This window comes from Gallinula chloropus, assembly GCF_964237585.1.
Source record: "Gallinula chloropus genome assembly, chromosome: 14".
Taxonomy (NCBI): Eukaryota; Metazoa; Chordata; class Aves; order Gruiformes; family Rallidae; genus Gallinula; species Gallinula chloropus.
Genome location: NC_140099.1, coordinates 7448232 through 7592410, shown reverse-complemented (window position 1 = coordinate 7592410; position 144179 = coordinate 7448232). Strand labels below are relative to the sequence as shown.

At 43.5% G+C, this 144179-nt stretch overlaps 1 protein-coding gene across 1 annotated transcript; it reads left to right on the top strand.

The window, feature by feature from the left end:
- Positions 1-27778: 27778 nt before the first annotated feature.
- KIF26A (kinesin family member 26A) lies at positions 27779-126075 on the top strand (the record flags this gene model as incomplete). Its single annotated transcript, XM_084270375.1, has 16 exons — positions 27779-28162; positions 30685-30930; positions 62266-62766; positions 79671-79837; positions 99149-99332; positions 112114-112323; positions 114285-114378; positions 114827-115089; positions 115350-115533; positions 115823-115982; positions 117633-117795; positions 118343-121736; positions 124234-124424; positions 124881-124901; positions 125295-125445; positions 125900-126075. The coding sequence occupies exons 1-16, from the start codon at positions 28028-28030 to the stop codon at positions 126073-126075; spliced, it is 6240 nt and encodes a 2079-aa protein (XP_084126501.1). The 5' UTR covers positions 27779-28027.
- Positions 126076-144179: the final 18104 nt, after the last annotated feature.

Here is a 144179-nt window from a genome sequence, read left to right as displayed (position 1 = left end):
TTCTGAGCAACCTTTAACAGAAATACTTACTCTTCTAATGTGTTATCTTGCCTGGTGTTCCTGCAAGTCTCTAGAACATTTGCAGCTTGGTCTAAAAATAGACTGACATATAACATAACATGGTTTAATGGCAAATGCATGAATACAAATTTAACATGTATCCTGGAAATAACTGCATCTCTTATACATGTCAAAATTTCATTCAGGAGCTGTTCCATTCTACAGGCATTAAGAGAAACAGTGTATAGGATGTTTGGATTAGAAAAGTTTTTTAAGTAACCCAGAAAGTTCAGGTCTTGTTTCAATGTCTGGGACAAACTTCAGTAACATTTCAGAGATCCTGTGTTTGTCTTGTTTGTCTATTACGCCCTTTGCTCTGTGCAGTGGATTTAATAATCATGATTATACTCTTCCTGATAACTCCTACTCTTATGATGAATCTATTTGTGTGTAGTAATCTGTAAGCTTTACATTGTTACTGGTCAAAAGCAGGGTCTTGTTATTAGTAAGGAAAGAACATTCTACTTCTTTTGTCTCTACCTATTTGTCTCAGTTACTGTAAGCAGCTGAGTCTCTTTCGTTAGTTAAAGTACTCTTTGCCTTCCAGGGCTCTTTAATTTTTTTAAACATCCTAATTTTTCTCCTTTAGATCATCCCTGAGAAGATAAAATACTCTTTGTATCCAGCTATCTTCTGCTTGGCAAAGGTTTGCAGATTAAGCAGCTGTACAGGGCTGCTAAAGCAAACCTGCTTGCTCTAGTGCTGGGACTACCTGCAGGTCCGTTTCACAACCTCTGTATCAGCTTTAGCTCCAGACACCCATGATGTCCATGTCCTTTCACAGCTACATCCAATTCTACTTTGCTAGATTTGACACATACTCTGAGGATCCTCTGCAGATCCACGCTTTGTATTTCATGCACCATACCTATTGCAGTGGCATGGCAGAAGCCTCAAAATTAGCTTTGTTTTTCTGTTTTCGGGAGGGTAAGGGGGAACAGAAAAGCTTGTGATATTTTTTTTAGTATTATTTTAACCCTTTTTGAAACACAAAGCTGACATTTCAGTTTCTGTTAGAATCTGGCAGCGGTTTCCATTCTTTTCCAGCCCCAGCCCAATAACACACGTGTTTCCCTTACCCTACAACAGCCCCAACATGTGAAACACCACACCAGGGAAGTGCACAAGCTCCTGAGACAGCTTGCCAGTGGGTAAGTGTCTGAGAGGTTGCTGCAGGTCTGTGACCGTCCTGTTGAACAGCACAAGTGGGTGCATGATTTCCACAGTGACTGTGCAATGCCAAAAAGGCAGAGTTGAGAACCTGAAACTTGTAGCTGCGGCACAAATGTTGGATTTGTTTCCAGTGTTGGATCTTTCAAGTTGCAGTGATGTTCTGGGAATGAATGCTGGCACTGGAACCTCTGCCTCCCCATGAAGGGGATGCTATGAATGCCTCCTGTAAAAGTCAAACATGACATCAATTCTACAGCTTTCTTCACTCGAAAGACAACACCCAGCTTCCACTGTGTTGCTTTTTCCTAATGATCCAGCTAATACTGCCAAGGGATAGGGACTATTTGGCCTATGTCAGCACTTCCCTAACACCACAGAAAGCAGAGATTTGCACAACTACCACGTCCAAGTTCCTGTCTGATTTGAGTTACAACTTTCCTGAATGCAACCACTTTCTTTTTTCCTGATGTTTGAAACCATTAAGTTTCTGTTTGGAGCCTCACTTATAAAACTTCTGTGATGTAAGGGCATTCTTAATTATCTGAAAAATCAGCATGTGCTTGCTCTGTTAGTGCATGTCATCTTGGTAAACTGCTAACATCTGTCAAGGCTGGCTGACCCACTGACAGATTGGCTGTGTCTGGTCAGTACTTGCTGAATTAAATCAGCTGTTCAGCAGGGGTTCAGTATCTGCTTGGTTTTAAGTCACTAAGTAACTCCAGTTCTGCACATCTTAACTTAGAATTACTATACTATTGCATGTCTCAGTTGTCTCATACAAGGATTTTGGTTTTCAGCAATGAGTGGCAATGAAACCTCTCATCTGGAACTAAACCCCTTTATCCTCCTTGAACCAGAGTTTCTTTATTTGCAGTCTTCTGAATGGTGTGATCTACTGGGATTCTTCCAAAAAGATTGTGATCTAGTTGGAAGATTCCCGCATTTTTAAGGCTATTTCAAGTATTGAAATGATTAATGAGGGAAATATATCCCTTGTGCATAGAAGAACAAGTGTGTCATTCCATTTGCAGAAAAACATTAATAGTCCATAGCGTGATCAAATTCAGCCATACATGTAATCCCCTTCTCCAGGCACCTGTGTTGATCCCTGCCTGGGACCTGCCACAGCAGTGTAAGGAAGGAAATGCTTTTAGTTTCCAGCATCCCAACTTGTTCAGTCACTGAGATAACTCTGAAGTACTTACATGATGGGTGAAAACAAGACATTATAAAGAACCCATCAAATGTGAGCAGCATATATCAACACAAGTATTGCTGATACATTTGTGTCCTTTCCAACTGGACTCTATCAGCAGTATAATCATCTTCTAGACTAAATACGGCTGGTCTCCCCATGATTCTTTTAACAATGTTTTATAATGCTGGGTGCTTGATGGCACGGTTGTGACAACACTTTCATTTTAGTGGCTCTTTTAGAAAAGCTACTGATGCAGAAAGCTTGTAAGATATGTAAAATACTCCAGTCAACCATACAAATGAATCTGTGGGACTCAAATGTTGCCATCTTAGATAGTCCATGAGTCAGAATAAAATCTGGTACTACCAGATTTATTATTTGTGCAAAGTGTCTACCTGAAAATTACTTTAGTAACTTCATTAGACATACATTTGTTTACCTGTGATCAGGTGAATGCGAAGAGGCAGAAACCTGCATCTCAGAAGTGTAGCTGAGACAAGTATCCTGCATCACAGCAACAAAATGAAATGTCTAGCGTAAACCACAGAAAATAGCACTGCTTAATGTGGCCCTGGTTGGAAGAGCTGATAGAAATCTCACGGTTAAAGGATTTGGTCCTTGATGTCCAAATCTATGTTGATGTCTGACCAAAATTGCTGCTGACAGAACAGGAGGATTTAAGTAGTGGAGACCACAACTCCTCAGAGGCTCCGTTGGCAGGGGAGAGGCAGTGCCCCTTCCCTCTCTCCCAGCCCTGCCAAGGCTCGCAGGTTCGGGCACGCTCAGCTGGTGCATATCTTGTGCACTCCCACTGGCGTTCTGAGCTCCACACCGGCACCTCCCTCCCACCCTGGGATGCTGCACGCCATAAGGAGATGTCAGCCAAATCCATGGGAAGCTGCCAACCAACAACATCCTGCAGCTTCGCCCCGCAGCCTCCTCCGTAGGCAGGCACTGCCAGGCTTCAGCAGCGCGTGGCCTGATGCGTGGCACCTTGCACAACCAGGCAGGAAAAGGCCGAGAGATCCTTCTCTTGTCTCACAGCAGCAACAAATACCACAAACAACACCTAACTGCTCTCTCAAGCCCTGGTACTGCTTCATGTCGTCTCAGCTTCAAAATGGGACCAGAAGAATGGTGGCCAGGGGAGATGTTACCTGGCCAGAACTGCCTGCCTCATAGCACATGCAGTGTTTCTGAGTACAGACGAGCCCCGTTAATTACGTTTATGTGCACAATAAGTGAGTTTCTTCTGTAGTGCTGCTGTCACAGACACTGTTAGGCTCCTGTTCTTGGTGTTCAGCAGTCACAGATCTTGATTTTAAGAGCCTGTGAGTGAAATTAGATGCAACTCCACGCAGTGAAAGGTGATAAGAAGGGGGCAAGAGAATGGCAGTAGTGTTTGTTTACATCAGCTGGTTATTTCTATACCTTGATTTCTAATTATTTAACATTAAATGATTAATTAACAACATAGAAGGGGAATGGCAGTCCTGGCAATCCTGTAGCAATAGGCAGGTACAGCAAAGAACTGAATTTCCAGATAAAGAAAAAGGAACCTCAATGGCAATCTTTTGCTGAGAGATAAGGAGTTATCACAATTAGAACAGAGAGTTGTAAATTAATCCTGTCATATGCAAGAAGCTGCTGCGCTGGGGAGATTCTCTGAAGGTGATGCCTGTGCATGAATAATTACACTTGCATCGTTCAGGGAGGGTGGCTTCCTTCCTGGATATGTTTTGCTGTGCATCTTTGTGACCAGAGCCCAGTAAAAATGGGATTTTGATGCATAAAACTCTTTTTGTGGCACATCTGAATTTCCAGTTCCCACTGAAGGGACATGATGCCCAGCACCCTTGAGACAAGACATCCAGCAGAGATCTCTGCTGAATCCCTTAGAGCTCTGGGGCAGGACACAGATGACTGCCTGTTATCTCTGCTAACTGAGAGTGTGATGAGAAGTAAGTCAGTTTATTTACTCGGACTACTTTATCCAGGCTCTCTGCCCACAGCTGTGTCACCATTCACCACTGTTGTTTGGAAAGTTCTCCACTGAAGGACATAAAACAAGAAGTATGGAATGTTGCTAAAAATTACCATGCTACTTCACTGCAAAGTCACACTGTGTATCTTCAGTGGCTTGAAGCAGCAGACACTTAGGAAATCTCAATAGACAGTCAAGTCATTAGTAATTACTTCCTTTCTGATGGCTTTATGGGACTGGACATGTAATTCAGTTAAGTCTGAAAAAGCAGCTGTTTGGTGAACATGAAAAATAAACGTTGGTGCAAGGTTTGTGATGGCTGTTGCAGTTAAGCATTGCCATCAGGGACAAAGTTCTTAGTGCCCAGCAGCTGATCTTAAGAAGTGCTTAGCTGCAATGTTCAGACAAAAGCAGTGGTTTCATGCGTCAGCCTCCATGGTCTAACCTGAACCCTGATGGTCAAATAAAAGGGGGCTGGCAAGCTCCTCTCCCAGCCTATAGAGTCAGGCTCCTGGGAAGTGAGGCAACAGGAGTTACTGGTCATGTCAAAATCATGGTCTCTGGATATTTAATTGGTATCTTTATTTCAGAATTTTTTTAAAAAATAAAACACCACCACAAAAAAACCCCCAACACAACATACAAAAGAGGAGAAAGAACAATTGATTATGAGGAGATAATAAAAAAGTAACCATGAGATGAAACTTTCGTGACATTTGGTAGAAACACTAGAGAGATTGTTTATCCGGAGCTGATTGCAAAACAGGACTCAGTGGATTCCATTTCTCATGCACACATCTCCAGCTGTCATCTCAGCAGCACTGCTGTTGCTCCTAAGCTTCCAGTGGAAAGCCATGGCAAAGCAACAGCTACACCAGGATTGCTGAAGTGCCTCTGTTGTTTGCAATGTGCTTTTCCTAAGTTTTTTTTTTTTTAGGGCTCCTATGGATGGGGTTGAAGCTTCTCCTTAATACTGAGCCCTCGATCAGAGGCTGACAGATGTCCCAGGACACATCTGTTTGTTTGACACCATCTCTGCCCCACAAGGACTGTTTTTCACACTGGTTTTTGTTTGTTTTTTACAATGGCTGATGCACTGGTTATTCCACCCACTGATTCAGCCTGGAAGTGTACAAAGCCCTGAGGTCTCCTTATTTTGGGCTCTTTATTAAAAGAACTGCCATGTTCGACAACTAGATCAAAAATCTGAGGTAGAAAACTGAAAGTTCATAGAATGGTTAGGGTTGGAAGGGACCTTAAAGATCATCAGTTCATACTGGTATTTACTGGTGGCTGTTGTGCTGCTGTATATATACAAAGCTTGACTTGAAAAAATCTCCCCCAGAGGAAAAAAGTAGGTTAACTTGTTTTATGCAATTTACACAGTTAACTCCTGGAATGAACAAGAGGTTAAATTGGAACACGGGAAACGGTGAAGAGCAGCGTTACACACTGAATTGGTATGTAACCTCAGGTACAATGACCTGCCTGTTTAGATAGAGCACAGGAGATACAACCCCCTCTCCTGCTTAATTGATAATTTTAGATTCAATAACAAAATTGTGCATACAATGGTGGCATTTTCCAATAAAATGTGAATTCTCAGCTTCACATTTTAATTTCTAGCATGTCTTTATTAATTTAACTACTGAATGGCAACCCCCCAATCTTTCTAAAAGTTCTTGCTTGGAAAAAACATCCCACCCCATCTGATTTCTCTACAAATCACTTGGTGTTATTTAGGCAAGAATCTTGAAAGGCTTCCCATTTATGAGGAAGCATTAGGCTATCTCCAAGGTGTTTATTACTGCAAAACAAGTTACTATCAAGTTATTATTATGTTCACATGTGACATGTAGTGGGCTGCTATATTGACAAATGAGTTTGAACCAACTAGAGTAAACAAGAAGTTGCCCCATCAATGTTTGCCATGAATATATGGAATGCTGATATCCCGGGGTGGGAGAAAGACCACTTGTACCAGATTTTTCCAGTTTACCAGGCCCAAGAACACGATGGGTACTTTACAGGACATGACAGACTCCAGCTCTTTGCTTAGGAAACTCCCAACCTAATTTTAGGTGAGCAATAACCAGCAAGAAGAGCAGATTGGGAGAGGAGTGATGAGGAAGGTAAAAATGATAAGGTGAGAAATGGTAAACTCCATGTCCAGGCTTAGTTTGCATGTTGGATTTATTTTCAGTTTAGAATAGTCAGAGAAAACATGTTGTAATAGGAGAAACAGTGCTTTGAGTTGCCCCATGCCCTTCCACACTAGATGTATTCCACCTGTGGAATAAGGTCTTGGCAGGAAAGTACTGGGACCTTTTGCCAAAGGAGCGTGGGGATACTGATGGATAATGATAGCACCTCCCAGTCACTTTTCTCAATGTATTTCAAAGCAGAACCTCCTTGAAATACAATCTTCTTGTTACTGAGCAATCATGATCTTCCCTATTCTGCCATGCAAACAGCACACCCTTTTATGTCCTCCCACAAGCTTACCCTTCATCTTCGCTTCCTCCCAGGCCAGCTCTGTCTCTTACAGTCACTCCTGGCATTATGTCTCCTATTGTGCTGCCCTCTTTGTTTGACACTATCAGCTGATCAGTATTTGCTTCCCCCTTTCAAGAAAACTCAGCCTGTTGTACAAGGTGCTCAAACCACCATGTCCCATGTTACAGTGGGCTCTTCCTCCAGGTTTCAGGAGTGTCAGAGCTCTCAACATCTAGTCAGGCTAATCCATGCTGGTGAATAGCACAGTCTGTTTTATCGGGCTTGTGCCCCAGGACTGCAAACACGTGGGGAACACACCTGCTGCCTGCTCTACCAGGGCATTTATCGCGCTGTGGGCCCTTAAAAATCAAGCACAGAACTACTGTGGTCATACATATGCAGCTGAAAAGATTAGGATATAAACAATACCCAGTTTAACCAGCACTAGAAATGAAGGACTAATTACTATTCTTTTCAATACTTTTTTTTTCATCTGTGCAATTTCGGAGCTGATTCTCTTATTTTAATGCTTCAATAACCTTTTGTACCTTCAGAGATTAATTAACACACAGCTCATCCCTTGCACAGTGCTGTCCACTTCTCCTGTATGGCATCTCTACTCTTCTACTTTTTAAAGCCTTCAGCCTATTCTGTGAGACTCTGTGTAGCTAAGAGAGGTAGCAGGATGAGAACTTTCTTTTCTAATTGGCTTGTATGAGTGAGGAATAGAATGTGTATAATAATTACATAAATAAATTAAGTGTGCATTTACCAACTGCTGTAACATGCAAACTGCTTAAAAAGTACATTTTTTTATATTAGTGATCTTAGGGAATATGCACATTGATCCCTTTAAGCCAATAAAGTTCACCCCTGCCATAGCCTTACATAGCCCTGAGATGCATGAGACCTGTACTCTCTTTTATTATATACTTCCCTGGAAAATAAAAACCCAAACCAAACACAACCTTAAAGCAAACAATAAAAACACCAACACTACTAAAAAAAAAATGTAGTAAATCCAAAGCAGAAGATGATTCATCCTGCCTAAGCCCCATACAGGTTCTTGTGGAACTGTATGTTCCCCCTGGCTGACTCAGGCACTTCCCTGCTTCAGGCTCAGTGTCCTTCTCTAAGGGCCATCAGCTGTGTTGTCTGAGCCTGAACCCAAACAGCAATGGGATCTCACCAGTGCAGTAGTGGGTTCTGACTGGTTTGGCTGGAAAGGACTTTTTCACCCGGTTAGTATGGGCAGTTGTGTTATTATTTAGCTGGGTGGTACTGTGGAGCTATGGGTGTGGGGCTGTCAGGGGCAGGCGAGAGCTGGCAGCATGGTTAGTGAGGGATTATATACAGAATACAGCTAGTGTGATCATGTTGTGCATGGTGCTTACATCACAGCAGTGGGAGACAGGAGAGTCCTAGGACGCTGTGTCTTAAAACAAATTACCCTTCTCAGAGTGCGTAAAGAGACACCTTGTTTCCACAGACTTCCAGCCATGGGAAGGACAGAGGTTCCCTATCAATTAACTCACAAACAGTGCACCAAGGCAAGCAAATACCCGTTTGGGAGAAGGAAAAGGTCCAGAAAACCCTTACAGACTGGACTATCTGGAGAAAGGCACAAAATTGACTTCTGGGTTTGAGTATGAGAGGGCAGAGCAGAAGTGCAGGAGCTGGTTTTACCGAAGTGGACTGAAACGCCTCCGGCCTAGATCCGGGGAGCTTCCTCAGCATGAGGTTTGCATAGGCTCCTGGGGCAACCTGTCTGCTTCAGCTTCTGGTGCAAGCATGGCATCCACATGAGCCGTGCTGGAACAGCTGCTGCACAGCCATGAGGGCTTCTCCCTCCCCTGCGGTTCTGTGACGCCAGTATGGGCATTTCCCCCAGGATCAGCTTGAGCTTCCTATATATTTTTAAAGGGGCAAAGATCATAGGATCTGGAGCACCAAAATTCATACACAGCGCGTAGTTCTTTAAACATTCAAAGCACTATATAAACATTAGTGAAGCCTCATAAGAGGAGGTAGGTAAGCATTATCTCTCCTCAAGGTGTGGTCAAGTGACTTGGCTGAGGCCATAGGTTGAGTCACTGGCAGAGCAGGGTTTACCATCCACATCTTTTTGAAATGGTGTCTCTGGGGCTCGCTGGCAAGAGCAGTGTGTGGTCAGACAATGCAGGCAGCCCGGCACCACCAATGGCAGGCATCCCCACTGCCACCATGGGGAAGCCTGCTGTTAAACTACCACAAACCCCGTCTGAGGTGACAGGGTGTAAAAGCCTTTCAGTTCAGCTCAACCCAACAAAACATCTCTGAAGTCCTGGTGAATTACATCTCATTCCTATTCTGGTGATGAAGAGAATAAAATTGAGAGGAATCAATTGAAGACCAAACTCAGAGATGCTGGTTCCCTGAGTCACAGCTATGTGCTCAATGAGGAGCAAGCAGCCTGATTTTTGGAAGTTCGGGGTGTCCTCCCTGTTGGTTGCCCAACAGCTAAAATCAAACCCTTCTTCACATTTCTCAGTGCTGGTTTCTTACTTCCACCTGTCCGAAACCAAGTGGTGTGATCTTCACAAGCAGGTAACGCTCAGCCACAGAAAGCTCCAAAAAGGTATGGTGCTCCCCAATGGTGACTCCTCAGATGCCTCAGCTGGGGAAGGAGCAGCAGTGCTGTGAAGAGAGGAAAGGAAGGTGGTGCAAATCGAGCCCCTCCACATGCAGCAGGTTGATTCTCACACAATTGAGCCAAAAAAACTGTCACACTGAGGAAAGTAAAGCTGGCAGTGACCACTTGAACGCTTCTGGGCTGGGGAGGGGTATGCTGTGGCACTCTTTGGAGGGCAGGGCAGCACATGGCAACACTACCAGCCCACACAGACGTGTTGGGGGCTTCTGCAGATTGTCTTTGGCGGGTGATCCCCTGCTTTCCAGAGAATACTGGCTGGTGGGAAGGAGGAGAGACCTGGCTCTGAACAGCAGGCATGGCAGGCAGGTGATGGGGTCTCTCCACCTCAGGCCTGCCCGGCAGCAGGCTGGGTGGGCAGCAGCCCCACTCAGCAGGCGGGATGCCGCGACGAGCATGGAGTCCGGGCCAAGGCGGCGCTGAAATCCCCCAGAGAACGTGATGGGCCGGCTCAGGGCTTTTTTGTTTTGTTGCGTTGTTTTGTTTTCTGCGGCTGGCAGCCAGGCGAGGGGAGCCGGGAGGGTGCCGAGGGCAGGCGGCCCGGCAGCGGCAGCTCCTGTCAGGAGGGCGCAGGGTGGAGTCTCTTACTCACCTCCCGGAGCCACCTCCAGCTTCGGTGAAACCTGTCGAGCAGTTTCCCCCCGGTGACAGGGCGGAGGGCGGGCGGGAGGAAACGCGCCGCCTTGGAACAGGTTTGTCCTTTTCTACCTGCTGACGTTTGGCCGCCCCTGATGATGGCTGGAAACAAAACCGCCCCGTCAGTGCGAAGGCAGCCTGGAAAAACTGGTCGTGTCAGGGGCGAGGGCTGCATTCCTGGCTGCCGCGGCAGGGGACGGCTCATCCACCGCGAGGTACCCGCGCGGGTATAAAAGGGCCCCGCACGGCGAGCCGCGGCAGAGGGGCGGCCGCGGTGGGGGACCGGTCGCGGGGTGCTCGGTCGGCGCTGCCTCCGAGCGGGTCCCCCGAGGGGAATGGCGCTTCCCCCTCCCCCCCTTCTCTTTTCTTCTTGTTCTTTTTAAACTTTTTTTTTTTTTCCTCCTTCCTTTGAAAGAGAGCTTGTTGCCTCCAAGCTTGTAAAGCCCCAGCGCAAGGCCAGGGGGATGTTCGCGGGACGGTGGCCATAAGTAAGTGGCGGCGCTGAGTGAGGAGCGGGCGGGGAGAGCGGGCGGGGGGCGCCGGGCCGGGCAGGGCAGGGCAGGGTGCTCTCCCCGCGGCGCTGGAGCCGCCTGCCCGCCTGCCAGCCCCGTGTGTTTTGTCTCGTCCCCAGGTCCGCCGTGGCGAAAGGAAGAGCCAAGCCCGGGCCAAGGAGCGAGGGGGAAGCGCGTCTCCCGCCCCGCTCCCCCCGCGGACCGCGGCTCCTCAGCCTCCTTGGTGCAGTGGTTCTTAACAGTTCAACAGTTCTCTATCATAATTGTGAAATGTTTAGGACCACTTGACCAGCGAGGCCCGGGCATCGGGCCGGCAGCGGCGGACGAGCGAGCCCCCCTGGCGCAGCCGGAGACCTGCAGCGCCGGCGGCAGAGACGGGCCCGGCCCGCGGCCGGAGCGCCCCGCCGGAGCGGGGAGAGCCGCCGGGGACAGGACGGGAGGGGGGCGGCCCCGAGCAACGTAGAACCGCACGAGGGACCGGAGGCAGACGGGAGCTGCCCGGCCCCTCCGAGAACTCTCCGGTTCGGCCGGAGCACCTGGGAGGGTGGGCGAGGAGCGGGGGTGGAGATCCCGGTGTGGCAGGAGCGCCGCGCCGTGCCCTGGATCGCCGCCGTTCCCGTTCTGATGGCAGAACGAGTAATAACAGTGAGAGAACTTTAAAAACAAAGTTACTGCTTGTACTGTGGGAACTGAGGAGTTTAAAAGGAACAGGTAGGATAAGCCCTGCTGCTGCAGTTACTGTCAGCCGGCTCTGTTAGAGGGGAATTGATGTATTTGCTGCATAACCATTCACCCTCTTCTGTTCCCCCTGTACATCCAGGTGTGCAGATTAAAAAATAAGCAGATTGTCTGATTGCCTCTTCAGGATGAATTCTTCCTCACCTTTCCACCGGTAATACATGTAACACGTGTTCAGCGTTAGCACTTCTTTTTCTTCTTCGAGTGCCCTTTTATTTAGGTGCAGCCTTTATGCTGTGCTGTGCGTACTGCGTTTGCCCTGCACAGACTTACTGCGGGCAAGTAAAGAATTACATGGACTTTCTGCCTTACCTTCATCAGAATGACTATAGCGAGTCGCTGCTTTTAAGGCTCTGGCATTGATGGCCTGCTTTACAGGTCTGTGGATTTAACCACATTGGATGGAACTGAGAACGCTGAAACTTTCAAAATACAGCTGAAGAACTTTTTTCTTTTGTTTTGTTTAGAGAAGAGAAAAAATACATAAAAATAGCAATTCTGACAGATTATTTTTCTTGTAAAGGGTTAGCTTTGGAAATGACAAATTCTTCCTACCTTGTGTTTGTTCTTCTCAGCCCTATTCCAAGTATCAGATGGAACTAGAAACATTAGGCTCTTTTCTTTCTCTCTCTCTTTTTTTAAATCTAAATAAAATAGGCAACAGACTATCTCATAACATGGATTATTTTCTGCTTGAAATTTAATCAAGGAAGCTTTGTGAGCCTGCCTCTATATGTTTTAAATCTTAAAACCTTACAAGGTGTATATATATATTCTCACAATTACTTATGTGGTGCTGTGTTTGCTTCAAAAATACAGCGTCTGGCATGAACACGAGGTGCGTGAGTATAACTTCAGGCAATTCTGGCCTCGCTGAAGTCAAGAAGAGTTCTGGTGTTGCCTGCAGTTGAGCTATGATCTTCAGAAGAAGAGCTTCCAGGAGAAGCTGGAAATAGTTGAAGAGTAGGCAAGCCTGATATGTAAAAATGCTTCTCCAGGACAGCCTAGAAAAGCATGATTTTTACCTACTGCTGTAACTCAGAACAAGTTAGGCAAGGTTAATTACAGCATAATGGGGTTTAATTTAGCTGGGAATGAGGGTATGGTGGCTGCTAGCAGTGTTTCTCAAACTGCAAGACTGGCCTCCTTAGGCAAGCTTACACAAGCCCAAGGCAAATGGAAAAACACACTTTGTCTGGGACTTGGCAAAGGTGGAGCCCCCACATCTATTAATGAAGATTCCTCATTTGCCAAGGCAAAAATTGAAATGCTCTCCCAAGGAAAAGATTAACGACCTGTCCCACTTAAGGGTCTGATGATTCAATACTATTCTGTCTGGATTCTAATATATGGCACTCATTATCACGAGCACCTCCCAAATATTTAAAAAGAAATAACACCAGTGTTCTGCACACACAATTCTCATTAATTTCAGTGGGTGTTGTGAATGTTTAAACAGAGCAGAGCCCTGAAGAGTTGAAAATAGACTTGCAAAACACACTGTGGGTTAGATCCACAGCTGGCTTGAATCGGCACAACCCTGTTAACTTGAGTGGAGTTACTCTGATTTACACCAGCTGGGATTTGACCCAGTGTTTTTCTCTCCTGTCCCATCTCCAGTTGATAAGTCTGATCCTCTCAAGTGGCTGTATCCAAGCTATCTCCTGGCTTGACTGGGAATGTGAACTGTACAAAGTAGGGTTTCCCATCTGTGAGGAATCCTCTCTGCTCTTCTTCACACATCTCAAGATGATGTGCTTGTTTTCTCCTGTGTTTGAGTGCAACATGCTCTGAAAAGAAGTTTGAAGGTAACCTGTCTGATGGGGGTAAAGAACAAAGAATTTTGGGGGTTTTTTTGAGGATAGTATCATTCTGGAAGAGCAAAGCTGTGGGGGGAGGTTCTGCTTAAATGAAGACAAGAACTTAATGTTCTTGTACTGGGTTGTCCACGTTGAGACAAACCTCTACTGATCACTCACAGGAACTGATGTTACATTATAATCCATGACTGAAATCCAGAGAGCATCGCAACACTATTGGAACATCTTTCATGTGTGTTGTGTTTTACTCCATGACACTTGAAAGGTATGGAATCAGGTTGACTTCTAACGATTGTTTTTCCTCTCTCAGACTGGGTGAACTCCTGATGACAGGCTTATAGTTTTCATAAGCTGGCAGCAAGCCATGTGGATGAACAAACAAACAAACAAAGATCCCCAACAAATACGCAGTGAAAACCTCTGGGCAAACAGCCCTTCCTTGTGATATTGTCTAAGCTAAGCAAAGCCCGAGGGGATGGAGGGAGGAGACTCTTCTGCCAAACTTAGCAAAACGTTGCCCAGCAGTTGCAGAGCGTGTCTTTAGCTCTTACTATTAACATCTCAGACAGTATTCCAGTTTCTTATCACTGGAATCTTGGCCTCTGGATAATAACTTCTTTTTTTTCTTTCTTTCTTTTTTTCACTCCCTCTTACAATGAACAGCAAAGGTGGAATGGCCAGAATGGAACCATGGGTGAATTACATTTTCTGGTTCTGGACTAACCCCTGGTCTAAGGTGGCTTTTCTCATTGTCTGCTCTGCCCAAGAACAGGAAGTAGAAGCACATTCCTCCCACCCCACCCTTTTCTGTAGGCTGCTTAATGCTTTGGCATCATCTTGTAGTTTCAGTATACACACAAATATGTTGAATGGGATGCTGATTGGTCAGACGTTTGGGTGGCAACACCTAGTAAAGTATGCATTCAAGTCAAATTCACATTTGAATTAAGAAAGGTGTGTTTTGGGTTGCTCTTTCTTTGTCATCCACTGAATAACACCCCTCCGCGTAGGAGCAACCTAGATATTGGTGCTTCTCAGCTATTGAGCAATGCTGTGATCAGGACATCTTAGACGTCATATTTAGGTTCTTGAACAAGCAGAGGCTGCATGTCTAGAAGACCTGTTTTATGAAAAGCTAATACCAGAACCCAGTATTTCTAGATGTCTGTAGCTGACATTCACAGAGTTTAGGCTTAGCTTCTGGGATGGTACTTGCAGTGTTATTTGCAAAATAATTTCCATGCCAAGAGACCAGACATCCACCACTTAGAGCATCAGAAATCTTTAGGCTCAATCTGACCACTTGCTTTAGAGATCTAGGGGGGAGAAGAGGCTCACCCACTGCCAGCAGCTGCCAATCCCACAGACATGAGTTAGCGACCATACTTTCAGTCCACATAAACTAGTGTATTGTCTTCCATTTCTCTGTAGCTATACCAGTTTACCCCAACTGATAATTCTGGTAATAACTGATAATCATTTCATAAGCCTCAAAATGACTTCTCCCTGAAAGTATTTTGTGCTCAAAAGTGATGATGGAGAATGCAGATAATTTTTGAAAAACGCATTTTCCAAACACAGTTAATTGTCCGTATCAGCGGTAGCGGCATCCCTGTGAGATAAATGGGGTGACAACGTCTGGGCTTCATTACAATGAAGGCATGATAGTTTTTGCTTTTGCTAGCCCATTTGTTTCTGGTTCCCTTCTTCAACAATTATTTGGCAAGCTGGGATTTTAGAATTTGCATGACTTCCATTTTAAAGGTGTTCACAGTACCCAGCAATTTATGCTGGCAGCTGATGGGTGCCAGCTGAGCAGCTCACTAGCTAGTTTTTGTTCTATCTCTGATAGAAAACAGTGATTTACATCTCCCTTTAGCTTACATGGCTTCATGTCATCTTTTTGATGTTCTTAGGCAGATGCAGTTCTCAGAAAATGTTTTTTTTACTGGTGTCTGGAAATACCAGTAATGGGAATGCCTTTTGAAAGCACTAGTTCCTTACAGGCACACCTGGGAAGTTCGTTACATGTACTGTTGGAGCTCGTTTCTTTCCCTCCTTTTCTTCTTGTGATAAATTTGAGTTGCAGTGAGTTGTGGTGTAGCCATATTTGAAGCTGGAGTTTTCTGCCAATTTACCTTTTATTGCACAGTAGCCTGAACTAACTCAGTGGTTAGTGCAGACAAGTGTCCATTCTCAGGTGTGATTCATCTCATCATCTTCAACTGGATGGCTGAGGTGAGACTAATTCTACCCTAAAAGTACCTGTCTCTCTTAGTTTGCTAGAAAGTGGGGCAACATCACCAAATCAGCCACAAGACTTAAACACTATGGACACTGTGAACCCCCTTGTGAGTGTCCTTGTAGTTTTAGTCCAATATAAACACTTTAGCTGTACATAGCTGCTCAGCTCCATCAGTTAGATCCATGTGGTTCCTTGGCTGTTAGGCTTATGTGAATCACCTTTTTTCTTGCTTCCTGGAGTGCTGCAGGAAGCAATTTTTAGAACAACGGGCACTAAAATTAGAAATAATTCAGTGACACTTTTATAGCAGCCGCATGCAGGAGTACTTGTTCTGTAGTAGTTTAACCTTCACAGTATCATAAAACAGCTGTTTTTGGTGTCAAGATGAAATAAATTTATAATAATGTTTAGTTAGCACATTTCATGAGTCTTACACAGAGCTATTTTGCTGATAGTTTGTTTCCTGACTCCATTAGAAATCAGGACTGGGAGAACTGGCCTGAAATCAAAAGCTCCAACTGGTTTTTTGGGTGTGGGGTTTTTTTTTGTTGTTGTTGGTTGCTTGGTTTTTCTTCCTCCCAGGAACAGTGTGAATAGTTGATCTGGATTCATACCCAAAGTGTAGTATATTGGCCCTTTTTTCATTTTAGGCAGTTTTAATCTGTTTAGCAAATGTCATCTTTTCTGGGTCTTGCAGCATAGCCAACCTTATGAACCTGTTTGGTATCAATGGCTGATTAATTGCTCTGGTGTTTTCATCCCAAGTCCCTTGCTAGCTAGTTTTGTTCCTTGTTAGCTTGTTTTGTTAGCTGTTTTTTGCCCCAAGGCTCCAGCTTCAGGATTCATGTGATTTAAGGATAACTGAGAATCTTTATTTAAGACAGTTCCTAGCTCTCATTGTGGCAGAAGGGGTTGAAATGGAATTCTGACGACACAGAAATGCTCAGAAACTGGTAAACAAATGGAATCAAAGCCATTTTTACTCTCGTGATTTTTGTTGTAGGGTGAGGATGTATGAATCATTATGTCCCCTTCATTTTCTTAATACTTGGAATTGGCAATTTTGCATTGTAATAAGCCTCTAAAGATGTTCTCTATTAATATTATGACATCCAAACAGAAAGCCAAATCTTTTCTCTTTCACATGGGCTTAAAACCAGGAAAACACCAGTTCTTTGTGTACACTGATGGAACAGAACAAATAAACAGAAGATACTAAAACTGCCACCATGATCTGTGAGTTTGTCATTTCAGGTAAAAGCAAGGATACACAAATGTTGTCTGACCAAACTTGTGTTTTGCTGATCTTTTTATCAGGTCAGAAGTCTTGTGGAGCTGGATTGGTGCATGTAAAAGTCACTTTTGGTGGGCTGTTGAGAAGGGCAGGTTAAATACTGTTGGCAAGAGCTCTGGAAAGAGGTTCCCTTGATGCCTTTGTTGCCTGGGGGTCAGAATTCATAGGCACCTGACTCGAGGCAAGGGAGCTTTTGGAGTAGAAAGAAGTGGCTCTTTGCACCTTAGCAGACTCCTGAGCTTCCTCCAGCATCTTTCCTCTCAGACTAAGCAGGTTCCTGTGGAGTATGCTGACTCTTGTGGATCACATTCCTGGGCACCTCAGTTCTCCCCCACTGATGGACTGGGATCTAAGAGGTGACGTAGAATTAGGAGGAGGAAGTCTGGCAGGATTTTTATTCCAACATGTTCTTTCTGCTTTTATTACAGCCTGTATATAAACTTGCCTCATCAGGCCATGCTCACAGTTTGATGTGGAATTAGCAGAGCTGTGCAGGTTTCTTTGGGGACTGCTGTTGGCTTCAGACCTCAACATTGCATTGCCAAAAACCTAAAGGTCAAAATGGTGCCATCCCAGGCTCCCTTTAACCAAATTCAGATGTAAAATTGTAAAAGCCAGTTTTGTGCTCATGTCAAATTAAAGAATAGTGTTTTATTGTTTTCATAGACTCAAAGTTTATAAGGCCAGAAGAGGATATTCACATGACACTAATTTTAGATGGCATGTGTGAGAGTCTTATCTTCCCAGACGTCTCCAAAGGAGTACAGAGGGCTGTAGTGAGGCTTCTAGACAGAATCCCCTTTGCTATAGAGGGAGCATAGAAGACAGACTTGAAACAAATGCATGTCAGACAGTGTGAATGTCTTCCATTGGGATAAGCTAGTTCCCTCTCTTGCATAACACAGCTAATAGGATGTCCCTGGAATATTTATGGTTTGGAGTGGAACACATCTTTTTCAAAGACATGTGGTCCAATTGAAAAAATAGTGCAATTTCCAGACTCTCTAAAATAAACAGGAGATTCATCACATATAATAATGTTGTTCACATCTTCCCTCCCTATTTTTCTTTCCCTAGTAAATACAAACATATTTTTCCTGGCTCTTTTTATGCATTCCATTTTGTAATAAGGGTTTAAAGAAAAAGCAGAGTGACCACACTACTTTAAAAACAGGCACCGGATTTTTATGTTTGTGCAGACTGTGTGTTAAACATCTAATATCCCAAGAGAGGCCAGCATCTTGCAAAGTCCTGCCTTTCCAGCCCCCAAACCTAAACTTAACTCCAAAATCTGTATTTAGACTTAATTGTAAGTAATCTAGAAAAATAATGTGTAAGATACTCCATCTTTCAGTCTGTTGGCACCCAGAACATGGCCACTGACATTTGTTTGCTGTCCAATAGTCCTCACACCTGGACAGGTGTCAGTTTAAACCCATGCAGCCATCGCTGCAGGTGCTCTTTAGTGAGCCTATATTGATGAGTGAGCAGTGTTTCTGTCATAGAAATTTCAGCCTATGGTTATGGCTCTGTGAAACTTTGAGTTACCATTACTTGGTAGTTATTGATCAAAAAAATACAGAATATGTTTGCATAAAACTATTTTTTTGTGCAGAGAGCAAGCTAACCTGGCTTTGGGTGGCTCCTCAGACAGCAGTAATCTTCCAGGTACCATGAATTCCAGAAAAGGGAGGATTAAGATTATATTTACACTTTTTATATGATGTCTCTTGAGAAAATTTTTGAATACAGTGATAATAAAACAGTTGCTACCCATCTTCCTTTAAGAGCTGACTTTGAAGCACAGCTAAGCACTGTACAAGAGCATTGTACCATTACTGCTGGTAGGAACTGCTTTGTCCTGGGACAGAAGTCCCTTCAGAGGCATGAGGAGACACACTAAGGCCACCTCTGGGAACTGCCTGCATGCCTGTAACTATTTTGCCATGTTTAGCTACACCAGCATTAATGTAACTGAACCAGTTAAGGAAAAATAGTGCTGTGAACGGTCATGTAACTCTAACAGCAAAACAGACAGCCCTGTGCCCTTGCTTCTCATCTGGGGGTTGTGAGCAAAGGGATATTTATTTAGTGGCAGGATGTGCCCACCCTAGAGAGTACAGAGCTGTTGAAGTCCCTGTGCTTAGGTTTGAAGCCTGATGGCTTAGATCTTTCAGGTGGGTGCTTTCAGTCACAGCCTTTGCACTGCTGGTGGTGACGAAATGGAAACTATCAGCTTTGCAAAGATATGCTCAAGCAGTAGAGCTGGAGACTTTTCTCCTGCTGTCACTGAAATCCTGTTTCACTCTGACCTCTTCCTCCAGTCCCATCTGCCAGAAGGACCAACCAAGGAGAAACTAACCTTTGCTGCACAAAGCTGTGGCTAGGCTTTCCAGGTAAGTCCTGGTTAAAGTTAGTAGAATCAGTGAACCAAGGAGTTTGCCTCTCCCAGTTATTGTTTTAGTCTTCTGAAGAAGATATTTCTGAATTCTTTCCTCCCCCACTGGAAACAAACTTCTCTTTTGTTTGAACGATCAATGTGCATCTGGTATGTGATGGGCTGGTTTGGCTTGATGTGTTCAGCAGAGATGGATGAAGGCTTCTCAGTTATGCCAGCAAAGCAGCTAAAATTTGATACACTGTCCTATAAACAAACACATTGGCCAGGTGCCTTCTGCAATTGAAGGAAAAATATTTGGAGAGAGATTCTGGGTTGGTATCTCTACTGTAAGGGGGGAGATGTGCCTGTATGACAGAGCCAAAGAAACCTCATTTTCCATAGCAGGGCCTGTAGCTTCCCAGACTGGCTTTCTAGAGCTCTGGCAGAGGGAACAGAGGCACTGGTGCTCATCGTCATTTTGCTATGTCTGGTTGCCCACAGCTCTACACAACTGCTTGCTTTGCTAGTAGCTGGAGCTGGTCCTGCTCTTCATTTCCTCCATGTATGTTGCCTACTGGTTCAGGATGGCCCAGAGATACAAATGCAAGGAAACTGGTAAGTCCATAACAGCTCCCAGTAAAGTATTTGTAGCTTGAAAATGTCTGGGTATGAGTGGGTACAGAAGGAGTGCTTTTCCAGTTTAGTGAACCATTTGTAGTTTTAAGTGTTATATTATGCAAGAACCTGTCATCGCTTTTTGTGTCATAGGCTCTCCAGCAATATTTTCCATGTGCAAGACTGATGCTCTCACACCCCCTTTCTGCCCTGTTTCACAGAAATCTGTATTAATTCTCCTTTGCTTTCTCGGGCTGTCAGCAGCCTGACATTGGTTCAGCTCTTCATCCTTTCTACCCTAGGACAGAGAGTAAACAATATACAGCCACACTTCAGCGCCAAAGTTGAATACCTCAATGAAGAAGTTTTATCTGAAGAAGTCCAATCAATTACTTGGTTAGTCTAGCCACTTGATTGTAAAACTTCCTTATAAACCATCCTCATGCAGGACATGGGGAGAGGGGAAAAGGATGGAAAGGACCATCAATGGTCCACTGATTCATGAGTTTATGATGATACATGCTTTATTGGGAATTCTTCTAATGTGCAAAGGCATGGCTAAATTCCAGCAGCTGCCATGCAGATATTCACCGGTCCGCTCGACTTTAGGCCTTCTTAACTGCTGAGTTTTCTCTGCTGCCTCTCCTAACTCTGGAGTTGAGGTCCTGAGAGCCATTCTCGTAGCAGCAGAGCCGGGCAGGGTGCCGGGTTTCCCGAGCGGTTCCTGGCGGAGCAGTGCCATCTGTCGAGGCTGGGAAGCACAGACCGCGAACTGTTGCGCTGATAAATACTCTGCTTTCTGCTTACTTGAGGTCTGGGATTCAAGTTCCTCTGGTGTAGTTCTCAGGATTCCTCAGTCAGAAAGTTTCTGCCCGTTGCAAGGGTAAAATCTGCTCTGAGAAGCCACCAGGCTGCTGAAAAATAATCACCCACTCTGTTCTTTGTCTCTTCCTGGCAAAGCAGCCCCATTTTAGTTGAGATACACAACTTTCTCTTTCGAATCAAATCTTTAAAAAGTGAGTTTAGAAAAATTAGTCTTTATGCTTTCTTAAAGTATTAAAAAGGCACTTATCTTTGGCCAGGGAGGAAAACAAATCAGCAACTTCTCCAGTAAGAGAATGATGAGCTGAGAGGAGTTGCTAGAGGAGGCTCTCTGGAGCATGTTTTCTGACTTTGTTCCTTACAACATGATCTTCACTGTGTAGTGGGGATGATGGAGGGGAGGAGGCTGTATTCCCAGGGCCATGCTTGGCATGTTCTCAAATCACAAAAGCTGTAAATGCTTCTGCTGTGTGTCGCCACCAAAGCCACCTCTTTCTGCTGCAGCTTCTTGGGTATTTTCATGTTTGTTGTGATGCTATGTTACCTTTGACGAAAATGTAGTTGTATAGAACCTGATGTTTGCTTTTTAAGAGTCATTTGTCACAAACCAGAGTGTCCCTGGGAATGCCTCTATATGCACTGTACTGGGGAGACAGGGGAACCGTTTGAATATGGCAAGAAGCTGTCTGGTTTGCTCCCTTTCTCCCTTCCTCCCCACACGAAGTCTCCCCTAGGTCCCTTTGCTGTCAAGGACACTTGCAGGCCCATGAAAGGGTTTCTCTGCTATCCAGCATCACTCCACTAATGTAAGGAGGAAGAAAAGGAGCACATTTGGTTAATCCCAGTTCACTCCCCAGCAGCCAGGTGAACCTGGTACCCTGTGGACTGCAGCAGCGGTGGGCAGCACAGAACTGATACTTTGTTTAAGGCACAGGTGATTTTTTAGTGTTTCTCAGGCTGTTTATGTGGGCTTGGCAACACAAACCTGCCATGCATGGGAAAGAGCAGAGCAGTCCCCAGAGCAGGAGCATCTGTCACCACCCATCCCTTGCAGCCCCGTGGGATCCCTCCCCAAAGTAAAAAGGAGACTGAAACACAGCCCCGGAGCTACTGCCAGAAGCTCTTTTTTTTTCTTTAACATCGGCCCCACACGTCCGCTGAGGCTGGGTCGTCCGGGCATCTTCTCCCGGGGCCTGCTCCTCTGCAGAAGGAGCGGCCGCAGGGCGCAGGGAGGCGGCAACGGCTCGGGGCCGGGCCGGAGATGTGTCGCTGTCCGCGGTGCTGAACCGCCGCCTCGGCCCGCTCCAGCCCCGGGAGGCGGCGGGAGGTCCTCGTCCCCCGGCCGCAGGGAAAGGGGACCGGGTGTTGTGTGCACCCCCGGCACTGCACAGCCTTGCGATGGACTCCCCGGATGCGTGCCCCTGCACCGGAGGAAAACGGGGCTCTAACCAGGCGGGCAGAGGGTGAAAAGGGGAATCCTCACTCTCACCAGCACCCTTAAAAATCATCCAACCAAACATTAAAAGGAGGCAGAGGGTTGGTTTGGGGCTTTTTGTCACTCTTCCTATGGTCTGCTCCTCAAACGCATCTGGGCAGAGATAGTATCAGAAGTATGTATACTGAAATGGTACAGAACGACAGGTCTACAGTGCAAGCAAGACACTAATGTGTCTGGGTAGGCGTGCTGGGGCCGAGCATAAGCACCTAGGCAAGTGAGTGAGGGTTAAACTGGCATGATTAGGGTGACAAGAATTTAAACAGGAGACCATGGAATGCATACTGTCTCTCTTTATGACTTGCAAATTAGAATGGAAATTAAAAAGCTTGAACACAGAGATCCCCACGCCTCCCAGACACGGACAACTGAGCAAAAGATTGTCTGCAACTGTCTTTCATTAAGCAGTGTCAGGCTTTCCTTCCCCTGACCTTCACCATTTGTTTACAGTAGGGCTTTTGATCTCCTCTTGGAGAGCAGGGTCCTGGAGAGGCAAGGGACCATGCCAGACCAGGCCTGAGATCAGCTCTGAGTTGCCAGGCCCAGGTGGAGAGCCCTTGCATGAAATTGGTTTATGCAGTACCCTGCTGCCAGGCAGGTCATGACCTGGGGCTTGCTTAAGACCCTGCTTTGCTCCAGATGTGTGAAATCCATCTGAATTGCCCCAAGTGTGGGTGAGGCATGGTCTTTCCAATGGTAGGGAGCCCTGCTGCTGTGGTGGGAATTGATAAGGGGTCTTGTACGCAAGGACAGACTCCCAGGACCTCAGGGGTCCAAGTAAGCACCAGTGTCGTGAGGAGCCCCAGTGTCATGCGGCAGGGGGTCTCAAGTGCAGAGCTAGAAGGAGAGCTGCAAGGGGGCAGGATAGAGCCTGCCAGCCCAGTTTACCTCGAGGGCAGAGAAAAAAATCTGCCTTAGTGTGTGGGTTTGGACTCTCTTCCCCATGTCTCCTTTCTGGCCCTTCTGTTGCAGATGCATCCCACCCACGGAGCCACCGTGGAGCAGGCTTGTCCCCTCTTGCAGCCCTCTGGCTGCGGCTGGTGATCAAGAGTGCTGGGGTATTCTCTGGGTGTCCTGCTGGACTCCAAGGGAGTCCCAGTTGGTTGGTCTGATCCTGCAGTCTCACCCAGACACCCCTGGATCTTTGTGGTGGTCGCATCCCCCTCTGCATGTGAACATGGGGGGTGTTTGCTTTTCACGCTGGTTTCACCGATACGATCATTTATTTTCTCGAGAGTCTGCGAGGGCTCAAGTTTCCCTTGATGGCCTCAACTGCCCTCCCCGCAAATCAATTAAACCCAGCGCCGGCACCCGGTCTTGATCAAAATAAAGGAGAGGCCACACTGCAAACAAACAAACAACCCAACCAACCCCAAACAAACAGGCGCCCCCGCGGCTCCCAGGGCGCCCCCCTCGCCCCTGTCTTCCCCCCCCACACCTTCCCCCGCCTGCACATCCCGGGGTGGGGAGCGCCTGGGAACGCCCCGAAACCTGCAGCTCCCCGCGGGGAAACCAAGTCCCCTTCACCCCGCCCCAAGGAGCGGGTCCCGGATCGCCCCCGGTGTCCCCCCCGGCTTCCCACTGCCCGTGCGCGCTGCCCCGCGGCCCCGGGTGCTCCCGGGGCGGGATGGGGCCGGGGAAGCCGCCTCCTGGGGAGGGGCTGTGAGTCTCCGCGGGGTCCTGACGAGCGGCGCCCCCGGGGCTTTCCCATCTCCCCCCTCCCAGATTTGGGCTGCGCTCGGGTTGCCCTCGGGGATGTGTCCGCCTCCCCTGGCCGCGCTCCCAGCCCGCTCCACCATCTATCTCTTTAAAGAACCACTAATTTATCGTGTTTTCCTAATTATGTTTTGTTTAGCTATTCATGAGCTATTTGGTGTTCCAGTGTCTAGGGCTATTCCTGCTCTGCTTTCCTTTCTCTCCCTCCCCCTCTTCCCTCGCTTTGATGTCCTTTTGCATATTATACAAACAAGATCAAAAGCTACTTTTACCACCTCCGCCCACCTCACGCAGTATTTGTTAGGGGAGAAAGTGTGTTTCGGGTCGAAACGCTGCCTTGTTCCAGAGAGATACTTACCTAGATGAAACCCGGGCTGGGGAGGGGAGGAGGATGGTGACAGGGAGGGGGGACACCACACCAAGTACATGAACTTTAAAGTGAGCCCTATTACCACGTTATTTAAAGGTCTGATCGTGTCAGGTGTAATACTGAAGAAAAATGTTATGTCGGACAAAATGCTTATATATTCCTGCGGTATTAATGAGAAGCTTGCCCTGGGCTATTTCCCCATCTCAGAGGGCAGCAGATGCAGAAAGTCCTTGGGGAGTAGATCTTTGAAATTTCATCAGCATTCATGGGTGACCTAGCCTTTTCAAACACAATGATAGACATGATAAATCATCTTTACAACGAATTCTAATTATCCTTTATATGGCTGGGTTCCCTCTCAAAAAGCAGAAATCTAACATGTTTCCATATTGCTTCCAGATTTTAGTGAGGGTGTCAAAAGTCTCGTGCCATCCTTCTTCCCTGCTGCAGACCACGCTGTGTGATATCAGCCCTAAACCCTTGAGTGTGCAGGAGTCAAACTACTCTATTAAGTTACACGCTTGCCTGTATTGAACTAAATTTAATTCCTTTCCTCTCTTACCCAATGAAATTATGTGGTGCGGTGTAAGATAGGATTAGAAGTATATCATTATAGCAATTAATACTATAATGCCTCCATGATTAGTGTGCTACATTGAATTTCATGGATTTTTGCTCACTGTTGCCTAGATTTCCCTTGGGTCCTCTAGCCCAAACCATTGTATTCTTAGTAAATTAAATGTGAAATCACAGCAATATACTTAATAAATCCACTATCACCTGTATGGCGTATTAATAAAGAAGTCCAGTGCAACCTGTACAGCATCACCTTGCAGCCTGGGATGCACACGCTGGGAAGGCTTTTTCCCCTGAGGAGATGGCAGCTGCCTGCTGTGTTCCTGCTCCCCTGCCCAACTTTCTCTCTGCCTGCACAGCAGGCCCAGGGGAGCAGAACTGTGGAAGCCCAGCACTTCTTACCCCAAGGTAGGGCCTAGAGAATATGGATTTAGGCTTTTGGCTCACAGAGGGAACGTGGTTACCTGTGGAAGGGAATGCATCGCAATGTAGTAACCCCCCACCCTGCTTGGGGGCTTGGATGAAATTCCCTGCCCCTTTCTGGCTCTCCCCCCACCCAGGGCGGTTCAAGTCTCCTCATCTCCCCTCGGGGAGGGAGGAGGTCTTTAAAGAGGATCCTGTTTGAAGTGGCCCTGATGGAAATGGGGTTATTTCAGAGGTACAGTAATGGCTGTCTGGTTATCTGCAGCCAGGCCTCTGTGGCAGGGAGATAAGATATTTATTAAGAGACCCGTTTTACTGCTTGGGGATCGCTTTCAGAGAGCCCAAGAAAAATGGACTTTATCTACTCTATTATTATGTACAGTCACCCCGTTGATGTTTTACTTTAGTTTAGACACTGTGAATAAAGGCTAATAACTTTGCCTTCAGCTTGTTTATCGGCAAGACACCTGAGGGCAGTGGGGTGGGGAGATACTCACTTTAGTAGGGATGATTGAAGAGAGACTTTTCCCTGTACTAAGGGTGAGGCTGGGGTTGCACAGTGACCCTCAGTGCCTGACATTTAGGGCGTATTTTAGAACCAGACCTTCCCAGGGGCCTTGCCAAGAGCCTGGGAAGAGGGGCAAACTGTGGTGGGGAAGGAAGGGAAGTCCTGGTGGGCTGGAGGTGGCCTAGAGACAGGGAAGAGCCCAGGATCTCCTTGGGATCAGACCAGCATGATCTGAGTGCTTAAATTTGGGTTGGGTTGAACATGTGGGAGATGAGGACAGACACTTCAGGCCATCTCCAAAGCTGGCAAGGGGTCTCCCTGGCCTGGCCAGCTTTGCCTATGCCCTTGGATGTTTCCAAGTCTCTTTCCACAGTGCATGGGAAAAGACCCTCACTGCTTTGGGTTCTGGTGATGGGCACTGTTCTACCCCATGCTGAACACCTGGCCTGTGTGGGACACGCTTTACCTGGACAGCTGATGTCCATACCACCATCTTGTTTGATTTTTTTTTAATCTGTTCACCCTCCCTTTCACCTTCTTCTTCCCAGCTCCTTGGTGATGCAGCACCTTCCAAGCACAGGGATTTTCCAGGGCAGGGGAATGTCTCACCTGCATGGGAGGATGGTGAAAGACTTTGTATGCGTAGTGGTACACAGGAAGGCTGGGATGGGGTTGGTCGGTGGGGTCAGAGGATGTGTTTGTGCAACATGGCACAGGGGCTGGGTCCCTGTAGGCTCCACTTGCAGGTGGGTTCAGATGTTGGCACATCACTTGTCTGAGATGTTTGCATCAGAAAAGGATGCAATAACGAGTCCCTCCCTCCATCCCTCCATCCCTCCCATCCCTCCCACACTCCCTCCCTCCTCGCAGCACCCACGGCCACGCAGCCCACCTCCAATGTGCCAGCCCACTGCCAAGAACAGGCTGTGGGGCAGAATCTCAGCCCTGCCCAGGGCGTGATCACGGGTGTGAAGAGCGGGACCAGCCGCGGCTGCCTCCCCCCTCCCGCAGAGCCCGGTGCCTGGGCGGGGCGGCGGGAGCGGAGCCCGCGGGGATGCCGCGCTGCCCCGCGGAGCCCAGCTAAACGGATTATTCAACTCACTTTCACTGCAGGCATTATGAAGCGGGATAATGCTTTTGTCAGGGGGTGAATTATTTGTTTAGCGGGAAAGTACACGGGAAGGGATTAACGCTCTGCGCGGCGCCTCCTCCCTCGCTTTGCCGGGGAGCCCGGTCCATCCCGCCCGCCCCGACGGGACCGGCCGCACCCCGGCGGAGCCCCCCTAGATGCAAGAGCCCTGCCCGTGCCCCCAGGCTGGGACACGCGTGGGGAAAGACGTACGTGGCGGCGGCCGGAGAGGCGGCCTGCAGGGAAGTCTCCTGGGGCTGCCATCAGGGACCTGTTTCTCGGCCCCCTCGATGAGGAGGAGCTCGCTCCCCCTTGTCGTCCTCACCCACGGCAAATAAATTTAAGAAGGGGGGGGGGGGGGGGAAAGAGGGGGAAGCTTTTCAGAGGAGTGAAAGGCCGGATCCCTTCCGGAAAGTGCTTCACTTCTGCTCCTTCAGGCTTCCTTTTTTTTCCCCTTCGCCCGTCTTTTTCCCTTCCTTTTTTTCAGTTTCTTTTTCTTTTTTCCCCCGCTCCTAAACTGACTTCACTGGCAGCTTTTCCCTCCTTGCGCTCACCCCGGAGGAGGAGGAGAAGGAGGAGAGAACCCCCACCACCCCCCCCGCAACAATCCAGCCACTAAACCCACCCAGCAGTGGATGGGGGGAGGCAGGAGGCTCGCAGTGCGGGCTCCTGGCCAGCGGGCGGTGGGAGCCCCCTCGCTCGGCGAGCTGATGGCCGGCGGCGGGGGAGCAGGGCGCTGCCGGCCCCGCGCACCCAGCGCAGCGGCAGCCCCGGCCCCGGCGCCGGTGGGGCGCTGAGCGGGGCCCGCACCCGCGCTCGCTCGTCAGGCAAGGTGCGCTGGAGAGGGGGGATAAAACGGGAGGGAGAGCGGCGGAGAGAGGCAGAGAGAGGCAGGGAGGCTGGTGGGTCTGCCCGGCTGCTTGGCTACCTCACCCCGGCAGCGCGCATCCTGGCAGATGAAGGAGTAACTCACCCGCGACTGGCTTTTTTTTCTTTTTATTCCTTCTTTTTTTTAACGGGTGGGAGGTGTTTCCTATTTTATCCTTTTTTTTTTTCCCCCTTCTTTTTTTTTCCTCCCTCCTCTGTGTGTGTGTGTATACAAATACATCGCCTCCGCTCAGGGAGCTGGATATTTCCAACCCCAAACTATGGCTTTTCAAAAATCGCCTGATGCTTCCAACGCCACGAGGAAAAACCCCAGCCTGCTGGAGATAGGAGCCTTGTGCTTGGACTCGGAGATCATCTTCGGCTTCACCAGCCACCTCCTGCGGAGGAAAGCCAAGGTAAACGGACCTTGCCTCGTCCCCGGGGGGCTGGGAGCCGGGAGGAGGTCAGGGAGGAGGGGGGTGTCCGGTTGCCTTCCCTGCCCCGGGCTGGCTCACGGGGAGGGGATGGCAAAGTTGGCGGTGCAAAGTTAACGGCGTCCGTGCCGGGGCGGGTTTCAGCACCACGAACAGTCCTGGCGGCTCCGCGGAGCGGCGCGGCGGGACCGCGCTGCCCGAGCAGCTTCCCGGGGCGCTCCCCGGGCATCGCGGTGCCTTGGGCAGCTTGGCTTGAAGTGGGGAGCGGGGGCACCGTGTCCCGGTATTTCCAAGAGGGTTTTTTTTTACTTGACAAGGGGGTGGCTCAGCCCAGCAGCACGGCTCAGCCCCACCGCGCGGCCGGGGAGCACACCCCTTTACCCCACCCCGTCTAACCTGAGACTTGGAGCCGAGGGAGGGTTTATGCAGCCGTTATTCGGGCACATGAAATTTCGGAGCAAGTTCCCGGAGACCTGCAGAGAGCCCCGCGCAGGCGAGAGAAGGGAGCCGGGGCGCACCGCCCGGGTGAGCGTGTCTGTGCCAGCCCCGCGTCCCCGACTGCCTCCCCGGGTGAAGGGGACGAGACGGACACACCGCAGCCGTTCGCGCTCCCCCCGCCCCGTCTCTCCACCTCCCCATCCAAACTTTTCTCAGGCTTCAGGCGGACGGTCGGGGTGGCGTGGGGCAGCGGCAACACTGCCCCGAGGGGCTCCGGCTGCGTGCGGGGGCTCTTAGGGTTGTGCCGGGGTGCACATGGCCCCAGCTCACCCCCGGGACATGCACCCATTTGCGGGGAGGGTGTGGGGTGTGTTGAGGGTGGGCTTCAGACACGTGCTTGAGAGCGCGGGGAAAGTTAAGGCGGCCGGGGAAGGTGCCTCTTGGGTGGGGTGGATTTTTTTTCCCATGTATTTTTTTCCCCCCACTCTTTGTGCTCGGCGCTGCTCACATCATCGCGGACCCCACCCCACGGTTCAGCGCCACCGTCACCCACTCGCGTGGTGACGGGGAAGGAGACAAGGAACGACGTTTGGCCGCGCCGGAGTAAACCGCCGCCGCCGTGTCCCGGCGCGGCTCCGCCGCTCCCCCGCGGGATGCCGGCTCCGGCTCCGGCCCCGGCTCCGTCCCGGGTGGGACCGGGGACTCCCGTGTGCGGCCCCGCCGCGGGGCCGGCAGGTGGCGCTCTGGTCACAGGGACGGCGGCGGCCGGGCTGCGCCCCGCGGGGCCGCTCCGCACGGCCCGGCACGTCCCGGATCGGCCCCTGCCCACCGCCGGCCGCCGCGGAGGAAGAAGGACCGGGCAGCCGTGGGGGGAGTAATGACTGACAGTGGCGCATGTTCCTCTCTCTGGGGAGAAAGAGCCCTAAAAAAAAGTGCTAAATATACGAGCCGGAGCGGCAGCCAAGTAGACAATTAGCTGCGAACGTTAATTTCTCCATCTGTCAGGTCAATTTTCGCATGTAGGAACATCCCATCGCGCCCACCGAGCGGCTGGGGAGCCGGCCCGGGGGATGGGAGCTGTGCCCCGCGGCACCGCGCATCTGTCCGCGGAGGGGAAGGGGGGGGGCACGGCGGCGGAGAGGCACCCGCGGGGGGGCGGGCCGGGACCGCGGCACCGCGGGGAACAGCATAAAGGAGGTGGGGGGTAGTCCCTTGCCAGGCCCCCGAGCCCCGTTCGCAGCCAGCCCGCACCCACAGCGCCCGCGGCAGGGTCCGACGCCTGCGCGGCTTCCCTGGCTCTGCGCTTTGCCGCGGGACCGGCACCCCCACCCCGGCCCCTTTTTCCTCACTCCCGAGGACCTTGGGTGTTGTAACGTGAAGGAAGCAACTGCGGGAGTGCCCACGCTTTAGTCACACCGTTTTGGGACTATCCTGTAGGGTCACTATGAAAAGGCATCTCCGCCCGCCCCCCAAACCTGAACCCCATCCCGCCTTGGCCGAGGCTCCCCCGCCCCGCTTACCCCACCCCACCCTACCCGCCCCCGCCCAGTCCCTCCTCCCCTGCCCTCCGAGCACTTTTCCAGCTTTTTTTTCCGATGTGCGCTGGGTTCTTTCCCGTGCTCTGAGTCCTTCCCTGTGCCGGCGTGGGGAGCTCACTCCGCCTCCCTCTCTCAACCCAAACTCCACTCCCTTCTCAACATGGGAGGCAACATCACCTAGCGCGGCAGCCCGGACGGCGGGGAACCGGCGAGATCACTATTGGCACCCCCCGCCCCGCCATGGGCGCCCCGGGCCGGCCGCACCGCTGGGCACCGCGCCGCCCGCACTAGCGGAGCGGGGCGCGGAGCAGGGGCGCATCCCCCGCTATCATGATCGCGGCCGCCGGCAGGAAGGGTTTGGGACCTGAGCCCCGGGCGCCGGGGGTAAGTTGTTACAACACTCCTCCCCGCGTTTGGGGTTCCCTCCACTTTTTTTCTCTCCCCCCCCGCTTTTTTCTGTTCCCTGCGAGGGAGGTAGGAACCGCGTTGCCTCCGCGACCCGCGTACTAAGCTCTGGTCTCTCCGCAGGTGGCGGAGGGGAGCGCGGCGCGGGAGCTCTCCCCGCGAAAGAGGCCGCCGGCAGCCGCCGAGGAGGAGCGCTGCGCCAGCCGCCCGCCGCCCGAGGGAGCGGGGGCCGCCGCGGGGGCCGAGCCGCGGCCGCTAGAGCGGGCGGCGGCCGGGGGCTGGTGCCGGAGCTGCCAGGCCCAGCTGGCCGAGCTGAGGAGGCAGGCGGCGAAGCTGGCCGCCGGCGGCTGCCCGCCCAACGCCCCGCCGGTAAGTGCTCCCACGCCACCCGTACAGCGCCGAGCACACGCGGAAGGCGGCGGGAGTGGGTGGGGGGCGCGGGTTACGGGAGCCTGGCCCCCAGCCCGGGCGGGGTCAGGTGTAATCCCCGCGGATTTGGGAGGAGAGCGTGTCGGCAAAGCCAGAGATTTCCAACCCAGGAGGGTTCTTAAGAAGTTCAAGGATTTCCCGTGCCAGGGCTTACCCAGGAGCCAAACCGTGCGGCGGGACGCTCGCCCTTTACCGTAAACAGTTAAAATAATCATTTTTTTAAAAAGCGAGTTTGGCAGAGGAGCGGGAGAGCAGCCGAGAAGCTGCGCGGTGCCGTCCGGGACGCGCACTCGGCGGAGCGCTCAGCCGCTCCGAGACCCCCAGCGCCAACCGCGCTCCCCACCTGGCTCTGCGGGGGCTGCTCCCGCTGGCCGCGCCCCTCAGCCCCGCTGACACCGTTTCGGGGATGCCGGCCCCGTGCTGCAGCCGGGCTTTGCAGCCCCTTCGTCCTTCTAGGAGAAGCTGCCGGTAGCTGCGGTACAGCTCCTCCTCCCCCTGAGGAGAGCCCGTAAAACGCAGCTGGAAAACACACACTCGTGTTTGTGGCGCTGGAGGAAAGTTGGAGCGGGATGGTTTCGCAGGGCTTTCGCTGTCTGGGTGCTTGAGTGTACCTCCCTGGGTGACGGGCTCGTTCCTGCGCCCCCGTGTCTCTGGGGCAAGCCGGGGCCGTGTCGCTTTCCTCCGGCTTGTGCCTCGCAATGTCCCTTCGTATCTGGCGGTGAATGGAGAAAGCGCCTGAGCGCCGCTGAGGCTCACTATAACGCATGGGCAGCGTTACGTGTGTGTGTTGCAGTTGCCTGTCCGTTTTCTCTTTCCGCGTTTCTTTGCAGTGTGTCAGAGGTCTTTATTGTTGCCTCCTTTCCTTTAGTGAGAGACGAGAAACAAAAGTTTTAAACGGTGATACAGGGTCTTGGTAACAGAGCCCTGCCCAGACACCTGAAGAGATCCCAAGGATCAGCTGACAGGGCAAAACGCAACAGAACCCCCTGCGATTCTGTTCCAGGGCACACAAAACGTGTGTTGGGTTTTTGATAACATTTGGAAGTAACGTATTGTTTTCTAAACAATGCTTATCTGGCTGTTTGCAAGAATGGGGAGAGGGGGGGAGGGTCCGAAGAGGAAGCCAAACCCTACTGACCTTCATTTTAATTCAAAGAGTTCCTGTGTGATCTACAGAATTTCCATTGAATCTAAATATAGTTTTGTTTGGAAGCGCTCTGTGGAGCGGTGTCCGAACGCGGTGTGAGGTTTGTGTTTCCAGGCTGGATCCAAAGCCCTTTGAAATCAACAGCGAGTCTCTCTATTGACTTGCTGGGTTCAGAGCGGGCTCTCACTTCTCTGGAGTAAAAGGTATCTCATCTCATTGAATTCGGGGCTGCCGGACCTTTTGTTTTCTGGATCGCCGTGAATGAAGTTTAATTTCCCTTTGTGAAGTGCATGGGAGAGGCTGCTCCAGCGAGGAGCAGATAAATCCCAGCTCCCGTTGTTTGGGGTGGGCCTCTGCTGTAAAGAATAGTGTCCTATCTGGGAGCGGATCTCTGCCATGGGAAAAATAAAGCCGCCAGTGGAGGAGAGACAGGGGGCTTGGCCAGGTGTTCAGGTGAGGAGACCTGTGAGCAAAGGGCTGTTTGTGTGGTCTCTTTCCTTCAAGTCTCGGGGGACTTCCTTGATAAGCACTCGATGATGGGTAAATTAATCCCCCTTTTCTGCAGGGTTTCAAAGCAGGCCTAGGAACGTAATAAAATAGCAGTCATCATAGTGTCAGAACCTCGACAGGCCTGATCAGAGTAACAGATACCTGGAGTTTACTTATTGAGTAGCGAACAGTTGAGTTAAATGCTTAAAAACTTAAAATACATTTTCTACTGCTTGTGAGACTTGTAGCCTGACTCTGACTCGAACCCCCCCACGCCCTGGTGTGTCAAGCAGCTCCTCAGGAAGGAGGATGCAATAAACAGCCCTACTTACTGCCTCCTGAGTGTGAAGTAGGTTAGCGGGAGATAACAGGCAAGGCTTGGGCTAACTCTGCTGCTGTGAATTGGCCTTGCAGTGGGAATCTGATGCAATATGCTGGCAGGTTGAGCACTGTGTAATGTTTGTGCCAGAAAGGCAGCTTGCCTTTTTCTTTTTTTTTTTCTCCTTTCTTTTGCCTTTCTTGTTTAATTATATAACAAGACATCTGAAAAAGCAGCTCCCTTCTCCAAGAGTTTCATGCCCATACAATAAAAGTCCAAAGAGTTTCTTATAAGCTCTTCTAACACACTGTCAAACCAAGCAACTGCTGGATGAGTAAACACCAGAAGGCTACTGCTTGGAGCATGCTGTTCTCAAAGGATTTACCTCCCTTGCCATAATAATTAAGGGATCTTTCAGCACAGATTCAGAAAGATTTCCACACCTGGTTGAAAACCCTTTGGAAAGGTGGGTGGGTGCCTCGGAGATGAAAGAAGGGCTAGTTTCCTGCTGTTGATATCTTTCCTGATGAAAGAGAGGAGGTGTATTCTCATGCGTGGGGCAGCTGACAAGGGATTGAGTTCACATTAGAATAAAAAGCCAACCTACTGTTTGCAGTCTGCGGGGATAACAAATCTAATTGCTTGAGAGGGCTATGATTCATACAGTTTATGTGTTGCTGTCCTTTCAATTAGACCTATTTAAAATATATAAATAATGTAAAGTTTCGGTGCTCAGATGATGTGCATTGATTACAGAATTCTGTTAGTTGTTTGTGTCTCTTTAAAGTCCTCCAAATCTCTGTGGACAGCTGATAAAAAGATACACCTCTTTGCTTATGGTAAAACTCTTTAACCATTCTCCCAAGTACAAGATTTACTGCACCCTACCCTGTCAGTTCCCTTCTTTTCACTGCTGCTGCCTTTACAGTTCGCTGCCACAGTGAGGCCTGTGTGTGAACCCAAATGTGACTTTCCTCAAGCGAGGATGGAAAAGAGCAAAATTTAACGTGAGGTAATTCCTGATTAGCATTTTGGTATGGCAGTTTCACATCAGCTGGCAGGTCATGTGTTCCACTAGGGGAGGAGGAAAAAGGAAAAAAGGTGCCTTTAGGTGCCTTGGTTTATTGCTAATTAAAAGTTTTGTGTGCCTTGCAGGCTGTGTCCCTTGGGGGGCTGGTAACTGGATGCAGGATGTCCTACCTCCAGGGTTCTGGCTGGAGTGGAGAGCAGGTCACTGTGTCTGGATGTTGTTGCTGTTGGCAGCTGTGGGGCAATCCATGGAAATGAGTCGGTGGTCTCTGTCTCACCCCTGGTTGGCAAATAGCCTTGTCACAAAACCACCACAACAATTACCGCTAATTGGCATCACTGTTGGCAGTTTCACAGGAGAGGCTGAGGACTGAATGGGGATGTAGATTAAATTAGTAACAATAATACTTAGCACCTAGAATCTTCACAGTGCTTCACAAATGCTAATTAATTAATTTGTGTGATGCTCCTGTTTGGTAAACCCAACCGTGCTGCCGCTTCTCAAGAGATCTGTGTGCCTTGGAGAGGAGAGGGGGAGGCAGGAACTGTCCTACACCAGAGATGAGCTCCTGCAGCTGCGTGGCTGGACTCAGCTCTGTGCTCCCTCTGTAGCACAGGCAGTGGCCTTGAGGATACAGAACTATGGCTGTAGCTAATTCCTTATGCACAGAGGAGGAAGGCTCTCCTGGTGTGAGGAACACCCACAGTGGTACAACTGCAGCCAAGGGAGAGTTTTGTACTGGCAGAAATATTTTGGTTACAGAGAAGTAATAATTGTACTAGAATAAAGGAATTATTTTATCAGTACTGAATGGGGGCAGAGACCTGCAGAAGTTCACCTGGGAAGTGACTAGCTTTGAGGACTGGTTTTCTCCCAGCCCAGGGAATCAGAGACTGCATTTCACCTGCCCCTATCCACACTCAGCCCTCTCCAGTCTGAGCAGTGTAGTGTACCTACTGCCGGTGCAGGCGGGTGTTGGGGGCAGAAACATGCATATTGTACAGTAGCTTGAGTTCAGCCAAGTTCTTGCTGCCCTAGTTTTTGAGAGGTTCTTTTCTTCCCTGTTCTCCCCCCTTCCCGCCGTTGCATTGCCTGCACTGCGCACCACTGACCGGCTTCCTGGGAGTCTGAGGGACAAAGGAGTGAGCGTGTGCTTTTTAAGGCTGCTGGGATGGACAACACTTTTCCTCTGATATCTAAAAAAACCATCTGAGTGTTGTCTGTATTCCCAGTTGGCTGGGTAAGAAGCTGTGGTTGGGGTACAGGGAGGCATGTGGTCAGCCCTGGTCTGCAGAGAGTCTGCGTGACCAGGACAGGTCATGCTTTTGGTTGCTAATGAACCATGAATCATTTAAGGGAGCTACACAACTCCAAGCCTGCAGCATCCTTGGCAGGGCTCTGTGTTACACCAGCTAGAGCTGGAGGAAGCCTGCCTTCTCCAGAAAAAGGGGGAGGGTAGTAGTGGCTTTAGACACAGTGTTGGCACTGAGGTGGTGTCTCAGCTGCACAGGTGCCACAGAGTGCTGCTGGATTGAACTCCCACCATGCTTGCTTCTGATCAAAGCAGTGCTCTCTTGGTACACCTGTATGTGCTGCTGATTGCATCACCAAGTTTTGGGAAGGGCATGCTCTTTCCTGTGGGTTTCTTCTGTATGCTAAATAACCCTGTATGTTTCCATGAGCAGCAGAACTTGGGAAGGATGGTTTGTTAGGATGGATGCTTTGCTCACCTCCTTTGCTCTTCCCATCACCTCTGCATTAATCCCAGCCGTTCCCTCCTTGTGCCAGGCGACTCGATAAGAGGCAGCACCTTCTCTGTGTCTGTGGAATTGCACACATACTCTTTGGTTGACAGTAAGCTAGTAGTCCCTGGCCATCTGGCTCCTGTCAAGCAATAACAAGTGGGTCCTGCCCAACTTCTCTCACTGCTGGTTTGTGGAAATTGTAGGAACTTGTTCTGAGCCTTTAACCTCAATTTCAGATCATCTGACGGGTTCAAAAGCTGTTAGGAGAGCTGGCAGCTGGGAGGGTGGGGAGAAGGGCAATGTGGCAATTCTCATGGCTTTGGAAAACCAGGCTTTGAGGACAGGCGTGGGATTGAAGACTGTGGTCTTGATGCATGAAGTGTCAGCTCTGCTTTGTTAATCCCACCTTGGCCATTCTGACAGCACAGTATCAGTAGGGCAAGGAGAGCTTGGGTGATCCCTGGCTGCTGGTACCTGTCTCCTCACTGTATGTTCACTGTTGGGTGTTCCAGGAGCCTCCACTGTCTTTGGGAGTCCTGGTGATGGTTTAGAAAAGCCCTGTGCTGTCTTGCCTAACTGTGGGGCCCTTTGTTACCGAGGGGCTGTTTTTTCTTTTCATGGGAGGCCTTTCTGCAGCAGGGTTGATGGTGGATAAGGGGAATTGAGTGGGAGAACTTTGTCTCTGACGGATTCCTCTCTGGAGGAATTCAGCTATCAGGGCTCTTTGCAAGCACTAAATGCACCTTAAAATGTTCTATATTTAACGTTTAAAAGCATGTAAGTGGAAAAGTAATGTCTTAGTTAATAAATATGAAACTACAGGGTATTTTTTTGAGATGCACATTTAATATTTCATTTTGTGAGAGAGACTCTTGTAGAGACTTGGCTGGGGAGTGCTGCAGGCTATGAGCTCAGATGTGGATTTCAGGTACGTACACAGTCTAATAATAGGGTTAGTGACAACACCGTGTCAAATGTATTGACATGAGCCATTCCCTTGTTCCAGTCAGCGCAGTAGTCTCCGTGCTGTAGGACAGGCTGCGGAAACTAATTGTAATGAGTTTGCTCTAGACATTTAGGATTTTCAAGCATGCCCTTTTAAAATACAGGTGAGTGGGATTATCTTGCAGTTCAGATGCCGGAGGCAAGAGACCTCCTCACTGGGGGATCTGAAGTGGGGGAATGGGGATTGTGCAATTAGCTCAAGGTACGGCGGTCTCCCGGGTAGCTGGGGGTAATTAGTATTGCTCGGGCTCTTTCTCTAGCTAATTCCTTCAGCACCCTGCCCTATTAGGGAGAAGGGAGGAAACACATAAACCATTTCAAAATCCCAGGGGGTGGAAAGGAGCATCTGCTCCTAACATCTGAGGTTACTTTGAACCTGTTGAAATATGTAGTAGCTGCTTTATTGTTTTTGCCAAGAGTTTCCACCTACAGTGATCCCAACCTCTGCCTTGTTAACAGCGAGGTTGTGGGAGGCAGTAGTCATCCTCCGCTCCCCCAGCCCACAGCAGCTGATAGTGGCTGCTGCTCTGAGCCCGGCACCACAGGGTGTAGGTGCAGGGATGGCTGAAACAACCAAGAGGTTTTTCTTTCCGAAGAGCAGGATCACCCCCCATGTACACAGTTGCCATGTGGGTCTCCTGCTGCTTGGGTACCCCACAATAACTGCACCAGGTGGGTCTGGATCCTTTTTCCTACAGCGAGGATGCTGATGTAGAGAAGAGCCCTGCGTTTTCAGCTGGCAGAGGAACGTTTTGTTGTGAGAAGTGAGCGGAGATTTTGCTTCATCCTGGCTGGAGGGGAAAAATCTGTCTGGAAGTGTGTGCATGTCATACAGAGGATTTTCCATAATGATGCCTTTCTCAGAATTGGATTACCTTCAGGAACTAGATCTATTAGGATGTGGCTCACATTGAGTGTGGCAGGCAGCTGTCCATTTGGGAGTATTGTATCCTCATTTTCTTTTATTTACTGGAAATCTATGGAATTTAATTTGTCTGGATTTGTCTCCCTGTTCTTTGACTTCAAACCTGCAGCACCAGAATAACTATTTTGTATTTCCATGTCCAGTATACTGGCAAATGGAAGGCATCTTCAGGAAGGTGGGAGTCGTGTCTCTTGCTGGCTGTGCTTACGATCAGGAACGGGCTGATTTCTTTTACAAGTGTCTACGAATTTTGTATAGTCTTTCAGATGAGTGGCTTGTGGGAGACAACATGGGCTTTAATTTCAGGAGTATGATGCCTCCTGCTACCTTTGTTAATAGGAGGAATTGTGTCCCACTGCAGGGATGAAAGATCTGAATTTAATCCCTAGATCTGCCACTGACTTTGTGAACTCAGGCAAGCTGCTTGATATACATGTGCTTAATTTCTCCTTTGCTCAGCAGAGAGGAAAAGAATCCATCTTTTGTCAATTTCCAGTAAAAAAATATCCTTTTTTTCTTTTTTCTTTTTTGTGGTGGGGACTCTCCCTTGCCTGTATGGCACTGAGCATCGTCACAACTGCTGTTCTTACTAGAGCTGACTGCTCCTGTTATATGCACAGCAAGGGAGACTATACAATAACACAGGGACATGGAAGACAGTGGGCTCTGCAACTTGCAACTGAACTTTCAGGTTGGGTGTCTGGGAGAGGGTTGTGGGGCTGGGGTCCCTGCAAGAGCAGGAACAACCAAACAAAGCCAGGGACTTCAGATAACCTGTGAAGATAGTAACAGATAGTCCTGAAAATCTGCCAGTTCACCAGGAGGGGGGTGGTGAGGCTGTGGAAGGGACGGAAGGTGCTGCAGTGTATGTCCAGGCAAAGGGGACTTGCTTAAGTAGCAGGTATCAGATCAGCTCGAGGAGCAGGGATTAGAGCTGTGCCGATGCTATCTAAAAGGGGTTTGTCTGCATACCGGGCTGTGCCTCCCTGGGATGAAACGGGAAATCTGCCTCTTAGGAAGTGGGGAACTCTTCAGCTACTGATGTTGCTGTTTTATGCCAAAGTGTGTTACTTATTAATTTTTCATTTAAAATGTTTTATTTTTAAATGGAAAAAAAGGGAAATTTTGTAGAAGAACCCAAGAGCAAAGCTTCAAATGAATGTTTTAAGTAAGAGGGAGTGGGGATATGTCACTTTGCAGGACTAAAGTATTCTTCTGTAGGATAAGTTAAAGTGAATGTAAACTTTTGGTATGTAGTTCTTTGGATTGACTTCTTGGCTTTGAAGCTGCACGAGCTTTAAGGAGCAGCTGGCAGATGTTCGTTTTCATGCTGGAGAAAGAATGTTTAACCGGTATAAATATATCCACCTATTTTAGGCAGCATAATGCCATTGTTGCATGTTTGTTTTATCTTAGAGTCTGACTGTTGTATGCATCACCCTAATGTACAGTGAATCAGCGAAATCTCAGCACTTGCTCACAAAAAAAGGCTTATGTGCACACAATTATCCTTCTTTCTTTCTGAGTCAAGCCTTAAAATCAGTCTTTGATCAGTGTTCCTGGAGTTTGGCAGGCTGCTCTCAGTTTCATCTGGGGCTGGGCCGCCATTACCATACATCAATACCTGTGCAGAATTGATTGGAACGCCGGATGGCTGTGGGAAAATGATCAATTTTCATTTAGCTCTTAGCAAACCTTCCTCTGACATAGCTGAGGGATTTTACACCGTTCAGTGAATGGATGGGAAGCCTTCTGTACAAAAGTGAAACGTGATACTTCTGGCTAGGGTGGGCATTGACTGCCTTTCAGCATCAGCTGTGAAAGTGAAGCATTAGTCCTAGTTCTCTCAGCATTCAAAAGATTATGTTTGAATGTGTTTCCTGTTTTACCACAACATACAGTTCCTTACAGTGTGGATTGTGTCCCTGTCAGTGTGTATGTATCGGTCTGTGCTGATTACACTGTAAATGGGCAGCGGCTGGCTTTGTGCTTAAGTCATTTGGGAAGTCAGATGTACACAGTTTGCATTGTACTTTTATTTTTTTTTAAATTACTGCCTCATGTTATTCTCAGTGCATTGTGTGCTGTAGCATGTATTTATTCCTTTTGGCATTGTTGCTGTTCTCCTAGACTTCACAGTATGGCAGTACAACTTTGCCTGTATCTTTATCAAGTAAAGCTTCTTTTGGAGGGGCTGCTGCTGCTTTTGCATTTTATGTAGCTCCTGAGCAGTTCAGAGGTGGTGGCTGTACCCAGGGCACATCATGCATCCCTCAGCAGAGCAGTACAGGTTTGAAGGATGTGGGCCTGCTGGGGAGGTTGGGGTCAGTGGCCCTGTGCTGGATCAGTGACACCCATCTGATACCCCTCCCAAAGCAGGGCTGTTGTCATGTCCAGACTGCAGCGTGTCTCCAGAAACTGCCAGGGATGTGGCAGTTTCAGTGGCTGTCAGAAATTTCATGCAAGAGGCTTGTATGGTCAAGAAACCTGGCCACTGTTGTTTCACTTGCTTTAGTGCTTTGGCCTCGTCTGTAGAGGTTCTCTGTAGTGCTTAGTGTAGAGTGGTGAAAGCATTGAGCTCTTTCCTTGGTGGTAGTTGAATCCTCCCCGAATGCCTCTGGACAAAGCATGACATTGCTGGTGACAGACCATCTCCTAAACACCAAATTGTCTAGTGTGGAATGTAAAAGCAGCAGCTTGTATCTGCTGCCCAGCTGCAGCCAGGCTCTAGTGACAAATGGTACAGTTACCAGGAGGGTTAAGAGCCCAAGAGCCAAACCTTATGTGCTCTCTGCTTTGTCTGTGGAGTGCTAGGTAGAGGCTGGTGTGAAACTGGCTCTGTAAGCCAAGACCTCTTCCAGGCCTAGGCAACCAGTCACCAGCCCAGACTGGGAGCATCCTGCATGGCCTATTTGCATTTGAACAGCATTTCCTTTCATCAATAAATAGCAACAGTCGGAGAGATCTGGCCTTGGTTCAGCAGGTGGAGCTTGACTAATGGTGCCAGAGCACCTGATGTCCAAATGATGGAAGGAAGGATAGAGAAGCAGTTGAGTGAGCTAACTCCTGGCAGCCGGGGCAAGGTAGTTTTTCCTTCCCATGTGGTGAGTATACTTAGGACGAGTGTAAAGAACATGCCAACCTCTGCTGATGTTGGACTGTGCGTTGCGTTGAAAGAGCAGCAGAGTTTTGTTAGTGTTCTGGCTTGGATTTAGTAAAAGTGATTGAGCTTTTGAAGAAGGGGTGTTTTTCTGACTTGACTGTTACCTGAGAAATGTTAGCCCTGTTGTGATAGCGCACCGGTTTTGTGTTGAACACGTATGTGTGAGTGTGTGTGTTATGTAAACCTGGCGGTTCCACTTGTGAGAATGTGTCCTCAGGGACAGAGAGGAGACAGGAGTTCAGCCTTTGATGAACATGTCATATAATCCCCATGTCTGTGCCCTAATGCTGGGTACGTTGTGAGGAAGAGAGGTGTTCCCATACTGCTGCCTGGCCCTGGGCCATCTGGTCCCAAGGAAACAGTCATTAGTGAGGAGAAACAAATTTGCTCTACAAAATTTGGACTTTGAAGGCTGGAGGCAAAGCACGGGTGTCTTTGCCACTGTATTTTCTGGGCAACACAGGTGCCCCTTTTCTGGTAGATGGGCAGAAGATGGAAGGGCAGGTTTGTCCCATATAACACTTTAAAAAGTGTCTTAGCATTTATATGAACTACAGGTGCTGCAGAGCTTTGTAACCTATCTTGAAAACTATGCTGTGGATGAAACACAGGCCAGGATTTGGCCTGTAACTATTTTGCCTGTAGCTTGTAATTAAGTATAAAGTTAAACCCAGAATCTCCAGTTGAAATGTTCAGGTGTTAGTGTAGCTGTGTAACTGTGAGTGCAGAAGTGAGTGATTTTGCTGTCTTTCTCTGAAGATTTCGCTGCAAAGAAAGGCAAGTACATTTGACATTCCTCCAACAAGCTTGCACAAGGGTAATTTTGTGTGGATGATTGAGTGGTGTGGAAACACTATAAGATATTGTCCTTTTGTGGATTTTGTAAAGAGGAGATACAGTTGAAGTAATTTATAATATGCAGAGTCTTGGCAGTCTGTGGAGAGAGCTGCTTTCAGCAATTACCTGTAAGGATAAAGTAAAAAGCATTTATTATTGATATTCACATTCCCCATATTAAGAAATATTTCTTCACATATTGTTAATTTTTTATTTGTAGGCTCCAAAGGCATATAGAGTAAGACAAATGTGGTCGAGGAAGAAAAATATGAGAGTTAATGTATTAAGTTTACATATTTTTCTTTTGATGGATTTATGGTTTTTAATTACATCTTCATGTCTTGCGTTGGGATCCCTGGGGGCCTTTTCGGAATTTCATGCTTCTACTCTTATAAATATGAGATGCTTTAACCTGTCACCTTGTGCAGTCTTACTGCTGCTTGACAGACCTCTGGTGAAGTTACTTCTTACGGGAGTTCAAAATCTGAGAGCTCTGTGAGGAGTTAAATGATTAGAAAAATATTTGTGTGATTTAGAGAGTTTCTCAGCCTGCTGTGTTCTGCCTGTGAAACATGGGTTGTGAGTGGGTTTCTCTGGTGTTTGCATGGAAGGGTGGACCAGTGGAAGTAGTTGAGTCTTTGGTAATAACCCTTTGGGGAGCCATGATTTGGTTTAGGGAAGAGCATTTTCAGCAATACATTGTCCTGAATCTGGCTGTACATCTCTTTACTCCTGTCTTCAGTTAGATACAGCGTTGGATTTTCATTTCATAACTGTTTGCATTGGGGTTGTATTGACAGTGGAATTGAAATCCTGTGCTAACAGGTGGAAAATGAAGCCTGTTGGCGCTGTGTAGCTTCAGTTGATTTACACTGGTGAAACAGAAGAGGAAGCCAGACTGCAGAACTGGGTCAATGTCTGTATTCCAAATCTGTCTCTCTGTGTAGGTATCATTACCTCTGTCTGCTTTTTTTTCCCCCAGCACATCCTCTTCATTTTTCTGTTCAGTGGGATCATAATTGCCTGTATGTGGGGGGAAAAATAGTACAAGGATCTGCTTGGTATAACTGGGATGTAGTTTATCCAAGAGGCAAATAACCCAGGCTGATAATACACAAAATTTCCAAAGCAAATTTCCCTTGGGAGTGACACAGAACGTGAATATTCAGCCACAACTTGAGCTCCTTTTCTCAGATTTGTGCTGTGTATCCTGTTGTTATTCTGGTCATGGCTGCTCCTGAGCACATGCAGCTCAAGAGCAAAATAGCTGTGATTGGAGCTGAATTTAGTTGGGTTTCAGCTTCTTATTGCCCAGTCTTTTGATGACATGAAAGATGTTATACGCAGGGCTGGCTTTTCTGACCCACCCTGAGTTCTTCACCGAGCTTTTTACTGCTGTGGGAGGCCTTGACTCCTGTAGGATTGGGCGCAATGAAAAGCAGGGAGTAGACAGTTAAGAATTGTGATGCAAAATAAACACTTGACCCTGGGATGTGAACACAACAAGTGAGAACACAAAGGCATTGTACTCTGAGATGATGCATTGGAAGATCTCTACTCTTATGTGTTTTCTTTTTGTAGTTCCCATTTTAATCCCTCTTGCAGGTTCAATCTGATTTTTCTTTCCTCTTGCCACTGGAGCAACATCCTGCAAGTTGGAGCACAGGAAGTTCCGCACCAACATGTGGAAGAACTTTTTCACAGTGAGGGTGACAGAGCCCTGGGACAGGCTGCCCAGGGAGGTGGTGGAGTCTCCATCTCTGGAGATATTCCAGGCCCATCTGGACATCTATCTGAGTGATATGTCCTAGGGAGCTGCTTAGGCAGGGGGGTTGGACCAGATGATCTTTCGAGGTCCCTTCAACCCCTATGATTCTATGATCCCTTTTGTGCAGTGCTGGGCATCTCCTCTTTCCTAGAGCCTGTATTTCTGCTTTCTTTGGAAGCAGTAAAAAGTCTGGTACAGAATGTTGTCTTACTGAGCATAATAGTATAGAAGCAATTCACCCGCATGTAAAGGATTGAGCCAAAAAATGTCTCTGACTTTTGAACAAGAAAAAAATGTAAACCCTGTGTGAGAAATCTGCCTCTGTTGGTACCTAGACGGGATTCCTTAAATCTCTGCAAGAGCAAAGAGTGTTAAAGTAATCCTCGTTTTACAGAGGAGTTGGTTAACCCGGAGTTTTGTAGCTCAGCTGAGTACAATACAGGAGTGACATCAGTGAGAGATTAGAAGCAGCTTTGTTATCTTCAAAGGCTGTTTACTTAATGGTTGGGGAATTGCTGTGTTTGTAGGTAGAGGTAGGAAATGTCCTCAGGCATGCAGGAGCGGATAGCATTAAGTAGGGGAGTAATGTTTCTCTTCAAGCATCCTTACATTGCATGAGTGCTTCTCCCAGCCTGCTGGCTGCCTCTCCTTTTGTGTACACCACAGTACCGAGGTCTTTAAGAGACTGCCAAGCTAATTTTGGATGCGAAGCACTGAACCCAAGCGTATCCTTCTAGCGTTTGGGTTATTTCTTCAATGTCCTACCGGCTTTGGCCCTGTATAGGGTAATTATATGAACATTGTGTAGCCTCTGGCTTGTTTTTTCATTGTTTGCCTGTAATTTTCTTCCAAATTCCTGTTAATTTTCAGGGGAGATGTGTTTATTAGGTAGCTACTGAAAGCATACTCTGATTTAGCATATCTGTCTGTGGACTGGTGGGGGGAGAAGGGACCACGGTGTGCTGCTTTTCAGTGCTGGGCTACTGGCCTTGTGGTGTGATGGGTATGGGGTGCGTGTCACCATTTGGCATTGGCTCAGCTGGGAAGCACGTTTTGTCAGAGGAGTGGGTCCTTCTGATAAATATCCTTATCCAAAAGGTTTAACAACCTGAGGAATCAACTTCTATGAATCCTGGGGCGGTGTCACTTGTATTATTTTTACATATATAAATCTATAATTTTTATTTTTTTTAAATACTGGTTAGAGGCATTAAAAAAAATCTGAGCTGAGCAGTGTTACCCACCCTTGGTTATTTCAGCTATTGTTTGTAATCACAATGAAGAAAGCACGTAGCTGGTTTAGGGTTCTGGAGGATTCTTGTGCAGAACTTGGATCTTTTCTGCAGAGTTCCTTTTGACAGCAAGTGATATTACTTCTGATCTCCAGTAAAAAGAACAATTTGATTTGTAGGTTGCTGTGCAAAATCTGCTATAACCTTAATTTGGAGCCCACCAGGATATGTGTCCTGCACCTAAATGTTTTGCCCTTCATTCTTCTCCTGAAAAGATTCCTGTGAAAGTGGTCTTTCAAGTCAATTTGTGCCTCATTGGCATTTTTTTAAAGACAAAGCAGAGATGCAGTGTTCCAAGTAGATATATTTTTGTTCCCAGCTGTTTTGAATGCTCATTTGATGTGAAGTCTTTGTTCAATCCCGTCCTATGTCATTAATTACTCTGGTGTAAGTAGGTATGCAGAGCTGGAGGAAATCCTGTTTTATACGTTCCTATTCTAGGAGAGCCTCAGAAAGACTAACAACAATGCTGCTTGATGAGGTAATGGGTAAACATAGTAAGAAATGAGAACGTGCTTACTCCTTACTGAAGCAGAAAAATAGCTTATGAAGCATAATGTTGTGTTTGATACATGTAGATAATCTGACCTCCTTCAGTCTGTGGATTAAGGCATTAGCTGGGGCAGACGAAATGGCTTCTCCTAAAGAACCTGTCCCTCTGGTTGTAAAGGAGTTGTCAGCAAATGCTGGTGAGAATTAAGAAGTAGGAGCACAGTCATAACCCAGCAAAGTCACTTGAAAGGCTTTGCCATGACTTCAGCGGTCAGTTAATTCCCACTTGAGGTGGAGGGTTGCATTGTGCAACTCGGCACCATCGTAAGTCCAGCATGAGCACTGGTTCCAGTCAAGGGGGTGGTTGGTGCACAGCAAAGCTCTGGTGAAACCTTGAGTTTGTACCTGTCTGCTTTCTGGCCCTTTCAAGATGCTGTGGGAAAGAGAAAACGGGGGCATCACCCAGCTTTATCCTTCCCTTTGCTGAATGAGTGAACTGTAGTAGGAGAGAAGTATTTGTTTCATGAAGAACCAGTGTTCTTGTAGGCTAAATTTCTTCATCAAGTTCTTGAGGAAGTCAAGGCTCAACAGCTTTTCAGTGCTTCATGGAGGCTTATAAGAAACATGAGGACAAAACCTTTCAGCAGGGCCTGTTGTGATAGGACAGGAGCTAATTGGTTTAAACTAATAGAGCGTAGATATAGATTAGATGTAAGGAAGAATTTTACAATGATGATGGTGAAACACTGGAAGAGTGCCCAGAGAGTTGGTAGATACCCCATCCCTGGAAATAATGAAGGACAGGTTGGATAGGGCTCTGAGCAAGCTGATCTAGTTGAAGATGTCCAAGGTCATTAAATGGTAGTTGGACCAGATGCCCTTTTAAGTTTCCTTCCGACCCAAAATATTCTGTGATCTTGGTAAGGGGGTAGACATCAGGTAGAATGTGCTTTGCTACAGGGTTCCCTAGGGACCTAGGGGAACTCAGTTAGCATTACATTTTTAGATATACTTGCCCCATCTAGCATATGCATTTACAGATTAGTAATATATACCAGCAGAGCGTTGCTGTTGGTGTTCCTTATACATGCACTGTTTTTTATGTGCATTAATCTCATGTGCATACTCCAGATATATACCTGATTTTCTCTCAGTGATTTTTTTACTGTGAAAAAGCAGTGATCCCTTTCCTTTCAGTAATTGGGCAGAGTCATACTTGTGACATATTGTAAGACCACTTAGAAGATAAACTGATTTAAGGGCTTGTTAACTTGCATTGTTTTGCTTTGACTCCTTAAATTCCAGCCACTCTAAACAGTTCCTTGAATTTCCCCCTTTCCTTGGGGGGAAGTGTCAACCAATGAGATGGCAGCTGGCGTGCTGAAAGCATCATTCCCATAAGAATTTGGTGTGTGATGTGTTTAGCTGGGGAGTAAGCAAAGTGATGGTTGCCCTTTTGTTTTTTTAGCTTTTCCCCTAGTTGTTGTTGTCTTGCCCTGTTGGTTTAATGGTGAAATAACATGGCAATGTGTTTAGCTGTGCAGTGCCTTTCAGGTAGTGAGATTACATCCCATGTGCATAATTGGCTGGCACTTGGTTGACCTAACCTGACGGGTCTATACATAGTCCTAATTCCTGCCTGCCAAAACAGCATCTGATGTAGACAGCTGCTGGGAGCGTGACCCCTTTTGGTACGTGGGATCATGCGTAGGCATGTGCCTTCCTACCTGTTTGGTAGGTGTAGCTACCTGCCATGATTTCTGCTCTCCTCCTGTGCTTTTGTAGAGGACAGCCCCCCCGAAGACCTTGACCTAAGTGGAGGGAGCTGGACTGCTTGTGCTTATCTCTTGTAGAGGAGCAGATCGTGGCTCCCTTAAGCAAATGGTGCTACTTGGTGGAGTGTTCAGGGTAAGGGAGTGAAGGGGTGAATATGCATTGGGCATCACAAGCTTGTAACTGCCTGGTGGAAAGCGCAAAGGGAAGGTCGTGTGAAGCATCTCCATCTTCCATACTCCAATAACTGTGTTATTTGCTGAAAGTGCAGGGAAACTATCCATTAATAGCTGCTTTCCAGAAACACTTGAGAACAGAGTCTAATGAGTATGTATCACCTCTAGTCTATCTTGCTTGTTTCAGGTTATGTTGTGATGGCAGGCCTGATCGTTATCTCATATTAATTTTCTAGAGCATGATGTATGTGGATACACCTACTGCGCTCAGAGATTTCACTCCAAGATTAGAGACATGTTTAGGAAATTAGTAATGAGAGAGAAACGCGTAATTAAAAATGATATCAGTTTGTAAGCTCATCCATCTTCAGCCAGCTTGCTGGGAGAGAAAGGAGCCTTACACAATGCTTAGTGGTGGGAAAACATATTTGGCTTTCTACATTTTAAACGTTTAAGGAAGGAACTATTTAAATGACAGACTTACAATAGCAATTTGGGCATTTACTTGAGAACATTGGATCACATTGTAGCTACATTATGCTGAGGTCACTCAGACCATATAAAGTTAAGGCAGATCTCATTATATTTGTGTTGTGTGGTGGTTTTTTTTTTTTTTAAATGATGCCTTCAGACTTTTTTTACTTATTTGGACCTTATATAAAAGTAATTGGATCCTTGTACTGAAAATAGCATTCATATTTTGAGGTAGCCAGATTTACATATGCTGAGTACTGGCTGTAATGTTATAAGGTTGCCCACTGAGCAGTTTATTTGTTTCCTGAGATTTGCAATTTTATGTGAAATGTCTTAAATTTAGTCTGCAACAGAATTTTAGCTCTTCATCCCCAATGACCATTATAAAATTGCCATATGCCTAGAAATGTGCTCAGCACAACTTTGATTGTTCAGACTGTGAATTTCCTCTCATTTTATGATGGGATCCTTAGTTCAGAATAAAATTAGTCTTTAGCAATAGGAGAAACACCATTTGGCTGTACATGGCTCATTGTAAAACATGGTCAATTTTAGGCATTTCAAACAGTACACGTGCTTTATTTGAGTTTTTATGCCATTTTTCATGAACAGTTAACAGTACCTTGTTGTCATTTTTGTCATGATATGTCCATAAACTCAATTATTTTTCTCTTTGGTCCAACTTACAAACACATAGAAAACCTAAGCAGATGTCAGAGCAATAACCAGGTGTACATTGTAGTACTTTGCAAAGTTTTAATTGCTGCAGGGATGTTTCCTAGTTAATGGATCTGTTTATTAAGTGTTTCTATCTGTTGTGTCTTGTTCAGGAGCGTACCTTACATATGGTATTTTAAGGCTGAGTCTGGCTATTTAATCTAGTGACAGTCTGAGAGTAACTTTGCAGAGGGATGTACTTTTCCAGTTACGATATTCATAGTGCAGTTAGCAAAGCTGCTGAATTGTTTTTTGTGTCAAGTACTGTGTAATTTGTGATTTTTTTTTTTTCAACTTGTTAAATAATTTAGAGTTGTTTTACATGGGGGCCTAGACCCAGCTGGGCCTATGAATGTGACCAGCGTGTAAATATTTACCCTTATTGCCTCTCTAAGCATTTTGGGGTAAGGCTGACCACAGGTCAGGAAAAATGGTTGGTGAGCTGGAGCACCTCTCCAGTGAAGAAAGGCCAAGACAGCTGGAGTTGTTTGGCCTGCAAGAGAGAAGGCTCCAAGGAGATCTTATTATAGCCTTTTGATACTTAAAAGGGGCTTAGAAGAAAGCTGGAGAGAGGCTTTTTACCAAGGTTTGTAGTGTAGGACACAAGGGTAATATCTTTAAAGGTAGATTGGATATAAAGAAGTTCTTCAGTGTGAGGGTGGTGAGACCCTGGAACAGGTTACCCAGGGAAGTTGTGGATGCTTGTCCCTGGAAGCATTCAAGATCAGGTTGGACGGGGCTTTGAACAACTGGTCTAGTTGGAGATGTACCTGACCATTGCATGGAGGTTGAAACTTGAAGGTCCCTTCATCCCAAACCATTCTGTGATCTTTGGGTGGCTTATGGTGGTGGCTGTTGAGTGTGAGCGATGATGGGTGTTGCCAATTGGAAGGAGGGACAGTTGTTAAGAAGGTTATGGGCAAAATGACTCTCCATAGACCAGCAGTTCTCGGTGCTTGGAGCAGGAAGCTGTTAAGTTGGTGGCCAAGGGACCCTTGGTGTCTGGAGCCTTCTGCTGACCTGGAGATCAGTAGCTATGATGGAGAGTGTGAGTAGCTCCCTGGTGTTCCCTGTTCATGGAAAACCATCTTTCCTGGAGAGGTGTGAGGGGAGGCTGAGCCTCTCTTGGCAGACAGTGTGTGTGGGGTCTGCACTCTGAGTGTGGAATGGGGAGATGCGAGCGTGTGAGAATGTCTGAAATGGCCCTGTTCTTACTGCCCAGGAGAAACTGCATGCAGGGAAAGGAGACCCTTAGTTCACATCCCTGTGCAGTGCTGCAGATTTGTACCCAGACCAGGCCACAGAGACTTCTATGAGCAATATTATTTATTGATGGAACAATGAGAGAGAGAATCTTTTCCCGGGAATTAAATAATTGCTTCCTCAATGAAAGGACCCAACATCTGGGTCTTGTGTTTCATGTATTTTGTCATGTAGATGTAACTGTTTGCTTTGTTCCTGGCAGTCACATCAACTTATTAATGTATGAAGCTGTTTCCAGGTCAGTGGCAAGCTGCACATAAATCTTTATTACATGTACTTGATTGTCTTTAACTCTTTATAAGATATAATTAGTGTCCAGTAATCATATTGTGGTGCTGTCGCTGTGATTACACTAGTAGTTAGTGTGCAGCGCAATTCTGGTTTTATAGACTGGAGCTAATGTTAGCTTGATTAAAATAAAGGATAAACATCAGCCTGTGTTGTGGGCCAGTTAATTTTCTCACCTTTCTGCTGCCCAGTTTCATTGCCTCCTGCAGTGCTGATATGTGACTGCCCAGCACCGAGTGGCTCCTGATTAAAAAGCTGTGATTTTTAATATGTGGTGCTTCAGGCTGAAGTGGAGCCACTTTCAGTAATGGTGTCTGTGATGGGAGGGAAGAAGTGGATTGCAGCAGGGTCTTCAAGGACAGTGACTTGGCGGAGCACTAGTGCCTAGAAATGTTTTGATCCTATTGTAGCGAATAGCTGCTAGTTCCTGTTGTTGTTTCTGTTTTGATTGAGTGCCCAGCTGGTGTATGGTGGAGATAGGATGTTAGGGCAGGGAAAGGAAGTAACTGTCAAAAGTGCATCTCCCTTAGGAAAGCAAGAATGTGGAGGCACTGTAGAATAGTGGTTTAAATAACACTAATTTTTCCTTGGTTTTTGTAGTGCACTGACCGTGTGCAATTTTCCACATGTTGGGTAATGGAAAGTTGGCCCCAGAGGAAATCACTTTGTAAGTCAAGTTTGGGATTATAAAATCAATCACTGTTGGGTCACTAATTGGTGTGGAAGATAGGAATTTCCTATACAGTATGATAAGTTCATTGGCTTTCTGGCAGTGTGTGCACAGTGAGCTGTTTAGCCAACGATATTCTTTCCCGGTTCTGTTGTTAACTCAGGAAAAGCATCAGGTCATTTATAGCTACACCCAAATTGCTGGTTTGTTTCTGAGTACTAAGGGGAGGGTGGGGGAAGTTTGATGTCATGTAGAATCTACATGTGTTTTATGAAGTTTGTTTTCATCTCTTTGTGGCATAATAGTGAAGCTTGGCAGGCACATGGGAATCGTGAAGATTGATTGCTCTTGGTGTTAAGCATCTCACATCTCCGAGTTTATATCAACACAAGCCTTCTTCCAGCAGCAGCATCTGGCTCATTGGCAAGATCTGTGGACAGTTGTTCTGATCGCTCTGGAGATGCCTCTGGCTGTCATGTGGCTGCTGCCTTGGCTGTGCTGCCTTGTTATTCTAGCTGGTCCCATTTTCATTTATTTATTTTTTGGCTTACCTTACTCCTGAGATTGTGGTCTTGAATAAATCTCACCCAGCTTCCTCATGCAGGGACATCCACGAGATGCTGATGTTAATTTATTTCAGTGACTATTTGCCGACTGGAGCTGGAGCAATAACATCCCAGCCTGTGCCTTCTGAGCAGCTTTTCCCTGTGAATCGCTCTTGTGAAGTTAAATGCACGTCTTTGAGCATATCCTGTGTAATGGGTTTCTCTGAGGTTACAGCTACAAGTGTAAATCAAATATTACTAGCAGACAGTGTGCAGGATGGTGCTGAGAGTCCCGGAATCAACCACTTGAAAGAACCAAGTTGACCTTAAGGAGTAAAGTTTCTAGCCTGGCTGATACAAACTGGCACAGAAGCAAAGAATAGTGAGTGTCTGCTCTGGATTTACGTCACGTCAAATGCTGTCCCTGTCTGTCTGATAGTATGTTTTCTATTCATATACCTTGTGCTTTAAAAACATGATTCCTTAAGAAATACTATGGCTTTGGAAGACATGTGGGCTCAAATAAAAGTGAGTGTGTCTAAAAATACAAAAGCATCTATTTTCATTAAATAAGTCCATTAGGGTCACTGACTCCTTGTTAAAATGAGCAGGGCTGTGATGTGCAGGAGGCCGGACAAGATGGTTATCTTTTCTGGCCTTTAATGAACTGTAGAACTGTTTCTGCACTGTCCACAATGGGAGCTGTTCGACAAGCTGTCAGATTTCATAAGGATGTTAGAAAGGCATGATTACACAGAGGTTTCTGGGTTTAAATGTGTCATCTGTAATAATAATAATGCAACTTTGGCATGTGTGCTTTTTAATTGATTTACTGCAAATTTGACACATCTACTGCCACAAAACTTGGTTTTTAATGAAGAGGGAAATTTGCATACTAAAATGTAATTTAACTCATCACCTAACAACGACAAACAGATTTCATGGGTGTTTTATGAAATACAGTGGCAATTTGGTGAAAGAGTTAATTGCCGACTTGAAGATAGGAACAGGGATGCTTCAACTTAGAGTGGGAAATACCAACTTTGCATTCATTATGAATGTTGCCATGGATTTCTTCAGGGCCCAGACCTCACTCTGGGGCTGTAATTTCTCTTCTTAAAAGAATCTTTTTCTCCTCTGTGCTTGGCCTTTTCCAGCAGGTGATGAGGCAGCTTCTTTTCGAAGGTCCCAGAACACAAATTAAAATAAAAACATCCTTTTATGTAGCACTTTGAATTGAATGGAAGCATAAATGTATCCTGTGATGTTAGGCATTGTCTGCGTTTGTGGAATTTCTGTAGGAGCATATTAGATACTGTAAATGTTTTAAGAGCTCTGTAAGTGTGCCTGGTAGGACAAGCCAGAATCTTTCATCTCTTAGTTGCCTGGTTTAATAGGATCTGGCTTGAAGGGTTTTGAAAGTTGTTGCCAGGTAGTTGATCGCTTCTGTGTCTTAGGAGCTATGTCTCATGTGTATGTGTGAAGCCTGAAAGAGTTTACTGAAGTATTTTAATCAGCCATCTGTGGGCATGTCTACATGTATGTGTGTTACAGGCAGATACAAGCTCATTTTGCCCTTGCATTTAGTATGTTTATATCCCGTGTTGTAGCAGAGTTTATAAACCCTATTTACATGGCTTCCAAGATGCTCTGAACATGGGTGGAGTGGATTTTTGCCTGGGGGCACAGCCATGTTGATTTATGTTTGTAGAAGAGAGACCTTAGGCAAAGGGAGTTGTTTCTCTTTGATTACATCAGACCTTTGGATGGGGAGAGGTTGCAGGTTTCACAGGACCACTGCAAACCTCCTCACCGTAAGGATTATGGGTGGGTATTAATCACAGCACTGTGGTCCCGCTCACGCAAGTGTGATTTGCTGGGCTGACAGAGGTGGTTCTTGCTTGTTATTTAGGTCACGTAGAAAATGTACAATGCCTGTTGGTGCCCAGTCAGGTATTTTAAGGGTTCAAGCCTGGATACGTGTTTTATTGTTCACAATGCAGTACAGTCATTGAAAGGTGTGTTACAAGACTCTGTGATCAAAGGATAGCAGACAGCTTGCAAAAGGTGGTATTCTTATGGGAAGCCAAAGTGCACTCATGAAAAGCAACTCATTGATCTGACAGGACTATTAGAAATAAGATGGTTTGTAGGTAAGGATTCTTAAATACTAATCAGGAAATCCAACAGGATCAACAAAAGCAGCAAGAAGACAAACTTACTAATAATAATCATCATCTTGTTCTCACTGTGTTTCTTTATAGCACCTTACTATGACACTGCTATGAGTGCATGGTCCACAATGTTGTGGTGTGAGGTGCTTAATTTCTCATCTAAAGAAACTGTTGAAACATGAGAAGTCCGTAAGTAAATTACAGCCATAGAACACACTGGGCTATTTTAAGTTTTCAGGAGCTCTTTAAGTACTTAGTCCTTATGGTTCTTTGTTCAGGGTATGTGTTTAAGTTTTTGATATATCTGTTTATCTGTCATTTGTGAGGGCATCTGGGGGAAATCATACCTATTTTTGTGATTTCTGCTCAGTTCTCTCTTGTAAACTAAACAAACCATACTCCTTTGAACTTCCCTCAACATTCTTGTTCTCTAAAATGCTTTTTGCCCTATAGACCCTCAAATGCTCCATCTCCATCAGCTGTTTTTATGACTGAGATGGTACCTCACCCTAATAAGCTTCCATAGGAAGACCATTTGATAATTTGGGCAGTGTCCCGCAGATGTCCCTTTGGATCTGCATGCTTATCTTCTCCTCCTAATGCAGGATGCACCAGCATCTTAATTGAAGACAAGGGACAGCCATGGACCTTATTCCCATCCAAGTCCAGAGATAGAGGAGATGCCACGACTCCACTTTTCAACAGGTAGCTGATGACAAATTTGCAGATTTTGTTGCTGAAGCCCCTCTGCTGAAGAGTGATATTTAAAAGAACCACCCAACAATCCCATTTGAAGATCTGCTGGGGGATGAAGATATTGGAGAGGAGGAGGTGGTGTCTCACACACGTGCCACCTAGTAAGCAAAGGAACTGGAGCAGACTGTTCAGGCAGTATGTGGTCTGCTTGTGGTCGTGGAGTTAGAAATGCACTTCTTCATTCCTTTTCTGTTCATCCCAAGATTTTTCAGCCAAGTAGTCAGTTTTTGGTGAAGCACTTAATTCAAGTGCCTTAGCCTCAGTTTAAGATGAAGACAGCATGATCACTTTGTTTCTGGAGACAGACTGCTTAGTGCACTAATTGTGTACTACATGGAGCGATCTGTAGCCTGCAAAAGGAGTGCACAATGGGCAGCTCTTCGGTTGTGAAAGCTAAAACATTTCTGTACAGTCCTCAAGTATTCATTTACCAAATAAATAATTGATTAAATGAGCAAGTGAAAGAGACACTAAGAGGGTGTGATCCAATGCCAAGCACTGGTTTTCATAGCTGATTTTAGATCTACATTATGCTAATGATGTTCATTTAGAAAATGTGTCCACTCCCTAACTTCTGCTGCCGAGCGTTCTTTTAATTGGATTCAGATGGTTGGATTGAAACAGTTGTAGGGTTTGTATACAGATGTCCTGAGTGCTCCAAGCACTTTTTCTCCTATCCAGTTTTTCTAAGCCAGAGTTGCTGTCGTTGCGGCTGCTGTCCAGACGTTCTTGAACTCCCTCATTAAAAGTACGTCTGATAAAACTGGGCACAGCTCTGCTGGGATGAATGCAGTTCTGATTGCTTAAACATGCTGAAGATCTCATCTGGGGCATTACTCCTCTCCTGGTCCTCTGGGCTGGGCTGCTGGTCACCAGCCCGAATTCATCAGCGAAGGAGTCCATCTCCCAAGGCTTACCATTGCAATTTGTCATTCTGAAAGCACAGCCTGTTGCATAAATAATTGTAATTTTGGAAACCTTTTGTTTCCAGTACAGTGGCATTAAGAGTTGACATTTCTGAGGCATTTTGACAAGGCAGTGTGTTTTCTGCATAGTGGGTGCTGCTCTCTGTTTCTTATCCCTGGGCTGAAAATCAGAGCGATGGTGTTACCTGAGTAGGCTGACTGCACTCCAATTGTATGTGGAGTAGGTAGCATTGAATGTGGTGAAGGTATCGGAGAGCACTGGTTTCCAGAGCAGTCATTTTAACACTCTCTGTAAGCCCTAAGTTTGCTTTTAAAAGGAAAGAGAAGCTGTGACTTTTCATGCAGTCTAATAAGCAGAGTTTCAATAATCTGATTTACCATGCTCATGGGCTAATCAACACTTACTCTCCCAATCTCAAGGAAGAAATATTTAAGGATGGAAAGCTATTTATCTTTTAAATAAGTGTCTCATTTCTATCAGAAGTTTTTGTCTGAATTTCTGAAAGGCAACTTTGTCTAAGTGACTATTCCTGAAAGTAACAGAGGCTTTCTACACACCACAGCATTGTGTGGTGATGAGGCAACTGTTTCCCCAGACACTTGCTGCTGTTAAAATGATAATACTTTGATGAAGATTTAAAAAAAAAAAAATAAAAGTGAGAAAGAAAAAAAGGACACGATGGGTGTTGGAAGATGGTGTTTCCAACTGAACAAAATCAGTACTGAATTTGCATTGTGTAGTTACAGTAAGCCACGGGCCCAAGAGGGAAAATTAAAGGATTACTTAAAACCAACAATAAACATGCAAATTAAAAGTCATCATTTTTAAATTAAGTCATACACTATTAAAAATAAGCACAAAATTACATACTAGTTTGGATGGGTAGTTTATAGAATACACCAAATGTTACAATTGAATGAAATTAAGAAAAACATTTTCCAAAGGCAAGTAAAATATCTGTTTAATTAGGTCGTAAAGAAAGGAGATTAAAAGTAATATTTTGCAATACAGTAATTACTGTTTTTCAGAAGTAGTCAGGTTCCTGTGTGTTGATCTAAATTTAACTGTGATAGCAGATCTCTTTGGGGTCTTTTGTTTTGTTTGTGTCTTTAATTATTTTAAATCGCAGCCACTACCTTTATTTTGTTTTCTTTGCACTAAACACACTTGGTGGCTGTTTGCTCCGTTGCTCTGCCAGCTCCTGAACGCAGATCTGGGAGATCAGCTCATACCCTCTGGTTCTGCGGGGTTAAAAGCCAAATCATTGCAGGGGACTATACAGCAAGATAACAGGAAAGGCGGCTGAAACCAATGGGAGGTGGGTTGAGGTGCTGATGGGAGCCTGAGATGTAAATAAACCAGATTGCTCTCATTTCCTCTTTCCACTGTATTATGCATTCCAATAGCACTATTCATCTTTATGACAGACACCTATTGCTTTAACTTTACTGCGGGCCACTGAAGTACATTAAAGTGGGCAGGAAATGGAAATAAATAGAGTTCAGTGGAGGCTGCAGAATAACTAACCACGCTGCAGTCATTTTTAGTGTGGGGTCCTGGGTTTTTTAGCAGATTTATCGCATTGCTTGACTTTTGTTAGAAAGATGGGTGCTGTTTAAAAAAGATGCATGTATACTCATAAGAAAGAAAATGTGCTCAGATATTTATCCCCCCCCCCCAAAAAAAAAAAAAAACAACAACTCTTTGGGATGCCACAGATGAAAAGAAATTGGGTTGAGTCTCAGCTGGGCAGAGTCAGTGGGATATGTACCTGAGGTTGCGGCTAGAAACAGAATAATGGGTTTGGAGATTTGAAGAAAACCTGCTAGTGGACAGCGTGGGAGGAGGTCCACAGTCCAGTGGTTTAAATTAATCTTCTGCCTAAAAGTAGTGAGACATTTAGTAAGAAAGGCCGGATGGAATTTGGCCTTAAAAATGCATCTATTTGTTTTCTAATGCCAGCATGTTTTGCTTGCTTTGCAAATGTGGATTGCTCCCCTGCTTATTCAGGGGCTGTTTGCAAGGACGGTGAAGTTACACTGCAAGTCACAGATACCCTTAACCCTCAGGAGATGGGACTTCTAGCAAATTCTGTTTTTGTGAGAGCTTTGTATGTTTGTTTTTCCTTGGTTGTTTATATTCTGATAAGATTAGGTCCGTAATTGAATGAATTCACAACATGGGTTACTTGAAGACTTACAGATCATATTTTCAATCCCTTGAGATAGTCAGCTACTTGGAAACTTTTCCTTAAAAAAAAAAAAAAAGTAACCATTAGCACTGTTTTTATGTTGTTTTTTTTTTTTCTTCCTTGATTATATTGAACAGTCTCTGGTTTTGCTGAGTATAGTGTTCTCTTTTTCTTCTTTTCTGACAATGACTGCTGTAGAGTTGAAAGGAAGCATCAGCCTTCAAAGTATTTGTCACTAGAAGGTATTAGTGGAGTCTTCACAATGTCATGTAAGATTAAAACTATTTTGTAAGCAGCGCTCCAGAAATCTGGAAAGACAATTAAGAAAAAAAAATCATTAACATTGATTCTTTTGCACTGGGAAAGTACATTCCTTTCTCCCAAAGCATCCGTTAAAAATGTTGTTTACCTAGATCTGTATTTAAGTATATATTTCAGCGTGACATTCCGTGATTCCTCTTGCTTTTTAATTGTCTTTATATCAAGAATTTAATTTAATTCAATTCAGAATACCACTCCAGATACACTTGCCTAGCAGAAACCAGTGCCAGGCAGAACTGCAGGTAATTACTGAGGTCGGCAGTTGTTGGCAGTTTGACTTTTCATCGTTTGTTCGTCATCGTTTGTTCGCACTCTGTGGATAGTTCCTCACTGAAAGGATTAGGTTACAGATGGGTGGGTATTACTTCAGGGACTTCTTAAGTGAGAATCCAGATGCTTTTCTGCGTCCTCTTCTCTTGCTTGGTTTGGGAGTTACAAGCCAGTAGCTGCAGGTAAGGTTTAAAGCTTGTGTCTTTATTTCTCTTTGTCAATGGAAAAGCTCTCTATTTCTCCTTGTTAACTAAACAGGTGATCTAACTGCAAACTTCACGTACTTGAGAAATTACAGATTAAGCTAAAATTTCAGAATAATCTAATTTTTGAAGTGCAGTGTCACTGACAGACTGTTTCAGGTTTTCCAAAGAGCTCCAGCAGGGTCACTCAGTGTCGCACGCTTTTGAAAACTTGGCTGTGATTTTTGTGCCCCAGCTGTAGAGGGGCTTTTCAGAGCTGTTGGCTGCATCCCGGTTGCTTTGAGTATGTCTGCAGCTTCGGTGGTCTCAGGCCACAGTATTTTACAGTTGCAAGGTGTGGGGGTTTTTTTGTGTGCCCCACATGCAGCTCATAGATGTTATCTACATAGCTGAAACCCTGCTTGGTCCTCACTGGATTTCACGGGGAGGCAATGCAGCAGTTGAGGCTTACATCAGAGAGGGAAGCACGGATTAAAATGAGTTTTTCTGTTAATGTGCTGCTGGATTTGAGCTCGTTTTCCCTACTCCTGGTTTCAGAGAGAAAGCCTGAAGGCAAACTCCAGGCGAAATGCAGCTGGTGTTGGACTAAATGGGTTGTTTTACCATGTGTTCCAATGGGAGTGCCATCCCAGGTCTCCAAGTGTGCCATCCTGCCCAGATGAGCTTGGAAGGACTTGCAGACAGTGTCTGTGAGCTCTTCCTTGTGTGGGTGATTTGCATGTGTGTCTTTAATCTCCCAGCAGCAGCTTGCTTGTGTCTGTGAGAACCACTTGCTGAAAACCAGTGGTGTTTCACAAAATTCTTGTTCTTCTAAATAGATATAATTATCTCATGCCTTGACCTCGCTGGGGGCTGCTGGGCTCACCAGTGCAGTTGTCCCTAGTGGGACCATTTAATTTATCCTTCTCAGTCTGTGATGTCCGAATATCTAAAATTCGTACACAGAAGTTAACAAGCTGAAGCTGAATTAGGCTTTTGCTTTCTGTAGTTGGAGGGGAAGCTGTGAATTTTACAGCACCACAGTATTTTGCTTATCCTGCTTGTTCAGATGGCAAGAACAGCATTTGGAAAGTAGGTGTGACAAAGACAGCATAGTTTATTTGGGTTGTGCAGGAATAAAGGAGTCATCTTCTTTGTAGCACAGCAGACTAAATCGCTTTTGGAGTGCTGTTTGGAATAGAGGTTTGTGTGTTGTGTATGTGGATTAATTTTTGTGCCAATCCCCCCAGCAACTCGCACACTGTCTTTGTCTGGTTTTCCTCTCTGCCAGCAGAGCCATAACAAGGATGGCTTTAACTGCTTCCCCCCTCCCACGTGTGTGTCCGACACGTTTGGCTGCTCAAGTTTTATTTCTTCCCTCTGTAAAACATGAGAGTGCAACTTCCACCCCAGACTTGTTAGGGTGCGAGCTGCTGAAGCTGGGGACTCACCGGGACTGGGCATTGTCACCAGGTAGTAAAACCTCTTTAATGGGTCTGGCTTAACTTTTATGTTATGGTTAATGTTTTTAACAGTAACTTGTGTTTCCTCCGCCCTTCACGCCCAACCATTAGCCAGGTGCTTTTGTCACACAGAGTGGAAAAATAAAAGTAATCTAACCATACAGCTGGGCCCTTGGTGAGGTGCTGGGGAAGGATGGCTGTGGATGCAAACTGGGGATCACAGAGGCTGGATGAGTGGGTTAACAGGCTTCTTATAAATACTTGACGAAACACAAGCACTGGAAATGAGATGGCTAAACTATAAGAAAAATAAGAGGGATTAAATTTGGCATGTCACGTGCTTATATGGTTTGCTCTGTCCAGTTTTCTGAACAATTTGAAAAAAAAATTTGGTTTTGGTTTGTTTCCCCCTTTAATATGGCATCCACTCCATTTCCTTATAACTGTGAGACAGGCCTGACTCTGATCTGCCTTACACTGTAAACTGTGTTTATGGAGCTAGAATTGGGGTCATTAATTTTCTTTACATCAAAAGCAGTAGTTTCTTTTTAAATGAGAAGCCTGTTTCACCTAGTAATTTGCTTTAATTGCTTATTTGGAACTTTTGACATTTGATAGCAATTTTAAGCATTGCCAGATGAGGCTCACGCAGTCAGGACCCGCAGGTGCTTCCTTGTGTGCCCAACTTGGATCAAAGCAGCGAGCTCAGGGATGTGCCTGGCCGTGGACGGGGCACCCAGCGCTGGAAGGTGCTGCTTTCTGGGGCTGTTTGAATAGATGCTGTGTGTCAGCTTCTGCAAGAATTTGCTCAGAGGGCTCTCCCTTGGAAAGGTTTCTGCAGAGCACCATGCTGTTTGTTTTTCTTGGGAGATAGACTACGTGGCCTTTGTTTTGCTTGAGGCTTAATGGTGCTTGTGTCTTTATATTTTTTTAAAGTCTAACCCATAGCGCTTTTTGCTGAAGGGTTAGGAAAAAAAAGTGTCTAAAACATATTTGTTTTTTCCCTAATATCTGTTAATTTAGTATTACTGTCTTCAGGGAGGCTTGGAGGGAAAATTTCTTGCTCAGGAGGGTAAGCAAATGGTGCAACTTCAAAGGCATTTTTACCAGGATCTAGACCTCAATAAAAAGAGGCAAAATTGAAACAGCGCCTTTCACTTCATTTTGTAAACTGGTTCACTAATGTGAATGCAATTTATTGTTCAGTCAGCTAATGTGAATGAAGCTTATTGTTCAGTCATGAGAAGCTGAGTTCCTTAACTTGAGAAGTACCTTTTTCCTTTCTCTTTTAACTTTTTATTTCCCAAGTCAGTAAATAAACAATAATTCAGATTCCTGTGGAAAAAGCAACTTTTGTTAATGGCTTTTGGCTGTGGAATGATGTGGTGCTAGATATGCTCACAATGGTTTCTATCAACACCATACTGTGTCTTGTGAGATAGATTAAAAACTATTGCAGCAGTCATCCAGCAGCTGAAATTGTGATAAATTCTGTGCTGCTGCAGTTAGGCAGTGTTTTAGGACCTTCTGAATTCAGAGCAAAGGGAAATAGCACAGTTGAAAGAGAGTAATGAGCAAAACCAAAGTACCAGTGCCAAGACTTCTTTAAAGAGTTTTATTGATGTGTGTTGTAATTAAAACCAGAATTAGTAAGTTTTCTAATAGGACATTCATTTCCTAGAGAGCAATTGCAGCTTGGCATAAAGCAATGCCTTTTTAAAAGCGAGCACTGAGCTGGGGATACCCCTGGCACATGCTGGATGGCTGACTTACTAGCTTTGTGCAAACTCATTATTAACAAGCAAATTAAATATTTTCACTTAAAATAATTACACAAATAAACTTTTGGCTGTGCTGTGATTTCATTAAAACCTTAATTGTTCAGAGAGCTCGATGCAAGTGTGTGAAGTTGGGTCGGTTTTACTGCACAGCATTAGTCTTGATAGCAGATTTACAACAGGCCTGGGTTTAATGTCGTGACTAATCTTTACGGTAGCAGGCTTGGGACAGGAAGGCATTTGTGTGTTTTGGGAGATAGGTAACTCTTTCTCTGAGCTGGAAGCACAGAGCTGGGTTTTAAAATATCTAGGCAGCCTTAAAATTAACTAGCAAGGGGGGAGGTGGGGAAAATTGCTCTGTGGAAACAAAATAGGTGTTGTTTTTAAATCAACTTCTTGGTGTGCACATTGTCACACCTTCACACATGGCTGTAGGCTCAAATCTATTCCTCATCAAAGCAACTGTAGCGTAAGGGAATATTGCGACCATCTGTGTTGTGAAGATCAGAAATAACGGTCCCTGCTAGCAGAGGAGCCAGCTGTGGGCAGCACCATGTAAACTGTTTTTATGCCACTTGATTAATCGTTTCCGAGGGAGAGGACAACAAAACATTTACCAGGTCATGCACTAATTTTTTGAAATACTTGAACATCCAATTTCCCTGGGTTTAAGGTGGTGGTATGCCTTTGAAACACATCGTGGTATTTGTAGGTTCAGCATCTCCACTAATGTTGTTCCTGAGCATGGGAAACACGGGAAACACAGGCACTTTAGATGTCTCCAAAGGAAAGTTAATTATAAGAATGAGTAGTTATCAACTACACCACAGCTCCGCTGCTTAATTCTGATGATAATTTCCATGCTGGGTCTAATATAAATGAATTCACTTACAGTTTATTAATCTGCTCTGACCTGCAAGTCTTGTATTTGGAGGGAGGGGGGAAAGGCTGAGAGTTACCAGAATAGATTTAAAGTACTTACGTGGGTGGAGAGCAAATCACACAGAACTCTTGACTTTTTCTCTTTCTGTGTTGTTTTAACTCAGTATGGCTTTTTTTTTTCCCTGCCCTCCCCCCTCCTCTCCCCTTCTTTAGGACCCACGATTATCAGCTTTAATTTTTGACAAGCTTCAAGTGCCTGACTATTTACAGAAAAACAGGAATGAAGGAGAGAGCAGATGCGAAACTTGTGCCACTCACTTGAATCAGCTGAAGCAGGAAGCCATTCAGATGATGCACACCCTCAATCAAACCAGCTACCCAGAGATGCCCGACCTCCCACCCAGTGCCAGTGCAGTGACCAGCATGGTACCCAGGATGGTCACGGTCTCCTCCCAGAGAGACCTGCCGCTCATTGCTGGGCAGGTGGGCAGGCAGCCTGGAAGGTCACCAAATCTCTTTTCTGGGGCAGAGAGGAAAAAGGGACTTGGATGGTCTCAAGGTGCAGGCAGTTTTCCAAACTCCAGCGTTCAAGTCACAGTGGCCCCAAGCGGTCTCAGCGGCGCTCTGAGCTCCGTCACCATCCAAGCTCAGCAGTACCTTGAGGGCATGTGGAGTATCTCCAGAGTGAACAGCTTCCTGCCTCAGGCTTGTCTAGTAAGTACCGATAACTCAGATGCTTGAGTTGTGTTTATGCATGTGTGTGTGTGTGTATATATAGACATAAAGATAAAATTTGAGATGTATACATATTTATCTTAAAGGTGATCAGCTAATGGTATTCTAAACCATGTTTCAAGAGCTGAAAAAGAGCTTTGAATGATGTTCTGTCAGATGTCACAGGGAATTTCCTTTCTCATCTCAGATGGTGAGATCCTTTCCTCAGATGTTTTTGCACCTATATTGCTTCACGAATGCAGGTGATGTTATTTGGCTGTCACATAGCTGGCAACCCCTTTAGAAAAACATAAAAGGCCAAGATTGTCACGCATGAAACTCTGGGGGCTTCATGGGATTATATCAAAGATGAACTTGACCCTAAAGTCTAGCGCTGAACTTCTAAGGCTGTGTTCAGTTCAGCAGATGTTGATAGACTCTGATGGAGAGCATTAATCTTCAGGTTACATGTGCTGCAAACCAGTTTGCTGTAAAGGAGCGTGTTCAGAAGGTTGCTTCAGAGCCACATGCCTGTAAATGTCATTGCACTTGGATTTTAAGCATTGATGTTGATTTCCTGTATTCCATGTGTATTTTAAGAACTCTTGGGGGAAATGAAAAAGCATTATAGAGGTGCATGTTACCTTTAAAAGCAGGGTCATTACAGATTTCGTGCTAAGTAGGAGGATATAGTGACTGATTTTGACTAAGATTTATTCCTAAACCCTTTCCCTGTGGTAGCGAACAGGGGAGTGTGAGTGATGACATGTGTGCAAACAGAAGTCATGGTTTTCACTTAAAAGCATTGTAGCAGAACTTGCAGGACCAGGTATGTTGGTGCTAGGCAGCTTTAAATTAAACATGATGCCTTATGCACTCTTATATATAAACACTGCCTAGTATTGCTTGGTAGCTTCAGCTGCTTGAGCTCCAAGATCATCAGATATAAATGTAGAAGACTGCTCCTGTGTAGTGTTACTTCCAAAGGGTGACTGTGACGCTTCTTTCCAGAAAAGGCTTGGAGACATTATTCCTTCCTCCCATACTTCTCTCATGTGAATGGACATGTATCTCACCTCTGCAGGGTCCCCGTTTAAATCCAGTGAATCTTCACTGATGCCAGGTCACTCTGATGACTTTACATTGAGAAAAAGGAAAAAAATGGCCCATTTAGCTATTCATAGTTTATGAGGAACTGCTGCTAGGAGTGCTTTTCTCTAAAATGCTGCTGTATGTATTAGGGATCGATTTGGTCAATGTAAGGGGTATGATGTTGCCTTGTAATTACCTTTTAAATTTGTGTACATCACAGAAATGTAGAGAAATACGGGAAGGCTGTGGGGTTAAGAAACCTGCACACTCTGGAAGCTTAAGTATTTCCATTTCTCTGCTCGTTCCTTGTCTGCCCTTGTTCTTGTCTTAAATAATTCACTAATAGCTAGCTCCAGATTTCTTCCTGCTTAACCATGCTGACTGATAGATGTGGTTTTCCCTAACCACTGCATTATTGTAAGGTAAAACTGAGTTGCCTCATTTAACCCCTGCAAAGGCAAAATGTGTATAAGGCACCAGAGCTTACGTGTGATCTAGAAATGTGCAGAGAAGCTCAGTAGCCTGGAAAACAGTGACCTTTAATGAATGTACAAACACTTAGACTGTGAGTGCTGAAGACTGCTTGGATGTGATCCAGTCACCTGCAAGGGTAATTTAGATTTAGAAGCAGTTTTTGGAGACAAGCTAGGCTTCAATTGTTCTCTCTCTCTTTTTTTTTTTTTTAATTAACTTAAGCATAAATTACTCTTCTGCATCTCTGCCCAGATTGTGCTTTCTGTGTCTGAATTTCCCCTTCTGCCTTTTGTATTACTAAGAGCCTTGTGTCTGATGAACTATTTAGGTGGGAGAGGCAGAAAGTGCTTCCCTTACGCTATTCCCCAGAGGAATCACAGGTGTCAGAGGAAATAGGATTGGAGGGATTTCAGGAACTGGATAGTCTAGCCCTTGCTCAGGACAGCATCCGCTGCAGGACATTCTTGTTGAATGCTCATCTCACGTCATCTTTAAATTTTACAAAGACTGGGATTCCCCCACATCTTCTGAATGTCAAGTCTGAACTTCCTTTCCCATTAGAAAAGTTCTCTTGATTTTTTTTTTTTTTTCCTGTTCTTTCCTGAAGCTTGAGGCAGGGTTTAGATTTAAAGTTAACCCAGGAGAGAGCTGTAGGCATACATACTTTTTTGAGATGTCTGTCCTTAAAAACCTTTCCCATCTTCCTGTGTGAAGAAGCTGGTCTGGTGGTAGGAATTTTGGAAGTAGAAGAAATGCAGTAGAAAGGATGGCATTGAATTTATGTGTGGTGTAACTGCATCTTGGAGTCTGCAACCTCCATCTAGGCAAGATACCACACAAATGCAGAAGTTAAAGATGGTCTCTCTTCCCATGGGAGTTTACTCTCTCAAGTAGTGATGCGACTTACTTTGACCGCTCTGTAAATACCCTTGTTTCATTTTGAATCTCTTTTGCCTTTATTTCTTCCCAAAGGGTTGTTCTTGAAACAAATGCTGAACTCCCTGGTAGGAAACTGTTATCCAAGCACTTTACTTTTCTGTGATTGAACTTGGTGCTCCATTCAAAGTGAACATGGTTATTTTTCTAAATGGGAAGTCAGACACAGATAAGGGCTAGGGTAGTTTCAACCATTTTTACATGACAAAAAGACAGGTGATTATTCTAAGCTAGTTACCAAGGCTTTCTTTATAGCTGCAGGAAAGCATCGGGCACCTCTAAGAGGTGCATTGTCCTCCTGATCTCTGGGGTGTCTGTCTTGGCTTGCCTTGTCCACTGAAGATGCTGCCACAGAGCCTGCGTGGGTGACGTGGAGCAACAGCTTATTCAGGTGGCCAACGTGGGGTGCTGTGTGCCCAGTGCGGTGTGAAAACAACCCCAGCGTATGGCAGCCAAGACTCCAGACATCTCATACCTACAAATATTTCTTCAGGATTTTGGTTTTTTTTTTTGAAATTTATGGCTAGTTTTAATAGTGGCAGTACTGGACTTGTCTGTGGAGAGAAAAAGATGGCTTGATCTCTGCTCTTCTCATCTCCCTCCCCCAAACTCCCATGTATTGCCTTGTAATGTCACTGAACATTGCAAAAGCACTTCTGGGCTGAATGTTGGGGGTCAGAAGTGCAGGATGTTGTAAATTTTTAATGTATGTTTGGAGTTCAAGTGTGAAAATCCATTATATTGATTATAAATTTTTTGAATGGGAATGTGTCTTTGAAGCATAGTGTGGGTGCTGTTCAAACCAAAATAATAACCGTGGGCTTCAGGAGCCCTCAAGAGGAACAGTAATTAAGGATCCAGAGGAAGGTCCAGGGAGGGGAAAGCTAGGATTGCAACTGAGGTGCAAGAGGTGAAGATGTAATCAGCTGCTTTACCCAAGTGACCCGTTGTGAAAAATTGCAAAAAATAATCACCAGTAGCAGTGATAAGTAGTCTGACCAGACAGCGAGGGGAGGGAGCTGGTATAACTCTGGGTAACACAGCTGATTTGTGGTGGACAACTGACAGCTTTAATTAATAAATAGTTTTATATTGATGTTTTTCATTCTAGACCTGCCAAATGAATATAAGGTTACTACTCAAATGAAAAAAGACGTTAGTGGTGCTCAGTGTTGTCACACAGGAGCAGAGGAGTGAGGGGAGTTTGGGCTTCCTAGATATGTTAGAATCTGGCTAGAGAGATAGAACATTAAGCATACAAGATATTTTCAGGGGGTTTATTAGAAGTATCTGCATGTACTGTGTATTGTGGAAAAATGAGGTCCTGCTGTATGGTTTCAATTGATTGTGTTATTAGTATGCAGTATTATGTACTGTGTAAAAGGGGTAAAGTAGCCATGCCATGTGCTATAAAGACATCACAGTGAAATAGAGCTTGTTTTGCAAATTGCTTTTTTTAAAATCTTAATGTAAAATTAAATCTGTGCCACACTGTATTTCTAATTTGAATATATACAATTGCTACTGGTTAAAAGGCAAAATATTGTGTCTCCTTGAATCTTGGTCAGTTTCTAAGTTGCTTTTAAAATATATTAAAAAACCCAAACCTTTAGGAAATTAGAAAAGTTGGAACCCTTGAAAATTAAAAGTGACCTAAGTAAGATTTTTTTTTAAAGCGTATGTATATAAAATTGTACTTTTATCAAAAGTCCAATGTGTTTCTCTGAGCATATTCACAAATTTAATGTTAGGTATAAGTTTGTGGCCTTGACAGTGAGTTTGAGAGGGAGACTTCACCCACAGCATAGAATCACAGAATGCTTTGGATTGGAAGGGACCTCAAAGTTCATCTTGTCCCAACCCCTTGCCATGGGCAGGGACACCCTCCACTAGCCCCGGTTGCCCAAAGCCCTGTCCAGCCTGGCCTTGAACACTGCCAGGGATCCAGGGGCAGCCACAGCTTCTCTGGGGAGCCTGTGTCAGGGCTACAATAAGTTCCCCCTGGAGCCTTCTCAGGGCTAAACAAGCCCAACTCCTTCAGCCTGTTTTCACAGGAGTCACTCCAGCCCTCTGATCATCTTTGTGGCCTCCTCTGGACTTGCTCCAAAAGCTCCATGTTTTTCCTGTACTGGGGTCCACAGAGCTGGATGCAGTACTCCAGGTGGGGTCTCACCAAGCAGAGTAGGGGCAGAATCACCATGTGTAAATGGGTGCATACACTCTAAAGTTGAAGGGGTTAGGTTGGTTTGTTTGTTTTATGTGGAAAAATCTCCGAGTTTAGTCACAATTCAAGCTTTCCTGTAGTTCCTAGGAATAAGTCTTCTGCTTGCCCTAATCTAAACCAGATGGATTCATCTGTGGGCAGTTCAGCCTCTGTTGACTTTCCCTAAATCCTCCTTTTTTGTTTATAGCAGGGATGACTTCCTTTTTGCTTAGAAGATGCACTAAAATAGCTGACTGTAGAAAACAGAAGAATGACAAGATTTACTTTCCAGCATTTACTTTTTACTTTGATAAATGTCATACCAAATGGATTTTTAAATTAATTTTTAAAATCCTTCTTGATAGCTTTCTCAGTGACCTTTTATTAATACAATGTGTGAAATATATTTTGTAACGAAACAATTAAAATATAGTGCTTTGACCATAAATCTTCTGTGAGACATCTGGATGACTTTGAGCTTTGGGACATTTTTCAAACTCCATGTATAACATCTTGATTCTGTAAAAGTCAACGGCAAACCCCAGATGGGTAGTGGAGCTGGGACTACATAGAGGCTTCTCTGTTTTTCCTTTAGCTTTGCTGGTGTTAGTGTTACTGCTCTTGTAGAGGAAGTACATAAAGGAAAGGGGGTAAATCTTCAAAGCTAGCATTGGTCACTCTGTCTAACAAGTCTGAACAGCAGAAGGAAACCTTTTGATCTGAGTTACTAAATGCTTTCTCATGCTAACCTAATTTATAGCCCCCATGGAAAAAGACTTTTCCTGAGTGTTGTGTTGTAGCTGGGCAGGAATGCCTTGCATTGCACTTTGCTGCCTTAGCACATGCAGAGGGAGGAGTGTGGTGTGGGAGGATGATGCTGCTACCTGCACCTTGGGTTCTATCAGTGAGACCCTGCCCCAGCAGCCACGGGACAGACCAGCTTGGAAAGTATTAGGTGAAAATTCAGCCTTAAAGACTTGGATAAAAACATAGGCCACTGTTTTGTGTACTTGTGAAGTTGCCCTTTTTTCTACATTTTCCCTAGCGTAGGATGCTGAAGGTTAAAATTAGGTTACTTTTTAGAGTATCTTCAGGTATTGGAGTGTTTTAGGAAAAATGTTAAGAGTTGACAGAAAGGGTATTAGCATAGGAAGTTCTCACTAATATGCGAAAGAACTTTTTCACAGTGGAGGTGATGGAGCACTGGGACAGGCTGCCCAGGGGGGTTGTGGAGTCTCCTTCTCTGGAGACATTCAAGACCCTTCTGCACGTCTACCTGTGTGTCTGTCCTAGGGAACCTGCTTTGAGAGTTGGACTCGATATCTGGAGGTCCCTTCCAACCCCTACAACTCTGTGATGCTGTATTGGCTACGTGATGTAAATGTGCATTTTCCTAGGTGAGGGTGTGGATTGCATCTCTTTATATTGTGTATTTGACACTTCTGCCATAGTGTTGGTTTTACAGTTGTGGGACAGGATAACAATTTGCAGTACTCAGACCCTCCTGTGGCTCAAATTCCCACCTGAAAACAGGTCTTTTGATCCTTCACCCTCTAGGCTAAGCAGTTGTTACAGCTTTCACAGGGAAACAAGTCCGTACTTGCCTTTGCTGACAATTGAAGTCGGCAAGCAATAATAAAGAATGCTGGCCCAGACTTCACCTATACACATCAGGGGTAGATTTAAGACAAACAAATTTTAGAGACTATGTGCAAATGATAATCCACGGGATTTACCTTTGGCCCACAGATCATTCTGTCATCCAGCAAGTGTATCGTAAAATACACTAAAATAAAAAAATCCCCTCCTTGTTTTACCCCAAATATTTAGACTTTCTGCCCTTGCCTTTGAACTAGTTTCTTTGGGATGGCCTTTTCTGTTCACTTCAGTTTCCCACAGGTCCATCTATACGGTACGTGTTCTCCACTGTGAATTCTCCAGTGAACTGATTGTGAATCAGTGCGTCCCACACAATCCCAACATTAGAAATCACTTTACAAGAAAGCCTCATACTTCTTGGCTGGAGCTCAGAAGTGTCATCCAACTTTTGAGAAATTATCTGTATATCTGATGTAGAAGTGCTTTCATGAGGCTACTGTTGGTTCTGCACTGCCTACGTTGGTTGTTGAGGCTGGGCTGGTGCTGGAAAGCGCAGTTTGGTTTCAGTGGTGAATGCAGCAGGGAAACCAGACAAATTCACACTGAGCTCAGACCTTGGTTGTGTGCAGGCTGGTGCAGAGAAAGCCTTTCACAGTGGTCTCCATATATTGCATGGGAGGAACTGATTTGCACAGATGGATGCAAGTGTGGTTTGCCCAGTTGTCCTGCTTGTGTGAAACAGGATTGAAAGCTGTACAGATTTTGGAGAGCACTTCTGAGTTTAACGTTTGCTCCCTAGGCTGGCTGCTGGAATGACAGTAGGGGAAGGTTGCGGGACCCCAGGTAGTCAGACTGTGCACAGTGTGAGCGTTGCCAAAAGCATGTCCCGCTGTTGTGTGGCACCAGTGGCTGAGCACATGGCAAATATTGATGCTTTTTGTTCCTTGCAGCTAGAATCACTGAAGTTCCCTAGGTGGTTACTTTGTAAGGGAGGTTTGAAAAGCACCACTAGAAAATGTATCTACTTTCCTGTTTCAGAACTTCAGAGAGAATTTATGATGTATAGATGGAGTTCAGAGATGTTTCAAGCACTTCATATGTGTGTGTTTAATGGAATGGATTGCCACTTTACTGAACATAGCATCGAATCAGCTCTGTTAATTGAAAAAGATTTTTCACATTATTGCTAATGATGTGACACAGTTTTGTTAGAGATGGTGCATAAAGTAGTGCTACTTGAAATGACATTAATGTATGCATTTAAATTCCTTTTTCCCATTTACGTGCATTATTGATTTTATTTCATTGTTGAGGAGATAATGGATTTATAATTAGAATACAGTCACCATAATCAATGATGAGATTATTAGACTTATAAATAGAACTTTAAAACTGAGATGAGGTAATTTCCCAGTGTAACGAAGGATCAATAATTAGAGGTTTGCTTTGAATCTGGAAGTAGTAGTTGTAAAATTGAATCGTGAAACACTTCTGGGCAAGTGAGTCCATATAAATTATTACACAAACTGATGTGGTGGTTAGGCATTTTCCAAAGTTGACCTATTATTATTACTTTTATTTGGTGCCCAGATGGTTATGAATTAATTCCTCTGGGTTTGCATAGCTGCCACTATCTCAAAGCTGGATGAGTTTGTTCTTTTCTGATACCTTGTTGGAAGGAAGGGTTTGAAAGATGCTGTGGGCAGGAGTTCGCTGCTGTATTTTCAGTGATGGTGGGCAGAGATAATGGATCTGCCATTAAGAATCTCCACCCTCCTGCTTCTCAAAGGTCATTGTGGTAAAGTTGGGCAAAGCAGCTGGCTGTTGTGGCAGGGAAGATGGCAGTGGAAGGGTGAAGAAGGGAAGCATGGTCCTTGTGATGCCTAGCTTGGAAAGGGCTTGGGTTTAGTTGATCCATGCAGAGTAGCTGTGTAGAGGTCCCGAGTGTTACTACCCTCTTCTGATGCCTCATGGGGCCTATGGCCATAATGCAACCTCCTGTTACTAGTTAAGATAAGAAAGACTCTGGTGAAAAGATTCTGAGGCAATTATAAGAACATCAGAAATACTCTACTGTGTATCAGCTGCAGCTTGTCTAGCCCAGAGCTGTCTCCAGCAGTGGAGCTGAAAATGGTGTTTAGGGAGAGCTGTGGCGTCTGGTTGCTTTCTGCAGTCTGCTTATACTCCCCAGTGTGCATGCATGAGGTAGTCTCAGGGACACATCCTGTCTGTTCCCTTTAGTATCTATTTATGGACCTGCTGTCCAGCAATTTCTCTAATCCCTCTCTGATCCTGCTGGCACTCTCTGCCTCCAAGCCTCCCATGTCGGCAGGTTAAATGACTTCACTATCCTAGTGCAAAGAAGTATTCACTTTCAGCTTTTTCACCATCTCCACGACTTTGTGAACATCAGTCAGGCCTCCCTTCATCTCCCCTCCTGAGGCAGTTGCTCCATCTTTTTGATTTGCTTATCTCTGTCATTTCCTTTATTCCACTACCCCTGTCTCGAGATGTAGCACTAGGACTTACCCTGGTACTCAGTATGTGGATATGGTCCTTGTTTTGGATGCCCTGCCTTGTGATGTCCAACATATGTTTGGTGGGTTTTTTGGCTGCTACATCTTGAGTTCAGAGGAACTGGCAATGACTTTCAAGTCTTCCAAGTTGTAACTGCAAGTTATAAGTTCAGCATCGTTTAGCGGTGGTCTAGTTTATTTTTCCTTAAATACATGTTCTTATCTATGTCAGATCTCCCCTGCCACTTCTTTACCTGTTCACATTAGGGAAGTTCTTCTGGAGGTCATCATTACTGTCATGGCATTTAGCTACTTGAAAGAGCTTTGCAATCCTCAGGCTTGCAAATGTGACTCCAGTCATGGTGAATCATGACTATGTTTATGGGTTACAGGGTTCCACATGGGGGGTAAGTAGCAGGTCAGCAGGGAACAGCCACAAAACAAGAAAGAGCAGCACCTGCACAGCTCCATCCCTAATGTGGGACCTCCGTGTCCTTCAGCAACTATCACATAGTCAACAATGTCCCTGTGTTTGCAAACTTAACCCTGTTTCATCATCTTGCCTGTAATTCAACCTTGTTCTCTAGTTTTGGGTGTACGAAAGACCTGTTTTTCCCTGCATGTAACGAGGGCTTGTGCCTCTTCAAGTCAGTGGGTGCCTTGCTTGTGGTAGCTGTCAGGCAAATTGGTCCCAAGAGATGTTCTCTATACAGTAGTTTTATCTAATATGTAAGCGGTTCAAGCATGATTGAAATAGAAATTAGGTATGACAGTCTCTGTCCACCTTTGCCTTTATTTGCTGACATTATATGTCAATCATTATAACAATGTAATCATTATAATAGAGTTGTAAGACCTGTAATTCTTGGGAACATGGTTATTCCATTTTGCTGAATAGTGAGTAATCAAAGCACAGTGAGATTTTGCTTGAGCCACCTAAAGTCATTGAGAATTTTTGTTGTGGAGTCAAGGAAGGCGACACAAGTTCTCCCAGTTCGAAGCTCTGTACTTGTCCTGTGTTTTGCTGCTGTTAGAGACACATCTGGCCTGTGGAAGTTGGTCCTAATGGAAAAGCATTTGTCGTCTTACAGGAAAACAAATCCTAAGCTGACAGAAATTTGCATTATTATGAGCTTGTTAATGAATTCTCTTGCTTGCTCATATCAGCCTCTGACACAAAGCATGGATTTGACTGTATATTTGTCCACTTGAATAAACAGTTCACTTTTAGTTTTGACCACAGTGGTAAATTAAAATACCCTGAGTACTGCGCAGCTATAATTTTTTGGCTTTGGAGGCTGTAGCTATTGTAATACATGTCAGCAGGGAGGACTCTGAGCAACACTTTCTGATGCTTGCCTGGAGGCATTAGAAGAAACAGTTCCTCTAGCTTGGCTGTTTTAAATCCCATACATGGGAAAAGTCCCAATTTAGAGTCCTTATGTGCAGCTGGATCTGTGTCTTATAGCCCTTTTTCATGTTGCCTTGACTTTCCAAGTGGTCTACATGTGCAGGTAGGAGGGTGAAGTTTGTGGAAATAGTGGTCAGATAGCTGTGAAGAGGGAAAAAAAAAGCGTATTGCTTGCTTGCTGCCTCCTTTGGTACTCATGTCCTGAGTAGTTGAAATGTGATGCAATTGGTCCATTGCTACCTGGTGTCATCTTTGTGCTATGACAGCCCTGGCAGCAGAGACCTTCCAGCCTGGGAATGTGGGCAGGCTGAAGGAAGGAGCGGGCATTTTGTAGGTGAAAGAGACCTGCCCAAAACCTTAATAAGTTTCTTAGGGACCAAGGACCATGGTTTAGGAGAGATCTGAGTTAGGTTGAGATCAGAAGCCCCTGGTCAGAGGGAAATGACCTGCTGTTTCTCCATCCTTGTACTGCCAACGACACCGGTGCTGGATGTAGCTGTATGCATGTGCCCTGCAGTTAAAGGGTGAGGTTCCTGCTGTGCATGAAGCACAGGCTGCTGGTGATTTTTGGTGGTAAAGATCCAAACTCTTAACCTGTCTTAGTAATGCAGATATTAATCAAAAAAGCAAGGGCCCTGAGGTTGCCTCTGGATCTCCTATATTACTTTCCAGTCTGTGACAGCAGATGGGCCCTCCTCTTTCTATTTAATTCTACTTCTCTGTGATTTTTCTTCTGTCTCATCTTCAGAGATCAATAAGCCAGGCATTAGCAACTCTTGTAGCTGAAAACCTGTTTTGGGGGAAGGGATATTATGCTCTGCAGTTGATTCACGCTGAACACAAGATGCACATAAAAGCCTGAAACTACAGGTTTAGGCATTCTTGTTACCACATCGCAGCTGCAGGTTATAAAATGACTACAGTAGTGTATTGTAGTTATAAAATGGCCTAGTTATTTTATTATGAGCCCCAGCAGAAGCATTGTCAAGTGGCAGTAAAAAGTTTATCCAGAACATGTTTTACTTCAACTTGGCATATTCTGCACTATTAACTTTACGTAATGCTAGTCAGGCAGGAGGAGACCTTTCCAATGGAAGACATAAGCAGGACTTATCCACGCTTATGGAAAAGAAGGGTTTATAATGTGAGCATTATCCAGATAGAGATTTACATCACATTTGTTCCAGTTAGTGGTATTAGGTCATAAGAGTCTTAGCATGAATCATTTAGGGGGAAAATTATTGTTCTATCATATGCAAACAGTAGATTTAATACTTTACATAATCATTAGATCAAGCAGTTTTTACTATTTAATTGGCTGTGACGTTCTAATCGGAAAGGGGAGAAGACCAAGTTAAAGCAAATAGTCAAAATTCTGTGTGCCTGCTAGTCAGAAAGGAAGAAAAACAACTTGAAAAGGGGGAAAAAAGGAAGCCCTAGTACAGACTTGATCTTCCGAAAGCTTCACCTGCAATTCACTGTTAAAGCCCTGTTGAATGCTTTCATTATGGGGCCAATTTTTTTGATATAAAATAAATTGTATTGAGTTCTGACTCTGATTACACAGATGTGTGTCAGACTTGTTGATGCTTTTGTAATTTTCTCCATTCCCTCTTCTGTGATCTGTTCTTGATACTTATATTTAGACATCATATCTGATTAGTATCCAGCCTTCTGTTGGATAGTTTTCTTTTACCACTGCAGTGCGATCCTGGGATTGATCTATTTTTCTCTCAATTTTTATATTCCTGTGTTTTTCTTGCCTGTCACCAGGCACGTATTTTGCACAAGTTAGAGACAAAGTGGCAGCACCTAGCTTGGCTTTTTTGGATCACTGGACAAAGGTCATTGTCCAGAGAATAGAAATATTCAGGAAACTGGAAACATTATGGTGTAGTATTTGGCTTTGCACTTCAAACTTGTAAAGGGCTTGTTAGAGTTGTAATTATGCTTCAGATGGTAATGACCTGACCGGGTACTGTGTACCTAGAAATTTAACCGATGGCCAACTTTTCTACAGTATAATTTTGGACTACTCTGACTTGTTTAAACCTGGGCAGATGTTTCCTGCCATCTGGTCACGGCAGGGAACCTGTGTGCTGGGAACTGGAGACAGCACAGGGGATGCTCCTGCTCTCTCCACAGCCCAGGGATGCCAGGTCACCTTTGTCTCTTCTAACCTTCACGGCCTTTGGCCATCTTAACTGGGAACAACTCATCCTGTCATGGCTTGTTGTTGCCCTGTCAACCTGGGTTGTCAGCCAGAATGCAGCATGTTCAGGTCTGCTCCCATGTCCTCAGGATGGGTGCTGGGACCACATATCAAAACCTTCCTGTTCTTTATGCCAGCACCGAGATGAAGCACCGAGACATCGGTCATTCCTGAATGTGCAAAACGCCTGGTGTGACATTTTCCAGTGTTGTCCTTGTCATGCTTTTAATGGTACCAGTTTTCATATGGCTTTGGAGAGAGCAGAGGGAAGGGGTCCTATAGAGTAGTTTTGGAAACCCTGCCTTTGAGGTTTAGCTGCTTTACAGAGGGTTAATGGCTTTTGTCATCAACACTTTTTCTTAAATTAAAGCAAAGATTAATCTCTGGATGCGGACGCCTGTGGCACTTCAAATATTCAGTGCAGTCAGGAACACTTTATAGTGACAAGGTTGTGATTTCTGCATTTGATCATGAGTGATTTATGAAGATTTAGTAAACAGTGACTCACAGTTCTCTCTCAGCTGCAGACTGGGCTCTTCTCCCTGTGCAGACTTACGTGCATAAAATCCTGCAAAGTTGCTCCTGTTCTTCTAGAAAAGTATGTTTTCCACACACAATCCCTGGAAGATCATGGGTTAAGGTGAGGGAGATGCATGAAATAAACACGTAAATTATTTTAAAAACAAACCCCCTTTATTCCCATACCTCTGCAGCAGCTACAAGTCACACAAGTCGAAATGCTGGTGCAACAAACGTGAGTGCAAGGGAAGATCCCATTACTTGACTTTAGTTTTCCTCTCTCAGGGCCAATGACTTGGAGCTGACAAATTTCCTCACATACCTGAGCCCTCATCATCAGCTGAAAGATGTAGCTGTCTTAGGTAGAAAACACTGTGCTGGAAAACACTTGCACTTTGGATGATGCAAGCAGTCCTTCAAATGAATCCTAAACATGGAAGAACTTTTTGTTATGATTATTTTTCTTTTTTTAGCTTCTCACCATGCAGCAAAACTGATTTTACCTGTGTTTTAGAATACCAGTTGGGTAATTGAAGACAGTGAAAAAGGTACAGGTTGTCTTCTGCACTTTTATGTTGATGAGTTTATCTTGGGAGTCACAGAATCACAGAATGACTAGGTTGGAAAAGACCTTTAAGATCATTGAGTCCAACTGTTCCCATCCTATACTAAACCATATCCCTAAGTACCTTATCTACCTGTTTTTTAAACGCATCCAGGGATGGTGATTAAGTCACCTCCCTGGGCAGCTTGTTCCACATCCCGACAACTCTTTCAGTAAAGATCTTTTTCCTAACATCTAATCTGAACCTGCCCTGGCACAGTTTAAGGCCATTTCCCCTTGTCCTATCACCTATCACTTGGCTAAAGAGACCATTTCCCACCTCTCTATACTCTCAGGTAACTGTAGGTGGTGATAAGGTCTCCCCTCAGCCTCCTCTTCTGCAGACTAAACAACTCCAGCTCCCTCAGACGGTCCTCATAAGATTTGATCTAGAGCCTTTTAACCAGCCTTGTTGCCCAGTCTGAACATGCTCCTGGACCTTGATGTCCTCCTTGTAGTGAGGGGCCCAGAACAGAACACAGTACTTGAGGTGTGGCCTCACCAATGCCAAGTACAGGAGCACAGTCCCTAGGCCTTCTGGCTACACTATTTCTAATACAAGCAAGTGTCTTCACTTCACCCCATCCTTTACAAGAATTGGTGCCTTTTCCTTGGCTTCCCCTCATCCTCCTTTCGTGCATGGGCAGAACTAAGAATAAAACTCTAAATTTACCCAGGAATTGCAGTCTGAGTTTTCAAAAGTGCCTAATGTAGCAATGGCAATTTACAGACATTCAACTTAGATGTGTTGGTCTGGAAAGTATGTTAACCATCTGGTATCTGAAATATCATGTTTGATTTGGATATTTCAATTTGGATGCCTGGTATGTCCACAATCAGTGGTGTCATAGGATGCATAGGATCTAATTTCTCATAAATAAAGCAGTGAAAAGGGAATGTACATTATACATTGCTCGTATTTTTGTTAAGTGTGAATAACTTTTACAGGAATCGATCTGTTAACATATTCCAGTCAGTTTTTACAAATCTGTTATACCTTCCTGTAAAATTCACTGAAGTTTCATTCTAACTCTGCAGACTTCAGAGTTTAGGTTTAAATTGTGCCTTCATTTAGATTATGAATTAATTAAAGGACTATTGGTTAGAAGCAAGCTGCTGCTTCTACATTCTTTGTTCAATATTCTGCTTAAACAATGTGATTTTTCTTTGTTTCCAAGTCCTGTCTTCTAATATAACCCCTGTTGAACGTGAGTGGAAAACTAGGTCTTGGGAAGTCATCCTGACCCTGTCATTTTCAGTCTGAGACACCACCACACATGACAGAGGGTTATAGCTGCTTTCCTAGCAGAGCATATGGGAGTATTCAAACACCAATGTTAGCCTGCCAGTGGCTTCTGGTAGGGTTTTCTTCTCTTGGTGGCCATCGCACCACTGGCTGCTGGGCATGGCAACCCCTTGGTGTGCCAGTCTGTGAGTCCTGTGTACTGGCTCCAGAGTTTCTGCTGTAGATTTCTTAGTCTGTAAATGGGTAAGTCTCTAGCAAGCTCTTTTATTAGAGCTTTGCATTGGTTCACTTAACTCAGGAGTTTAGATGTCACGTTTGGATCTTTCCCAGTTGGCATTGTTTTCCCCATGCCACAGAACTGGTATAGGTCAAACCCACACATTTGTCGCTTCAATTACTTAATGCTCAATTACCTGCTCATATCACTGGCATGCTGTCTGCTGTGCCAGTCCTGACCTCTAGCACGGCGTGGTCACTGCCTTTTTGCCTGCATTGCTAAGTCTCCTGAGACTTCTGTATTACAGAGGGAAGGGATTTACGGAGGGTTAGTCAAAGGTTCCAGTTAGGCTTCTAGCATGAGTAGCTTCACTAGGATTAAGTTAATCTGCGTGAATATTCCTCTGTGTCTCAGCCTCAGATCTCTTAGGTGAGCTCTGTAAGAGTACTTTTTTGTGTTGGAGTCTATGGCAAAGCATTAGTCAGCTGGTCTACTGATAATAGTATTAATCTTTAGCATTAATCTTTAAAGAACAGACCTTCAAAAGAGCTGGGTGCACTTTCTTGTTGACTGCTGGGAACTGGGAATTCAGCACTCAGCCTATGGGAACGAGTCCAGATGAAACTCCAGACGGCCAGTTGAGCACTGGTTGGTTGGCAGAGCTTTCTTTTACTTGATAGCTAATAGTGGGGTTGGCTCTGTTCTCATGAGAAAAACTGTTTGGGTTGTCACTGTATGAGAAAACTGAGGGTGTGTATGTACCTGGGAAGGCCCTATTACCATGTCTGCATCTCTGTAGTTGTAAAACATGATCTATAGCAGCACAAAATTTAAAATTTGGTGGCATCCCAGGAAGTACTTAATTGCGTTTGTGCTTCATTACAAGGCTGTCTCCTTTTCTGGAATTTATTTTAGCTAATTAGTTGGAAATGTCAAAGTAGTATTTCAGATGACAGAAACAACATATATTACCATACATGAAGCAATTAACTCTTTTGACAAATATTTATTGTGGTGTCGTCTTTAATTAAATCTTCAGTACTCCAAGACACAGAGCAGGTTCTTCCTAAAAGGAGGCCTTCCCAGCACTGTCAATGAGCATTTGACTGATGGGACTTAATTGAACTTGGTACTGAACGAGTTGGTGGCCTAAGCATGAAGATATTGACATGACACAATTTCACAATACAGACATCCGATCTTTTGGCAAAATCCCAAAGCGATTGTTCCCCCACCCTCACTCCAAATGCAGTCTCAGATGATGCATCTCTAGTCACTCCTGTTCTTCCACTGGAACAGTTTTCAGGAGACAAAAATGCTGTGTACTTAAGCTGCTAAGCTAGATAATGCTGAAAAGCAGGGCAGTATATATGTTTTACAAAAATCAATTGTTTTTTATTTAGTTCTTGGGGTTATTCATGTGGAAACATGTTACAAAAGTGACTGGTTAGTTCCTCTTAAGTGGATAGGTCTTGCAGATGATGTGCCACTGAAAAATAATTCCTGACAGTTATAACTGAACCAGACAAACAGTTCTGTGAGCTCCCAAATAACACTAAAACAAAAGGGTTCTGCTTATCGTTTTCCATTTCTTCATGCCTGTCAAGCTATTTAACTGTGCATTTACCCATCACAAAGGGTTTCTGTGTTTTTCTGCTCATCTGGTGTAGTCATAGTTTTTACCTTCTCTGCTGCAGAACCTGCTGCAGTATGCTTGTCCAGCTGTATTGCTCCTCAGCCACTGCTGATCTTTGCCTTCACCTTGTAATGACACCCTCAGAAATGCTGCATGACATTTCTCCCTGTCGTGGCCATTCAGCAAGCGTATTAACCTGTATATATGTTGGTTGTTTTCTGTTTGTTTGTTTTTTCCAGGCAGAAACAGCACCAGAATGTGGCCGAGATGGTCCCAATGTTCAGATCAGCTCAGGGCAGAACAACTCCGACCCCACGGGAGCAGGTGGCTCGGTGGCCTCCCAGAGCCTGGTTGCTCCAGCCGGGGTCTCGGCAGGTACCTCAGCTGCAGCCTCATTCTTCATAAGGTAGTTTTTTACCTTTCTGGTTTCTGTAACTGCTCACGGGTCTTCAAACTTTTGTGAAATGCTCTTGAGTCCTCATCATGGGTAGAAGGTTTGGATTGTGCTGTTTGTTGCTGAGAGGTGGAGTTGGTCACCTAGTCGTGACTGTGGCTTTCCACTGCTACTGGAGAGCAGGAATGTGGTGGTAACAGCATGATTCTCTTTATGGACACCTGAGCGGGAATCCCTGTTCACCAGAATCCAAGAAAATTAGTGGTGGTCTTTGTCCTTAATGGATGTTTACACCTGTAGCAAGTTTGTTATTCTGTAGATTTCCTTGGAGCAGAAGCTGAAGTAACAATTTTTTTTCACTCAGATCTAAATAAAAAAAGTTCGACTTTTATCCAGTAGCATGGCCTATGTGTGTAAATAAAAAGTTTTTCCATAGTTGGTAACAGCAGTTAAAATGGTTTAAGACATTCTTTTTTAGCAGTAGCCTAGAATAATCTTTTTTCCCCCCTATTCCTAGGTCTTACAATGAAAATGAAATGTTAGTTGTCTTTGTGAAATGTTTGTTGTAATTACCAATGTTGATTAAATGCAATACGCTGTCAAGCAGATGGTATTTAAAACAACAAAAATCAGGGCTTTGTACTTCGATTCCAAACTCCTCTTTTAATTCAGAACTGAACATGTTTTGAGACAATATTCAAAAAACTGTAAGTCTGCGAATGGCATTAAAGTCAAAATTATGCACTTAATGAGGATTCTTTTCATCATTTAATCATGATGGTAATTGTGGTGTTTCCTTTTCCTTGATCTCTAAAATATTTTGCACCATTAAAAAAAAAATTGTTTACTGTAAGTTGCAGTCTGACCTCAGAAGGAGCTCAACTTCCCAAGTCCTGTTATTTAGAACATAATGCATTGAATCTTAAGCATTAAATGCCCACATACCACAGTCTCTCTCTACACAGGAGGTTGGGAAATAAATGAATACACCAGTGGTGTGTGTAAATTAGTGTTTTGTCTCTGCTAAGTCTGAAATCAGGGGGAGTGGAGAGGAAAGATAAGGGGGAAGCTTCAGACATCTCTCTTCTTGTTCAGTAAATAAGGACAGATGTATCCTCTACAAAGGATCTAGACTGGACAGCAGCACGGTTTTCATTACTGTATTTCACATTGTGGGTGATAACAGTCTGTTTTAGCTTAATCTACTTGGGATTTATTTCAGTATGAATCTGTGTTGTAAGCAAATGTAAAGACCACAACTTTGACTGGGGAAGTACAGAAAATAAAATGCCCACTTTGGAATTAAGAGACAGAAGTCAGGGCCTAATAATCTGAAGTAGGATCCAAAATCTTTTTTCCCCCCAGTGATGCCTCTGTCACTGGTCAGTAAAACTCAGTCCTGGTTTTATAGTAAAGTGACAAGTCCTTTACTAATGATTGTCATTGGCTTGATGCAAATATTCTTGAAGTCAGCAGCAAGACTGCAAATGACATCATTGTATGTTGGATCAGGCCCTAATTGCTTCTCATGAATCTGTCTTTGCCTTGAGTGAATCAGTTTTATAGCTTTAGCAGCTTTGTGCTAGCTAAAACATTTTAAAACCCATTAGTACATTGCTTATTCCCTACCCACGTTTCCTCTGTTCAAAATTGATTCTCATCAATTTTTTTTTAGCCAAAGAACAGAGCTGGCTGAATCTTTCTGCAAAAAGTGCTTCGGTTTCTTTTTTTCCCTTTTGTTTTTCCCCCTTTTTTGGGTTGGTGTTGGAAAGAGAGACATAAATGAGAAATAATTTATCTTCATTAGTTTTGTATCATTTTTATGATATTTCATCACATTGCTGATGAATGTACTTCAGCATTCATTTCTCAGTATTCCAGAACCCATCAGAGAATCTCAGGTTCCCTAAAAGAAACAAGTTTAGTTATGACTGTGATTAAAAATCTGAATTGAAATGCAGAAAATCTCACAAAGCCAGGGGAGAGAGGTTCATTATTGATCCCTGCTAGTCAAAAACATGTTGAACATGTCCTCAGGTGGGTACTGCTGTGTAGCCCTGGCTGGGGTGCTCCACTGCCATCGGCTTGAGTTTCATGAGAAGCCCTCTCTCCCACTGCTGTTTCTCTTCCAATTCCTCCTGGCATGGGCACCTTGTGGATCAAAGTTTCCATGTTGAGTCTTCCTCTCGCCCTCATGCCATGTTGCCCTAAGTAGGAGGGGAGAGGAGGAGGATGAGGAAACCTACAAGAATGAGTGAGAGACAGGAGCTGGCAGAAACTAAGATGGAATGGCTTATCCTGGGACTGTGAGTATTGGGATATCAGCAGTTTTGGCTGTTGGGCTATCAGGCTTCTTTGCTACAGCCTTTCAAGTCCCATCTCCTTTTTCCTTTTGCATCATCTGGCCTTGAGCACATTAAGGAAGAAGGTCAGCCCTACCTTGAATCCTTTGCAGCAGCATCCGCTTCTCTGTCCTTCATCTCTCCGTCCAGCTACTCCTCTCTCACCAAGCACCTAGAGATGAAAGAGGAGTCATGGCACTAGTGCTATGCTGTAGTCTCTATTCATTGTGTTTGCTGATTCTGGCCTTACCACATTTCTCTCCTCAGCCACTTAAACTGTGAACTGCATAGCAGAGCCAGTGTGTTACTCGTGCTATGCGGAGCCTGGCACATTTTATTCCCTGTTCTCTTCTGGGAAAGATGCAATTAATATCTTGATAATCACACAGGCACACTTTTTTCTTTTTTTTTTTTTTTTTTTTGAATCATTGCCCCCTCTGGGCAAATCTATTGAGTACCTCCCTCTCTGTACTGTAAAAGAGGCTGTGGTTGGGACTTCAGCTTGGGAAAAAGGCTGTCTTGTCATAGAGCTAGGCAAAAATATGGATGTGTACTAACGTTTAGTGTATTGGAGTGCAGAGTTAGCTTCTTTCAAAGACAAAGCCTTCGTAGAGTGCCCATGGAAACTGCATCTATGGTTTACTTATCAGCAGCAACACTAGATACAGATTTTTTTCACATAAATAAAGGATTCCAGTCTTGTTCTCCATGAAACAGCATTAACTGTGTGTGTACACGTCCTAGTACAATTAGCTTTTTGGCTGTGGCATGGTTTCCTGGCAGAAAATAAATGTCTTTTTCACATTAAAACTAGAGTCTCTGTGTGGTGAAATAATACCCTTTGACTCTTGCTTGTGAGCTGTCTCTTTCCTGGGAAGGAAGGAGGGATATGCAGGGTTTTTTTTTGGTTGGTTGGTTTGTTTTTTACTCTAATATGCTTCTCGGTGAGAGTCATAGCTTTGTGTTTGTAAGATCACACTCTCAAAAGACCGCACAGGGATTTCATGTCCTCACCTGGAAAATAATAACTAAGAGCTACAGTAAAACATTTACCTGGTGATAGGAGGTACCCATGGCTAAAATGAGGATCTTTAAGATGGTCTTTACAGTGAATGCATTAGTTTTATAAAACGTACGTGCAGCCCAAATATACATATTCATCCAAAGCTCTTTCTCATTTGAATGTCATATTTAATTTCTTCAAGCTTAATTATATTCTGCTTTTTGAAAAAAAAAATGTATTTTATTCATTACCTAGAAATGCAGAGTGCCTAGCATGGAAGTGCTAAGTATTTAAAATCAAAGCCAAATATTAGAGCCAGCAGACAGAAGCGTATTAAGAAATTAAATCAGTTTTAAGCTTTCTTCCTCATTCTCATCTGTCATACAAGGAAGAAAGCTTTGATTAACATCTGACTCTGTCACACCAGCAAATTGCCAGACATTACTCAGTGGTCGTGTTACTGAGGGACCAGAGGATTTAGCAGAAAATGCAGTTTCTCAATAGGTCACTGACAAAATAAGCAATCCAGAGCAAAATGAGCAGCTCTTGGGCATAGATGGCTATGAAGAGGCTGCCAGTCTACCCTTAAAACTCAGCAGGAGAAGTTTAATCTTGCATTCTTCAGATTTAAAGATGACTGCAGCTGGGCTTTTTTACCTTGATGTGGCACAGCTCATGGTCCACTTAGTGGACCACGCTTTATACCCATTTCCAGTGGGTTTTGTTTTGTATAAGGAATGTGAACAAGCTTTATGTTATTAAGTGAAAATGTGAGGATCCTCCTGTAGGCTGTGCTTGCAACTGTGTATGTATTGGCATGTTGTGGTACAAAGCTGGAATAAGCTGTTGGGTTTTTGTCACCCAGAGACTGGGGAAGAGAAGTAATAGTGTTTCCATGAACAGGCAGAAGGGCAGGGAGGAGTAGAATGGGCATGCATTTGGGAAGAGGCTATCTGACAAAAATAAAATACTTCCACCTTGGGAGGAGGATAAAGCCCCCTTGGGAAATCAAAGCCGTCTCCTCTGTTTGGTGGGTTGTGAGGGTGTGTCAGCACTGCTTGTGCTGCTGGCTTGGGGTACATTGTTTCAGTGAGAGCAGGGATGCGTGGTCTTGGTGCACAAAGAAGGCTTCAGCAGTGACAGGGCAGCGAGGGGGAATCCAAGCCATTTAGGAGAAAATATGTAGAAAAAGCAAGCAACCATGAGCAGTGTTGAGCAGAAGACAAATTACTAAGTCCCCCTTCTTATTCTTGTTTGATGTTGGGTTATTTTTCACATCTCTTCAAACTGGTTTGGTCACAGGGTTGCACTTGCTGCTGTGGGACTGCTGCTTTTGAGACGGGGAAATCACTGTATCGTTGCAGCTGCTGTCCCTTGCATCTGCCTGCTTTTGTTAGACAAATTAGTTTTCCAAGCTTAGCACTTCCTAGTTTTCAGGTTTATAAATTATTTGCAGTGTTGCTGGGCTTTGTTAGACTAAACCCATTTAAGTTAAATCTGGTGAGTCACAGTGGTGAATCACACCTGTTATCTTTCCACTCTCATCGTGTTCCTCCATGTTTGGGAAAGTTGTGTCAATTTGCACATGATATAAAGCATTACACGTGATAGGCTTTCTACAAGCAGCTTTTCTTAACAAGATATACAATCTCTGAGTAATGTAACCGAGCATCTTAAGAGTTAAAATAAGCGTAGTTGTCTTTTTCTACATTCAGGATATTCCATCATATTTTAATGCCTGTGAGTTGTGGATTAAAGAATCTAATTATTCACTAATGAGCAGTAATGGTACATATAAACTAAGGGTCACTATCCTATTACAGGCACCTGATGGTTCACTGATAAGCATTTGGTCATTAGATTGACCATAAAATATAGTCAATAATTGAGGTTACTCATAGAGCAGACACCTTATCAGCTTTAGGCATGGTGGGACAGCTTGTCAGTACTCTCTGTACTGATTGTGCTGTGACTGAGCATATGATTAGGATATTGAAACAGTCTGTATCTAATGAAACTGCAGGAAAGGCATAGCAATATTAGCACAACCACTAAATGACTAATGTGTTTTTGTTCCAAGGCTCAGACACTTCAATTAGTTCCAATAAACTCTGATCTAGTGTAGCAGTAGGCAGAGAATTCAGATACTTTGTGTACAAGCTTTCATTACACTAGTCAAAATTTGTATCGTTTCAGGGACAGATGAAATCTGTGTGGCTTTGAATGAAAAATCATGGAAATAATAAAGGCTGTCATTACCATTTTTACTTCTTTTTTCCAGCGTTATTTTTGCATTTTTTCGATTTAGAACACTTTCTGAGACAATGCCTACTGCCTGATTTAAAAGATGAAGCTGACAGCAGCAAATTAGACATCTACAGATTCTGCTTTAAGGTCCATTCATGCTGTTCATGTAGGCTTGTGCATATAGATCTAAACATAGAATGTGTTCCTTAGCGTTTTGTAGCATATGGAGCATTAGTCAAATAGTCTGGTTCTTGAAGGCTTTTGTAGAGATATTGATTTTACTGTGCTTCAAACTGTTGCTGAGAAAATAACCTCAGAACCGATCCTTTTATGATTTTTCTTTCCATGAGGATGCCTTAACTTTCATAAATTATTTAATATGGTGAAGGATGCAAAATGCCTTTTGTCTTTCTGAACTGCTGTTCAGGCTTCTGTGACGCGACCTTGGAAAGTAACCATAGAAACATGTTAAAAGCATCAACTGAAAATCAGTAGTTCAGTTTGACAGTGATGCAAATTCTGTGAAAGAAGATTATGATGTATTAGGAACACTTGAGGCATATATTACTGCTAACCTGTTAAACCTGATTATTCCATGACTGTCAGGACTTTCAGAATTTAATGTAGGGGGGAAAAAGCACAAAAAAAGGGAAACATTTTTTTTTTTTTTTAAGTTGCCATGTTTAAGATGTTTCTAGCTAAATCACTTCAGCCTGTCATTCTCTGTCCTGTTAAAAGCAAGAATTATATTTCTGCTAAGCTCATAATGTAGTTCACCACTTCTCTGCATTTAATAGCTGTAAACTTTTGCCCTGTACCCTGCTGGGATGCACTGGTATCTTGCTTTGTGCAGAGCTGGCACAATTTAAATCTCTCTGACAGATAAAGTGGATAACTGGGTTATGAATAAGTAGTAGTTCACCAAAAGGTGAAGAAAATGTGTGACTCATTGGATCCTGAGTTAGACCTTTTTGTGCTGACCTGTGGTAGTTATGCTAGTCTGTGAGGTTGAGACAGAAGTGCTTGCAACAGTTAGGGGTAACTGTAGTAAATTCTTGGGGAATTACAGGTCAAGGGAAGAAGTGGAGTCAGTTGTTAAAGCTTCTTCATTAAGCACAACCCACGCCCAAGAAATCCTGTGTTAAGGTGAAGTGGGAAAATCAGATTTGAGTTATCTAGGGAAGCAAGGTACCAGCTCTTCCTTGCTGGCAGAGGCGCCCAAAAAGCCCATTTGTGGCTTGCTCCTACTTTGCAGTGTTGAGGCGGTATCGCAGGAGCTGTGGGATTCTGCAAGGGTGTGCTGGCACTGACACAGCTCAACAGCTGCTCGGTGCATCAACTTTCTTTGTTAAATGCCCCACAATTGCCTCAGTTTCTTGCTACCATTTGATCACTGTTGCGAGCCAGTCAAGAAGGGTGGCTGAGCAACCTGTGACTTTGCGGAGAGCTACAGATGGAACATCCAGCTGTTTCAAGAGGAGCCAGATAGATAATTAGCCTTTTCCCCTTGTTGAATCCCTCCTCTGAACCTAGTGGGCTGGAGCAGCTTGGTCTCTGCAGTGTCCCCCCCACTGCATTGTGCTGCAGAAGGAGATGCCTTCCCAGCCCCCTTTTCCTCTTCACATGGAGTGGGGAGAGCAAGAAAGCCCTTATGCAGATGTACAGATGGAGATGGAGTGGGTGCTACTGAAGGGCTTGCCTCGTCTTGCCCCGGTGCCATGCTGTGGCTGCTGGAATGTGGTTGCTAGCTGTCCTGGGAGAGTAAACATGACCTGTGTGTCGCATGGCACTGTGCAGGGACAGGAGATGGGGCAGGGTGTGCAGCATTGTGCAGTATCTTGTATCATCTTAGGGCAGCTTAAGCTTTCCTAGTTGCTGTGGCAGCATAATACTGCCTGTAATTGAGGGCAAACAAAGCAGTGTATGCTTTGGGTATGCCTCATTTTGCATTAGCTTGTAAGAAGAATGAATGAGAAGATAAGCCTGAATTTAGTAGGCTTTGTTCTTAGAGACAGACATGACTCTCAGGACAGTGTGTTTAAGAGCAGAACATCATTACTAGTGTCATTGCTAATACTGCATCGTACACTTACACAGTGCTTTATCAGCAACCAGTAAGCCAGGCTCCCTTCTATGAAGAGCTCATCCGTGATGACTGCGAGACTGATGGGGCAAACAGGGATGAGAGACTGAGCTGTAGTTCAGTGGAGGGAGGAGGTGAGGAAATTGGAGAGGCTGAGAGAAGGGAGAAGGTAGAGCTGTGGACATAGGCACTGCTGAAAGCATAAAAAAATGTTCTGAAGGCCAACAGATCTGTGATCAGGTTATGGCAATTTAATCAGAGGCAGAAGGCACCGAATCATTAGCTGAGGTGGAGAGTCAATGATGAGGATTTGAGAGAGGATAGGAATTGGCAAAGAAATCAAGAGTGGTGGTAACCAGATGGAGCAGCGTTGGGCATCTAGGAGTCATGTGTCTTGATATCAAAGCTCCCCAGTGTGAGGGTTCAGGATTGTGGTACGGACCAAAGGGAGATTGTGCGAGACGTCAGTGTCAGGAAGATGTTTGAAAGGAAAACCTGTATCTGGATACCATGGATCACAGGGGTTGTGTGAATATGTGTTGGGCTACACTGGAGGTGGCAAAATGAAGCAAGGAGGGAGCCTGGTGCCAACCAGATTGGTTGGAAGTAGGAAGCAGAGGAGACAGCGAAAGGGGGGAAAAAGTGGATGTAGTGATATGAGAACCTCTCATTGAGGTTAGGATTTTGGAGAGGATGTTCTAGGCTTTACTCCAGTTTCACAACAAGAGCTGAACTGGGGCACAACAGAACACTTGGCATTGTTTCCTGCTGACCAGGTGCCTTGATAAAGATCTTTATCGTGAGGCTGTCTCTGGGGAGGGGTGAGTTTTGACAGCCCCAAGTACCTTGATGGATAACAAAGGATGTTCTGGAGCACTGAGCCAGCCCCTCTGGGAGATGTGGCAACTTTTTGAGAGGCCCTGGGTGGATCAGTGCAGGCTGCTCTGTTGCAGCCATCAGGTCTTGGATTAGCCCTACGTCCTGAGAAGTTCATGATGACCAGGAGGAAGAGCAAAGTAGAATAATTTAAAAAAGGATATCCTTACAAACATGTTGGAGGGGATAATCTGTGCCTTCCGGGCCACCAAAGTTTGAATTTATTTGTGGGGGTAAGCAGTGGTCAGTGGAAGGGATTTTAAACTATGAAAAAGTCTGAAGTATTTATGGATAATCTTAACTGGAGTCATGCAGATACTTATTCTTACTTTGTCCTCTCTCTGATCTTTTGCTTTCCTGAATGTAATACTTGCTCCCTTAATTTAGGGATTATTCATATGATCATATGTATTTTCTATTTCATCCATAACTGAATGGACCTGCTTCTGTTTTCTTGAATATCAGGAATTTCCCTGTTTAGCTACTTGAGCCTCTCCTTTTGGCTTCCTTCCTTCTTTCTGCCCTTCCTAGCTTGTCAAGAGGAGCACCTCTCTTAACTCCCCCCACCTCAGCCCCCCCCAGTCTGCCTGCTTGTTTTATTCCTGGACTCCTGAACACCAGTGCCTGCTCTGACTCTGCTATTTGGGGCTCCTCAGCTCGGTGGCAGTGGCAGCTGCGCTGGTGGCTTTTGCTGCAGTGGGAACAGAGCATTCTATCAGTAAAATGATAACGGTGACTTTCCTGCAGGGATGTAACTTGACAGTTTGCACCTGTTTTACAACTTCATTAGTGACTTCCAGACTTCCAATAATGTAACTATTTTAATACTTTGTTAAGACAGAGCAGGTAAAAGGATAAAATCAGACCGATAGTTAAGTGAATATTGAGTTCTTGTGGCTGACTTGCAGTCGCTCTAACACCTAGCATACTGCATGCAGGATGTGGTTTGCAGGGCAGATGGACTTTCAAGTGACCTTATTCTGAGCAAGACAGCTTGGCTTGCTTGTGCTGTTGGCAAAATGAGACATCCCACATCATCATTTACAACAAAAATTAAATGTCAAGCCAAAGTCATGCACTGGTACTACAGCTGCAGTGCTTGACCAACTGCAGGATTACTCTAAAGGTACTGTTAAACTCTCTGTGAAAAAGCACTGAATTTTGGCTTTCTAAAACTTCCCTCACCTTTCCTGTTGGAGGATGGAAGATGTTTCTTTTGGCAGAATGTTTCAAAGAGCTTAGCCAGTACCTCACTCAGCACTAGTTAGTGCTGCTTTGCTGGTCCTCACAGAGGGATGCTCTTGGAGTTGCTTTCTGCTTTGCTGGGCTTTTCTTGTCCTCAGTGGTGTAGCTCACTTATTAAGAAGCAGTGCCCTATGGAGTTTTTACTGTGAGAAAATGACTCAGTGGAAGTTAATCAGCATAAAATGAATCTAATCTAAATGTTATTAGTAAAGCTAGTTGGGAGTCTGGGGCATGTTGCAGAATATTTTTTGCTAATGTGTCTCAAGCAGGTCTTCAGGAGTTGCTTATTTCTGCTGAAATTTGTAGTTAGCACTTTTGTGTCAGAAATAGCCGGATCTCTCTGTCTGCAGTGATGGAAGGATATGCATCTTCCATGTCCCCCCAAAGTGTTTTAAATGGTGCTGCAATTTCAGCCTATTACACCTTTGAGAAGTATTGTTTAAAGAAGTGATGTCAGTTAAATCACAGGAACTCTGGGCTTTCAGAAGTCCATGTGTCCCTCCACTGTTTAAAAGCGCTCATTGTGTGGCATATGACTTCTGTTGGGTGATTTCCATCGTTTAGTGCTGTCAGTGCCCATTTAACGTGCTAACAGTAGGAATAAATAAGTGCCCTCCTGAGAAGTTGTTTGCTTGGCAGTATAAGCATCTGAAATAAAACCTGGCTGAAGTAAGGATGGATCCTCTGGGGATTTTCTAGATGTGGGCTAAAATGTGGAACTGAGGGAGCTGGAGATGATGAGGATGGTGTGTCTGTGGGGATGGTGTGCTGGTGCAGAGGAAGGTAACCTGAAAACATAACCCACACCAGAGTTTTTATGGTATAGGAAGCTTTACAGTCACAGACTGCCATATGTGGTCAGGAGTATGAAGATACTGGATTTCCCATTGTTCTGCCCTCCTCTTTCCTGTCTGATGTTTGCCTGAACCTTGTGCTTTAGACGAACCCCTTGGTAGTCACGTCCCAAATTTTCTCTCTCCTTTCCAATTGCAAACATGCTCATTGTGTTCCCTGGAGCAGCCTGAATGAGCAGAAAGCTTTTGCTTTACATACCCGATTGTTTTTGATGAATAACACGGAGTGCAATATCCTTTGTTACAAAAGTAATTTATTGGTTGGTAAGTCATTTTGATACTGGTTTCTTTCTCTATGGTAGGAACTGATGTTGCAGGCTAAAATTTTAAGTGATCTATTTAAGTAATTAATAATGAAGGGCTAGAGTAGCACCATTGTTTCTGTTTCATTACCTTGTAGTTTTAAAAATGTATTTATTACTTTTTCTTCATAGAATACAAATAAGACTAGATTTATTATTTTTTTTCTCAACGTGTTTCATGAGTTTATGTTTCACTGGCAAATAAGCCCAACATTTTTGCTTAAGGAGTAGGCTTAGATTGATGTGGTTCTGCCTGCTTTAGCTCAGTTAATTCATGAAACGGAGCGAGGAAATATTGCTGGCATTCAGGTAGCTGTATTTTCAGTATGGAGCTATCTCTGCAGCGTGCAGCCCAGGAACTGACATATTTCTATATTAGGTGTTGACAGTCTTGCTTACATAAAGATTAACCTGCACAGGTTTTCAGCAGTTTGTCATATGGTACAATTGTAAACAGCGAGTATGGAAGTACAGCAATATGTTCATCTGCTGCTGCTTTGTTTAACATCATTAGTGAGCAGAGCTGGAAAAGGTATGTGGCAGGCTGCGGTGACTAGCTGTTGTTCTGGTATATATAAATAAAAAAAAGTTCCTGAGCCATGGTCCTGGCTGCTGAAGCAATGCTCTTTGGCCAGAAAAGTGTTTAAAGTCTACAAGCTGAGGAGAATATGTAGCTGACGTCATGACAATTATGTCACAGCAACCTCAGAAACTTTGGGAGTGGGGAAAAAGTGGTTGGAGTCTAACACTCAGTGCTCATCAGAGCCTGGTGTTTTTTAAATCTGGGGAAGAATTACAGAGAAGAACTGTGAATACTCCTCCTTGCATTCTCATATGCAAATTTCTTAAATTACCTTGTTTAGTTGCTTCTGCTTAAATAATAGCATGTAGCTGAGAGGAGGGATCAGCTCTTGGGTCTGTGCAGTGTGAGGAAGCTCTTCTGACGGCAGAGGTACTCTGCAAGTTTGTTTTAACTTGCCATCTTCCAGAGGTCTTTCTGTTTATCACAAAGTGGCTTTGCCTGATCTTTCTGCGTGGTGCCTGAGTTCAGGTGGGTCTGTCTCAATTGCTGCGCACTGATGCACACAGCCTTGGTTCTACACTTTATGAAGATGTGAACAGAGGGAGAGCAACAGGATGGTCAGAAAATCAAGGAAAGGTTAGAAGGATTGAGACTTGTCCTTTTGTAAAGGGAAGACTGGGGTGTGGCTGTGATCATCACGCAGGTAACAGCTGCTGCAGCAGAAGGAAGCAAGCTCCACTGCATGTCTGCTGGGGAGATGGGGGGAAATAAGGAAGATGAATTCCAGCAAGTCAGATTTATGAGGCATGAGGTGTGAATTTTCTAACAGTAAGAATGTTTAAAAACTGAACATTTAAAACTTGATTGCTCCAGGTGGCTGCGGACTCCTTTCCACTGGAGGCTTCTGAGAGCAAGTTGAACAAATACATATTGGGAATGTATTAGGAAAAGTTAATCCTACAATGCAGCATTGGGAAAATGTAGATAACCTCTTAGAACCCCTTCTGGACCTGTCTTCTCTGATCAGCTGTGAGCAGAAGATGTTCCTAATATGTCAACACAGCTGATTTTTATTTCTGCCTTGGTGATTTTAATAATAGATAGTAAGTGAAAATTAAGAGGTCACTCAAAGTGATAGGTTGAAACTCAAGCCTGAATTGTGAGATTCCGTTGTGTGCAAGAGCCAAGGCATGATTTTAATCTCATACTGGAGATACTTTCTCTCATGATGTTGGCTTGGTAATATCTCCACATTATCAGATGCAGTTTGACATTTTGGAATGTTTCAGAATAATGGCTTTCTATTGAAACTTTATTACCATCACTCATTATAAAAATGCTATTGTTTGCGGCTGTGCATTGTGATCCAGATGAACTAATTATTTATTGAGGAAGTTGAACCACTGAAATAAGGAACATTGTTTGTTCTTCCTGGCAGTGCTTCTCAACAGCATTGCTGGGACAGCTAAGCAAACAAAGGTTTGGTGCTGCACTTGTGTAACGGTACTAGTGTGAGGAAAGCCTTTATATCCTCTTGAAGGTATATATGCATGGCAGGAGCCCAGTAAGCTTGTTCAAGGGGGAAGAACAGACCATAACATCAAAATTTAAAGTATGCTCTCTAAGAGACTTCTTGTGAGGAGAGGCTGAAGTCCCTTGGTTTGTTCAGCCTGGCGAAGAGGAGGCTGAGGGAGGACCTCACCGCGGTCTGTGGCTTCATGACGAGGAGGAGCGAAGGGGCAGGTGCTGATCTCTCTTTGGTGACCAGTGACAGAACCCAAGGGGACAGTATGAAGCTGCAACAGGGGACATTTAGGTTGGATATTAGGAAGAGGTTCTCTACTGGCAGAGTGGTCAGGCACTGGAACAGGCTCCCCAGAGAAGTGGTCACAGCACTGAGCTTGACTGAGTTCAAGAAGCTTCTGGACCATGCACTCAGTCCCATGCTCTGACTTGGCTGACCGTGTCTGGAGCCAGGAGTTGGACCTCATGATCCTTCCAACGATTCTATGATTCTGTGATTCTATACTGTATGAATACAGTTTCTCTCCTTTCCACACCGTTATGACAGATTTAGACATTTCCAGTTTTCTCTTTAAAAATGTCTTTCTGAACCAGATTTTGTTTTGCAAACTGAATGCCATTAGTGGAAATGGATACCTTGTTTAATTTTAAGTTTGCTTGGGGTTTTGAGTAGCAACTGTATTATTTCATTGGGCTACTTTTCTAATTTTAGAACCACAAATCAAGCAGTCATAGCGATAATAAAAGTAATAATGCCAACCAAGTTTATTCTGTTAGTCGTGGAAGGCTCAGGACAGAGTGCTGGAGGGTGTATTGTAGGACATCCGTCTATTTGTTGTCTGTATTGACGAGTAATTAAGGAAACAATAACTGGAACTGCAGATACAATGACAGACTGTGACTTTCCCAGTGCTTCCTTTGGAGCTGGTTTGCAGTGGGAAAGGCCTGGGATATTGGCTGTGGTGGAGGAGTGATGCCTTATCAGTCTGGGAACTGGGAAAGTTTGGAAGAGTCTTGCTGTATAGTAGATTGATTCCCAGCGTAAAACTATGTCCAGAGTTTTGCAAGCTCTGCAGAGGGTTCAGAATCAGGAGAAAAATTGCTCCCGTGATAGCTGTCAAGGTCAAATGAAAACTCTTGAGTAAGTGTACTGCTGAGTGAACTCCAAAGTTCAGGACGTTTAAGGCTTTGACTGTACAATTCTTTGGCCTTGACCCCTCTCTGTGAAGCCCTTGAGCATTCTCACAATATGAATAACAGTGATCTCTGAAAGATAAGGCTGGCTAATAACACTGAAACTGTTACTATGTAATGAGTCATGCTGAAACGTGCAGAAAGTTTCCTTTATTATTTTGTCAGTGGAGCTTAATAATGGGAAGCAGGACTCCCAGTTCTATTTCTGACGTGTGGTGGTTTGTCCATAAACCCACCGTGTCAATTAAATTCTCCGTATCTCAGTTGACCCATTTCTACTTTGTGTTCCAGGGTATATTTCACATCTTTCTGAAGCTTAATAAATTCCACAAAGTGTTAAGCAAAAATTTTATAATTTTGCACAGTTATCAAAGTTTCAAATCTGTTTTTTTTTTCCATGGAGAAATTATGCCCAGAAGGAACACTGTTCTTCAGGGATTTAAATGGTGCTGTTTACTTTCACAGCTATAACGTGCAGAACGTGTACAGTGAGTGTAAGCTAGAAGCAGCTTGCTGTATGTCAGAATATCTGAAATGTCATGTTAACCATATAGGCAGAACTTAAATTAAAATATTGCACGGTTCTTTTAATGGGCTGGCTTTGTAGCTACTGCTGTTGCACAGTTTTATTCCCTAGCTGTTGAGCATTATGCAGTTGATCTGGCTGTGCCTTTTCTCACTGGTCTCATCCATGCATGGCAGAAAACCTAGTAATCTGTAAATTGCATGTGGGAAAGAGCAGGTTAGAGACTGTCCCCTGTCATTTGATATTTGAGTACCCCTGCATGTGCCATATATTAGTTTTATTTTCTACTGTGACACCTAGCTATGAGAAAAGAACTCTCCAGAGCATCTTAAAAGACATCGTCTGTTAAAGATGGAAAGAGTTAAGCAAAACACAGACAGTACATCACACAGCTGGGGGTGACAATAATATACTCGTGTGTCTCTCATGTTTTAATTGGAAGAGAGGCAGGAGAGTGTGGAACTTAGTTTCCCTTGCAGGAATGTTTTGTAGAAGAGTGCTTGATGGAGCTTGAGTAAGGAAAGCAAAGGTAGATGGAAATCATATGTTTGTGTCAAAGCTGTGACAAAATGCTTGTACAATGCCCCCCAAAACCCCCAAAGACCATAATGCTTAAGTTTCACATAGTATGCCCTACATGTCATAATTTTCCTTGTGAGGAAACAGAATTTGATACTGGAGGTCAGAGAGCCCACTGAGGTGCTGAAGATGGATGTGAGGGCCTCCTGTGCAACATGAAATTTGAGAATAAGAAGCAAATCAGGAAAGAAGCACGGCACCTAATTAGGCTCCTACAGAAACTGATCCAACACAAGCCTGGCAGTCCTTCTGGTGCTAGGAAAAAAAAAGGCCCAGTTTACAAGAGCTTGGCCTTCTCTGTCTTCATCTGACAAAGTCCTCCTGAGAAAAGGAATAATGGAGGATAAAAGGACTGGAAACTTAGGTGTAAATTCAGCGGTGGCATATTAGATAAGGACTGCAAAAAATCCATCAATCTGGAGTGTCTCAGAAGGGGCTTCCTGTAAATACATCAGTAAAATTAATGAGAGATAAGGGTTTTTTTTGAAGCTGGATTTTGTTTAATTTAGTTGGGACCGTGTCCAAACCAGCTTGACCTATATTTTCGCCTAAAGAATACTTGGCTAGGATGTCACAAAGTACATTGCCAGTGCTGTAAGAAGTATGTAGAAGTTGATGGGTCCTCATGTGATGCTTTTTGCCTGGACCAGTCCAGGAGCCCAAGCAAAGCATGTGAAGGCTACAGCCTAGTTGGCTTTTGTAGTAGTTAAAGAACTGGCTGTGGTTTTTTGTAGGAGTTGAGGATGCCAATTACTTAAATTCATATTCAGAGCCTACAGTCTGATAGTGATACTTCATTTTGCTTTAATTGACCCATTCTTTCCATGAGATCCTTAACTTTTCCTTTTCTTGAAAAATAGCAAAAACTGCAAAAGACCAACAAACCCAGAAAGATTGTTTGATACTGCTGGTATAAGATACATGGCTGTGATGTTCCAACTCCAGGACAACCTCATTTTAATGTTGGGCAAAGTAATTCTTGGATTCAAACACAGGGAGGTTGTAATTAAGCTTTGTGCAGTACTACCTGAGAAGAGATGCTTTTAAAATGTGAAACACATAGATCATTATTAGTGCAGTTGGCCTGTTGCCCATCAAAGCACTGATTATTTTCTACAACAGCTACTCCAGTTCCTCTACTTTTTCAGCTTCCTGCTATCTTGCATGGACATCAGCTGTTCCTTTGCCAAATTTCTTAGTAAAATCGTGGCACTTCAGACTCATAGGAAGAGGATTTATCAGCACTGTGGCAGTTAATTGCTTTAGCTAGCATATGGCACTGTCCTTTGAACAGTGGAGATGCAGAAACTGTGTGAATACTGTTGGAAGTGCATCACTTTGAAAGTTGTTCTGTCTTGGTGGGAAAGGTAAGGCAACTAGTAATAGATTTAATATCTTTGATCTTCTTTTGAAATCATACAAGACTGTGTTACTGAGCTTTGCTTTAATTTTAAAAGGCTGAATTTTCTGTTTATTTGTTTATATACTTTGCTTAGCTTGGCCTTTTGGGGTGCATTTACTCACTGAGTTGTTAGTGCTTAGTTAGGTGCTTAAATACACAATTCCTGGGTAAATTCATCCTTTGTATCTCATTCTGTTTCACGTTTGCTTCCCAGAGGAGCTCCTTCAGCCAGATATTGAAAGAATAATTATTTCATCAGGTTTTAATGTATATCTTGATTGCACTTTGAAGACATTCTCTTGAGTTTTTATCATTTCAACAAGGGAACTTATCATGTAAACAAGGAAATAAACATCTTTCATATTAATCAAGATGATGATTAAATAATAACCACAATTGTTAATTGGTACTTGGAGATAGGGTAATGACTGTCTTGAGTTCAACAATGAGAGTGCCAACAGGTAGAGACTCTTTTTTCTGTGCAATAAAGCTGCATATAATTTAGGAGGCATCACAGTTTTAATGTGCAGCTCCAACCAAAGCAAAGTTGTATAACTGCTTGCCTGATGCCCTATTTCAGACATATATTTTCATGCTGAATGAGGTATTAGCAAGAGGATTTGAGATTTAGGCAGTTGAATCAGTTCTCATTGCCACTGAAAACTTGAGTTTCAGTATAAACCCATACTTGCAGTGTTTTGCTTCACTGTGGGATGCAGTTCCTGCTGGCTTCAGTATGCAGCAGGAATCAAAAGCTGCTTCTTTCCTCAGAAGCAAGAGTCCAATTTTTCCCTCACAAGACAGCGATCTGGCTCCCCCTGAGTTTGGAACTGCAGCCTCATTTTTCACCACATGAGCCTTTTTCTAAACACTGCAGTGTTTGTAAAGGGAGAAGGAAGCACATGGGGGTCTGCATCTCCAGAGGTTCATGAAGGGAAAAGGTCCAAGAGTTTAACACACGTGCTTGGGAAGGTAGAGCACAGGACTGGGAATTTTGGAAAGCAGTATTGAGAATCCTGCTACTCATAGTGACTAGCTGACTTATCCTGACCAAGTAAGTAGTTTTGCTCTTCAGACACAACCAGTTCTTTGCACTGTAACTCACTTGAAGCACATAGTGCTGTTGGAAGAAACTCTCCTGCTTTCAGTGGTCATTTTTGCTTCTAGCCTGCTATAAATATGACCAAAGGAAGTTTCCTTCTCTGATTAGCCTCCTAAGCTGAGGCTGCCCAATCATGGGATTCATGGCAAGGTTAGGGGTCTAGATTTGTCTAGGCATGGCAGCAAAGCACTGCCTTAGTTTCTTCATATGTCTGTTGCTTATGATACTTCACAGATGCTAATGCAAGCTCATTTTTGCTGAGAAGTACCTGGAGATCCTGGGATGAAAGGCATGATGAAAATATAAAGTAGCCATTGCATAAAGAGATTTCTTTTGCCATCACATATTTTTAAACTGATTTATCCAAAGTGACAGGCCTTTGTATTGCAAGCATGGAACAGACTAGTGTTTTGCCCTCAGACCTCTTGGCATCAGTAGTATGGTCCCAGATCACCCACAGATGCTGGCAGTGCCACACTTCACGTTCTTGCTAGCTTGGCAGTCATTTGAAATAATGTTGAAATACAGCATGTTGGGTGCTTTTGTGAATGTACCTGAGGGTGAGTTATCTACTGACAGCTTCAGGGTCAGATTGCACGTGTCTTATTCAGGTGGCAAAACTCTCCATGGCTTTGGCAGAGATGAGATTTCACCCTCCCAGTCACCCCCAGTTGCGCAGCGTGTGCTCACTGACACACATATTTGTTCTGCTTAACTCTGCAGGGTGGTATTTCCCATGCAGGCTTTGTTGGAGAGTTGAGTTTCTGGTTTTGTTTCTTGCTATACTGTTTGGTGTTGCTGAAGGGGAATAGCAGAAAAATGGATTGTGTTCCTCCTCTTATTCACAAGGAAGAATGTTACAATTTTAATTGTATGTTTTAATTTTTCCTTCTTCATCATTTCTGTTTTGAAATTCTGCATTTCAAAAGCCGGATCATTATCATTCAGAACATAAAAGCATGTCTCTTTAATAGCTTTCCCTTTTAAAGTAAAAGAATGGAATTGAGGAGGAAAAACCAATCTGTCTTGAAGGAAATTCTCTGTTATCTAAGGATTTCCAGTGCAGCCAACAAGAGAGGATCTTGAGCTTAGCTGACTTGGAGTGTTATTCTCTGCCTTGAGTAACTTGTAGAGTACAAAGAACCACTTTCATAATGTTATCACCAGCAAAGTCCATCTGGTCCTGCCAGTGACAAGGGGATTATTTCAGCTTTTTATTACGTCAGTGAGATTTTAGCATTTTAGGATTCAGCTGTCAAGCTGTTGGGGGAAAAAAGGGGAAAGTTAGATTATAATTGGAACTCTGTTAGGGGAGAAATTAACTGAATGTTTTGCCAGTAATTTTTCTACCCTTATTTCCTTCTATTAGTCTCCTGATGGTTTGTCCTTATGAAATCAGATTAGAACACAATGCCTTGATTTGTTAAGCAGGCAGTGATGGCAATGAGCATCTGTTTGTCTGGTCCAGATTCCCATTAACACCTAGTAACATTGTCCTTTCTTGCTATTACTTTTATACAGAGCAGCACAGAAGCTTAACCTGTCTTCGAAGAGAAAGAAATACCATCCGCCCCTGCCACACACACACGACTTCTCTATTTATGCTACTAACTTTAGTGGCATCCTGCAGCTCTGTCCTCCCCCAGCACCACCATGCCTTCTGAGAGCTGTGTCCAAAATCAAGGACAACCCTGGCATTGGAAAGGTAACTTCAGATTTTGATTTTTTAAAAATAGTTTTCAAGATGAGTTTTAATAGGGCTGGAAGCTTTCAGCCTTAGAACAGAATTGCATAGGCTCAAGGAAGGAGTCTTGGGATAGAGAGTGAGCCACAGCCATTGGGATGTGCCTGTTGTCACCTGCTGATTTTGGGAAGAGCTAGCAGCCTGAGAGCAGATTCAGTGCAGGAGAATCGGCTTCCTTTGAGCCACTTAACATCACTGACAACAAAATTGGCAAAGGTTGTTTTGTCCTTCTCTGTATTAAAATGAGACAGAATTTACTTCAACATCATTGGTCCAAACCCAATGCATTTATGGGCTTCACCTTTGGCAGAAGTAGTCTTTGCACAGCCAGCAAGGCTCAGCTTCTGGTGCTGGTGCTGTCTGTCTGCTTGAGGTTAAGGAGGTACATTGAGGAGGCTTTGTGTCCCTTCCCTTCACATGTCACTGGCAATCAGGAGTATGGAAATGAAGTAGCAGGAGAGAAATAGATGCCTCTACAGCTTAGGAAACACAGCACCTTTCAAATTGTAAAATTTGTGTTAATTTTATTGAAAATTAATTAAAATACAACCCAATTATTTAGAGCTTTATTCATATTTATAACTGTTTAATCACACACAGAGCAGAGTCTGAATACTTATTTACATAGGCTACGAGAGATTAGTGTTTGAAGACAGAATTGAAGTATGCAATGTGCACAGGAGAGCTAAAATACATGCCTTGAGTAACCATACAAATCAGCATTAACATGAAGAGATTGTCAGCCTAAATACCTATCGCTGACACTGTTGCTCACAGAGAACATTCTACATTTCTTAAGCCAGTGAGTTTGTGCTAAATGGAATAAAAAGGAGTAATTTGGGCTATTTTAAGCGGGGGGAAACTCACAGATGAAAATGTGGTTTCTTCTGTTTCTCCAGTGTGTTAGAAAAGAGAATGTAGTATTAAGTGGTGGGTTACAGCAAACCTGGCACAGTAATTTAGAGATTCCCAGGTGGAGAAGGGTTTGCTAAGGAACGCCCTTTCCATGTGTGTATTTTGGTAGAGCCTGTTTGTTGTACCTGCCTGTTCCCCATGAGGTTTAGCACATGGCTGTGCCACCAGGATTAACAGGGAGTGTGGCATTTCAGAGGATCTTTGCCTCAGGAAGATCTTTAAAGCATTCTTGTATCTCCTTGTGCCTGCAGCTCAATAAAACTGTCTTTGCCCCTCACTGCACTTGTGTGCCCACAGCTATGTGTAGCCAAGAGACTTCTGCCTTTTTCCTACACTTTGAGGGTGGCTGGTGGAGCTTACCAGCATGACTTGTGCTTCATGGAAAGCTCTAGTTTACTGGTGTCTTCAGATCAACAAAGTCTAATAACAATCAAGTCCATGATCCCAGATGGCAGGAGTTTATATACCTTGGGTCGTGCGGTCTACTTACTTGATTAGCAGTGCTCTTTCAAAGGGGAGAGCTCTACCAGACTTCCAGGGGGCATGCCAGGGTTAAGCAACTATGCTGCTCAGCAGTGTGAACTTCTCCAACATGGGGTATATATGTAGCATGCCGGCAATGTGGGTGGTGGAGAGAAATCTCTGTGGCCTGGCACACCATACCAAGAATTTCCAAATTTTATGGGTCAGCAAGCTGCTGTTGACCCTTAAGAGATCTCTCTTGTTTAGCCCTCAGCTGAAGGCATTATTGAAGATACTGTTTGAGCCCAGAGTTCCAGCTGTGTCCTTTTCACCACGTACTTGTTGACCACAATTTGGAAGAATCCAGTGCTGTGTTGGAGAAGATAAGAGCTCTTTGCCGATTGAATCAGCTCTTTAATTCTTGAGTTAAGATCAAGACCATCCAGATGGTGATGGGGTATGCTAGGTACTAGTTTTAGAGCTCAAAAAATAAAGTAGCTAAGCATCTTTTCTGATCCACAGTTTAAAATATGCAATACCTATTAAATGTCCCTCTTAACTCATTCCTCTTTTGCAACTTTATAAGTTACATGTATCCTAGTGGCATTTCATTTATCTTAGAACTTGTGGTCAAAGGAGAAGTATCAGTCCTATATAGAAGTTCTTTTAATATTAAACACTCATAGCTTTGCCTTCTCTGAGCAATGCCAGGTAGCCTTTGGTAGCATTAACTCACTGTGCAGTAACATTGTCGGTTGTAATGTCCTCTTCACCAACTTCTGCTGATCACGGTTTAGTCAGCTAGCATTGAATTATGAGAATGATGGAAATAAGTAATTACCTTTCTTCTTCACAGCTTTAAGTGAGAGAAATTGAGATAACAGCAAATGCTAGCAGATGTGCTGTGGTCCTTTAACTTCAGTTTCTCCTCTTCTAACTGCTTTCTGCTTTAGACTTCTGTATCATTTTCCTTGGCTTTTTCTTGTAGCCTGTCTAGTAATAAGTACAAGATACACATAGGAGACAGAAGCAGTGGCTAGATTCTGGAGTCACTTCTTCCCTCCTGTAGCATGTGTGGCTGGTGCTCTCATTGGTTTGTGTGATAGATGCCTGGTCAGGGGTGTTCATCACATTATTACTGTGTGGTTACAGTGGTTTAAGCATCTGGTGGGGCAGTCGTCGTCTTCACCTCAGTTGTGGCTTAACCCCAGATGGCAACTAAGCACCACACAACCGCTCGCTTGCTTCTCCCCAGTGGGATAGGGGAGAGAATAAGGAAAGCAAAAAGTGAGAAGACTCATAGGTTGAGACAAAGACAGTATAATAGGTAAAGCAAAAGCCACACACACAAGCGAAGCAACACAAGGGCTGCCTAGTTCCCACCTAACTTCACTTTGCTAAACTGAGAATGACCCATCGTGGGCATAGTGTCATAAGGCTGACTTTCAGACCAGGCAAACCTGGCAAAATCTTGAAACATTAATAAGGATAGAAATTAGCAGGCAGGGATTAATGTGATATAGTAGGGATCATCTGATGGAGCTTTCCAGGTGGAACACCTGTAGTGTTCTGTGAAAGAGTCAGTGAGCATTTGAATAGGGTTGATCTGTTTTATAGAATGTATTTGGATTATTAAAAAGCTTTGACAAGTACCCTGACCTAGGTTTCTTTAAAAAAAACCCTAAATTGTTATGAAATCTCTTATGGTTTAATAACTGGTAGGAAACAAGAGGGCAGATTTCACACTAGAGCAGAGTTAGCAGTGATGATGTCATATGGAGGTCCTAAATGGTTTGGATGAGGCACTGATGCTGTGTAGTCAGAGCACCCAAAGCTAAAACTGTGAAGACTTGGAAAAAGATGCCATGGTATTGAAGTTACTGAGTGGATGAAGAGGCAGATGAACTTTATATTGATTAACATGAGCTAATATGCATTAAAAAAAGGGAGCTTTTACCATGCATGCACAAATGATAAGCTGTTAGGAAATCAGGCATGACTGTAACACATTTTACCAGCCATTGTGGAAGCTACAGTATTAGTTTTGTTACCATGAATGTGTGCTACTAAAGAAATGCTTTATTGACAGTTCAGGAGGCAAAAAGATTAACCATCCTCAGTTTTAGATGGTCTCTACAGTATGTGGTCCATGACGTTGTTCTTCAGGCTCATAATCCTTAAAAATAGTCACTTAATGATGATTTTGTCTTTACTGGCCTTATTCCTTGCGGTAATGTCTTTAAAGAAGTTTGATAGAGGATGGTAACAACAGAAGAAATGTAAATATTTCTCCTCCTGAACCACAAATTTATCTCTAAATTACCTTCTCAGAAGGGAGTTATTGCTGTGTCTGAGCAAGGGAAGGGCTGGATCCTAAGACCCCAGCATGCATAAGCAGCAGCAGCGTGTGTTTTGCTGCTGGTACAGACCTGGAGTCTACTAAATTTAAAGCTTTGGAAAAAGAGACCTCACCAAAAAAATTAACATCTGTACCTGGAATTTCAACTTCCTTTTTTGATGTGTGCTTTAAAAGCTGCCCTACCCTTACTATTGGCTCTTTCTGCCAAAGAATCTCCCTGTGGCCAAAGCAACGAATCAGTGGAGAGCTTCTGCATGCATTAAATCCTTTTTGTTGGTTGTGAAGTTACATGAGGAGGAATTATTCTGAGATGTGGTATGGGACAGCTGAATCTAAGGAACTGAATTGAGCACAGGCAGCATCAGGGCTATCTTGGGTGTTTGATGTGACTGGAATTGGACTTGGTCAGTCTGGCTGACAGGTCCTGTCACTGGTTGTAGGACCTTTTCTTGAACTTGTGAGGTTGATGAAATTTTGGGGAAAGGAAGATGCTTCAATTCTTGTTTGTAAGCTATATAGCTGTAGCAAAGAGAGTAACTGTGCATTGTCAGACCTGCTGGAAGAGGCAGGGACATGAAAAAATTCTGATAGCCAATTCTTGCACTTGAACTTGGTTGTTATTTGAGCCCAAGAGCTAAATTTGTTCTTAGTCTATCACCATCTCTGCATATCATACAGTTCTTCTGTGGTGAAATGCTGTGTGGCTTTTCATGGTTGAATACATTTGTTGTTAGAAACATACATATAAGGCTCTCTGCTGTAGTATCTTTTGAAATTTCTATTTGTAGTTTATCATTGTCTTAAGTACTCTCTCAGAAGGTGGGAAATGCATGCCTTATTAATTTCTTTTTGTGTTTCACAAATATCAATTCTTCCTCTTACAATAATTTCAACTGAAGTGTGTGGACTTGTCCCATGATACAAATCTTTAATTAAGCCTTTTGCTTAATTTTCTTTACAAAGAGTGAAAAATGTTATACATTCTTACAGGTGTTTGCAGGGTTTGTCGGTATTCAGGAATACCAAGCAGGGCGAAGTTTAAAACATTAAAATTAAAAAATTATAATTGTGGGTCTGTCTGGGACCGGTTTTTCATAGAATTAACAACAATCAAAGTCTGATTCACAAAGGAAAATCCCACTACCAATGCAGACTGGCTACTGAAAGGAATTTTGCTCACTGGTGATAAATGTTATGTAGCAAATTTCATACCTTTCTCTTGAATGTGCCAAAAACATCAGAGTCCAAATCATTTAGCTCAATCCTACTTAAAAGGCAATGATCCAATGCAGTATGATTCTTGTAACTGAATCATTTTTGTGGTCTCTCTGGGTGTTATTAAATTTAATGTCAGAATAGTAGGAAAGATGTCTGAAAGCCATTTAATATTGTCACTGGAAAGAAGTTAGATTATGCTCGATTTCTGACATTAATGTGCTACTTAAGATAATTTATCATATTGTGGTATTAAAAAAGACATCCTTTTTACAGTGGCTGCTGTGCAGCATTCTAATTTGCTATTTTTCTTTAGCATGGTAGGAAGCCTTTTTCATGCAAAATGTTTTTTCTGAGGTTCTATTCAGCTCGTTCTTTATAATACAGCATCACTTACAACAGCAACTTTAAGTGCTTGTCTCTTCCAAGGATCCTGTCAATTTTTTATGTTAGGATGACAGAATCCTCCTATGTGAGACAATTGAAGTGGGGCATTTAAAGAGAATTTGAATTGTCAGACATGTTTCTTGGACAGGTATATACATACTGGTTTCCATTTATGTGTGTTAGACTTTTACTTTCATTTATGCTTTACCAAGCCATAGCTAAGCTATTGCTGATATGATTTACTGATCATACAGGGTTTCCTTAAGTGTGCTGTATGTCCCACTCACTGGTTCTTATGATGGTTTGATGACGGATAACAAATAGGTACTTAATTTTGTCATCTTTATCGCTGCTTGTTTCCTAATGACTAGAGTGCTATTTCTGGTATAAATCACGTATCATACTAAGTATTCTTCTGTCTGTGTACATAGTCCTGCATCATCCCAGGCACGTTCATCTCTGCTGAAATGCCTTGAACTGCCTAAAAAAATTAGATAAAAATACACAATTTCTTCCACTTTGTTTTCACCTTTAAAAATGAAATAGTTTTCTTCATGACTCCTGGGACCAAGGAATCAATTCCTCTTTAATAGAGTACAATACAGAAGTGATTTCTTTTTTTTTTTAATTATTTTTTTTATTTAGGTTCTCCCAGGGGAGCTAGATGGTCTATGCTAGCATGGCAATTTTGCATATAAATTTGCCATCCGTTGGTAGTGGCAGTATATGAAAAGCTTGTAAGAACTACCCACAGTAAACCAATTTAGCAAGGGTTATATATCTGTCAGTTACAATTAAATCCGTGAAAAATATTGGCTCTGAACTAGGACTTTTGTAATTTGGTTTATACTGTAGTTGAAAAATAAGTGATTTCATTGGAAAATGGTCTTTATTCAGCTGAATGTGAATTCCTTGTAATTTCTTGTGGAGAAATCTTAATTCAGAATGGTGGATGTTGAAGCATAGTTATTTAATTAACCTGCTGTTATATGCCATTTTGTGAACATTGGACAAAATTAACTTCCTGGCTGCATGATGCCTGTCAAAGATGTGTGTTTCCAGGGAATATTTAGTGTCCATTTGAATTTGATATAATGACATTTATTGCTAAAGACCAAATTGCTTGTTCATTTAGGGATTATGATACTGCTGTAATGCAGAGTATGACCAGCATTTTTAGAATGGATTCCAGTATATTGCCAGCACTTTCCCAAAATACAGACAGATAAACTCAGAAATTATTTTAGTAAAAAAGGCTTGAGTGCATGGATTTTAAAATTTTACATGCTTTTAAATTCATTCCTTCTATTTTTTCCTTCTCATTCTGTCTAATTTGAAACTTGACAACTATGTAAGCATCAAATGCTAACAAAGCATCACTAAACACACAAACACTACACATCCATTGATTTCAAAGGAGGTACCATATGTTGCAGTTATGACTGTGCTAACATACTTGGCTGGGTCAGGGCCTTAATTTCCTTGCTATTCAAAATGCCACGGAGTCTAGTCATTACTTAGTGAATTACCAGAGTCTTCTCTGTCTGCGTATCTACCCAAAATTAAACAGCATAGAGTATTTGACACCTTTCACTTCACTGAAAGATGAATGACCAACTTTCTGAGAAAGACATATATATATATATATATATATATATATATATAGTATGGTATTTTGTATTTGTTGTCTAAAAACTGTAGTAGAGGTCTGTGATAGTCTTAGGAACAGAATTCAAATCATCTGGTTCTTTAAGTGTGAGACTGTCCTTCCCCTTTGTCTGGTCTCTGAGTTGATAGCCCTTCCATCTCTTTTGATTACAGGGTAATAATCAATGTGAACTTGAATGTCTCAGTCTCCTGGCTGTTTCTGTCTAAAAGTGTATAAGATTGTGTCATTCAGCTATCACTGGCTTTTTTTCCTCTACAAATTCTGCCTTGGACGTGATTTCTTCTGGGACCATGCATGCCTCACTGGTCTTGGAGGAGTTGATGCATGGCATTGCTGTAGCTCCATTTAATTCAGCATATCCCAGATACATGGGCTGTATTAGACAAAACTGCTAGCTTTCCTCTGGCCATCAGTCTCGCATTCATGTCAGAGAGTTGCTTTGAAATTTGGGTTTCACGGCTTTTTCATCTGTCTCTTACTTTTCCCAAACCTTCATTCTGACTCTGACATATGCTTGATGTTTTGTGCTATCTTGACCAGTTGCTGTGGGCAGCCCATTATTTTGGTTCTGTGACTCCCATGTCCTCTTCTCCTCAGTTGCAGCTAGTTCAGTTTTCTGGGGAAGGTCTGTAAATCATAAGTCTCCACAAAGGGGGCATGGGAGAAAGGCATTGCTGGAGGAGGTCGTAGTGTGGGGGCGGCAACTGCCACATCACGATGGGGCAGAAGGTCTCTCCTTGTGACCCTTAGGTGTGAAATGGGGTAAACAGTAGCAACGGAGCAGGAGGGCGGCTGTAAGATAAGGGAAGGGTGGGTGCCAGCCAAGATGTATGTCCCTCACTTTCTGAGATGTTTTGTTGCTGGGGTCAAAATTGTTAAATTTGCATCTATGTTTGGCTGTCGTAAGAGTCAAAGATGTCATGGTCTGGAGTTTTGGCTCAGGGCTCCCACAAATTATCAATATTTGAGTGTACTATATAAATCTGTTGTTCTCTAGTGGTGTCATCAGATGTTTCTGAAACTGTATGGAGTTTAGCCCCATAGTCTTCCAAATAGGGGACTGTTGGCTTTTTTTTAATGTATCTTTTTATTTTTCCTTCCTTTGTCAGTTTTTCTAGCCTAAAATTCTTTATATGTGCTTAAAACTATGGTGTGATGCTTGTTTTTATGCTTCAGCATCCATCCGCTGGTTAGCCTTTTCACAGCTGGAGCAAATGAATTCTAGCTTGCAGATGTTTGCTTTTATAGCTTTTCTTTTTCTTGACTTCCCCTGTAGGCTTTCAGACATCTAAACTTGAAAAAAAAATAAAAGAATTCCTTGATTGCTGTGAGTGTCTCTCACATGCTTACCAGTGATGGTTAAAATTATACACGTTACTGTGAGGGATGAGTGGGACTGACTTTCTAGGGCTTTTCCAAATTATATGCTCATTTATTTATTTTTTAATTATTTATCTTTTAATGTCAAATTCAGGATGTTTTCCATCTTCTTTTGCCAAACATTTCTGATTTTAATAGGATTTCCTTCAACAATTCTGCTGACCCCCTGGTTCCTGCAGAAATATGAATGTGGAAAATTCAGCAGCTGAGTGTTAACCCTCAGTGTAAAAAAACCCACAAAATGAGTCAGTTAATTAATGAGATACTTCAGTGGTTTGCATGATTTAGGCTGTCTTCTGGCAGAGAAAAATGTTAACAAAGTGTAAGTATTGTGATTTATGTTTTGTTTATTTTTATTTGCAGAAGTTGAACTCAGATACAAACGTAGCCTCCTTTTCTATCAACGTCCTCATTTAAGTAGAGCTTCTGTCCAGTATTCAATGTCTGCATGAATGTCTATGTACAAATCATTGTATACTTGATAATGATAAACTTCTACTTGTAATTCTTTTTCTTACTTTGCATCTTTCTGTGATATTGAAGAAGAAATACATAAATGGGTTGGGGTCAAGCAGGGGCTCTGTCGTCACAGGAAAGACATGATCTTAGCTCTCCTTAAGGGGTCTAAAAATGTCCAGGGCTCAGGTGTCCTGGACCTGACATGATGTTTCTGGAATCACCATATTTGTATTGTCTCGCATTTTTGGTGTTCTTCCCCCCACCCTTCTGTTGCCATTCAGTTTAGTTTTCTCCCCATCCCCATAGAGGGTGTGATCCTCAGTGGGCCTGAAATTAATGTTATTGCATTTAACTCTGATTTGCTTCTGAAAATGAATTATTAAAGCATTAGAATGACGTGCAGGTATTCCTGCTATGCTCCCCAGTCATGGGCCAAATTTACTTTAAAATTTGCAGGTTCCCCTGCTTATTTGAATCCTCCTGTCTGGGTGATTTCCTGCACTGTGCGTTGCTGTCTCTACGGGTGAGCATGCCGTTTGTATGAGAACTAGGTAAAGAGACCCAGGAGAAGACGCAGTTAAGTTGATCTTTAAGACAGGAACCATGCTGGCTCCATAGTGTGCTGCTTTTTCTGCAGTACTCATCCCAGAAGAGTACTGGGATGAACTTCAGAGCTGGGAATATAAACCTGTCATTTAAGATTGGTCCTGAAACACAGGAGGGCGAGAAGTGTAAGAAGAATAAATGGTATAACACCAAAGCTTTCTTTTATGGACTTAAAAGTGTGTGTGTGCACCTGGGATCTGCCTGCACATCGTTTTGCTGTTGCGAAGGGATATGTTTGAGTAATCTTTGTGCCTGTTGGTACTTTCATGAGAGTTTCCATGTCATTTCCGAGTGAAGTCAGAGTCTGGCTCAGCACCATGAATGAGTTTGTAGGCATCACTTATGGATAGATATAGTTGACAGAGAAACTAAATTTGAAATCAGTGTTTTTCTACTCTGCAAATCAGCTTTAATACACAAAACACAGAGAGACTCCCTCAAACTGCTTTTCTCTCCCCCCTGCCATTTGTCTTGAAAGCTCACTTCCACTGTAAAAATGAATATGGCTCTTGAGGCCTATTAAGTTTGGGATCTGATCCATTATGGGAAGCTATTTTGGTATATTTCTGCTTTGGAGAGGTGGTTTTAAAAAGCTGGTTTGACACACAAAATTTTTCTGAGGGTGAAGCCATCTTTGTGTTAGAGGGAGCAATGCTCTGATGGAGGTAACTTGCTGTTTAGGTCAGGAGCAAACCAATTTTCCTCTTATCCAGGCTCTGGCTACTATAATCTAATAATAGGTGGAAGAGAGAACAGAAAGGACTGTTTAGAGAAGTGCTCTGAGAACAGCATATGTTTTTAAAATTCATTTTAATCAAGTGACCCTGAAGTGGGCATTTGTGTTTATATATATATTTAGGTGTTTGGTTTGGTTTATTTTCCTCAGGGAGGTTATTTTTCCGAGCACCTTGGTAGCATGTCAAGGTTGAGCTAGCAGGCTAATACACAAAGCTGGCTTCATGGAGCTTTTATGGGGAAATAGCCTTGATTGTGTCACCTCTGCACCTTGCTATTGAAGCAGCTGTTTCATTTATTCTAAGGTTCACTTATTTTCTGGGACTGTATTTTCGTATGCATATCACTGTGAAAGGGGAAAGAGAAGAAATTGCTGAAATTGGGGGACTGCTTGAGTCAGTAGGTGGAAGAATTTGCTGCTACCTTTGGTGGAGTCTCCTGCAGTGTTTAGTGGAGGGGTCCGTTGTTTCTTAAGCTCTTTGTTTGGAAAAAGTGTAGGAGAAAAGCTCTTATAGCTGTTCTCTGGAAGGTATTTTTTATGAGGATGCTTGAGTAATTGTGCAGGGATGCCTTTGTGCTGCTTAGCGCCTGTAGAAGGTAGGAGCTGGAAAAACATAACAATTGAGGACCTAAATGGAATCTTCAAATTACCCACCCTTCCCAGCTGATAAAGGCAGAGGCAACTCAGCATGGTGCTTATACTGCACCCACATGTCTGCAGTGGATGATCCTGGCTTGGGTACTATGTTTCACTGCACCCACTGTGTGCAGGGTATATGCTGTCACCTTGTCACTTTGTCTGGTTTGAAGGGCAGTCCTAGAGGGTGGCTCAGCCTGCTGTGGTCTTTCTCTGCTCATTGCCTGCGTTTCACATGTTGTGCTTTGCTGGAGTAGTTCTGCAGCTTCAGTTGTCTGCATATAGGAGTGACAGGGAAGTGCTGACTGTGAGCTGCATTATTTTATAAAGACACAGAGAACGTGTCAGTGTAATAAGTGCTCACCATTTTAATGAAATAATGTTCTTAGAACATAGTAATAGGAGTCAAATTGTTCTGACATGTTAAAGTTACATTTAGCAACAAAAAGTTACTGGAAAGGAAGATCATCCTTTGTCAGAGAAAGATGCTCTCCAACCCAGCTTCCCCATGCAACATCCAGCTCAGGGCTAACACTGGGCCTGACTCAGGTCAGCAAGCAACTGCGTGCACTGCGTTTGTCGGGGTTCACCTGGGGATTTGCAGCAGAAGGGTTGCTATCTGTCACTCCCCTCCCACTCCTTTTACAGGACTTGCATCTCATTTGGGTGTTTTGTGGGTCAGTAGTTGCATTGCAGAAGATGAAGCTCCTCAGGGGTGCTCTGGAGAGCATGGGTGTGAGTTGTTCCAGCTGTGCTGGCCGTGGTGCATTACAGCCATGGAGGCTCCTCAGCCAGTGGAACTGGGTTAACAGTGGAGCTGTGAAAGTTGTCTGGTGGTTGGATAAGGAGATAATACTGTGTTTCAGCTTGTTATTGAAACATTTCATATTGGCCACAGAAGGTCACTGTGGCTGAGAATTGTTTTTCTCTTAAGTTTGATCTGCTGGGCAAAGATCGGCCGAGTGATTCACTGTGTCTGTAATAGCCATTTCCTCCAGCGCAAGGCATATAAAACATGCTGGTTCTGACCTGGGAGCATTTCATAAGGATAAATGGTCCTAAGTGGGTGTGAGGCAGTATTTCACCGTTTTTCAAAGTAAGAGTATGATTTCCAGGAAGCTTAAAAGCATCCTGGCTGCAGGTGTGCAGCCTTTGCTGAACGTCAGCGCGACCCAGTCACTTGGCTCCCGTCAGCTGCTGTGGAAGTCACAGCCAATGTGTCTGAGCTCTAAAAATGCTGCCTTAAAATGCCACGTGTAGGAAATTGGCATTTGCAATCCTGCAATAGAAATGTACTTTCTGAGTGGTTTCTTTTCAAGCTTTTTGACCTTTTAATGCTTTTTCTTTTCTTCCCTCCTTTCCCATTAAATCTGCAACTAAGCACTGAAGAGCCTAGCAATGACAGCATAAAGGCATCTGCCTGGGAAGGATATACAAGAAGCACCTTCTTATTAGAAGAACGTGAACTGGGAATTGAAAGTTTCTAGATTTAGTTCAGTTTGAATGCACTAGCTGTTTGAGCCTCGCATAACTCAGACTGATTTTTCAGAGTGGATTGTTTTAGGGTTTGGATCACATTAAATACTTGAAAGGTATAAGACTAGACTTTCCTTTTCTTCTGGTATTACACCTACAGTGGATTATACCTGCAGGTCAGACATATATAAATTGAAATGGTAAAACTGGAACAGAGTCAACTGGAGGGACAAAGCGAACCTTTAAAAGCTAGCTCAGTGAAGACCTCGGGGTGGAAGCCAGGCTGGAAAATCTGGCTCTGGTTTTGTCCCACGGTTGTTCTGACATACCTATTATAAATGAATGTGTTGTGAGATGGGGGAGTGGGTTTGGCAGGAATGCTTTGCATGTGTTTATCTGTCACTGGGAACTCAAGTTGTTGCTTTCTTCTGAATTCTTACAGGTGAAAGTGATGGTAAGGATTTGCCCCTCTCAAGGAGCCCATGAAACATCTGAATCTATGTCCTTCCTAAAGGTAGACCCACGAAAAAAGCAAATCACGTTTTATGATCCAGCGGCAAGTGGACCTTCCAATGCAGGTCACAGGAGAGGAGTTGTTGCAGTCCCCAAGATGTTTGCCTTTGATGCAGTTTTCCCCCAGGATGCTTCCCAGGTACTGGAGTCACTCGCTTAAATCTTCAGAGTCTTGTCATGACCGCTGCATTTGATTGCCTTAAGAGTTCTTTCTGTTCCTGGGGAATTTTATTTGAATGAGTTGCCTTAATGCCTGGGAAAAACATGGTAATTAATAGACAAGTGAGTAAATTCTTACATTTTCAGTTTATTTGAGATGTAAAATTAAGGAGTAGTAGCTGGGGAGATGGATTTGCTGACTAAATTATCTCCTTGCATTTTCTCTTGTTAAGAGAGAGACACAACCAATTCAAAATTCACTTTTCCATCCAGTTAGGTTTTAACACATTTGATGTCACTGAAATAAAGTCCTTCCCCACTGCTTTCAATGGGAAATGAACATGTGCTTAATGTTAAACTAAATGCTGCTGTTAGGAGAAGAGATACAACTAACCCCCTGGGATTGCTATAGGGAAACACTTAGGGAGTTTTAGTATTTTCCTTGCCTTTTCCAGTTTGTTTATACCATGGTTTTGACTGATTATTTTATCTTGGTGGTGCTGATGGTACATGCTTTTCTCTTGCCCTGCAAAAGGGGGTATTCATTCAGTAGTAGCTCCAGACCTGAAATCTGATACACAGACGGGATGGTTGGTATTTGAGAGGGTTGTGGGCTGCAGTGTATTCAGTAAGATTGGACACCTGAAATTTCCTTCTGGGAAAAATATTATGCTCAGAAAGAAAATCTCAGAACTTTAAAAAGAAGAACAAAAATAAGGAGAGTATGAAGACATACTTCAGGTGTGAGCTGCCTGAAAAAAAAGTAAGGGTTGTTGAAAGAAAATAAACCACAAAACATCCAAGGTGAAAGTATTATATTAATGTTGAGAAAACATGACTAGAACTAGTTCAGAATCTCATCATTAGATTTTCTAGGATTTTGTTTAATATTTTGGGTCCCAAAGTAGAGAGATAAAAATATCTATTGGGTCTGAGTTCTAGCCAAACACTAAAGATGGAGAATAACTTCCCACACAGATCAGTGCCTAAAGCAGTGGTAACCATGCCAAGAGGCTGGTTTTAAGATTCTCCAGAAATATGGAACTGTGATCTCACCATCAGTGGAGAACTGGAAATGGCTTTTTCTTACTTGTGTTTTCATCCCTGCTGCAAGATGGTCCATCACAGCCTGCTTTTCTGCTGGTTTTGGCACGAGTCCTTTGGGTTGTTGACCCCCGGTTTGGGCTAGGCTCTTTCAGGTCCTTGTGGTGGCCTGTTGGGTGGCCTGTTTGTGATGTTTCTGGGTGATGCTGGCCAGAGCAGCCACTTCTGTACAGGCGTTGTTGCTTGAGGCAAGCTTGCTGCCATGCACCTGCAAACAGAGCCTTATCATTCCACTGTAGTTACATATTTACACCAACCCTCTCCCCTGCCTCCGGTTGCTCTACTTAATATATCATCTTATTGTATATTTGAAACCTTCACTGACGTGGATAAACTGGTTTTAGTACACTCAAATATTTTAGCAAGTTCTCGTTATTGATGGTGATGCTTCCCCTGGAAGAGGAAAATGTGATACTATGAAATCTTATTCAGGGATCTTAATGTGTTTTCTCCAGTATAAATGTCTTTTTAATTCCTGTGAGCACTCTTGAGTAGCTTAATTTCAGTGGAGTTGCTACTATTGCTGAATAGCCTTGGCTAAGCTATTATACCAGCAGGAAGCCTGGTTGGATAGCATTCAGTTTGCTACATTAGTCATAGAATCAATATTCCAAGAGAATTGGTTTAATAGAATTGAGAACTATTTTAGGCGGTAGTAGCATATTTTATTATTTTTTTTAAGATAACATAGTTACTAAAATAACAGGACTGATGCCATAAAAATGGGGAGAATATTGTGCCTCAAAAATATTGAGTCATTCATTTCATTACAGAAGAACAGTAAAAGCCCTAGCAGTGTATGCTCTTGTACTTATTTGCCTCCAATCTTTCTTTCAGGCTGAGGTATGCTCTGGAACAGTAGCAGAAGTAATCCAGTCTGTTGTGAATGGTGCAGATGGTTGCATATTTTGCTTTGGTCATGTCAAGCTTGGTGAGCTCCCAAATTCGTTACCGTTAATTACTATGTCAGTCTGGTAATTACATGCTGTCAGCTCCTGGAACAATAAACCTGGAGTATATGAATAGATTAGAATTTCTTTTTAATTAGCTTTGCAAACTTATCACGGTTTATTTCTACACTGGGATTGTAAGTTTTAATTTGAAAAGGTAAAATGTAACATCAAATTAGCTTATTCAAGAGCAAGTTTTTATATAGGTGCATTGTGATGAAAATGGAAAGATCAGAGATGTTTTTAATGTTAATTTGATGGGGGTCTGAGTTACAAAAAATGCCAAACTAATTGAATAAATAGTAATGGATTAATAATAAAATACTTCTAATTTTTATATCTGTTCTTTCCCATTATATACAGTGGTGATGTGAGGAGACACTGTGTTATGCAAGAAAGGTGAATTAAGTTCATGTTTGTCTTTTCTAGGAAAATCTTTTACCATGATTGGAAAAGATAACTCTACGCAAAGCCTTGGTATCATCCCCTGTGCAATTTCTTGGCTCTTCAAATTAATCAATGAACGTAAAGAAAAAACTGGGACTCGTTTCTCTATTAGAGTTTCTGCTGTGGAGATCAGTGGCAAAGATGAAAACCTTAAGGATTTGTTAGCTGAAGTAGCCACTGGCAGCCTTCAGGATGGCCAGTCTCCTGGGGTTTATCTGAGAGAAGATCCAATATGTGGAACCCAGGTATAATGGATATCTCAACATAGATTTTTCTGAGCCTGACTTTCTTCTCTATATTTCCTTTTATCTGACAATTACGACAAGATTTAAGGCAGTAAAAAAACCAAAAAAAAGTATTGCTATTGCTTTTCATTTATAAGCCCTTCTCCCATTGTGTACATATTTGTTTCTTTTAGTGCCCTAGAGATTTAGCCAGTTAAGCAAATCATAACAAAAAAAAAATGCCCCTGCACTAATTAGTCACTTTCTTGTTTATGTTCAAGCTTCAAAACCAAAGTGAGCTAAGGGCTCCAACAGCAGAGAAAGCTGCCTTTTTCCTTGATGCTGCAATTGCTGCCAGAAGTACCAGCAAACCTGAATGTGAGGAAGAAGATAGGAGGAATTCACATATGCTCTTTACTCTTCATATATACCAGTATCGCATGGAGAAGAGTGGCAAAGGAGGAAGTATGAAGTTCCTTACCATATTGATTGTTTTTAAATGTTGTGGGTTTGGGTTAAACAGTAATGTGCAATAAAATTAAAAAAGAAAAAATAAGTGAACCCTCAAGTTGAGTCACCTTTAACTTTGGTAGCTGTGGCTAATACCTGGTTTCCTTGCTATTAATGTTTATTTTGGTCATTATCCCATTCTGTATTCATTATTTTCCTCATTTGAATAGATTTTGAATAGCAGGTTTGGCTTTAGTCCATGTAAGAACGTGATACACAACTGTTTTTCCCCTTCTTGTTTTAGTGTCTGGAGGACGCAGCCGTTTGCATCTCATTGATCTAGGGAGCTGTGAAAAAGTGCTGAGCAAGAGCCGAGATGGAGGAGGCTCTCTGTGTCTGTCTCTCTCTGCCCTGGGCAATGTAATTTTGGCCTTAATAAATGGTGCTAAGCATGTGCCATATAAGTAAGTGAATAATTGCCTGCATTTTCTGAAATTTTTGGCTGGTGTTAGCAGTGAACTGCATCAACAATTTACTCTTTACCTAAGATGAAGTTAAGGGAAGTTCTGTCAGGAAGGGTTCTGTCTTCTTTTCAGGTCACTTCTATATCACAGATACACACATCTATTCTTTTACCTGTCTATATTGACACAACTTTTTAAATATCATGTAGTAACATGAAATTCTCAATTCTGTGGCCAAATATTCTATGCATACTGGTATATACTTGAATTGGGTGAAACGTTGGGAAAGGTTTGATTGTTTAAAACAACAGGGGAGAAGGACAAGATGTTTTCTTTCCTTTTAGCTCCTCTTCATTTCCTGGGTCTGGAATTTAGACTGATCTCAGCCAGATGGACATCAGTAGCAATTTAGTCAACATATCCTAGGATTTTCTCTCCTTTTTCAAAATTTAAAAACTGTATTGAAATTTCAGAAAATACTGCAGAATTTATCAATTATGGTCGTTGAAGGTTATTTCTGCATGCCTTTTTGAATGATGCATATTTTCAGTTAAAAAAAAGACCCCCCCACATTGCACATTTTTTTAGCAGAAGCAAACATTCAGGTGTGCCCTTGAAAACAATATCATGTCAGAAATCTGTGGGAAAGCCCAGCTTAAAGACAACAACCACCTTGTAAATACCCTCACCAGAATTTGGCCTTCAGTCCTTAAATTTGCTTGTCTTCATGCATTATAATTTTGTGCCATTGTTATCATTCGTGTCATTTCACATGTTTATCTAGCGTTACGTCTCAAACAAGTGTCATTTCTTTCTTTATTAGGCAGAAAGATAATTTCCAGAGGCTAGTTGCTAGGTTTGTTGTTGAAGTAGAGGGTGGATGGGTTACAATAGGGAAGGTCAAATCCTCAGCTTTGTTGCCTGCCATGTTTTAGAGGGCAGACATGACAGTAGTTCCTCTGTGTTGGGCTAGCTCAGGAGGAATTGGAAACAGCTTCCCAGGAGCACTGGGGAAAGATGTGGAGAGACCAGTTGAGGACAAAATGTCATCTGTTGCATCAGCTTTTCTGTCTGTGGTGGAGACTTGCATCACCAGAAAAGCCTTCAGAGAGAAATTCTGCTTCCCATCTGCTATGTCAGAGCAGAACACAGCAGGCAGAATGGAAACTAGATTACTTGGGGTGACACTGATAATGTATTTCTGATACCTAATATTATTATGTTTGTTTAGAGATTTCTTGCTATTTCTGTTGACTTATTTTTTTCTTATTATCAAAATTGTTTACGTAGTGCTCACAGAGCTTATCTATCCAGGTACTAAGTCTGTTCAGCTAAAAATACAGAACTCATGAGTGCTTTGGGTAATATGAGCTTAGCCTGAGATAACTAAACTGTTAATCATTTTACAATTGCAGAAGTAACAAAATGACTTACTATACTGCAAATACACAGGCAGATAAATAATAAGAATATTGATATCTTCTGTATGTGTATATTTAGACACATTTAAGTGTGGAGCAAATTTCTTATATACATGTACCATACATGCATATATCCTATGAGAGTGAAAGCACAGCTGGTGGTGTAAAAATCTGCAAAAAAAGATTGTAATTTCTTTAAACCACCCTAGTGTTCTCATTTGTTACATAGGGACAACAAGCTGACAATGTTGTTGAGGGAGTCACTTGGGAACATCAACTGCAGAACTACTATGATTGCGCATATTTCTGACTCCCCAGCCAATTATGCAGAAACTCTCACCACCATTCAGCTTGCATCACGAATCCACCGAATGAGAAAGAAGAAATCCAAGGTTGGTTCACAAACAAACAGAAATTAATTCATTTGAAAAATGAGTTTTCCTGACCTCTCGGTGGGGGAATGTGGGATTTCTCAGGGGTAAGAAGTAATACAAATTTCGTAAAAGCTCAGGAGAGGATCTGACAAATGAGTTGGCACTCAGCCATTATCCCACCCTCAATCCTGAAATTCCCTTCTTTTTGTTCAAAACACATCTTTCTTTGTTGATATGTGGAACTATCTTAAAAGCACCTCTTTGTATTAAATAAAAACCAATAAGGAACAGAAAACTTTTGAGTAGAAAGACAATGCATAATGCTTAATGGAAATAATCTGAAAAGGTGTGATCGTTATATTGCTTTTAATACAGTAAAATCTATGTAGCATGACTGTTTTAATTCACACTCTTAACATTTTTCCACTATGTGTAGTTGTGATAATATACTTGAAGCAGAGAGAATATAGCAAACCTGGCATTTTGAATCAATTATATGTATGTATTTATATAATTATATATATAAATTAACATGAATAACTTTTCCTGTATTACTCATTTGCAGTATGCATCAAGCTCGTCGGGAGGAGAGAGTTCATGTGAAGAAGGACATGTACGAAGACCACCCCATTTGCGACCATTCCACCCACGAACTGTTGCCCTTGATCCTGACCTTCCTGTCCTGAGTATATCTAGTGATCCAGATTATTCCTCCAGCAGTGAACAGTCTTGTGATACTGTCATCTATGTTGGTCCCAATGGTGCAGCTTTGTCTGACAGGGAATTGACAGATAATGAAGGTCCTCCAGAGTTTGTTCCCATAATCCCATCCCTAAACAAGAAGAGAAGTAAAGACAATTCTGCTATTGGTAGGAGTTCTGACAAGGACCATTTTAAATGCAACACTTTTGCTGAACTGCAAGAAAGGTTAGAGTGCATTGATGGAAGCGAGGAACCCATCAAATTTGCTTGTGGAGAAATCTCTGCTGTGTCCAATTGTAGTCCAGTCCCTGGAGGTACAGAAAATGCACAGTCTAAGCTGATAAAGGAAAAAATATCTCCTCCTTCTGGAGGATTTAAGAAACCAGTTCCACAAGAAACTCTATCTCCTAAAAAAGGACATAACCTTCCTTTCCAGCCTGTTGCACCAAGGGGTGGCAATGGCAGTTGTCATGAAATGAGCACACCTCACCTGAAAATGGATCTTTCCAAGCCACAGAGCAAAGCTGACAACAAAATAATAGACCCTGTAATGGAGGGAGAAAGAGAGACAATCACTGATTCTCTGCAGTCCTCAATGTGTAGCCCTTCAAGGAATCCAGAGCAGAATAAGGTTGCACCTGAATGTGTCATTAAGGAAAAGCCCTTGTACATGAAGAGACCTTTGCCAAGCCCAGCACCTCCACCTCCGCAGCAGAAGGATCAGGTGCCAAGCTCCAGAACCGAGAATATGGAGCTGGACAACAGCAATGCAGTTCGGACACCTCCTGTGGGAATGAGCAAGCAGATGGGAAACAAACCTCAGCAGAACCCTGTAGGAAGCACACTCGTGATTGGTAGCAATGCCCAGAATCAGTCGGGTGCGATAGAGGTGCATAGCTTCAGGTCAGCGTTCAGAGGGAAGTGTTTTGATCGGGATATTCTAACCACCACAGTGACTTTGCAGCAGCCTGTTGAGCTGAATGGAGAGGATGAGCTTGTTTTCACTGTGGTGGAAGAACTATCCATTAGTGGGATTATGGATAATGGAAGACCTTCCAGTATCATTAGCTTTAACAGTGACTGCTCCCTTCAGGCCCTTGCATCAGGCTCGAGGCCAGTCAGTATTATCAGCAGCATAAATGATGAGTTTGATGCTTACACCTCACAGGAGACTTCTACTGGGGCTACTGGTGTAAATATTGATATTGTTGTGCCCTTTGCTAAGGATCCCTTTACCAGCAGCAGACGTTCCTCCATTAGTTCATGGCTTAGTGAAGTCAGCATCTGTACAATCGAAAGTGATGGCGCCCAGTCTAGTGACAGTTTTGTTGCACAGTCATCTTACAGCTGTAATAAGTCTGATGAACCCTTCAACTTGGATTCATCCCATTTATCTGTCCCCCTGAAAAGCGCTCTGAATGACAGTGGATTTTGCTTCTCTGAACTGGAGAGCGAGAGCTTGACTTCCAGCAAACTGTCCTCAGGCATCAGCAAAAGCCCTCAAACCTCTGAAACTACCAAAGCATCTCAGATAAAAAGTGCTTTTTGTGTCACTGATCAGCCCGTAAAAATAAAATTTAGTAATTCTCGTGATATGCCTGTGATAGAAACAATACATTCTAGTCTTCCTAGGAAAACAAAAACTACCTCGTCTCAAATCCACAATAATACTGTCCTCAGCTATAAAGAGCTTCAGAATCCACGTGGTATATTTGAAGATCCCTGGCTGTTGCGTGCTGATTATCAGTTGGAAGCAAAACCTGCAGACTCATTGGTGTCCCCAAAATCTCATGTGATTGGTACTGAGAAGCAGCCAGGAAAAGCTGCCCAGTATTTTGATGCAGAATCCAGGCCAACAAAGTCACAGACTATGCTTGCCTGTTCACAGAGGGTTGTGGATGGTTGTGAAATGGCCTGCAAATCCTCCAGTGGAGCTGCAAAGAAGGCAGAAGTTGCAATGAAAATGCCACAGCTAAAGAGAGGAGCCACCACGCTGGGAGTGATGCCAGTGTCTCACGCTAACACTACTTTGTCAGAGGCTGTGACCCGAGGGAATTCAGATGCTCCCTTGGCCACTGGCAGCTTGAAATCATCACTGGGGAAGAAGAATGCACCACAGAAATCAACTATGCTGCCCAGGCCAGGTGGGCCAACACCGCCAACACCTCCTGTACGCAAATCGAGCCTGGAGCAGAAACCTGTTGGTCTGGGTAATGGTGGGGGAAAAGCCTCTGGCCTGGACTTTGCCAGAGCTGGCACACCAAAGGCTGAAGACGAAGCAGATTTGCGGTTGAAAGCTGGGTCTTACTTCAGTGAAAGTGTTAGCAGTAAAATGAACCTGAAGGGTGACCACTCTTTGCCTAAGATGACATCAAGCTTAAAGGTGAAGGCATCAAAGAGTGAAGCCGTACATCGTTATGGGAGCCACATGTCCCTGGAGAGGTGTGACAGCCTGTCATCAGTTGGATCCAAAGCAGGTGTGACAAGGGAGAATGGGAGTGCTAGCAATGGTCGGGCAGGGCGCTCTGTCCCCAGGCTGGGGGTCCCCCCTGTCACCCCTGCTGTAGGTTTACCATCATCATTCACTGCTCCTGCACCCAGTAAAAACAGCCAGGCAAAACCCACGGCTAACCAGAAAGTGCAAACAAATGGGAATAAAACCCGGGGCCTCTCTGCCAGCGGGTCCAAGTCTCTCAGCTCCTCTGTGAAGTCTCTGGCACAGCCCGCGGGTAAGGGCTCTAGCATGGCGCCCGGTGGGAAGGCAGCACCCCGCTCGGTGCAGCCCGTTGGCAGCAAACCTGGCAGAGGAACCATCATGGGGACCAAGCAGGCCATGAGAGCTGCCAACAGCCGTGTGAACGAGCTGGTGTCAGGTGGCTCTGCCAAGGTGGGCCACTTCCGAGGCTCCACCGACTCTGACAGTGGCAATGACAGCGGCATTAACCTCAGTGATGAGAAGTCGCAAATCCCGGTGCTGCCATCTCCATACAGCAAGATAACAGCACCCCGGCGGCCTCAGCGGTACAGCAGTGGGCATGGCAGCGACAACAGCAGCGTCTTAAGTGGGGAACTACCACCGGCCATGGGGAGGACGGCTCTGTTTTACCACAGTGGTGGCAGCAGTGGCTATGAGAGCATGATTCGGGACAGCGAGGCTACAGGCAGCGCCTCCTCGGCGCACGACTCCATGAGCGAAAGTGGGATGTCATCACCAGGCCGGATGAGGAGCCTCAAGTCCCCCAAGAAACGATCGACAGGTAAGGAATGAAGAGGGAGGTGGACAGACATCTACCAGTATGCTGTTGCGACCTTGAGGATGGGGGGTTTTCACAGCACCTCTGAGGGAATGAGAGAAGAAGTTTAGGGAGATGCAAAGAGGGGGGTTGGACTGTCTGTATGCGCTTGTGTGTGCACACATATTGCTGTGACAGCAGCTACTTGTCATTTATTTTACTTCAAAGCTGCAGGTGTGACACAGGTGCTGTGGTGGAGAGGGCAAGAGAGGTGCTGGGCGCCCCCGGGCGCCAGCAGCCTCCCTGGGAGGGAGGAGGCAGCAGATGGCTGTTGGCAGATGGGGGACATTCCTTCCTCCTCCCACAGCTGGGTCAGCAGTGAGCATGGCCCAAAATAGGAGGTTGTTACAGGTGGTTTGGGAAGAGTGAGGGTGCTGGGTGGGTGCTGATTAGTTTTAGTGACTGTCAGGGAGGACCAGTGAGAGAAGGTCAGTGAGGCGAGGAGGAGCTCTACTGTCAGACATCTGTAAGAGAATTTCAGTGCGATGGGCTGGGACTGTAGTTTAGAAACGGGGATAAGCCTGGAGGGCAGAAGAGCATTTGTGAATTAATGAGGATTGCTGAATGTATGTTAGATTACCCAAAGGTAAGGCTTTACGGGCAAAGCAATAGGGTGTGTATGTATGATGCAGTGACTCTTATGTTAATGCTACCAACTAATTGCAAAATTACTGTTTTGCACTGTAAATAGTGCATTTATAAAGAAATCTCAGAGTGTATGTGTGGATTCTGTAAGGAATAGGAAGCCAACTGGGGTAGTTGCTCAGAAGAGGTGGTTCTGGCTCACTTATTGTGCCAAGGTAGATGTGTGTGACCATGCTATGCAAAGGTGGGTCTATGAGAGCCAGGTCTCCTTTCCTGTTTTTTAGTGGCTTTCCTTATTGCTTTCACAGGTGGTGCTTGTGTTAAGTGCCATTAGTTGTAGCCAGCTTCAAAATCAGACTGCTATGACTGCTGTTACAGTGTTCATTTTTAGTGGTCTACATTGAAGTCAAGTATCGTAAAGAATTGGTGGCGATCAATGTCGTGTAGCTAATGACCAGCAGCCTTACTCAGCAACCTAAGCATACTGACTTGGAAATATAGCAGGAAATAATATCAGCAATGGGCTGAATCTGGGCTTTCAGTTGGAAAGTGGTAATTACTGCAATCCCTGTAGACATCCATGATGCTTTACTCTGGCAGTACAACCAGATGAGTTAAACTGATGTAGATCTTGTGGTGCTTTCTGGTCAAAGCAACTGAGTTGCTTCAGCAGGTGATAAATCATTTTGGAAACTTAGTGCAACATTTGCTAGAGTTCTCTTTCCATAGCTTATCAACCTCTTAAACCTTTCCTACAAATCAATATTAACAGCTGTATAAGTTGCACACATATTGAGAAGGCATTACCCACTGATGGATTTGTATTTGTTTTTGCCCCAGGAAATGCTTATAAGCCTTTAAAAAGGATGAACTATTTCTTTTTCCGATTGAAATTGCTCTAGTTCAGTAAATTATGTATTACTTTTCGGCATGCTGTGGACTTTCAGACAACATGTTCTATATGTGAAATGAGGTTTCCTAGGAAGATCATGAAATATTTCTTACAAGAAATGTTTGGTGTAGATCCATTATTGGCATAAAATATATTGTAGTCTTTGCAAAGTGTTAGAGATTCTTGGAGTGACTTACATTGCACCAGTGCTGTAGTCATGAAGTCTCTGACTTTAAGGACAGATCCTACTCCTGTGTATGTCACTGGAAACCTTGTCCCTTTATCCTTTAACTTCATCCTTGGAGAAATGATGTTGACCCTGGCTGGTGCAGTGGAAGGATATAAAGTTTGTCTGCTTAGTGTGTGTGTTTGACTGCATCCATTTGGTGCTGTCTTCAGAGGGATCCTGCTGTCACCAGAGTGGTTACAGGATCAGAGTTAAAGTGGGTGATTTCAGCAGGTAGGATTATAACGGTGATTCAGGCTAAATGAATTGGGATTGAATTATGGTGTTGTAGAACCAAGTCTTTCCCTTTCCAAAACATCCTCATTGAGTGATCTTATGTAGCCTTGCTTGGCTTTAACTGGATGAACAGATTTCCAGGCTCATATGCCATTATCAGTATTGGTTTGAAATTAATATCTCATCGACATTGCAACATGAGTTCTGTGGTAGCCCACTGAAGAAAAATTAATCCAGGCAAAATATTTTTGCAAGGAGAGAATAAAGAATTGATGCTCAGACATCTGCTTTGGGAGAGGAACTGCTGTTACTTCCATCCATGAAATAAGTCGAACATAGATTGTCAAGGCAGTTAACTCAATTAGCAGCCTGAGGGTATTTTATTAAAAGGAAAAGATCAAGAAAAGCATTTTTTCCTATGTATCCTAAGAACTTAGTTCTTTCTTTAATGTACTGCACTATGTTCTGCAGTCAGTTAAATACTTAGAGTCTCAGGAACACTTGTCTTTTCTGTATTTTAGGTCTCCAGCGTCGTAGATTGATTCCTGCTCCGTTGCCAGATGCTTCCTCCCTAGGAAGAAAACCCAGTGTTACTGGCCAATGGGTTGATCTACCACCTTTGCCAGGCACTTTAAAAGAGCCATTTGAAATCAAAGTTTATGAGATAGATGATGTGGAACGATTACAACGACACAGACAAGAGGAAACTGAGGTCAGCACATATTTTACAACAACTGTAGACAACTTAAATTACAGTATACAGGCAGAATCCTTGCTTGAATGCTGGAATGGTGTTCAGGAAATTGATTGCAATTAAAACACTGTAATTATTAATTTTACAATTCATATGTTGGGGTACCCTTAACACAGAAAATGAAAATGATTACTGTCTGAAATTAATTGTGTCTAACATGACTGATGGTGTAAATGGAAGTTACCAATGAATACATTATGAGAAGACTTTATAATCTTAGACTGGCTGATGAAACATTACAACCTCCCTCAACTATAGGATCATTAACTCTTTATGTAAATGACAGGATTCTATTAAATCAGGGATACACTGAGTTTAATTTACTTGTAATTGGAAAACACTTCAGCTAATTCTATTTTGGAGTCCAGAATTCTATATTCATCTGATGCCTTTTTCCCATTTCTTTCATAATAGCCTTTCCAGGATGTTGAGAAGGTAGGAATGCTTTTAAGAAAATAAGTATTCATATGTTTTAGGATTAAATAGAACTTTTACATTATTATTAGGTTGTGTTTATTATTTGCACTGCTGTGAAAAAAAAAGCCCTCTAAAAAGAGCAGTAATTTCAGAATGTATTAAGAGATGTTTGCTAATTCAGAGAAGTGCAACAAATGCTCAAGTGATGTAGCATGCTGTTCCTCTAGACTCGAATTCATTAATGTAGACTTCAAATAAAAATTAATAAAAAGTCCCACCAACCTCCAACCAAACAAAACAACCCACCTGCTAACTCTTACAAGTAACAAGTTGGGAGCAATTTGTGTCAAACTGTTGGAGGTCAGCTCATTGCATGCAAATTCATGAAATGGCATTTCTGTGTCTTTAAAGGGTCTGATGTATTTCCATACCAAGCTGAAGATACTAGAAAGGCGCCAGCAGCGAATCAGAGAAGTAAAGGCAAAGCATGATTTTTTGAAGGAAGAGTTGGAAGAGACAAAGTGCAGGTTGATGATGGATCCAAATAAGTGGAAAGAAGACTGTAAGTATTTTGTGAAAACACAAATATATTGAGCATGTAACAAATTCTTAGCATGTGAGCTGGCCGACTGAAAAAGTTAAGCACTTGCTAAGATATTTTGCTTAGTTGAGCCCTAAAATATTCTGTGATTCCATTCGTTTTTCTGTGATGTGGGATTTGCTCAGTGTAGCACTGGGAGTGAAAAACTTCCCCCCACCCCACTCCAAACCGACCAGAAGAGAATGTCAAAACAACGTAAGGACTCACTGTGATCTTTATTAATGTTAAATACTTACAAAACCTTTTACCCTTCTTTCCAAAGAAGGAAAAACATGTTTTGGATCTGCTAAAAGAAGTGGAAAAAAAAATCCTGGTTCAAGAGAAATAAAATTGTACTCTGTTATTGCCTCTCCTGTGATAAAATAATGTTCTGCTATGAACTGCTTCTCTTACTCACTATGTTTTTGTCTGACAGTTGAAGTGGATCCTGATCTCAATAAGGAATCACAGGAGTACCTGGAGGCACTGGAACAAGTGACAGAGGAACTGGAGCAGTGTGTTAATCTTTGCAAATCACATATCATGATAGTGACGTGTTTTGATATTGGAGTAACAGATGTGCAAGATGGAGTAAGGGAAGTGGAGGTTTGAAGGGAGGTTTTTTTTTTCAAGGGACTGAAGGAAGTGAAGCTGGATCGTACGACATGAAGTAGTAAAGAGATATAAGTAGCTGGAAAGTGAAGGAGGAAAGGTGAAGACTAAAAAGCATCAATGAAATGTTGTAAGAGAAAGAAACAGCTGAGGGATGGGAATGTTCATAAATCATTTGGTGCCTCAACGTGACCTGAACTGTACAAAGATAAAAGTAGGATCAAGTATTGCTTCTACCAGAAGGAAGCGAAGAAATATAGTACAAACCGAGATGTTAATTAACAAACAAACAAAAACATACGATGGAAGTGCCTTTAAAGTTCATTTGATTTTCCTTTTTGTATTTGGTGCTAGAATTAAAGCCAGCAAACCTAAGCAGACCACAAAATGTATTCCTACGAAATATTTTATACTGTATAGTGTATTTATGACTATATGTAAAAAACAAACAACATTGTAGCAAAAGCAATAAGTAAATTATGTTTTCATACCTGAACTTGCCTTCTTGTTTCACAGAAAAGCTGTTTTATGTAGCAGAATTGAAATTGTATTATAATTGTTTTCTTGGTTAGGGTTCAAGATATTTTTATGAACATTTATCTATTGAAAAGGTGTATTATGGCATTTTGAAATGATTGTTTTATCTTCAGGTTTTGTATTATTACTTTTTCAGATCAAAATAAATGTTTGTTTTCCATTTTATATATACATATATAGATATATATTAACTGTTTACCTACTTCCTTGGTTACTAACCTCACTTATCACAGACCTGGTCTTTTTGGAGTCATAAACTTGATGTGAGGTCTACAAAGGGCACTGTGGTTTGTTTTGGTTTTCTTTTTTCCTCTCTGACTGCAGGAATTGAGAATTATGTTTATTACCAAAACCATAAAACAAGCAAAAAAAAAAAAAGGAACAAAAAGGTTTTGTAAATGTTAAGTTAGGTCCATATTTTTATATAGTTTTGACTATAAATATAGCATTTGCATTTTTGAACTTTTAAGACAAATAGTATATCTTTTTACAGTTTTTCTAAGGAAGGCAAACCCTCAGGATCAAGTTTATACATGCTGCATGAGATTTGTGCTTTTTTGAAGGAGGCCACTTAAGTGTGGAAACTATTGATAAATTGTTGCCAAACAAATACTTTTGAAAAGGTTTAATAGTGTATGTAATACCACATTTCATAATGAATCATATTTTCTAATCATCTTCCTTTTTATGGTTTTTTCAAATCCTTTGTACAAATATGTATTATAACAGCTTGCTTCAGTTTTTATCTGTGAATAAAAGATACATCTATTGTTAACGATCGCTTCTTGCTATGTACATGATTTTAATGTTTGGAAGAGAGGATGGCCCGTGGAACACTACTGAATGTCATGTTGTGTTATCTCTTCACCCCAGAGAGAGAACTGTAGAACAGAGTTCTGACATTAGTCATCGTAAACCAGTTGGGAGAGACAAATCACCAAAGGGTAAAATAAATAGCGATGGTAATACTTATATTCTCTTAGCACTTCATAGTTTATGAAACAAAGACCTGCAGCACTCACACTCCTTTTCCCTGATGAGACAAAGCAATTAAAAATCAGTCTAAAAACACAAGAAAACTTCAGAAACCGGAATCAAGGTCTGGAAGCCCCGTAGGTCCATCATAGCAAATGACTACATGGATTTCTCTCTGACACTGCTGTGTTTGCTTTTGGTTAGACAATAGTATGCTTGGTCCTCGTCTCCTACTGATTCTAGCTGGAGGAACTCCAGGCATATTTAGTGTAAAACTAGTGCTTCTGATGACACCATCTTGAGGATTTTCCAGCCATTTGGCTGAATGGCCTGTAATGTGTGAAATTATCCCCTCCCTCTTTTCTCTCCATATGTAGCCCTAACAGCATGGCATCCAAGCACCAAGTTCTCTTACCCTCACAAGAAACCTGGGGGGGAGTGGTGGGTAATTCCTTTCCTCTGACTCATTCTGCAGCTGGAGAAGTGGGAGAGGGAGAGCAGAGGTTTGGTGCTTAAATATCTTTGTGACTTTGCACAGGTTAAGGATGCCCTGCTCTTATCTACCTCCCTGTGATTTATCCCTGGAAAAGGGTGAGTCGAGTTTGCTTACTAACATTTGGTACTGCATTGGGTTGTACGTGGGGGAAGCTAGCATTCAGAATTTCTAGAGGATCTCATTGCTGATATCCTTGGGTACCAGATACATTTACTAAGTTGTAAAATCCTGCTATATTTATGTTCTGTATGTGTGCAGAAAATCACAGTTCTTCCAAAGATGGAATCAGGGCCTTGTAGTGATTCAATAGATTGTGTTTTTTTCCAGAGCAAGGATCACATAAATGCAGTCAAAAAAGGCAGCAGCATGCTGAGGCACAAGTATTTCTTAGGAAAGGGGGAAGCCTTCAAATGAGAGAGGTTAAGGAGAATATATTCACGGGGAGCTCTGGATAGTGGTGTTAAAGTTTTGAGCTGGTGCTGTGACACTGTCCTCTGGAGATGGCATTTCTTAATGGTGCAGCTGCAAGATGAGTTGAGTTGTGTAATGCTCTGAGCTCTTGGAACAGAAGGGCTGGTAACCCTGTCTTGAATGGATGCAAATTTAGTTTCTTTCTTTCTTTTGTTTGCCACTGACTTCATCCTCTTAGGTCTTAATTGTTTCCCTCACACACACGCTTTGGCAATATTATAATCCTCTGAAATAAAAATCAGCTCTCCCAATTTTTTGTAAACCTGATTTGTTGATCAGGCTTACACCCTTTGATGGTCCTTAATTTCTAACTGTGCTTATGTTTGCCACAAAGTAGCGAAAGAGACATTTCAGGGCTGCTTAGTTCCACATCAAGATGGCAACAGCATGCATATTAAATGCATTTTGCCTCTGGCTTGGTGACACAAGAGAAGCCAGAGATGCAAAATAACGTGAGGCACTGATGAATGAAACAGTAGACTTTTCCCTATGCAAATACCGTTCCTGATTAGGAGTTGTGGATAGTGAATTATTTTTATATTTCAAGACCTTAGAGTCTATAACCTTCCTTTCTTTTTGGTTACTTTTGCAGTTCTAGCCAGTTAAAATTTATACAAATATATGCTTAGTTTACAATTTGAGCCTATTTTGTAAAAGGCTCAATTATATAAGGTTACAAATGATAATTGCAAAATGAAGCTGGATGCTTGCTTTCATTAATTTTCAATTGAGATTTAATGATTTAAAATAGCCATTAAATTACACACGTTAACTTGTTGAGTTTGTTACGGTATCAAATAAAACCTTAGAAACCCAGTGGTGTTGGATAACTGCCGGTTACTTTTGGCAGGGCTAATTCACACTAGAATTCTTTCTCCCTTGGTTGCAGATCTTCCCATGAAATACCTGACCTCCTCCTTGCTGGGGCATCTCTTTCTATGTCCCTTGGTGGCCCAGTTTACCAAGCCACTTACATCACGCTTATTACCTGGTAACAAGAAAAAAAATGTATTGACAGCTGCTGGTAGAGTCACCAATGCAGTGGTGACTCTAAATAAAGCCTAAATTACAGGAAGTGGGATATAAACTCCCCTTTTCTCAAACCCCACCTCTCACCAGGCTTCACTAACCAGGAGACCAGAGGTAATCTCACCTGCCTGTGACGGGCAGGGAGAGGAGAGGTCCCCATTGCCTCAGGCACACAGTCAGGCATCCTTCAGGAATAGATGACATATGGACTGGAACAGGAATCAAGTGAGAAAGCTCTTTCTCATCTGGTCATCAGGGACTCATGAAAGTCGGAAGAACCTTGCATTCTGGACATGGCTTCCAAGCTTACTTTTGCACTTCCTCATTCATTGATCACAATCAAATAGATAAAACTACTCTTGGAAGGTGGGATTTCAACTCACTTGTCAGAATTTGCAAGCTGGATGGGTGAGTTGAAAGAGTCAGTAGCCAGTCCTGTAAGCTGTGGGGTTGCTAACCATGTACTAAGAAATGTACGTCTAGAGGACATTGCTACATTCCCAGAAGTGTTTGGAAATGTGGTTATTGCAAGCACAGTTTCCTACAGACAACTCGGAAGGTGTGTAGGCAAAAGCTCATTTAATGTATGTGTAAAACCTTTTTCCTCACACTGCTTCTGGTCTAACCAGCTCAAGCTAAGGCATTTCTAGGACACTCCAACTGCAGTATTGAAACATCAGTACTAAAAGAGAATGCAACAGAAATGTGAGATTATTTGGTCTTTTCTCAGCATGCAGAAAGTGTTTCATTTATTTCTATTTCAAGGTATCCATGTATTCTGTTTCTAGTTATAAACCCATGTTTTCCAGTCACTTGCATTTTATTTTTAAGGTTATATGTGGAACATAACTCCACAGGCAGCTGTTGTATATTGTGGCCATACACAGGGTCTAAGGCAAAAAACGTTAGCTGTAAAATGACCTCTGTATCAGATGTCCAAGCTGGCAGAAGTGGCCACAAATAAAAAATGGTGCTGTACTTGGGCCCCAATTCACTAGAGCACTTAGGCACCTGTTTAAGCAAGCAAGTAAATCTGGTTTGTATCCAGCAAAACACTCCAATTTTGGCTTATATCCCATTGACTTGGATTTTTTTGCTCCAGGGCTTCAGATGGTGTAAATTGCTTTAGCAGTGGTTCAGTGGAACTGCACTGACTTTCACCAGATGAAAATCCTGCTGAAAATATTTTGCTTATCAGTTGTATTTGGGGGAAAGTAAAGAAGGATTCTGTTGTTGTGCAGTGAGATCACAAGTGCAAAATAGAAAGCTTGCCACCCTCCCAGTCTGGTCCCATATGCAGTGTCTCATGGCTTCATGCAGAATTTGACTTGCAGAACTGTTTGTAGAAGACACAGACTAAGGCATAGCGCTTGACAGTGTAGATGTTCAGAGATTTATTATCAGACCTGTGGGTTATTATCTGACCCTGACAGGGTGTGTTTGGCATGACAGTGAAGTTGCAACAGTTTACACAGGAGCGCATTACGTCACCTATTCTCTTCCCAAAACTCTCCCCATAATCTGAAGGGGGAACAGCAGCAGCATGATGGCAAAAGGAAGGGAATCTTCCAGAGCAATGCACACAGGGACTACGGGTGACACATGCTTCCTCAGTGGCCTGGTTTTACCTTTTTATATGCCTTTGCTTCTGACTGTTGCATTCAGCTTGAGACAGGTTATTTTTGGACATAGTGCTGTGGCTCCAGGATGAGAGGAAGGACAGCTGTCACTTGGCTACGTCTCAGTGGGGGATGGACAGTAGAGAGATGCTCTTACAGCAGATAAAAATAACATTTCTGCCTTCTCTCCACTGCATATCCATTTATTCAGTATCATGATTCACTTGCTGTACTTTTATATCAATATATTCTGCAGAGATTAGGAGCTTATTCACATATAGGTGGTAAGGAGGTCTCTCTGAGACAGCCCAGATCCTGGTGTGAGCCAATACAGCTTCATTCTGCAAAGGTTTTTGCTTCATTTACTTCTTTAATGTAAACATTTCTGTGGGAGCTTCCTATCAGTGTTGACAAAGGAAGGCAGCAGCACACACTGGCCTCCCTGGGACAGCTTGAAAGACTTGGATTTGGAGCTTTGCTGCAGACTTAGTAGGAGAAGAATGAAACCATTTGTTAACTTTTGGTATCACTGATATTACAGTAATATTACGTGGCCAGGAGCAAAGCCTGCAGTCCCGGGGCAGTGAAAAAGCAGGTTCATTCCTCCTTGTTATCTGGGTCTCCTACCTGAGGTCAGCAGACTGCCTTCGATTCTGCCCTTCAGAGTGTCAGGGACCTAATCAGGCCTCCTGACACAACTCACCTGACTGTATTTACAGCACATTTTAATTGATCTGACCTTGTATGGGAAATACCTTTGGAGTCCTCAGGTGCTGCTCTCTGGGAGGCAGGCACAGTGCTCCAGGGCACAGGCAGTAGAGAAATAAGCAGACGTTTTAGTTTGGCCTTTGAGTGGAAAGACTGACTTTTAAATATTGACTCACTGAGACCTTTCCCTGCGTCTGTAACAGTGACCCCCCCATTTGTCAGCACCTGGCACAGATATACTTAGAAATGCTGCTTGTTTTGAAGGGTGCCACTCATTTTGCTGTACATTACCATTTAAATGAGTTACATTTGTACCTAAAGGCTTCAGTCTCATGGGGCTAAGTGCTGTACAAACACAATTTTTTAGCCTAAATAGACAGGGTATGAGGGGCAAGGAGAAAGTGGACCACTGTGTTTCCCTTCAAGCTGAGCATGTAACAGCTCTTAAAAATAGGTCTCTCTCTCTCTCAATGTCTTTGCTTCAGCCATGGCAGCTGAAACGCTGCAGACAGCCTCTGATGGGATGCCATTTTCAAACTGCTCAGTTTTCAAAGCAGAGACATGTTATTTACCTGTATGACAGGAAATGAGGGAAAACAAAGCTTTCCCTTCAGCTTCTGGGAAGAGACACAGAAGGAGGAAAATGTAATAATGTATACAAATATACCCATAACAGAGGGAAAGGCCAGTGCCCAGACTGTGCACTTCTTTTCAAAAGCTGTGCCTTCTGGGCAGGCACAAAGGGGTGGAGAAGACTGAGGGCAGCCATGGGCTGCCCCCCCCCCCCATTTATATCCTTGGTCACATTTCTCCTCAGTCTCCTACCAACCAAGTAATTTGCAAACCCACCATGTATAGCTTTGATGTAGCAATTTTATAAAACACTTTTGCAAATGCAAGGATTCTCTGTTTTCTCCTTTTCCCAGTTCTTAGTGATCTGTAGGACATAGCCTCTTCTTCTTGCTGTTGCCCCTTCTGATACATTGCTCCATCTCTGATTTGTTCTTTGATATCTAAAGCATCTCCACTATTTCTTCCAGCTCTTCTTTACTAATATTCCATTTCTACATGCAGGTGGTGTGCAGTGTTGAGCTGGCCCCTGCCAGGAGAGGATACAACATAAGAAGAGGAGGGGTGGTAGAGAAAAGCTGCCTGGTAGAAAACTGGGAATGGAATTCACGTCTAGAACTCAAACGCTCAGCTGTGTTGGGGCATGTGAGGTTATTGTAGAATAACAGATGTGTAGAATTGGACCAGCATTCACTGGTCATCTTCATATACACTGGGTCAGAATTTCTTCTGCCTGCAGTTCACTAAGCTATGCCTGTATTGGAAATGCATTTGACAACTGCTCAGTTTTCTGTCATACTTTCATTACGCTGTTAGGTATAGGCATTAAGCCACACTAATTACTAAATCTAACTTCACAAGATAGAAATTCACACTGCTAGGATTTTTTAAGGCTATTTTTTAGGTGATGCTGAAATGATGCATATGTACCACATATCTGTACTTCAAAGACCTCCATCAAGACAGCTACTAATTGTGTGGGATTTGTCTATAAAATATCCAGTGGGCTGCTGAGGGAAGTGTTGAATGTGGAAACCAACTATTTTTCTTGGTTTACATGTTTGGAGCTTATTATGTTGCCTTACCAATCTACTGTTTAGAAAAATCAAAATGTAGTGGATCAGCAGTCTGGATAGTCTTGGAGTGCTCTGGAACTGCCTTCAAAGGTCCCATGACTTTGGAAAACTTGCCTTAAGGTCCTGTGACTTTGGAAAAATTGCCTTCTCCAGTCTGGAGGCTGAAGTTACTTGATGGGATTGTCCTTGATACACAGCTGACCCAACACAAGCTCTGAAATAGCACTGAAGCATTAAACTTCAATGACACATCTCATTACTTTTTCTTCAAGGTAATAAACTAGGGAAGCTATTCTGATTAACTCTCTCAGGAGGGACTTCCAGCTATACTGACAACACACTGAGTGGTTTGCCGTAGGGAAAAAAGATCCCTTTTCAGGCATGTAAATTGTAAATGCAGGTTTGAAACCTTCATGAAATTTACTCCTCCATGGTATGGATGTGACTATTTGAGTCACTGATGTTGTAAAATCAGTCACTATAATACAAAGGTCTGTGTATGTTGGGAATATGGCCAGGAATTTTGGCTCCATATGTACCAGGCATGCAGCTGTGCTGCCCTTGCCCTTCAAGGCCTTTCACCATTAGCAGTGTTAATAATCAGGCTGGAAACGAGCACAGCAGTCTGACGGCACCATATGCAAACTACCTGGGAACCCTTGGAAATGCCAGCGCCCTGCCTTCTCTTCTCTGGCAAAACCCTTGCTCTGCCTCTTGCACACATGCAGCTGGTTAATAATTTTCCAGCTGACGGTAACTGAGAAGATGTAGGGCTGCTCCCGGCACTGTAGGACCCATACAAGTTGTTGCATGCATTTCAAGTGGCTTCCACTGTGTTGCTATTTACACAGAGCTCCTGATACTTTGCAAGGGGGTGCTTTAGCTGTAATCTCCCACAGCAACATGCTGCACAGGCAGTAGTTTTGCTGTTTGTATATGATTTTAAAATGTGGCAATGCTTCAACAAAGCCAGTGTTGCTCTGTGTTTACAAATGTGTTGCGTCAGCCTTGCCTTTGTTGTGCTATCATCTTATCGGAGCGAATGACTGATGAGTTTTGCCAGCCAGCAGCACAGCAGCACACTGGCACATACTCTTCTAAGGGACCTGTTGCTGCTTTTTGTTTCTGGAGTGCTCTTGTGTAGCCTGGGGTCCATGGCTGAGCAGATCAACCATCTGACAGAAGTATCTGTGGCCACCAGACTATATAATTCAAGTTCTCTAGCTAGTTCTGCCTTTAAAACATCAACTTTTAGGTCACAAATGTCAGTGCTGGCATGACAGGGCTCTCTGGGCCACCTGGAACCTGACCAGATTTTGTCCTTGCACTGCAGTTGCTGTTTCTTGTACTTTATGCTTTAAACCAGGTAACGTCAAGGTGGGAGTTTCCTTAGCATTTACATGCACCAGATGATGATCACTCCCTTTGCCCAGAGGGATGTGAGACCAATGAAGAAATAACAGATTTGGGAGAAGGAGTGAGAAGGCTGTAGCCTTCTGCTCACAGAGACGTGAGCAGTGAATCAGCGGAAGGACTCCGCTTTGTACTGTAGCCAGTTTAAGTCACAACTTGACAGCTCTGGCAGCTGCTGATGGCTCACCACACCCAGGAAGCCCAAAAAGAGCTGGAGATTTGCTCTGTATAAAGACAAATTGCTCTTTTTATTTGCTTTATGTTGATTTTTGCATTTTCTAGGGTGCATGATGAACCAAGGACAGCAGTAAGATGTTTCATAACTTAGCAAACGGGTTTGCTTTTTTTTTTTTACCCCATTTTGTCCAAACTTGAACTTGTCCAGAGGCCTTTGAAGAGAAACATAGTTTACTTTTAATATTGGGTGTTTCAGGCATGTTCTGACTGCCTCATAAAATGGCAATAGGAAAACTGCAGAACAACCACAATAGCAGAGAACCTGCAGTTATTAGTAACTATCTCTGAGTTCATTGTTCTCCCTTAGACCAATACCATTCCCACACACCAGCAACAGATTGCGTGAACCCAAGAGAGCTTTGCTCCATGGCTCACGCTTCAGGCTGTGCATGGTATCCAGCAGAAGCAAAGGAGCATGGTTTCTTACAGACTCATGAGCACTTCCCCTCCATCCCCTTCCACTGAAGTCGAGCTCCTGACACATTCCCAGTGACAACCCCAGCAGACAAAAGGCAGCCTGTGCTGCAGCTAGTGCACAGCAATTTGCGTGCTGGTTGCCAGGCCAATTGCTGCCACGGGGTCTGCACGATGCCTGCCTTGCGTGCGCCCTTCCCTTGGTGGAGGAGTTAATTTCCTCCTCTATCTCGCTGCCAGTTTTCATGAAACCCTGTGGGAATGTAATTATCACTGAGATTTCTGCCCTTGGTCAGATCTGTTTGATGTTGGCCAACCCTCCTCCCAGTTACTGGAGATAAGCGGGGGAGTGGTGAGATGTATCGTGCTATTGAATAGAAATGGCTCAGCAGTTAGTGGAGTTCCTGTGTGCAGTATGAATCTAAATAATTTGCTTTCAAAGCTGAGCATGGTATTAAAACAGAAAAATAATGCAGTGAAGCTACACACTCCTGAGTGATTCAGTGACTTCTAGTCCTAAACCTGAGGTCATCTCCGGTAATGAGATAAGTCTGAAATAGGGTTTTGCTTCTCTCAGTAAATAACGCCTTTCTCTGCTTCTGGGAATGAATTGTAAATAGTTGAGAAGAGAGGATATTGGTGCAGCTGGTCGATCCATGTTCAGTGGGGTTAGAAAAGCTGAAAATAACTCTGTCTTGGAACTTATTTTCGATGCTTTCTTAGAGCTCCAGATTCAGGTTACAGATTACATCAGCGCAGCTTTACCTGACAGTACACTGGGGTAAATTTAGCTTGTTTGAATTTAACATTGGTACTGATGAAAAGAGGATTTGGTCCTTAGGTCTTCATTCAGGACAGCCCCCGTGCTTAGAAGGGATGCTCACACACTGGCTTAACTTACTGCTATGCTTCAGAAAGCACTTTTCTAATTTACAGGCTTCGTGTGCATTATTGAATGGTAGCAAATTAACTGGAGGTGAAAACAATTCTAGCACATTTCTTCAGCTGCTGGCAATACATGTAACTCCATTGTCTTTAATAACGACTGCTAATTTTACACCTGTTAAGGACTTGATAAAGAGCAGTGTTGGCAGGGCTGTGCCTTCTGGGGTGGATAATGAGCTGTTTTGTGTCTCTGAGTTCTGGCTTTCTTGCATGTGCTGGCTGGAGTGCTGTGAGGGTGAGTTGTGGATTTTATTTGCTACTGAGCCTCCTCTATTATTATTCTGTCTCTCCCATGCTGCTAGTAGCTGTATGGGTAACAAGCAAGCATTTTGACTTGCACCCCTGTGTAAATGGCTGCATGGTTTTCTTGGCCTATGTGATCAGTCCTAACACGAGGAGAACACCTGAAAATAGTCTTGACTTGCACATACCTTTGACTCTAGGAAGAGAGGGCAGTCATGTCTCAGCTTTGGAGGAATTCTAGCGAGGCTTTTTTGAAGTCACTAATTGTATGGGCCATCTGCTGTGGGGGAAGGGTTGAAAAATGGCAGGTATTGTTTTAAGTGTGCATAATCCATTTTTTTTCTGTGAATGCAGCCTTTAATCACTAGTCTTGCAAAGTGGGGCATCTGTTTCTGAATTTAAGTAGCTGAGACTAATCAGACTAATTCAAGTTGTTCTGCAATAGGCCTAATTGATCAACCTAATATCCTTAAAAATGAAAGACAATAAGTATTTATGTTACCCTTTACAGTAAGGAAGATGATGGGTCTTTTAATCACTTTACATGGTAATCTTGAAAGCTCCTGTAGAAATTTGTTTACAAAATACACCTGATCTCATTTGTTGCTACTTCAAAGACTGTGCTATGCTTAAAGGGAGAAGAAAGTGCTGATGCATGGATTTCCTACCAGAGCCCTCTTAGTCTTATAGTAGTGTCAAAACTTATGTTAGTTTGAAATACAACTTAGCCTGAAGTGGATGTGAATTCTTACGGTGTAAATTGTCAGTCTGAACTGAAGCATTCAATCTGAGAAGAGGCTTCAAGTTAAGCATTTTCTTGTGTTTATATGGCATATCAAAATAGTTTGTTTTCAGAGCTGAGCACCCTACTGTGAAGAGAAATCATATATACATATTTAGGTGTGCAGTGCCTAGAACTCAGTATATTTAGCAAATGCTGAAGCAAGCTGTTTTTCAAAGGTGTTATTGATGGTAAACTGAGGAAGAGCAAAGGCACACAAGTCAAGGAGGCTACCAGCTAGTAAACTTGGCTCCTTGTCCCTCACTACAGCTGTTAGAAAATACACTGCATCCCAGAGCTACCAGTCTAATATTGCCTGGACCTGCCCAAACATCTTTAATCAAATGCAGAAATGCTATTTACAGGATAAAAACATACTCCTGAGGAAAGGATGCTCATCCTGTCACTGTAAAACTAGCAAATCTGAATTCTGCTAAACTTGCCTCAGGTAGCAATTCACTGATATTTTTAAAATTGGATGTTGTCACGTTCCTGGGGAAAGCTGATGTGGACTAAATGTTTCATTTTATTATATGCAGAGACACATTCAGGCGGAAAACTGTAGTAGCAACAAAAATTGTATTGTTTTGCTCTGTGTATTTGCTAAAATAAGGTGTTTTATTGCTGGTGTTGAAAGCTACAACAAGTCTTCCTTACAACCCTGACATTTCAAACAGGAATCAACCCTGGGCAGATTATTAACCCTTGAGTGAAGTTACCCTTGACATCAGTCCAGTATAAAGTCAAAGTTGTTTGTATATGTAGGTCTTTATCATAATTATGAGTTACTTGGTGTTTAATGTGCCAAAGGCAGAAAAAAAAGCTTCTGCATTTTTATTCAGCAAGAGTCTGTTGGGATCAGACTATTTTCTTGAAAGGTACAGGGAACAGCCCTTTTTCTACCCTTCTTGGGACAGGCATGTAAAAGAGGAAGCTATAGTATTAAATATAGTAATGAAACAATAATTAATGTTTCTTAATGCTGTGGTAGAAAGTAACATGGGAAATGGCAAGAGTAAGCCAGTGAGAGAGAATTTACAAAATCTGGCATTACACAAAGTCAGAAATGCGGAGCAACTTCCAACTCACTTGATTTCACTTAAATAATATTTTTCAGAGTGTTTGTGTATATAGTAGTGATCAACACTAAGAGCTAGTCCATGTAAGCTTTTTACCTGGTAAATAAACCAACATCCTCTAAATAACATTTAAACATAGTCATTCTGACTAAATCTGTCGTTGAATATTTTTTACAGATATTCTTATCCTTTCCCTTATCTTTTACAAGGGCAGCACCATAAGTTCATAGGATGTATTTGGGATGTTTCATAACTCCCAGAAAGCATTGTAGCGTGAACAACTTTACCAAATGATGTTATTTGAACTCTTCCATTGTACTTGTTCTTTCCTATCACGTTACCAGGATGGCACCTTGCTATTATTGCAGTGGTGTAATGAGGTATCTTGGTACTGCAGATGTTGCCACAGCCCAAGATAAATTTCATCACTTAGAAAAAGTAAATACTGGGACAGTTTGGGACATGGCCATAGTGCTTTCATGTGGTCTGCTGTCCTTTTGGGGATGGTGTTAGAAGTCTATTATATTATAATACTGAGAGAAATTGTTACTAGAAGTGATCCAGTTTTATTTAGTATCTTTATCAATGATCTGGATGAGTGGATTGAAAGCAACCTCAGTAACTTTACAGACAATGCCAAGTTGTGTGGGAGTGTTGATCTGCTGGAAGGTAGGAAGGCTATATAGAGGGGTCCAGAGAGGCTGGATTGATGAGATGAGGCCATCTGCATGAGGTTCAACAAAGGTCAGTGCTAGGTCCTGCCCTTGGGTCACAATAACCCCATACAATGTTACAGGCTTGGGGAAGAGTGACTGGAAAGTTGCTTGGTGGAAAAGGACCTGGGTGGTGTTGGTTGGCAGCCATCTGAATATGAGCCAGCAGTGTGTTCAGGTGACCAAGAAGGCCAACACCATCCTAGCTTGAAACATTGTGGCCAGCAGGATCTGGGAAGTGATTGTCCCCCTGTACTAACCATTAGTGAGGCTGCATCTTGAGTACCGTTTGGGCCCCTCACTACAGGAAAGACATCGAGGTACCGAAGTGTGTCTGAAGAAGGGCAATGAAGCTGGTGAAGGGTCTAGAGTACAAATCTGATGGGGTGAGGCTGAGATAATTGGGTTTGTTTACTCTGGAGAAAAGGAGGCTGAGGGGGCACCTTATTGCTCTCTCAAAGTACCTGAAAGAAGGGTGTAGCCAGGTGGGTGTTGCTCTCCTCTCCCAAGTAACAAGCAATATCACAAGAGGAAGTTGCATGAGGGGATGTTTAGATTGGATATTGGGAAAAATTTCTTCACTGGAAGGGTTATCTCCTGGAGCAGGCTGCCCAGGGAAGTGCTTCAGTCACCATCTCTGGAGATATTTAAAAGATGTGTACTTGTGGTGCTTGTGGTCATGCATTAGTGGTGGACTCAGCAGTGTTAGGTTTCTGGTTGGAAAAAGACCTTCAAGATTGAGTCCAACATAAATGCTTTTATGATCTAGTGAAATCTGCTAAATGAAATGTCTGTAGCATTCTGTTTCTGGAGCTGAAGTAACAGGAGGCTGCTTGGGCACTGTGCAGGGCTGTTTGGTAAATTTAAGCAGGGGGCTCCTTATGAGCTGAGAGGCTCAGGGGGGCTTTTCTGAAAAACACAGGGCCTGGGCAAATGGTCAGTTGTTGCCTTTCTTTTGCATATGCAGTGGCAGAAAGGTAAGGAATCACTTGTCAAGATGGAGGAAAAGAAGGTATGTTTGTGGAGACAAAGTAAGAAAGGCAGACTTGTATTTTGTGGCAAAGCAATTAATTGCCTGCTGCTTGTTCCTGTAGTGCTTTGGTGGCAGGACTTGGTCTCTGTGTGTGTGTACTTCTGTAACTAGGCAGGACTGTACCAAAGGTCCTCCTGATGAGTAGTGGGCTTGCAGTGATAGTGTTCCTATTAGATGTCATCTGTCTTGTTATTTGGTTGCAGTCTCTACCACAATTAATTTTTACTGGTGTGTGGGTATGAACAGGACTCATACATAGATGGGAAAACCCTTTCTGCCCTCAAACTGTCTGATACTACCATCCTTCCCGCAGAGGAGGCGAGATCATTGTATTCTCAACTCAGCAGCCTGCAAAAGCATGAGCTAAGAAGCTTTTTTGCACTCTGAATAAATTAAAATGTGTTTAGAAAGACAATGCTAACAAAATTTGCCATTTCTTTTCTCTCTTCTGGTGTGCAGCCGCTTGCTGAAAAGTAACAGCTTTTGTGACACTGGATATGTGAGACTGTCCAGCAAGAACATGTAATGTAGTACTCATCCTACTTTAAAACTTGTTTAATATTCTGTCAATCTAGTTGTGATCTCTGACTTGGAGCTGGCAAAGTTGGAATAATCGTGGTGTTTGAGAATAAAAGCAGCTTTATACTTAAAAATCTTTTTCTGTTGAGATTTTGCAGTCTTCCTTAAAGTGACTTAAGCTTATATGTGTCCAGAAGAGGTGAGCTTAAATTTAAAACAAAGCTAAGCTTTTTTTTTGGTTAAAAAAAGGAAAACAAATAACCCTATGTTTGCATGGTTGATTTGGCCTTATTCATCTGCAAATATCTGAAGTGATGTAACTTTGTACAGCAAGGATGCTGTGTTTAGCCTGTATACTGCATTGTGAAGGGATGTGATTTACTTAAGAGCCTTTCTTTGCTTGCTCCCTACTCAAAGTTCAGGTGAATCAGGCATGACAGATTTGAAAACAGCATTTCACAACCTGCTCTACTAAATTCCTTTTTGTGGAAGCTTTAATCTGGTTTTTGCTTCATAAATCTAGTGCTATCTGTAAGAGCCAAGGTTCATAAGGTTTTCTTGCATATACTTTTGCTCACATCATAAATTTAAAACCTGACATTTAGGTAGGATGTTGCAAAACCTGCACACCTACGTGGTGGTTTAAGATATGCTGTGTAATGTGTGCACTTTGCCCACATCTCACTATTTCTCTCTCTGGTTAAAGCAATCCTTTGCACTCTGAGTCTACAAAGGATAGCATGTGTGCTTAAAGCCAAAATTGCTTCTTTTGTGTTATATCCAGGTTAATCCATTTCAACCAAATTTGTTAGTCCAGGCACTTGGGATACTTCCCATACCCAGCATCAATACTATCCCTACAAAAGAGATGCCCTCAGAATCTGACAGATAGGTATCTAGTTAAGGGGTAAATGGAAATGAATCACAGAATTGTAGGGGTTGGAAGGGACCTCAAGAGATCATCTCCTTAAGACAGTTTTAGGCACTCTTATGTTGGAATAGTTCTGGTGATGAAAAGCTTTGAGAGCAGTTAGAGCAGCTGGGGAAGATTTGGGATTTGGGGACACCCAATGATATGTCTTTGAACACAGATACATCTTCAGATTTTCCTTTATGGAGGAAATGTAGATTCTTAGGCTGTATCCTTAGTGGAGTTAAAACAGCATGGCTTTACTGAAGTCAGACTGACACTGCTGCCACAGGATCTCTCTTTAAGTCTTTTTCTTCACTTTACAGAGCAAAACAGGTGTGCTTTCTGCTAAAGGACATTGTGTTCTCTGCAGACCTTCGGCGACAAGCAAAGAGAAATCTTTCCATTTAAATAACTATAATTTATACTGATGATAATAGGCTGAATTCTATAACCACTTCCATCTCAGAAGGATCTTAATACATCCTTGAGTTTTGGGACACTGTTTCATCTAGATGTAGTAGATGGATGTAGATGTCATGGGGTCTTTAATTTTCACTCCTTAGATTCATTCTCCTTCTTTCTGATTAATTTCTCTATGGGGTGTCTGCCTTTTACATCATGGCAAATGGAGTGCCAGGGGGAGGGAGATGTAATGTTTTATTAGCAGCCTCTGTTTAATGTAACTGTGCTAGTCCTGTGAACTAAATATGCTATCAAATGTAATTCCCCTGAGATGAACAGGCTTACTGATACTGGGAGAGCTGTAGAAGAACATACACAGGCTATTGAGGAAAGCTTGAAAAGTCAAATCTCTTCTTCTGTACCTTTTTTCTAAGCCTGACCCAGGGGTCTCTTCTGTTAATCTTAAATTTTGCTTTCCTGTAGAGAAAGGAAGATATTTTAATGCAATGCATTGTGTGTATTTGATAGCTGCTTCAATGAAAAGGTTGAAGCCAACGTGTGATATGAATTGTACTGCATTGGCCCTGGCAATGTATCAAAGAAAGGCTGAAATCAACAGTGTATTAGGAGCCCATGTGCGTGAGGTGGGGTGGTCTCCTATTAGGCAAATTTTGAATGAGTCTCTTGAAGCATAGAACCAAATGAATTAGGAAGTGAAAGCCAACATCCCTCCATTATCTGTCTGCTTTCATATCTTTACTACCATAAGACTGAAATCCCTATTGCTGCCTCTCTAATTGCAGATCACACTTCCCCCTAGGTTAGCCTGAGATGGGGTGTTGGCATTGGTGCCAAAGCACACAGGGATGAATGTTTCACAGAATGGTGGGGCTGAAAGGGATGTCTGGAGCTCTAGTCCAGCTCCTGTTTGCATTTGGAAAACAACATTATTGCACAAGCAGTACTTGCTTGTGCTGTGTGTGGCAGGGTTCTTTGACACTTTTCTGCCATTATCTAATGAATCCCAGATCTTTCTCCTGTCTAATTAACTTGACTGAGTTGTTCTGGGGAAGAACCTGGGGATATTTGGAAGTATGCCAGCCACAACACCAAAGGTGTATGGGAAAGAACTGACTTCAGATCTCCCAAGTATCAATGTGGTGCTTAGCTATTAAGCTGCCTTTATTTCATTACCATACAGAGCACTGAATCTGCCACAGATGATCTAAGGAATACAAAGGCAAGACACTTAGCTTCTCAATCTCTGTTTACTCCTGCAACGTATGGCACAGTAAATTAACTGGAATATTATGAAGCTTATGGTGATTAGTAAACCTCCTTGAGAAACCTGCATGCAATAGGCTGTAGAAAGATGTAACAATGGTATCTCTATTGATCAAAAGTGCTTACTTTTAGAGTCTAATTGTACATGAATTTTTTTGTAGCCAGTATCAGCATAGGTCATTGCCTAGAGACATTGCTGCTTCATAAACCAACAGCTCCAGTGCTATATTAAGCCAAATTTGCATTAAGCAGATGTATATCAAGGACTTGGCACATACTTAGTCATCTGTAAAGAAAGTAATCTTAAAAGAAAGATGGTGTTTTAAAAAGGAGATATTTTTTAGTATCCCTTTTCTAGTTAGAAGGGGGAAAAATGCATACAACTGCAACTACCAATTGAAATTTTGAAATTTAGTTTCTGTACATGATATAGGTCCTGAACTGGTGACCTTCATACCAGTCACATCAAATGTACTAGTAAAGAACCCCTGTCTTGCTCCACACTTCAATTTCTTCTGTTAATCTATGGTTTCCTTGAGTCACCTGCTGTGATTGTGTATTGAGGCCTATTGGGAAGCACATCACTGATCAGTACAGCTTTATTACAAAAAGGCATGATTCTTGAATGGCCTTTTGCTGAACACTCT